This window comes from Dendrobates tinctorius, unplaced genomic scaffold (assembly GCF_039654945.1).
Source record: "Dendrobates tinctorius isolate UK_male_01 unplaced genomic scaffold, ASM3965494v1 ptg000127l, whole genome shotgun sequence".
Taxonomy (NCBI): Eukaryota; Metazoa; Chordata; class Amphibia; order Anura; family Dendrobatidae; genus Dendrobates; species Dendrobates tinctorius.
Genome location: NW_027361795.1, coordinates 26421906 through 26566084, shown reverse-complemented (window position 1 = coordinate 26566084; position 144179 = coordinate 26421906). Strand labels below are relative to the sequence as shown.

The window sequence follows — 144179 nt, the reverse complement described above, 5'->3', positions numbered from 1 at the left end:
TCAGCATTTGCGTGGGCAATGGCGACCATGCTGCTAATGGATACAGTCTTTGAGGAGACGGAAGTAACAGATTTTGTCCTGTGCGATATGTGAGACATGGTGTCTAGGGGGAAATGCTTGGCTGTGCAGAGATTGCTGTAACTGTTTTAAGTCTCTGTGTAGCCGGTGACTTGGATCTCACTAGATGGATTTCTGCAGTTTCACTAGTTCCTGCAAGATGGATGGAAGGCTGTCTTTTCCCTGAATTCCACAAGCTGGATGGCCACTGTTTCACTGGCCCCTGCAGGATGGAAGACTCTTCTCTCTGAATTCCCACTATCTGGATGGCCGCTGTTTCTCTGTTGTGTCCTCACTAATTGAAGCAGAATTAATGTATCTTATACAGGCAGCTAAACCGCTATACCGGGGTTTAATAAGGAGATTGTAGGTTAAATCTATGCTTTATTGAACGTGATGGTATATTGACGCGGTGAAACTACAAACAAAAACATATATGCATACAATCAATACTGGGTTCATCAGGGATTCATATATACATAATACATCATCTGCACTAATAGCTAACCAGGGGAGAACTAACTAAGCAGGCTAATATGAGACAGGAATTGGATATGGGAAGCATAAATACATACCAGGGATGCTATCACAAGGAGAGAAGAGAAATGCGATGCAGACTGAAGGAAAATGGTGGACTGGAGAGAAATACCATAATTCTTCACAAAAGGCTACCAGGATGCATTGCAATGGAGGGAAAAAACACAAGCAAAGTGAAAGTAAAATAACACTGCGGTTATGACTCTGGTCACTAGATGGAGCCAAAAAACACTGTAAAACATGAACAAGCAGATAATCTGGATTATGAATCAGATGTCGTAGACAAAACAATTAGGCTCTAGCCAAAAGTTAAAAAAATCAATGTTGTACAATATAAAGCCAAGAAAATGCTGTGCTTGAACAAATCAATGATTAATATGAAAAATAGGTAATACATATACCTAGTCACAGCATCATGTTGATAACCAATATAGATAGCTAGGAAGGACAAAAAAACCCCTGTATATATGCAAATGCCTACAAAACTAAGAAAATGCTGTGCTTAAATAGAGAAATAATTTGTAAAAAAGTTAATACATACAGTATATCTATTCACAGCACCATGTTAGTGGCTAGTATAAGAAAATTTGGAGAAGCTCCAAGATGTGCATATACAAATACCTACAGGTTGGCCCATAAGATGAGCAAAAAGGCCAATTGAATCTACAGTTGTGGCCAAAAGTATTGACTCCCCTGTAATTCTGTCAGATAATACTCAGTTTCTTCCTGAAAATGATTGCAAACACAAATTCTTTGGTATTATTATCTTCATTTAATTTGTCTTAAATGAAAAAACACAAAAAGAATTGTCCTAAAGCCAAATTGGATATAATTCCACACCAAACATAAAAAAAGAGGGTGGACAAAAGTATTGGCACTGTTCGAAAAATCATGTGATGCTTCTCTAATTTGTGTAAATAACAGCACCTGTAACTTAGCTGTGGCACCTAACAGGTGTTGGCAATAACTAAATCACACTTGCAGCCAGTTGACATGGATTAAAGTTTACTCAACCTCTGTCCTGTGTCCTTGTGTGTACCACATTGAGCATGGAGAAAAGAAAGAAGACCAAAGAACTGTCTGAGGACTTGAGAAACCAAATTGTGAGGAAGCATGAGCAATCTCAAGGCTACAAGTCCATCTCCAAAGACCTGAATGTTCCTGTGTCTACCGTGCGCAGTGTCATCAAGAAGTTTAAAGCCCATGGCACTGTGGCTAACCTCCCTAGATGTGGACGGAAAATAAAAATTGACAAGAGATTTCAACGCAAGATTGTGCGGATGTTGGATAAAGAACCTCGACTAACATCCAAACAAGTTCAAGCTGCCCTGCAGTCAGAGGGTACAACAGTGTCAACCCGTACTATCCGTCCACGTCTGAATGAAAAGGGACTGTATGGTAGGAGACCCAGGAAGACCCCACTTCTTACCCCGAGACATAAAAAAGCCAGGCTGGAGTTTGCCAAAACATACCTGAAAAAGCCCAAAACGTTTTGGAATAATGTTCTCTGGTCAGATGAGACAAAAGTAGAGCTTTTTGGGCAAAGGCATCAACATAGAGTTTACAGGAGAAAAAAAAGAGGCATTCAAAGAAAAGAACACGGTCCCTACAGTCAAACATGGCGGAGGTTCCCTGATGTTTTGGGGTTGCTTTGCTGCCTCTGGCACTGGACTGCTTGACCGTGTGCATGGCATATGAAGTCAGAAGACTGCCAACAAATTTTGCAGCATAATGTAGGGCCCAGTGTGAGAAAGCTGGGTCTTCCTCAGAGGTCATGGGTCTTCCAGCAGGACAATGACCCAAAACACACTTCAAAAAGCACTAGAAAATGGTTTGAGAGAAAGCACTGGAGACTTCTAAGGTGGCCAGCAATGAGTCCAGACCTGAATCCCATAGAACACCTGTGGAGAGATCTAAAAAGGGCAGTTTGGAGAAGGCACTCTTCAAATATCAGGGACCTGGAGCAGTTTGCCAAAGAATGGTCTAAAATTCCAGCAGAGCATTGTAAGAAACTCATTGATGGTTACCGGAAGCGGTTGGTCGCAGTTATTTTGGCTAAAGGTTGTGCAACCAAGTATTAGGCTGAGGGTCCCAATACTTTTGTCTGGCCCATTTTTGGAGTTTTGTGTGAAATGATCAATGTTTTGCTTTTTGCTTCATTCTCTTTTGTGTTTTTTCATTTAAGACAAATTAAATGAAGATAATAATACCATGGAGCAGGTGTCAAAATGCTGAGGATCCGCACAAAAGAATTGACATGCTGCGGATTTAAATCCGTGGAAAAATCTGCAGCATGTGCACAGCGTTTTTCATGTCTCATAGACTTTAATGGTACTGTACAATGCAGCAGTATCTGCTGCTGATCCGCAGCAAAATCTACAACGTGTGCACAGACCCTCATGGCTCTTTGCTTGACTCTACCTCCGTTTGACCAATGGGTCTGAGATCCAAGCCATTTCTCTTCATTGCATCACAAAACCTGGCTTTACTTTCTATTTCAGCTAGATTCAATTGGCCTTTTTGGTCATCTTATGGGCCAACCTGTAGGTATTTGTATATGCACATCTTGGAGTTTCTCCAAATTTTCTTATACATGCTGCTCTGAATAGATATGTATTAACTTTTTTACTAATTACTGTTTATTTAAGCACATTTAAGCACATCATTTTCTTGGCTTTGTAGGCATTTGCATATGTGCAGGTTTTTTTTGTCTTTCCTAGCTCTCTATACTGGTTATCAATATGATGCTGTGACTAGGTATATGTATTACCTTTTTTCATATTAATCATTGATTTGCTCAAGCACAGCATTTTCTTGGCTTTGCACAGCATTGATTTTCACTTTTGTCTAGAGCATTGATATCTTTTATTGAATTACTTGGGTGTTCCCAATTCCTGTGGGCATGCTGCTTTTCTCCTTTTTTTCTATGCATATTTAACCCCTTAACGACCGCCGATACGCCTTTTAACGGCGGTAATTAAGGCCGCTTAAACCACAGCACCGTTAATTCACGGCGCTGTGGAGAAAGTAAATAGCGCCCTCCAGTGTCGGATTTTTTCTGGGGTCTCGGCTGCCGGGGGTAGCCGAGACCCCAGAGAACATGAATCGGGTAGGTTTTTACTGACCCCGCTTTTGCGATCGCCGTTATTAACCCTATAACGGCAATCGCAAAAAAAGCCGCAATTTTGCATTTAATTTCTCTTTCCGCTGATGTGATCGCACATCAGAGGAGAGAGAAATAGGGTCCCTGATCCCCCCTGTACCTCACGGTGGTCCTGGATTCCCTCACGGTGGTCCTGGATTCCCTCCCGGTGGTCCTCTGTCCCGCCGACATCCCGCCGCCATCTTGGATCCAGAAGAAAATGGCGGGCGCATGCGCAGTGCGCCCGCCGGAATCTGCTGGCAGATCCATTTTGATCACTATGATACGCTATCATAGTGATCAAAATAAAAAAAAATAAATAACCCCCCCGTTTATCACCCCCTTAGTTAGGCAAACATAATGAAATAAAGAAAATATTTTTTTTTTCATTTTTCCATTAGGGTTAGGGTTATGGCTAGGGTTGGAATTAGGGTTAGGGTTGGAATTAGGGTTAGGGCTAGGGTTAAAATTAGGGTTAGCGTGAATTAGGATTAGGGTTGGGATTAGGGTTAGGGGTGTGTTGGGATTAGGGTTGGAGCAAGAATTGAGGGGTTTCCACTATTTACCAACTTTGGGGGTCTAATTTCTCCTGCTACCCTTGGGAAAATAAAAAAAATTGGGGGCTAAAAAAAAAAAATCACTTTTGTGGAAAACAAAAAGACTTATTTTCACGGCTCTGCGTTATAAACTTCTGTGAAGCACTTGGGGGTTCAAAGTGCTCACCACACATCTAGATAAGCTCCTTGGGGGGTCTAGTTTCCAAAATAGTGTCAATTGTGGGGGTTCCTACTGTTTAGGCACATAAGGGGTTCTGCAAACGCAACATGACGCCCGCAGACCATTCCATCAAAGTCTGCATTCCAAAATGGCGCTCCTTCTCTTCCGAGCTCTCCCATGCGCCCAAACAGTGGTCACCCCCCACAAATGGGGTATCAGCGTACTCAGGACAAATTGCACAACTTGTGTGGTCCAATTTCTCCTGTTACCCTTTGGAAAATAAAAAAGAGCGGGCTAAAAAATCACTTTTGAGGAAAAAAAAAAAAGATTATTTTATTTTCACAGCTCTGCGTTATAAACTTCTGTGAAGCACTTGGGGGTTCAAAGTGCTCACCACACATCTAGATAAGTTCCTTAAGGGGTCTAGTTTCCAAAATAGTGTCACTTGTGGTTTTTATTTCACTGTTTAGGCACACCAGGGGCTCTCCAAAAGTGACATAGCATCCAAATTCCAGCCAATTCTGCATTGAAAAAGTCCAACAGTACTGTCATGATCACATTGCAGGTTTTTGACCTGCATGTCAGGGGTTAATGTCTTGAGCTCAGTGCAGACTTTGACCTGCACGCCTGGGGTTAATTATTATGACCTCTCTTTGGTTCAGAGAGTTTTTTTTTATAGCCCTGAGAAACTCCAATCTCTGTCAGTTATGCTTTTGCCTTTGGCCAAGTGTTTAGACCCCTGTGTGCCTGTTCGTTGTCTTATAGCTTGCTTATATGGTTCTGATCCGGTTCTGTCCCCCGTCGCGAGTTTGCCTGTTGATTCGGTACTGTATATCTGCTTCTCTGGTTTATGACTTCTTGACTATCCGTTCTGTCTTGCCCTTTGGTAATTGTGCTATCTCGTGCTTTGACCCCAGCCTGATCTGGTTTATGTCCCTGTCTATGCCAATTAGTAACTTTGTTCTGTAATTACCATTCTAGAAGTTTTCCTGCAGCTCCAAGCTCTCTGGAGTTTAGGCCACGCCCCCAGCAGTCACGTGCTTCAGGTCCTGCGGGTCTGAAGTACGCATCTTCTCTGCTGCTGCCCGCTCAACAGATATTTCTGAGCACAGTTTGTCTTACTCAGGACACGCGCACTGGCTCAGTGAGCAAGTGCAGTGCGGTGTTCCTGACAGGTACTCCTTCTCTAATGAGTTCTGCCGTGCACCAAAACAGTGGTTTACCCCCACATATGGGGTATCAACGTACTCAGGACAAATCGCACAACAACTTTGGGGGTATGATTTCTCCTGTTACCCTTGTAGAAATAAAAATTTTGGGGCAAAAAGATCATTTTTGTGGAAAAAAAATGATTTTTTATTTTCACGGCTCTACGTTATAAACTTCTGTGAAGCACTTGAAGGTTCAAAGTGCTCACCACACATCTAGAAAAGTTCCTTAATGGGTCTAGTTTCCAAAATGGGGCCACTTGTTGGGGGTTTCCAGTGTTTAGAAACATCAAGGGCTCTCTGAACGCAATATGGCATCCGATCTCAATTCCAGCCAATTCTGCGTTGCAAAAGTCAAACGGCGCTCCCTCCCTTGCGAGCTCTTCCGTGCGCTGAAAAAGTGGCTTACCCCCACATTTTGGGTATCAGCGTATTCAGGAGAAAATTTGCACAACAAATTTTGTGGTTCATTTTCTCTTTTAACACTTGTGAAAATAAAAAAAATTGGTTCTGAAGTAAATTTTTTGCAAAAAAAGTTAAATGTTAATTTTTTCCTTCCACATTGCTTTAGTTCCTGTGAAGCACGTAAAGGGTTAATAAACTTCTTGAATGTGGTTTTGAGCACCTTGAGGGGTCTAGTTTTTAGAATGGTGTCACTTTTGGGTATTTTCTGTCATGTACACCCCTCAAAATGACTAAATATGATGTGGTCCCTAAAAAAAAGGGTTTTGTAAATTTTGTTGTGAAAATGAGAAATCACTAGTCAACTTTTCACCCTTATAACTTCCTAACAAAAAAAAATGTTGTTTCCAAAATTGTGATGTAAAGTAGATGTGTGGGAAATGTTATTTATTAAGAAATTTGTGTGATATATCTCGCTGAGTTAAGGGCATAAAAATTTAAAATTGCAAAATTTTCAAAATTTTCGCCATATTTCCATTTTTTTCATAAATAAACACAAGACATATCAAATAAATTTTACCACTAACATGAAGTACAATATGTCATAAAAAAACAACTTCAGAATCAGCGGGATCCGTTAAAGTGTTCCAGAGTTATAACCTCAAAGTGACAGTGGTCAGAATTGTAAAAATTGGCCTGGTCATTAAGCTGCAAACTGGCTCTGTCACTAAGGGGTTAAAGGGAATTTGTCACCTGGTTTTTGCTAACCCATGTGAGGGCAGCAGGATGTAGGGGCAGAGGCACTGATTCCTTGTTATTACTTACTAGGCTGCTTGCTGCAGTTTTGATAAAATTACTGTTTATATCTATTGCGGTGCTACCAGTGTTCTGAATGCTGAGCTGTGTATAACTCTGGCCACACCAGTGATTGGCAGCTTTCTGGGTGCACTGTGCATAGGCAGAAATCTGCAAATTAGTGGTGGGGCTGGGGTTATACAGAGCTTATGAATATGGAGGACTACATAGCAGCAGGCTTACTCGTCCTCTGAGGATTTCCTTCTGATAAAACAGTGATTTTATCAAATGTACAGCAATCAGTGCAGAAAGTGACACATGCTCTGTATCTATATTATGCTACTTCCAAGGTGGCAAAAAATGGATGCCAGATTCCCTTTTTAAATATACTGTATGAATGTGACCTAGCCATCCACTGATATCAAATGGAAGGTACAGATAAATTCCCATTTTATACCTGTATTTATGAGCTCATTCCATGCCAGATGCTCTCATTCTAAACTTACCAATGAAGTGAGCTGGTTACTAAACCCACGCCTGAGTCAAGGTCTTCATCTGAACGTTCTCTCATTGCTTTCCTGTTATCAATGAAAAATGTACTGACACAACCGGAAAGACACAACTAGGCTGCCGCCCTGGGACAACTATTATTTGATTAAGGCCACGTTCACACATTCAGCATTTATAATCCAAAACCAGGAGTGGGAGATAAATTCATAAGTGGTGTGAGAATCATGTGGGAATACTGGATGAGGGCAGGTATATCTCGCCCAGATTCCTTTCCTATGTGGCCTAGTCTGGTCAGTATCGTACCTGATTGCTAATGAATAATGGGAGGTGGATATAAAAGGATGCCAGGTGGTTGTGTGAGTGTCTCAGCCTGGGAACACAGAGAGCCTGTCTGTGTGAGAGACGCACGTGAGTGGAAGCAGTGCCCACTGCAACTGTGGTTTGGCTGGACGGGAGAAGCCCTCCAGTTGGTAGTTAGGTTGTCCATTGTTTAGTTAGTGCCGGACAGGCAAGGATTTGTTTTATGTTTTATTTCCTTTTTGCATTGCTTTCACTGTTAATTAACCTGACCCATGGTCAGTTACACCCGAATCCCAGCTCTGCGCCTGAGTTTCATGCTGAACGCACGTGACCTTTGACCCCAGCAAAGGCAATCCCGGAGTGTTTTATCACATTGTGGTGGAGAACGCGGGCATCACGTTGCAAGCATGAGCATGGAGGACGTGGTGAAAGCGCTGGTACAGTCCACCGCTGTCCAGCAAGAAGCTAATCGGGTGATGATGGCCCAGCTGAAGGAGTTGGTGGACATGACAGCTACCGATCGTTCGCTTCTCCAGCAGGTGGCGCAGCACCTGGCAAGCCTACAGGAGGTTAACCTGGAAGCCGAGTCGAGAGTGATTCACGTGAGTCGGTATTGGCAGAAGATGACGACAGAAGATGACGTCGAGGCATACCTGACTACGTTTGAACGGACGGCGTTGCGAGAAAAATGGCGGAAGGCACGATGGGCCGGCCTGATTGCCCCGTTTCTTTCCAGTGAGGCCCAAAAAGCTTATTATGACTTAGAGCCTGAAGCTGTGCAGGACTTTGACAAACTGAAAGCCGAGATCTTGGCCCAGCTGGGAGTGACGACCGCTGTCCGTGCACAGAGAGTGCATCAATGGACTTATCAGCCGGATAAACCACCGCGGTCACAGATGTTCGACCTGATCCACGTGACGAAGAAGTGGCTACAACCCGAGGTGTTGACAGCACCAGAGATAATTCAGAGTCGTCATGGACAAGTACCTGAGAGCTCTACCGCCAGCCCTGAGGAAGTGGGTAAGCCATGGAAATCCTACGACGGCAGATCAACTGGTGGATCTGGTTGAACGTTACTCCGTGGCGGAAGGACTCCGAGACGACGCTACCCCACCTCGTTCTTCATCATCTCCACGGGGAACCGGTAAGACTGTTCCAGGGAGAAGGGGAGATGGAAAAATCCCTAAGACAGTGGGGGAGGAAAACGGGACTGCCCGCACTGCGAGGCTGAGAGTAACGAACTATGGTCTAAGCAAGGGGCCCGTTAGGTGTTTCCGCTGCCAAGAGATGGGACTGTCTGGTCACTACTGAACCCATGCAGTGCGACGTCACAGACTCTAAAAACCGCATGTCTATGGTTGCACGGGTAGTGAGTGTTAATGCCGGTCAAAAAGATGTGGAAAAACATTTGTGTGATTTAACTGTTGATGGCAAAAATGTGGTGGCATTGTTAGACTCGGGAAGTGTGGTGACTCTGGTGAAGGCCAGTCTGGTGTCAGCCCCGACTGGACCATCAGACAAATTTTCTGTAACGTGTGTGCATGGAGACACCTGTTCGTACCTCACCACGGTCATATGCATTACAACTTCCTATGGGTCTGTGCAACATAAAGTGGGACTCGTCCCGGCGTTATTGCATGATGTTATCCTGGGCCGGGATTTTCCCCACTTCTGGCAATTGTGGGAGAATCAGTTGATGCCTTTGGGTAATAGTGTACATGATTCTTCTCCCAGGGCGCGTGTGGGTCTCGAACCCCTGGAAGATGTCTCCCCGGAAGACTCGGGGGAAGAGTCTGCGGGAAATGACCTACAGTTCCCGTTTTCAGTCATGGCGGGTGATACGGAGGAGACCGGGGAAGAGGACGACGCTGACAGCCGTCCACCTCCCCGATTGCCGGATTTAGAAGTTCAGAAAGATGACTTCTAAAGCGAGCAAATAAAGGATCCTACCCTTTCTCAGGCTAGGACAAATGTAAAAGTGATAAATGGGGTACCCGTAGAACCTGGCTCTAGGCTGGCATATCCTTACATGGTTCTGGAGAATGATTTACTCTATCAGATAGAGAAAAAGGGGGAAGATACGGTGCAACTATTAGTCGTGCCAAAACCCTACCGGCGGCAGGTGCTGGACCTGGCCCACGGACATGTGATGGGAGGTCACCTGGGAATCCAGAAAACCACCGAAAGGATATTACACTGTTTTGTTTGGCCAGGCATGCATCACGATATCCGTGTATATTGTGAGTCTTGTCCTGACTGCCAAGCCTCTGCACCTAAGCCCCGGTTCTGTAGCCCTTTGGTACCCCTACCTATTATTGAAGTCCCGTTTGAGAGGATTGGGATGGATTTAGTTGGGCCCCTTCCACGGTCTGCACGTGGACACCAACATATCCTGGTCATCTTGGATTATGCCACTCGTTACCCGAAGGCCATCCCTTTGCGTAACACGGCCACCAAGACGATTGCCAAGGAACTGGTGCATGTGTTTAGTCGGGTCGGTATACCAAAACAGATACTCACCGACCAGGGGACTCCCTTTAAGTCCAGGGTAATGAAGGAGCTCTGCCGATTGTTACAAATCGAACCGTTACGCACATCCGTTTATCACCCTCAAACAGACGGGTTGGTCGAACGGTTCAATAAAACTCTGAAGCAGATGCTGAGAAAGGTGATAGACAAGGATGGGAAGAACTGGGACTATTTACTTCCGTATTTGCTTTTTGCCATCAGGGAAGTACCCCAGTCTTCCACGGGATTCTCACCTTTTGAGTTATTGTACGCCCGACGTCCTCGCGGACTGTTAGACGTTGCAAAAGAAACCTGGGAGGGTCAGGTCACTCCGTTTAAAACAGTGATAGATCACGTCACACAAATGCAGGACCGTATTGCGGCTGTTATGCCTATCGTCAAAGAACACATGATACAGGCTCAAGGAGCCCAAAAAAGAATCTATGATAGGGGCGCCAAGATCCGTACGTTTGCACCCGGAGATAGGGTGTTGATCCTGGTCCCCACGGTGGACAGTAAGTTCCTGGCAAAGTGGCAGGGCCCCTTTGAGATCAAGGAAAGAGTTGGTGAAGTAAACTACAAAGTATACCAGGCAGGTAAACGGAAACCTGAACAGATTTATCATGTAAATCTGATAAAGCCCTGGAAGGATCGGTCTGCCTTGTCAGCGGAGCTGGCCCATCCTGTCTGCTCGCATACCGTACCGGAGGTACGGGTTGCAGAGACTCTCTCAGAGCGGCAAAAGACTGAGGTCAGGCAGTTTCTACTTCACAACCAAAAGTTTTTCTCAGAAAAACCCGGGCAGACTACGCTAATAAAACATGACATCGTAACGGAACCTGGTGTCACAGTTCACGTAAAGCCCTACAGAATCCCGGAAGCGCGCCGTGAAGCCATTTCCCGAGAAGTGAAGGCAATGTTAGAGTTAGGTGTCATTGAGGAATCGCACAGTGCTTGGTCCAGCCCGATTGTGCTAATTCCTAAACCGGACGGCATCCGGTTCTGCAATGACTTCAGGAAACTGAATGCAGTCTCAAAATTTGATGCCTACCCTATGCCCCGGGTCGACGAGTTAATAGATCGGTTAGGAAAAGCCCGGTATATTACGACCCTAGACCTAACAAAGGGGTATTGGCAGATCCCTCTGGCGGAGGCTGCCAGAGAAAAGACGGCATTTGCTACCCCAGAAGGTCTATTTCAGTATGTATATATGCCGTTTGGACTGCACGGAGCACCGGCGACCTTCCAGAGACTGATGGATCGAGTCCTGAGGCCACATAGGCAGTACGCTTCGGCCAATTTGGACGACATTGTCATTTACAGCTTGGACTGGGAGACTCCAGAAAGTACAAGCTGTGATTGACGACCTGTGGGTGGCAGGTCTAACCGCGAACCCCAAGAAATGTCACATCGGGCTAGAAGAAACCCCGGTATTTGGGGTATGTAATTGGGAGGGGTGTTGTTAAACCCCAGGTTGATAAGATTCAGGCGGTTCAGGACTAGCCACAATCTGTCAACAAGAAGCAGGTGCAAGCCTTCCTGGGGATCGCCGGTTCATACCCAATTTTGCAGCCATCGCTACCCCCCTGACAGATCTTACAAAAGGGAAAGACTCCGTCATGAACAAAAGGAGTTTAGCGGCTGAAGAAGCCTTCCATAGCCTAAAACGGGACTTTGCTCTCAGCCCGTACTGGTGACTCCGGACTTCCACAGTGAGTTTGTGGTACAAACGGATGCCTCTGATACCGGTATCGGGGCCGTACTCTCACAAGTGAGGGATGGAGTGGAACACCCAGTCCTCTATCTCAGCAGGAAGCTGAATAAACACGAGCAAAGGTATGCAGTCGTAGAAAAAGAGTGCCTCGCCATTAAGTGGGCTCTAGAGGCCCTCAAATATTACCTGGTGGGCCGAAAGTTCAGGCTGATCACTGACCATGCCCCTCTCAAGTGGATGCACTTGAACAAGGAACGGAATAGCTGGGTGACCCGGTGGTTCCTTGCCCTGCAGGCCTACACTTTTACGGTGGAGCACCGCCCAGGGGTACAGATGGGAAATGCAGATGCCCTGTCCCGAGTGCACTGTTTGGCGGGTGTCATTGCTCGACCGGAGTGGTCTGAGCAGAAGGGGGGGATATGTGAGAATCATGTGGGAATAGTGGATGAGGGCAGGTATATCTCGCCCAGATTCCTTTCCTATGTGGCCTAGTCTGGTCAGTATCGCACCTGCTGGCTAATGAATAATGGGAGGTGGATATAAAAGGATGCCAGGTGGTTGTGTGAGTGTCTCAGCCTGGGAACACAGAGAGCCTGTCTGTGTGAGAGACTCACGTGAGTGGAAGCAGTGCCCACTGCAACTGTGGTTTGGCTGGACGGGAGAAGCCCGCCAGTTGGTAGTTAGGTTGTCCATTGTTTAGTTAGTGCCAGACAGGCAAGGATTTGTCTTATGTTTTATTTCCTTTTTGCATTGCTTTCACCTTTAATAAACCTGACCCAGGGTCAGTTACACCCGAATCCCAGCTCTGCGCCTGAGTTTCATGCTGAACGCACGTGACCTTTGACCCCAGCAAAGGCGATCCCGGAGTGTTTTATCACATTGGTGACGTGTTTCTATTGTACTTTTCCTCTTACTGCTCTACTCCTGATTTTGGCTTACAAATACTTGGGTAAAATACTGACCAAATACTGAAAATGTGAACGTGGCCTAAGGACCAGTATATTCCCTGTTGAGAGGAACAGAGGCTGCTATCTGCACACCAGATATAACTTCAAGAGAAATGTGCTGTCTTTCAGGTGCAAAAATTAAAGATGTGTCTGACAGGATATCAGGACTCTTCAGACCTACAGATGACTACCCATTCCTACTACTTCATGTGGGAACAAATGACACCGCAAGAAACGACCTGGAAACCATCTGCAGAGACTTTGAAAACTTGGGTAAGAAAGTGAAAGAACTGGGAGCGCAGGTGGTCTTCTCTTCCATCCTCCCAGTGGATGGCCATGGAACAAGGAGGTGGAATAAGATTCTGCAGGTGAACAGCTGGCTACGTCGATGGTGTCGTCAGCAAGGATTTGGATTTCTGGATCACGGAGTGAATTACCTATATGATGGACTACTTGCTAGAGATGGGGTGTACCTTACGAAAACTGGAAAACATGTATTTGGAAGTCGCCTTGTTACACTCATCAGGAGAGCTTTAAACTAGAACAATGTGGGAAGGGAAGCAAAAGGCCAAAAAAATGCCATACTCCTGACAAATGCTATTGAGAACTCTGCTATTAGAAGTGGAAAGGAAGAACAAAGACAAAAGAAACTAAATAATAAAAATATTGGAGAAAGAGAAGCCAATCACAAACTAAAATGTTTCTATACTAATGCACAAAGCATGGGCAACAAACAAGGAGAATTGGAACTCCTAATGCAGGAAAAGAAATATGATGTCATTGGAATCACTGAAACTTGGTGGGACGATACACATGATTGGAATACAAGGCTAGAAGGATACAACTTATTTGCTAGAAACAGACTTGATAAACGAGGAGGAGGTGTCGCATTGTATGTTAGAAACGCGTATATCTGCACAAAGATTGAAGCTTCAGAGACTGGGAGTTCTGTGGAAACTGTTTGGGTAAGAATACAAGGACAGAACAATGGAAAGGACACCATTGTAGGCATTTACTACAGGTCGCCTGTGCAAGCTGAAAATATGTATGAACTCTTTATGCATCAAATGGCCAAGTTCTCCAAAAAATATGACATAGCTGTCATGGGAGATTTCAACTATCCAGACATTTGTTGGGAATCTCTCTCAGGCAAAACTAACAGCTCAAGGAAATTCTTATCCTCTCTTGCTGACAACTTTATCTTCCAAAAGGTAGGGGAGAAAAAAAGGGAACTGCTACCTTGGATCTAATCATCATAAACAGGGAGGAAATGGTTGAGGAGGTAAGAGTGGCTGGAACGCTAGGAGGTAGCGACCATGCTATTTTAGAATTTTGGATAACTAGAGGAGGAAGACCTGTGAAGACTCAGACGTCAAGGTTAGATTTCAGAAAGGCAGATTTTAAGGGATTCAAAAAGAGAATTGGAGGGATCCAATGGCTGGATATCCTTAAGGACAAAAATGTCCAGGAAGGATGGGAAATCTTGAAAAATGAAATTCTCAAAGCACAATTGTTAATAATGCCGAAAAGAGGGAAGAATAGGAAGCACTTAAGGAAACCAGGATAGATGAACATAGAACTTAAGCACATGCTAAAAAGGAAGAAATAAATGTTTATGAAATGGAAAGAGGGAGGCATATCTAAAGAAGAATATAATGCTGTCTGCAGAACCTACAGGGCACGAATCAGATTACTAAAGCTGACAATGAATTGAGGCTTGCAAGAGACGTCAAAAGCAATAATAAAGGATTTTGGGGATATGTCAAAAGTAAAAGAAAAGTCAAAGACGTTATAGGATTTTTACAGGATGAAAATTATGAAATGGTAAGACAGGACGTTCAGAAGGCTGAACTTTTAAATTCCTATTTTGCATCTGCTTTCTCTTAGAAAGGAAATGTAACATCAGCTGTTCTTCACTGTCCTATTAACGGGAATAGAAGAATCCAGGATATCTATAAACAGAAAGATAGTGTGGAAACACAGCTAGCCTAAATGAATTCAAGTCTTCAGGTCCAGATGAATTACACCCCAGAGTACTGAAGGAGATAGCAGAAGAAATTTTTGAACCCCTCTCCATAATCTTTGAAGATTCTTGGAGAACAGGAGAAGTCCCAGAAGACTGGAGTAGCGCAAATGTTGTTCCTATCTTCAAAAACGGGAAGGTGGACCCAGGCAACTACTATATGCCAGTGAGTCTGCCTTCTATACCAGGAAAAATGTTTGAACAAATTATTAACCAACATGTATGTAAGTACCTGGATAAGAATGAAGTGATTAAACAGAGTCAGCATGGGTTTGTAACTAATAAGTCATGTCAGGCTAACTTAATTTCCTTCTATGACAGAATCACTGATTGGGCGGATCAGGGAAATGCTGTAGATATAGTAAATCTTGACTTCAGCAAAGCATTTGACAAAGTATCTCACACAATCCTTATTGAAAAAATGACTACATATGAAATGGTCAAGGCAACTGTTAGGTGGATTCATAACTGGCTTTGTGATCGGACCCAAAGAGTGGTCGTAAATGGCTGCATATCCAGTTGGAAAAATGTCTCAAGTGGGGTACCACAGGGCTCTGTCCTGGGCCCTGTATTGTTCAACATCTTTATCAACGATTTAGATGAAGGAATTGAGGGTAAACTGATTAAATTTGCTGATGACACAAAGCTAGGAGGGATAGCTAATACTAGAGAAGAGAGAGATGATTCAAAAAGATATAAATAAACTGGAGCAATGGGCAGCAACTAACAGAATGGTTTTTAACAGGGAAAAATGCAAACTACTACATCTGGGCAATAAAAATGAAAAAAGCATATACAAAATGGGAGGAAAAGGGCTAAGCAACAGCACATGTGAAAAAGACTTGGGTATACTAATAGATCACAGACTGAATATGAGTCAACAATGTGATGCAGCAGCAACAAAGGCAAAAGCAATTCTAGGATGTATTAACAGAAGCATACAGTCTAGATCACGTGAAGTCATTATTGCCCTCTACTCCTCTTTGGCCAGACCTCATCTGGAATACTGCGTCCAGTTTTGGGCACCACATTTTAAAAAAGACATCAACAAACTGGAGCAAGTTCAGAAAAGAGCGAACAGAATGGTGACCGGTCTGCAAACCCTGTCTTATGAGGAAAGGTTGCATGATTTGGGAATGTTTAGCTTGCAGAAGAGACGACTGAGAGGAGACTTAATAGCTGTCTACAAATAGCTCAAGGGCTGTCACATTGTAGAAGGATCATGTTTATTCTCATTTGCACCAGGAAAGACTAGAAGCAATGGAATGAAACTGAATGGGAGGAGACACAGATTAGATATTAGAAAAAACTTTTTGACAGTTAGAGTGATCAATGAGTGGAACAAGCTGCCATGAGAGGTGGTGAGTTCTCCTTCGATAGAAGTCTTCAAACAGAGGCTGGATAGACATCTGTCTGGGATGATTTAGCGAATCCTGCTTTGAGCAGGGGGTTGGACCAGATGGCCCAGGAGGTCTCTTCCAACTCTATGATTCTATAATACCATTCCATCAAATAGTTAGGACATCGGACATTAAATCTAAAATACACACACTTCCACAAAAATATTTTGAGCCGAAACCAAGCGCTTGACAGTTTTAGGGTAAGTTCACACAGGGCGTTTTTGAGACTTTTTTTCTGCAGCAAAACCTGACTTCTTGGCAGGAAAGAAGCTGCGACAAAAACGCAGGTTTAGGTGCGTTTTTGGTGGGTTTTTTCATGTGTTTTTGTGTCTCTTTGTGCAAGCTAATAAAGTTGAATACCCCCAGAGAAAAAAAAAATAACTTCATGCAGAACTGTACCTCCTTTGAAAAGCCGGCAATTCAAGTGCAAATCCCACTGATAGGGAGGAGGATGCTAAACTCACACTGACAGGGAGGGGGGATGGTAAAATCGGATGGACAGACTGTAAAATCGGACTGACTGACTACCTGAGGTACCCTCTTCACTGTCATTTTCCCACGGTGAAGAGTTCACCTCAGGTCAGGCTGGCAGCGAGCACAGACTCAATGAGTAGCTTTGACGTCACGGAGTCTGTGTTCGCTGCTGGCATGAACTCCTGTGACCTCAGCACCGTCATTTTACCACGGTGCCGAGGTCACAGGAGTTCATGCCGGCATCAAGCACAGACTGAGTGACGTCATCGCTACTCACTGAGTCTGCGCTCGCTGCTTCTCATTCATTCACCAAAAATATCAAAACAACCCTATATAGCAACACCAATTTATCATAGTTTACACAAAATAAAAATACCAATGTCAATAAAAATAAAAGTGATATATGGTAGCTACATTTGTGGCCAAAAGTATTGACACCCCTGCAATTCTGTCAGATAATACTCAGTTTCTTCCTGAAAATGATTGCAAACACAAATTCTTTGGTATTATTATCTTCATTTAATTTGTCTTAAATGAAAAAACACAAAAAGAATTGTCCTAAAGCCAAATTGGATATAATTCAACACCAAACATAAAAGAGAGGGTGGACAAAAGTATTGACACTGTTCAAAAAATCATGTGATGCTTCTCTAATTTGTGCAATTAACAGCACCTGTAACTTATCTGTGGCACCTAACAGGTGTTGGCAATAACTAAATCACACTTGCAGCCATTTGACATGGATTAAAGTTGACTCAACCTCTGTCCTGTGTCCTTGTGTGTACCACATTGAGCATGGAGAAAAGAAAGAAGACCAAAGAACTGTCTGAGGACTTGAGAAACCAAATTGTGAGGAAGCATGAGCAATCTCAAAGCTACAAGTCCATCTCCAAAGACCTGAATGTTCCTGTGTCTACCGTGCGCAGTGTCATCAAGAAGTTTAAAGCCCATGGCACTGTGTCTAACCTCCCTAGATGTGGATGGAAAAGAAAAATTGACAAGAGATTTCAACACAAGATTGTGCGGATGTTGGAAAAAGAACCTTGACTAACATCCAAACAAGTTCAAGCTGCCCTGCAGTCTGAGGGTACAACAGTGTCAACCCGTACTATCCGTCGGCGTCTGAATGAAAAGGGACTGTATGGTAGGAGACCCAGGAAGACCCCACTTCTTACCCCGAGACATAAAAAAGCCAGGCTGGAGTTTGCCAAAACTTACCTGAAAAAGCCTAAAACGTTTTGGAAGAAAGTTCTCTGGTCAGATGAGACAAAAGTAGAGCTTTTTGGGCAAAGGCATCAACATAGAGGTTACAGGAGAAAAAAAGAGGCATTCAAAGAAAAGAACACGGTCCCTACAGTCAAACATGGCGGAGGTTCCCTGATGTTTTGGGGTTGCTTTGCTGCCTCTGGCACTGGACTGCTTGATCGTGTGCATGGCATTATGAAGTCTGAAGACTACCAACAAATTTTGCAGCATAATGTAGGGCCCAGTGTGAGAAAGCTGGGTCTCCCTCAGAGGTCATGGGTCTTCCAGCAGGACAATGACCCAAAACACACTTCAAAAAAAACTAGAAAATGGTTTGAGAGAAAGCACTGGAGGCTTCTAAGGTGGCCAGCAATGAGTCCAGACCTGAATCCCATAGAACACCTGTGGAGAGATCTAAAAATGGCAGTTTGGAGAAGGCACCCATCAAATATCAGGGACCTGGAGCAGTTTGCCAAAGAATAATGGTCTGAAATTCCAGCAGAGCATTGTAAGAAACTCATTGATGGTTACCGGAAGCGGTTGGTCGCAGTTATTTTGGCTAAAGGTTGTGCAACCAAGTATTAGGCTGAGGGTGCGAATACTTTTGTTTGGCCCATTTTTGGAGTTTTGTGTGAAATGATCAATGTTTTGCTTTTTGCTTCATTCTCTTTTGTGTTTTTTCATTTAAGACAAATTAAATGAAGATAATAATACCAAAGAATTTGTGTTTGCAAACATTTTCAGGAAGAAACTGAGTATTATCTAACAGAATTGCAGGGGTGTCAATACTTTTGGCCACAACTGTAAATGGAAGAATGGTAGACCATTTGAGACTGAAGAGATACCGAAACAAACTAACCCGAATTTGCGGTCATAAAAAAGAAGACATAAAAGATTAAAAATAATAAAAATAAAAATCTAATACAAGAGATAATATAATGATAAAATTACCTTTATTTAATCAAAAGTGGTAAATGGCAATACCAAACGTATGTGCCTGTACTGATATAAAATGACCATTAATAACTGTGTGTATATATATATATATATATATACACACAAACCAACGGACAAAAAAGATATACGGTACACATAATAGATAATAAACCACAGTGGCAGGGGAGGTGGATCCAGATATAAACACAAAATCTAGTTTATATGAGAATTGTTTCTGGAAAGATAACTGAAATATGCCCACATACACAATCATATATAAAAAACTCAATAAAAGTGATCATTAGAATTAATATGTGAAATAGGGATTATATATAAAGAATATTTTATACATATGGTGAAAATAGTGTCAAGAGAAAACAAATCCTAACATATAAAACCAATAAAAGGTGACACGTGCAATTCAATGCAAATAAAGGACCAAAAAGGGTCAATATGAAGTGCAAAAGTGCAATTTTTGAAATGAGCAAAAAAAGGGGGCAGAACATTACAAATCTGGTCAAGTACAGCACACACCCTAACGTACGTTTTGGACAACTCCCTGACGAAGGGATCAATGGCCCCTTAGCAACCTGAGTATGTCAGCCCTCAGCTGTGAGCTTCAGTCAGATTGGTTGTCAAAAATGGGGGGGTCCTCACTCCATTTTTTTTTTTTAATTAAAAAAAACAGCGTGGGGGCCCCTCTATTCTTGAGAACCAACCTTGCTGAAGCTGACAGCTGAGGGTTGCAGCCCACAGCTGTAAGTTTTGTCTGGTTGGTTTAAAAAATAAGGGGGACCCCACACAGTTTTTTTTTTTTTTATATATATACAGCGCAGGAGCGGCAGATGAATACTCCCATCCACCGCTCTTGCTCTCACTGCAATTAGCGGCTGTAGGTGTCAGATGATGGGAGCAGTAGTCCCATCATCTGACACCAGTGACTGGCTCCTTCTGTCTTTTGTCAGAGTGGGAACCGCAGCTCTCTGACCGGGGAGGATTTCCCCGCAGATCAGAATCGGTGTTTGCCGCTCTGTCATGCATATGATAGCACAGCAAACACTGTATTGTATTGACCCGAACCCCATTCATTCAAGTGAATGGGGTTCGGGTCCGCTCTGCTGGATGACAGGCTGAATGGAATCATCATTCAGCCTGCTATTTAGATGTTGCAGAGCCGAGTAATGTCACATCCGGCTGTCCTTGACTTTTCTGCAGCAAATACGCTGCAAGAAAAGTCAACCAGCGAATTTGCAAAAACGCTGAAAGAAGTGACATGCTCTAAAAAACGCTGCAAAGCACAAAATCCTGATCACAAAAAAAAAAAAAAAAAAACAACCTGTGTATGAGATTTCTGAAACCTCATAGGCTTTGCTGTTAATGAAAAAAGCAGCTGAAAATTTGCATTAAAAAAACGCAGCAAAAAGACCTGTGTTAACTTACCATAATTCTCTGGGTTTCAGGTTTATTATTTTGTGATGCTTGTTATCAAAATAAAAATACAAAACAGCATTTCACAAAAAGATCATTATAATATCTGTAAAGCATAATGGTATGTGAACACGTATTTAATTTGCAGCAGATTTTTCTATAGCTGGCAGGAAAATCGCTCGCTACATAAAATGCTCATGTTTTTGAGTGCCTTTTTCTCCCCATTCATTTGAAGGGGTGAAATTGGGGAATCATACTCTGTGGAGGCCATGGAAGGGGTATCATACTGGGAGAGAATATTAAAATAAAAAAGTGAGACATCGCAGGTCAACTTTTAACCCTTATAACTTCCTAACAAAAAAAAAAATTTTGGTTCCAAAATTGTGTTGATGTAAAGTAGACATGTGGGAAATGTTATTTATTAAGTATTATATGTGACATATCTCTGTGATTTATGGGCATAAAAATTCAAAGTTGGAAAATTGCAAAATTTTCACCAAGTTTCCGTATTTTTCACAAATAAACGCATGTTATATCAAAGAAATGTTACCACTAACATGAAGTACAATGTCACGAGAAAATGTCAGAATCACCGGGATCCATGGAAGCGTTCCAGAGTTATTACCTCATAAAGGGACAGTGGTCAGAATTGTAAAAATTGGCCTGGTCATTAACATGCAAACTGTTAAGACCCCTTTACATTTAGCGATGCACCAGCGATCCCGACCACGATATGACCCGGTCAGGATCGCTGGTGCATCGCTAAATGGTCGTTAATGAGCTGCCGAACAGGCAGATTTCACTAGCGACACAGCAGCGGTCGTTACTTACCTTTCAGATGCGGCGACCATGACGTCCTTCGTCCACGCCCACGCGACGCTTGTCGGCGCCAGCAGGAAGCCCAGCAGGAAACGCCCGACGAGAAATGGAGCTGCGCGATCAGCGAGAGAGCCGGTCGGAGGTAAGTATCACACATAGCGATATCGCTAGCGATATCGCTGCTACGTCACAAGATCGGTGACGCTTTAGCAATATTGCCAGCGATATCGCTATGTGTAAAACCCCCTTTAGGCATCGGATTCCTGTAGCTACACAGCAGGAGTCCAGAGCCTCATATACTGCTTTGCAGCAAGTCATTCCTGAGGCTAAGTCCCGCTGCCGCTCCACTGAGCATGCTCATGAAACGATCTTCCATTGGAGCTCGGGAGTCACGTGCTCAGGTCCTTCCCCTGATCTGATTGGTCCATCTCAGAGATCTGGAAGGTCCTGGCAGCGCACGGCTATAAAAGGGCCGCATGGCCGTTCGGCCATGCGCTAGTATAGACATTGCTTGCTAGATGTGTGAATGGTGACGGATGTATGATTCTGGTGACTGATTTGATAGGGAATTAGTTCAGTAGTCAGCGCCAGTCAGTGGCAAGCTTTAGGCCACTGTGTACACCGCACCTCTACACCAGCATCCGATAGTGCCATGTGGAGTAGCACAATCGTCTCGCGGCAGTGTCCTACTCCGCACTGCAGTTGCAGCGCCATTTGGCACCTGCAGTTGCGACACCGCACACACGGTAGGTCTAGACGGACCCAGTTCCTTCTGCCTTTGGTCCTGCACCTGATACCGTGTGTGCATATATCTGAGACCTGTGACGCTAACAGGCTCAGCCTTTTTGTGTTTACTCCTTCTGGCATCTCTGTGATTAAACAGTGATTGTTCTGCGCACCTGGGTGACGTTTAACTCCGTGGGCATTATATCGCCATATAGCACATCTGCAATTACTCAGCAGCAGTTTTAACACCTTCTGCACGGTGGACTCCGAGCGACGAATGCACTTTATTTATTTTATTTAGTGCGTTCCGTCGTTCCTAACATTATACTAGCGCCAGGGTCTGGCTGGTAATGGCAGAACAGCAGCAATTACTACAGTACATTCGGCAGCTGGAGGGCCGGTTGGCTACTCTTGAGAGTGTTATCTTTGCTGCGAAGTCCACTGAGGCTGCTGTTCAGGCGATCGCAGAGGCGGTTTCTCATGGGTCCACATCCTCCCCTGCGCCGACAGTTTCCGGCCTCCCGTTGTCCGATAAATTTTCTGGCAATAGCGCCTCCTGTAGGGGTTTCGTGAGCCAGTGCTCTACCAGCTGGAATTACTGGCTGCACAATTCCCTACGGAATGGGCTAAGGTGGGGTTTATTGTTTCCCTTCTGTCGGGCAGGGTGTTGGAGTGGGCCACACCGCTTTGGGAGCGTGGCGACCCAGAGGTTCGAACCGCTGCTCAGTTCTTAACAGCTATCAAGCAGGTCTTCCTGGGACCACGAGTCACGTACGACACCTCTCTTCAGCTATTGGCATTAACTCAGGGGTCGCTCTTCAATTCTACTTCCGTAATTCCTTTGCCTTCCCGGCCGAACAGCAATGAGTAGGGGGTGTAACCAGTCACACGATGCACCCAATTGTTATATATCCACACCAGCTCAGGGACATCGCTCTCCAGGGTGGGCAGCATTTGGATTAGCGTGTGATTGAATCGTTCCCAGGCTCCGTTTCCCTGCTGGTGGTAGGGCGTAGTCCACGATTTATCGATACCGTAAAGATGGTGTAGCTCTTCCATGACTTTTCCTAGGAAGCACGCTCCTTGATCCGAATGTATTCATTGTGGACAGCCATACTCTTGAATAAAGTTCTTACAAATCGCATAGGCGGCCGACTCCGCCGTTTGGTCTCGAGTGGGGGTGACCACGGCAAACTTGGTGAAATGGTCCACCATAACGAGACAATGTTCATATCCCTGATAGGCAGGACCTAAGGTCAGATAGTCCACCGTAAGAAGCTCCAGAGGGGCTGATGTTACGATAGTTTGCACCGGGGCTCGTTGCGCAGGGTGGGTTAGCGAGCTCGCACGAGCTGCAGGTACGGCAAACTTCTTCTACAGCAGCGTGCAAGCGTGGGTGGTATGCTATCTGCTGCAACCATTGTAAAGTCTTTTGAGCCCCAAAATGAGCCCCCTTCTCATGGGCTTCCCAGGCCAGTTGGATGAGATGGGCTCCCGGCACGATCACCTGCCATATCGTAGCTGACGTGGTTCGTGACATGGCTTTTCGATATAAAAGTCCCTTTTTGATTAGTTTTTCCCACTGGCGCAACATTAGCAACATATCTTGGGTCAAAGCCTGTCTCTGTGAGCCCGTGGACAATTTACCGGTGGTGACTAGTGTTGAGCATTCCGATACAGCAAGTATCGGGTATCGGCCGATACTTGCTGTATCGGAATTCCGATACCGACTTCCGATATTTTTTCAATATCGGAATTCGGCATCGGAATCGGAAGTTCAAAGTTGATTGACAGCCTGACGTCATCATGATGCGCGGTGTGTGCGCATCATGATGCGCCATCATTTCGGGCCTTCCGGGGGTCTCTGCCGGCCTGCCGGGGGGCTGTGTGGACTGCCCGGGGTCTGTACCGGCCTGCCGGTGGTCTGTGCACCCTGTGGGGGTCTGTACCGGCCTGCCGGGGGGCTGTGCCGGCCTGCCGGTGGTCTGTGCACCCTGTGGGGGTCTGTACCGGCCTGCCGGGGGGCTGTGCCGGCCTGCCGGGGGGCTGTGCTGATGTCCGGGGGTCTGTGCAAGCATCGTCCGATGGGACTACAAGTCCCATCTGGCGATGCCTGCTACCATGACAGTGATTGACACATTAGCCAATGATGGGACAGTAGTAGTCCCATCATCCGGCTAATGTGTTGAATGTAAAAAAAAAAAAAAAAAATTACATGCTACATACATGCTACATACATACTACATACATACTACATACATACTACATGCATACTACATGCATACTACATACAGTGGGGAAAAAAAGTATTTAGTCAGTCAGCAATAGTGCAAGTTCCACCACTTAAAAAGATGAGAGGCGTCTGAAATTTACATCATAGGTAGACCTCAACTATGGGAGACAAACTGAGTAAAAAAAATCCAGAAAATCACATTGTCTGTTTTTTTTTCATTTTATTTGCATATTATGGTGGAAAATAAGTATTTGGTCAGAAACAAAATTTCATCTCAATACTTTGTGATATATCCTTTGTTGGCAATGACAGAGGTCAAACGTTTTCTGTAAGTCTTCACAAGGTTGCCACACACTGTTGTTGGTATGTTGGCCCATTCCTCCATGCAGATCTCCTCTAGAGCAGTGATGTTTTTGGCTTTTCGCTTGGCAACACGGACTTTCAACTCCCTCCAAAGGTTTTCTATAGGGTTGAGATCTGGAGACTGGCTAGGCCACTCCAGGACCTTGAAATGCTTCTTACGAAGCCACTCCTTCGTTGCCCTGGTGGTGTGCTTTGGATCATTGTCATGTTGAAAGACCCAGCCACGTTTCATCTTCAATGCCCTTGCTGATGGAAGGAGGTTTGCACTCAAAATCTCACGATACATGGCCCCATTCATTCTTTCATGTACCCGGATCAATCGTCCTGGCCCCTTTGCAGAGAAACAGCCCCAAAGCATGATGTTTCCACCACCATGCTTTACAGTAGGTATGGTGTTTGATGGATGCAACTCAGTATTCTTTTTCCTCCAAAGACGACAAGTTGTGTTTCTACCAAACAGTTCCAGTTTGGTTTCATCAGACCATAGGACATTCTCCCAAAACTCCTCTGGATCATCCAAATGCTCTCTAGCAAACTTCAGACGGGCCCGGACATGTACAGGCTTAAGCAGTGGGACACGTCTGGCACTGCAGGATCTGAGTCCATGGTGGCGTAGTGTGTTACTTATGGTAGGCCTTGTTACATTGGTCCCAGCTCTCTGCAGTTCATTCACTAGGTCCCCCCGCGTGGTTCTGGGATTTTTGCTCACCGTTCTTGTGATCATTCTGACCCCACGGGGTGGGATTTTGCGTGGAGCACCAGATCGAGGGAGATTATCAGTGGTCTTGTATGTCTTCCATTTTCTAATTATTGCTCCCACAGTTGATTTCTTCACTCCAAGCTGGTTGGCTATTGCAGATTCAGTCTTCCCAGCCTGGTGCAGGGCTACAATTTTGTTTCTGGTGTCCTTTGACAGCTCTTTGGTCTTCACCATAGTGGAGTTTGGAGTCAGACTGTTTGAGGGTGTGCACAGGTGTCTTTTTATACTGATAACAAGTTTAAACAGGTGCCATTACTACAGGTAATGAGTGGAGGAAAGAGGAGACTCTTAAAGAAGAAGTTACAGGTCTGTGAGAGCCAGAAATCTTGATTGCTTGTTTCTGACCAAATACTTATTTTCCACCATAATATGCAAATAAAATGAAAAAAAAAACAGACAATGTGATTTTCTGGATTTTTTTTTCTCAGTTTGTCTCCCATAGTTGAGGTCTACCTATGATGTAAATTACAGACGCCTCTCATCTTTTTAAGTGGTGGAACTTGCACTATTGCTGACTGACTAAATACTTTTTTTCCCCACTGTACATACTACATGCATGCTACATACATACTACATGCATGTTACATGCATGCTATATGCATGCTACATGCATGCTACATACATACTACATGCTACATACATACCACATACATACTACATACATACTACATGCTACATACATACTACATATATACTACATGCATGCTACATACATACTACATGCTACATACATACCACATACATACTACATACATGCTACATGCTACATACATACTACATATATACTACATGCATGCTACATACATACTACATATATACTACATGCATGCTACATACATACTGCATGCTACATGCATGCTACATACATACTACATACATACTACATGCTACATACATACCACATACACTCACTGGCCACTTTATTAGGTACACCTGTCCAACTGTGTGTTAAGACTTAATTTCTAATCAGCCAATCACATGGCGGCAACTCAGTGCATTTAGGCATGTAGACATGGTCAAGACAATCTCCTGCAGTTCAAACCGAGCATCAGTATGGGGAAGAAAGGTGATTTGAGTGCCTTTGAACGTGGCATGATTGTTGGTGCCAGAAGGGCTGGTCTGAGTATTTCAGAAACTGCTGATCTACTGGGATTTTCACGCACAACCATCTCTAGGGTTTACAGAGAATGGTCCGAAAAAGAAAAAAAATCCAGTGAGCGGCAGTTCTGTGGCCGGAAATGCCTTGTTGATGCCAGAGGTCAGAGGAGAATGGGCAGACTGGTTTGAGCTGATAGAAAGGCAACAGTGACTCAAATTGCCACCCGTTACAACCAAGGTAGGCAGAAGAGCATCTCTGAACGCACAGTGCGTCGAACTTTGAGGCAGATGGGCTACAGCAGCAGAAGACCACACCGGGTACCACTCCTCTCAGCTAAGAACAGGAAACTGAGGCTACAATTTGCACAAGCTCATCGAAATTGGACAGTAGAAGATTGGAAAAACGTTGCCTGGTCTGATGAGTCTCGATTTCTGCTGCGACATTCGGATGGTAGGGTCAGAATTTGGCGTAAACAACATGAAAGCATGGATCCATCCTGCCTTGTATCAACGGTTCAGGCTGTGGTGGTGGTGTCATGGTGTGGGGAATTTTTTCTTGGCACTCTTTGGGCCCCTTGGTACCAATTGAGCATCGTTGCAACGCCACAGCCTACCTGAGTATTGTTGCTGACCATGTCCATCCCTTTATGACCACAATGTACCCAACATCTGATGGCTACTTTCAGCAGGATAATGCGCCATGTCATAAAGCTCGAATCATCTCAGATTGGTTTCTTGAACATGACAATGAGTTCACTGTACTCAAATGGCCTCCTCAGTCACCAGATCTCAATCCAATAGAGCATCTTTGGGATGTGGTGGAACGGGAGATTCGCATCAGGGATGTGCAGCCGACAAATCTGCGCCAACTGTGTGATGCCATCATGTCAATATGGTCCAAAATCTCTGAGGAATGCTTTCAGCACCTTGTTGAATCTCTGCCACGAAGAATTGAGGCAGTTCTGAAGGCAAAAGGGGGTCCAACCCGTTACTAGCATGGTGTACCTAATAAAGTGGCCAGTGAGTGTATATACTACATACATACAATACATTCATACAATACATACATAGACATACAGTACATATAACATAGAGTAACATACTTACCAATACTTGTCACATTGTTCCCCGAATCCATTGTCTTTTCCGGAATAAATATTAACATAACAAACCACAAAAATACTCACCCACGATCCGAAGCAGTCCACGAGTGTGTCCCACGACGATCTTGGGTAGAGAACTGCAGCATCAGCTGATGCTGCCGTTCTCTACGGGCTGCAGGAATCCAATGACGGAAGGTAGGTATCCTCTACCCAAGATCGTCGTGGGACACACTCGTGGACTGCTTCGGATCGTGGGTGAGTATTTTTGTGGTTTGTTATGTTAATATTTATTCCGGAAAAGACAATGGCTTCGGGGAACAATGTGACAAGTATTGGTAAGTATGTTACTCTATGTTATATGTACTGTATGTCTATGTATGTATTGTATGAATGTATTGTATGTATGTAGTATATATGTGGTATGTATGTAGCATGTATGTAGTATGTATGTAGCATGCATGTAGCATGCAGTATGTATGTAGCATGCATGTAGTATATATGTAGTATGTATGTGGTATGTATGTAGCATGTAGTATGTACTGTATGTAGTATGTATGTAGCATGTATGTAGCATGCATGTAGTATATATGTAGTATGTATGTAGCATGTAGTATGTATGTAGCATGCATGTAGTATATATGTAGTATGTATGTAGCATGTATGTAGCATGCATGTAGTATATATGTAGTATGTAGCATGTAGTATGTATGTAGCATGCATGTAGTATGTATGTAGCATGTAGTATGTATGTAGCATGCATGTAGTATGTATGTAGCATGTATGTAGCATGCATGTAGTATACATGTAGTATGTATGCAGCATGTAGTATGTATGTAGTATGTATGTAGCATGCAGTATGTATGTAGTATGCATGTAGTATATATGTAGTATGTATGTAGCATGTAGTATGTATGTAGCATGCATGTAGTATATATGTAGTATGTATGTAGCATGCATGTAGTATATATGTAGTATGTAGCATGTAGTATGTATGTAGCATGCATGTAGTATGTATGTAGCATGCATGTAGTATGTATGTGGTATGTATGTAGCATGTAGTATGTATGTAGCATGCATGTAGTATGTATGTAGTATGTATGTAGTATGTATGTAGCATGCATGTAGTATGTATGTAGTATATATGTGGTATGTATGTAGCATGTAGTATGTATGTAGCATGCAGTATGTATGTAGCATGCATGTAGTATATATGTAGTATGTATGTAGTATATATGTAGTATGTATGTTGCATGTAGTATTTATGTAGTATGAATGTAGCATGTATGTAGTATGTAGTATGAATGTAGCATGTATGTAGTATGCATGTTGTATGTATGTAGCATGTATGTAGCATGTAATTTTTTTTTTTTTTTTTTTTACATTCAACACATTAGCCGGATGATGGGACTACTACTGTCCCATCATTGGCTAATGTGTCAATCACTGTCATGGTAGCAGGCATCGCCCGATGGGACTTGTAGTCCCATCGGACGATGCCTGCACAGACCCCCGAAGCCTGCACAGACCACCGGCAGGCCGGCACAGCCCCCCGGCAGGCCGGCACAGCCCCCCGGAGCCTGCACAGCCCCCCGGCAGGCCGGCACAGCCCCCCGGCAGGCCGGCACAGCCCACCGGAGCCTGCACAGACCACCGGCAGGCCGGCACAGCCCCCCGGCAGGCCGGCACAGCCCACCGGAGCCTGCACAGACCACCGGCAGGCCGGCACAGCCCCCCGGCAGGCCGGCACAGCCCACCGGAGCCTGCACAGACCACCGGCAGGCCGGCACAGCCCCCCGGCAGGCCGGCACAGACCACCGGAGCCTGCACAGACCCCCTGGCAGGCCGGCACAGCCCCCCGAAAGGCCCGTACAGACCCCAGAGAGGCTGTACAAGGCAAAAACAGGGTTTTTCTTATTCCGATACCGGAAGTCCCATAGACTTGAATGGGACTTCCGGTATCGGAATCGGCGATACCGATACTTTTTTTAAAGATCGGCCGATCCATTCCGATCCGATACTTTGAAGTATCGGACGGTATCGCTCAACTCTAGTGGTGACCCATCGGCGCAGGAGTCCAACTTCTATATCTTCCTGTTGCTGCTGAATCCATTTGTCACGGGGCTGTTCCAGCATCCCTCCTAGGAGCCCCGGATGAGGCACTTCCTGCGTGTTGACTGTAGGCGCGGCGGGGGTGAGGGCGAACGGAGTCTCATCTGCTTCTAATTCATCGTCTCGACTTCTTCCTGGGGTGGTGTGTCGGATTCTGGAGAGCGCATCGGCGTGCACGTTTTCAGCACCCCGTTTTTAGATCTTATACTTGAATTTGGCCATCCGGTCCACCCACTGCTGCTCTAGGGCCCCCACTTTGGCATTCTCCAAATGGGCTAACGGGTTGTTATCGGTCCACACTACTACTTCGGAGCCAGCCAGGTACTCTGCAAATTGCTCCGTCATTGCCCACACTACCGCGAGGAGCTCGAGCTTAAAGGTGCTGTAATTGTCCGGGATGCATTCTGAGTCGTGCAGCGACCGGCTACCGCAGGTGATCACTTTCTCCCGGCCGTCCTGCACCTGTGACAACACAGCTCCTAGTTCCTGGAGGCTCCCATCAGTATGCAGGATGAACGGTTGCAAGAAATCTGCATACGCCAATACCGCGGCGTCCGAGAGAGCAGCTTTGAGATCTTGAAACGCATCCTCTTGTGGTTGCTGCCACTGGATCTTCCGTCCATTCGCCCCGGCGGGAGCCCCCCTTCAGCAGGTCTTGCAGGGTTCGAGCTTGGCGTGCAAAATTCTTCACAAATCGACGGTAGTAGCCAGCCAACCCCAAGAAGGCCCGCATGTCCTTAACCATTTCGGGGGTAGGCCACCCCTGGATGGCAGCAACCTTTTCCAGGGATGGTGTGCCCCAGGTATTCGATCTGGGTGCGGAACAGGTGGCATTTCTGGGGCTTTACCTTTAACCCGTTCTTCTGCAGCCGGCCGAGCACCTGCCCCAACCGCCTCAGGTGGTCCTTGAACGTGGCGGAATAGATGATATCGTCCAGGTATATCAACGTGGCTTCAAAGTTGAGGTCTCCTAGACACCGCTCCATCAACCGCTGAAAAGTTCCTGGGGCGTTGGCCAGCCCAAACGACATCCGATTGAACTCGAACAGTCCCATGGGAAGGATGAATGCCGTCTTGGCTCTGTCTTCCTCCGACATCGGCACCTGCCAGTACCCACTGGCAAGGTCCAGGGTTGAGAAGTACGTCGCATTCCCCAGGGCGGACAGAGACTCTTCTATGCGGGGCAATGGATACGAATCCTTGATGGTGCAGGCGTTCAACTTTTGATAATCCACGCAAAAACGCACAGTGCCATCTATTTCCGAACCAGGACAATAAGGGCTGCCCAAGGGCTCTGGCTTTCTCGTATGACCCCCTTCTGGAGCATTTGGGCTAATAAAGTCACTTCCTGGTATAGCTGCGGTGGTATTTGCCGATATTGCTCCCAGATGGGGGCCGCTCCTGCTGTGGGGATCCCATGCGTGAAGGACCGTGGTACACCCGAAGTCGTCCTCGTGGTTGGCGAAGACACTGTAAAATTGTCCAAGAAGTGTGTCTACCTGGAGAAGTTGGGCTGGCGCTAGGCCAGAAAGTTCGGCCCGCATTCTCTCCAGGATGGCTTGACCTTTCTCCTGGGTCGAGGATACGGCAGTCTGTTGGGTTCGTACCGTTACTGCCCAAGGATCTTCGGGCTGCACCTTCAACTGGACCGCGGGGTCCGGCAGCATCTCCTCCAAAGGCCTCACTAGTTTGGCCATTTCGGCCCGGGGCTTCAGGGCGATATCTTGGTCTTCCAGGTTGACACAACGCACCAGGATGGTCCCCTCCTGCACCGTGCCAGGGAGAAGGGCTACCAGTATGCCAGGGTGCAGGCGCTCCGAGTAACATGGTTCCACCTGCACCTCCAGTGGCATCGGGGCGCGGATCGGCAGAGCTACCACTGTCTGCCCTGGAGGAAGCACGAGCAGGGGGGGCCGCCGGTGCGATGACCTTGCCCAGCGCCTCACCCTCCTGGCACTCCTGGAGCACTCGCGCCTGCCGCACCAACCGCTGGAAGACCTGCCCTTGGGCCGTGCGAGAACCCCAGTGGCTCAGAGTCTCTTGTGTGGGTTCATTGAGGAGGTTGCCGAACTCTCGTAGTATGTTCATACCCAGAATAACCGGATGTTTGCTGTTTGTGTCTCCCTGGGTCAGGACCACTCCCCGGCGGCCGAGTGATTTGCCGCTTATTGAAATCTGCATCCAGGCTACTCCGACGACAGGAACTGGTAACTGGTTGGCGGCTACCAACTTTATCACTGTCCCCCACTGAGGTCTCACTGCTTCGGGAAAATGCTGCCGAAAATAAGTCTCTGGCATGGTCGTAACATGCGATCCCGTATCTACTAGGCATCGCACGGCACGGTCTTCGATCTCAGGCCATACCACTGGGCACCGCGTGACCAGGTCTTCGTGACTTCCTCCACCCCGTTTGATGAGCTCCAGTTCCGGGTGGTGTCCTCACGGGTCAGGGTCCTCTGCTCCTCTTGGCCAGTGGGGCAGGTTCCCCCTGGAACATAGGCACTCTCGGGCGGAGCGTTCCAATTCTCCAAAATCACAACAGGCAAATGGTCGTGGGGACTGACTTGGGTGGGGGCCGCGAAGGTTCATGCCTCCTTTACCCGGCCCTGGCCAACTCCTTGTGGCCGCTTTCTTGACTTCGGCCAGTTCACCCTTAATACTTTGTATCTCTTGCACCCAGTGGGGTTCGCTCAGGGCGCTTACGGATGCTTCGATACTCTGAGCCATCCCCACGGGGACCGTCACCTCTTGCTCCTTATCCCGAACCCGTGCCTCCTGACCTTTTCAGAGATAGGGAAGATGTGGGTCCACTCGCACCCGCTCTCGTAAAGCCTGTCTTGTCAGGGTGTCTCGTAACCCGGTCACTAACAGGTCACGTAATGTTACGTCCACGGTCTCCACGCCGACTCCATCCTTCCTTTCAATGGCTAAAAACAGTTCCTGCAAAACATTCATATACTGGGTCACTGTTTCCCCCTCTTTCTGCATGCGTCTAAACATCTGGGTTCTCAGTTCCCCCACATCGGTCGGGTCCCCATAGGCCTCTTCTAAGATCTGTAACACCCTGACGAAGCTGTTATGCTGCCCCCAGGGCCTCAACATTACGGTATCCTGGGCTTCCCCGTCCAACGCCATCAGGGCCACTTCTGCCTCTAGGTCAGGGGTAAGCAGATGCATCCTGAATAACCCACGCATTCGCTCCGTCCAATTCCACAGCATAGTATTGCTGCCGGAGAACCTGGGTAGATTGCTTAGCATGGACCCAAAGAAATGCTTGGCCGGTGGCCGTTGTTGTCCACGCTCGGAGATTGCATCCTGCCGACTACGCCAAATATGGTAATTGGAGGTACGCAGGATGCAGTGATGTGTCGCGAGACAATTTGGTGCTTTCTATAATAACGTTTATAAGACTAGAGGGAACTTTCCTCAGTCACGGCTTGATCACCAAAAGGGGTAACACGGGTAGCCCTCGCAAGGGCTCTAAAACAAGCAAACACAAACAGGTAGAATGGTGCTCTTTCGGCGTAGTAGTCGCTGGGCCCAGTTGCTGAGGCGTTGGTGAAGTCTTTGCGTGCTTCGGCGAGCTGATGACACTGAAGCCCCACATGCCCCGGCGGAGTCCTTGGATGGGTGGGCTGCAGTCCCTGGACTGGGGCAAGCGGTAGCGATGTAGGGTGGCGAATCACAGACCACCTACGCAGCTAACGGCTGCGACGGGGAGTCCGCGGCCAGCAGAGGCTCGGCTCCTGCTGCAGACCGGGACAGTGGTGGCCACCGGCGGCACTGTACTTGCCGCGGCCACTGGTGAGAGCAGGGCGGCTGCGGGTGGCATGGAACAGGCCGCAGTCGCGGGCTGGACCGAGATGGCAGCGGCCGCGGGTAGGCCGCAGCCGCGGGCTGAGGTGAGGCGGCAGCGGCCGCGGGTCGAACTGGGGCCGCGGGTCGAACTGGGGCCGCAGTGGCTGCGGGCTGGAGCGGGGCAGCAAATCTCGGATGATCGCCCTGGCGCCGTCCCTCTGGAATCCTCAGTCGGCGTCTTCCCTGGCACTGGTAGGCCGCTCTATCTTGCAGTCGCCCCCACGTTCTCCTGCTGCCTCTGTCCCGGTCTGTTGACTCATTGTCCCGGGGATTCCCCGCCTCCTTTATACTGGTCCCTCCCCCAGCCCATCTTTCTGTCACAACAGTCCGTCCTCGAACTCTGTCTCCCGGGGACAGTTTCCCCCGGAACCCAGATGACGGCTCCCTTGGTTGCGGCCCGGACACTCGACGGGGGCCGTTGCTCCCACACGGGCATGCGCCTCTTGTGCTCGGAATGCCTCCCCTACACAGAGAGTGAAGATGCCTGCCGATACTCTGCAGCGTTCTACTCCAACTTCGGTTTCTGGCCTTTGTGCCACTCCCGTTGTCTCTTAGGTGTCCTTTCTCAAACCTGGAGATTTTGCCGCCTCTGATGCCCTCCACGTGTCCCGGTTTTCTGTGTCACCTGCTGGGACATCAGACTTGCCTTCAGACGAGTCTGAGGCCTATGCCTATGATGGGCATAATGTGGTAGTTTGGAGGGCTCGGGAGGGAGGGGGCAATGTTAGGCGTCAAATTCCTTTAGCTACGCAGCAGGAGTCCAAAGCCTCACATACTGCTTTGCAGCCAGTCATTCCTGAGGCTAAGTCCCGCTGCTGCTCCACTGAGCATGCTCATGAGACAATCTTCCATTGGAGCTCGGGAGTCACGTGCTCAGGTCCTTCCCCTGATATGATTGGTCCATCTCAGAGATCTGGAAGGTCCTGGCAGCGCACGGCTATAAAAGGGCCGCATGGCCATGCACTAGTATAGAAATTACTTGCTAGATGTGTGAATAGTAACTGGCTCATTTGAAACCCCTTCCCTCTGATAATACGCATGTGGATAGGGAATTAGTTCAGCAGTCAGCGCCAGTCAGTGGCAAGCCTTTGGCCACTGTGCACACCGTGCCTCTACACTAGCGTCCGAGTGCAGTGTGGAGTAGCGCAATCGTCTCGCGGCAGTGTCCTACGCCGCGCTGCAGTTCCCTTTGGCGCCCGGAGTTGCGACGCCGCACACACGGTAGGTCTAGACGGACGCAGTTCCTTCTGCCTTTGGTCCTGCACCTGTGACCTGATACCGTGTGTGCATATATCTGAGACCTGTGACGCTAACAGGCTCAGCCTTTTTGTGTTTACTCCTTCTGGCATCTCTGTGATGAAACAGTGATTGCTCTGCGCACCTGGGTGACGTTTAACCCCATGCGCATTATATCGCCATATAGCACGTCTGCCATTACTCAGCAGCAGTTAAAACACCTTCTGCACGGTGGACCCCGAGCGGCGAACGCACTGTATTATTTTATTTAGTGCGTTCCCCTGTTCCTAACACAAACCACCCTCGGGGGTAAAGGGGTTAGGTAAATGCAGAGTAAGGCGGCTATCTACAGAATGTATCAGCAGCTTAAAGGGGGATCCATATCTTCATATGTCATAAATGGTATCGTATATGCATATTCCACCAATGGGACCTGAATGTATTTTCAACAAGGTGTTCTCAGCCAAGACATGTCCAAATTCCATTTATTTATTTGAGCACTTTGACAACCTTTATTGGAAAAGCAGCGCATCGACAGCGCCCCTCTCTTGAAATAAATGTGGGTCCTATTAGTGTGATCTGAAATTACTATTCATTTGAATTTTGATGAATTGGGGTCTTTGTGTGCAGTAAGCCTAAATCAATCTTCTACAGGTAGAATCCTGCCTTTGCATTTTTCCTGGAAAAACAGAATAAAAAAAATAAATGAAGTAGGGGTACTGTGAAGAAACGTGAAGGATCCACACCCCACCTGACATCAATATTACATCAGCGGGATCACGTGGTAAGGTCTCCCCCACCTGTACCAACGTGACGTTCCGCACCCCCTAGGGAAAAACAAAGTCATATTGGCACAGTTTTACACACACCTCCCTGGGCCCGTGGGGGGTTAGTTGGGAGTGAGAGAAGATGCATGAGGCGTAGACGCAGCTCCCACGTCAGCACCCATACATGAGGTGTAGGCGCAGCTCCCATGTCAGCACTCATGCATAAGGGATAGATGCAGCTTCCATGTTAGCACTCATACATGAGGTGTAGTTACAGCTCCCATGTTAGCACTCATACATGAGGTGTAGGTGCAGCTCCCACGTCAGCACTCATGCATGAGGTGTAGGCGCAGCTCCCATGCATGAGGCGTAAACGCAGCTCCCATGTCAGCAACCATACATCATACATGAGGCGTAGGCGCAGCTCCCATGTCAGCACTCATAGAAGAGGCCTAGGTGCTGCTCCCATGTCAGCACTCATGCATAAGGCATAGATGCAGCTCCCATGTTAGCACTCATACATGAGGTGTAGGTACAGCTCCCATGTTAGCACTCATACATGAGGTGTAGGTACAGCTCCCATGTCAGCACCCATACAAGAGGCGTAGGTACAGCTCCTATGTCAACAACCATACAAGAGGCGTAGGTACAGCTCCCATGTCAACAACCATACATGAGGTGTAGGTGCACCTCCCACGTCAGCACCCATACATGAGGCGTAGGTACAGCTCCCACGTCAGCACCCATACATGAGGCGTAGGCGCAGCTCCCATGTCAGCACCCATACATGAGGCGTAGGCGCAGCTCCCATGTCAGCACCCATACATGAGGCGTAGGCGCAGCTCCCATGTCAGCACCCATACATGAGGCGCAGGTACAGCTCATGTCAGCAACCATACATGAGGTGTAGGTACAGCTCCCATGTCAACAAACATACATCATACATGAGGTGTAGGCGCAGCTCCCATGTCAGCACCTACACCTCATGTATGGTTGCTGACATGGGAGCTGTACCTACTCCTCATGTATGGTTGCTGACATGGGAGCTGTACCTACACCTCATGTATGAGTGCTATCATGGGAGCTGCATCTATGCCTTATGCATGAGTGCTGACATGGGAGCAGCACCTACGCCTATTCTATGAGTGCTGACATAGGAGTTGCGCCTACGCCTCATGTATGATGTATGGGTGCTCATCATACATGAGGTGTAGGTGCAGCTCCCATACATGAGGCGTAGGTACAGCTCCCATGTCAGCACCCATACATGAGGCGTAGGTACAACTCCCATGTTAGCACCCATACATGAGGTGTAGGCACAGCTCCCATGTTAGCCCTCATACATGAGGTGTAGGTGCAGCTCCCATGTCAGCACCCAAACATGAGGTGCAGGTGCAGCTCCCACGTGAGCACCCATACATGAGGTGCAGTTGCAGCTCCCACGTGAGCACCCATACATGAGGTGTAGGTGCACCCTCCATGTTAGCACCCATACATGAGGCGTAGGCGCAGCTCCCATACATCATACATGAGGCGTAGGTGCAGCTCCCACGTGAGCACCCATACATGAGGTGTAGGTGCAGCTCCCACGTGAGCACCCATACATGAGGTGTAGGTGCAGCTCCCACGTGAGCACCCATACATGAGGTGTAGGTGCACCCTCCATGTTAGCAACCATACATGAGGCGTAGGCGCAGCTCCCATGTTAGCATTCATACATGAGCCATAGGCGCAGCTCCCATGTCAGCACTCATGCATAAGGCATAGGTGCAGCTCCCATTTCAGCAACCATACATGAGGCGTAGGCGCAGCTCCCATGTAAGTACTCATAGAAGAGGCGTAGGTGCTGCTCCCATGTCAGCACCCATACATGAGGCGTAGGCGCAGCTCCCATGTCAGCACCCATACATGAGGTGTAGGCGCAGCTCCCATGTCAGCACCCATACATGAGGCGTAGGCGCAGCTCCCATGTCAGCACCCATACATGAGGCGTAGGCGCAGCTCCCATGTCAGCACGCATACATGAGGCGTAGGCGCAGCTCCCATGTCAGCACGCATACATGAGGCGTAGGCGCAGCTCCCATGTCAGCACCTATACATCATACATGAGGTGTAGCTGCAGCTCCCATGTTAGCACCCATACATGAGGTGTAGGTGCAGCTCCCATGTCAGCACTCATAGAAGAGGCGTAGGTGCTGCTCCCATGTCAGCACTCAAAGAAGAGGCGTAGGTGCTGCTCCCATGTCAGCACTCATAGAAGAGGCGTAGGTGCTGCTCCATTGTCAGCATTCATGCATAAGGCATAGATGTAGCTCCCATGTTAGCACTCATACATGAGGTGTAGGTACAGCTACCATGTTAGCACTCATACATGAGGCGTAGGCGCAGCTCCCATGTCAGCACCCATACATCATACATGAGGCGTAGGTGCAGCTCCCATGTTAGCAACCATACATCATACATGAGGTGTAGGTACAGCTCCCATGTCAGCAACCATACATGAGGTGTAGGTACAGCCCCCATGTCAGCATCCATACATCATACATGAGGTGTAGGTGCAGCTCCTATGTTAACACACATACAGGAGGTGTAGGTGCAGCTCCCATGTCAGCACTCATGCATAAGGCATAGATGTAGCTCCCATGTTAGCACTCATACATGAGGCGTAGGTACAGCTCCCATGTCAGCACCCATACATGAGGCATAGGCGCAGCTCCCATGTCAGCACGCATACATGAGGCGTAGGCGCAGCTCCCATGTCAGCACCCATACATGAGGCGTAGGCGCAGCTCCCATGTCAGCACCCATACATGAGGCGTAGGCGCAGCTCCCATGTCAGCACCCATACATGAGGCGTAGGCGCAGCTCCCATGTCAGCACCCATACATGAGGCGTAGGCGCAGCTCCCATGTCAGCACCTATACATCATACATGAGGCGTAGGTGCTGCTCCCATGTCAGCACTCATGCATAAGGCATAGATGCAGCTCCCATGTTAGCACTCATACATGAGGTGTAGGTGCAGCTCCCACGTCAGCACCCATACATGAGGTGTAGGTGCAGCTCCCACTTCAGCACCCATACATGAGTCGTAGGCGCAGCTCCTACTTCAGCACCCATACATGAGGCGTAGGCTCAGCTCCCACTTCAGCACCCATACATGAGGCGTAGGCGCAGCTCCCATGTCAGCACCCATACATCATACATGAGGCGTAGGCGCAGCTCCCATGTCAGCACTCATAGAAGAGGCGTAGGTGCTGCTCCCATGTCAGCACTCATGCATAAGGCATAGATGCAGCTCCCATGTTAGCACTGTTACATGAGGTGTAGGTGCAGCTCCCACGTTAGCACTCATACATGAGGTATAGGTGCAGCTCCCACTTCAGCACCCATACATGAGGCGTAGGCGCAGCTCCCATGTCAGCACCCATACATCATACATGAGGCGTAGGCGCGGCTGCCATGTCAGCAACCATACATGAGGTGTAGGTACAGCCCCCATGTCAGCATCCACACATCATACATGAGGTGTAGCTGCAGCTCCCATGTTAGCACCCATACATGAGGTGTAGGTGCAGCTCCCATGTCAGCACTCATAGAAGAGGCGTAGGTGCTGCTCCCATGTCAGCACTCATAGAAGAGGCGTAGGTGCTGCTCCCATGTCAGCACTCATAGAAGAGGCGTAGGTGCTGCTCCCATGTCAGCACTCATAGAAGAGGCGTAGGTGCTGCTCCATTGTCAGCATTCATGCATAAGGCATAGATGTAGCTCCCATGTTAGCACTCATACATGAGGTGTAGGTACAGCTACCATGTTAGCACTCATACATGAGGCGTAGGCGCAGCTCCCATGTCAGCACCCATACATCATACATGAGGCGTAGGCGCAGCTCCCATGTTAGCAACCATACATCATACATGAGGCGTAGGTACAGCTCCCATGTCAGCAACCATACATGAGGTGTAGGTACAGCCCCCATGTCAGCATCCATACATCATACATGAGGTGTAGGTGCAGCTCCTATGTTAACACACATACAGGAGGTGTAGGTGCAGCTCCCATGTCAGCACTCATGCATAAGGCATAGATGTAGCTCCCATGTTAGCACTCATACATGAGGCGTAGGTACAGCTCCCATGTTAGCACTCATACATGAGGCGTAGGTACAGCTCCCATGTTAGCACTCATACATGAGGCGTAGGTACAGCTCCCATGTTAGCACTCATACATGAGGCGTAGGTACAGCTCCCATGTTAGCACTCATACATGAGGCGTAGGTACAGCTCCCATGTTAGCACTCATACATGAGGCGTAGGTACAGCTCCCATGTTAGCACTCATACATGAGGCGTAGGTACAGCTCCCATGTTAGCACTCATACATGAGGCGTAGGTACAGCTCCCATGTTAGCACTCATACATGAGGCGTAGGTACTGTGACGAACAGCCCACCGCCGTTCGTCCACTTACGGGCGACACTAACGGGAGTCCCGCTGCCACCAAAACGCGACGGACAGCGGACCCTGTGTCACCACTATGTCACAGTCCCACCACTGACACGGGTGTATCAGCGGACGGAGGGGCGTGACACAATGCCGGCACACGGCTATCACAGGCGCAGTGGGGCTTATCTTAGTTATCCCAACACTGGCACCATGTGACCAAAAATATCCAGCAAGCTAATCTCGCTCTACAATTTGCCGCAGGGGGAGTTTAATTTGGATGCCCCACCACTGCTATCAATCTTCCAAGTACTGCGGGGATTTATGTATATCCCACTTTCTCAGTTCCACTTTGGAACTCGCAGCTCTCCGGCGCCCCCCTTACCCTCAGGTCAGTCAGGGAACTGCACCTAGGATAATTAGTCGCCGGACGGGCTGCCTGTTGTGAACCGGCAATTAGGCTTCTGCAGTAAGGGAATTATCAATGCTGTGGCTGAAGCCCCTTACTCAGCAATATAAGACCCTTCTAGACTGCCAGCAAGCCGTAATAGCCGTACACAATGCGCTGCCACCAGTCACGGTTACTTAATTCACAGTGTTAAATTAAGAGGGTCCGTGGCAAACCCCTTGAATTAGTAGCGATTATCTATCAAAGGCGTATAGTTCGAGTCTTAGAGCATGGAGACAGATCTAAATAATTATTTCATTTATTTTCCGAAAGAGGACAGTGATTACAGATAAAAGTTGCTATAAAATTGAGACATAAAATATGTACAGTACAGGTATAAAATAAAAGTGGAGAAAACAAAGAGATTACACTCACAGTTCCATATTGTTCCTTAGGCAGACCATGCGGCTAAGGTGGGTGGAGGCGGAGCTGCACTTCTCCGCTCATCTGGATCTTTCTAGCACGACGACTTGAGCTGTTCTGAGCTGGTTCTGCCAGGGAATGCCTTATAGACTTTCCTATGTGACATCACAGAGAGGTGCATTCTGGGTTGATCCCACCTCTCTTATCCAAGTTATGTTTTGGCTACAAAACTTAGATTAGCTATAACTTTATGGGAGAAGCTGGTATGGACTCATCAGTGGTATCATGTTTCCCAGCGTAATGAGCCCATCAAGAAAACATCAAACATCTATGCGATATGACCGTCCATTTGGGCGCAAATCATATCTCAGGTTCTGGACATCCGAGAGTTTTGCAACAGGCACCACAGCGAAGCTGGGTCTGCTCGGATCGCAGAAATATGATTTTTATATTTCTGCTGGGTATGGTTTTCGCGGGACAATCCCTTATTGTTTTATTCAAACTCCTGGTTTCAAACAAAGAGTTTAGTTCCCGCACTTTTTTTCTCTTTCAGCTGAGAGAAGCCAAATGGTGTGAGGAAGATGGTCTAGCTAATTAACATTCCTGCTCTTCCAGAGGAAGTGGCAGGGTTGATAAAACCTGGGGGGAAAGAATTCCTACTACTGACAGTTTACAATGTCCTAGGATGGAGGATTTGTTAGCACATTGCAACAGAAAACATATCTTCGGGCATTGTACATCACACCTCCCCCCTTAAGAGGGCGCTAAGGAGGCATTACCTCTCGGTAATCTGCCATGCGCACCTCAGCGGGTTCGCCCCGGCGGGACAACCCATCGGCATTGCCGTTTTCACTGCCCTTCCTGTGTTTTACAGTAAAATCGTACTGTTGAAGGGCAAGGCTCCAGCGGAGCAATCTTCCATTGGTTCCGGACACTGTGTGCAACCAGCTCAGAGGGTTGTGGTCGGTTACCACCGTGAAGGCGCGCCCGTACAGGTAGGGCTGCAAACGTTGCAGTGCCCACACCATGGCCAGACACTCCTTCTCGATGGTCGAGTATGCCACTTCCCTCGGCAGAAGTTTCCGGCTCAGGTACAACACGGGGTGCTCTTGGTTCCCCGAGTCGACCTGGCTAAGCACAGCACCGAGGCCAAACTCGCTGGCGTCGGTCTGTACCAGAAACGGGCGACTGCTGTCGACTGCTCTCAACACTGGAGAGTTGCACAGGGCTGCTTTCAAAGCTTGGAAAGCCGCCTCACAGTCATCTGTCCAGTTGACTGTTTGGGGTAGCCTCTGCTTGGTGAGGTCAGTCAAGGGTTTGGCAAGGGCGCTATAGTCCTGTACGAACCGCCTATAGTACCCTGCAGTGCCCAAGAAGGACTTCACTTGTTTCTTGGTCCTGGGGGTGGGCCAGGACACGATTGCGTCCACTTTTTCTGGCTCCGGACTCATGGAACCCCCGCCTACCCGGTGCCCCAGGTAGTGGACCTCGCGCATGCCTATCTGGCACTTCCCCGGCTTGATGGTCAGGCCTGCCTGGTGAAGACGCTGGAGCACCTCCTGGAGGTGCTGAAGGTGTTCCTCCCAGGTGGAACTGAAGACGGCAATATCGTCTAAGTACGCCACTGCGTACTCCTCCAGTCCCCGAAGCAGGTGGTTGACCATCTGCTGGAAAGTGGCAGGGGCATTCTTCATGCCGAAGGGCATGACCGTGGACTCGTACAGTCCAAAGGGGGTGATAAAGGCGGATTTCTCCTGCGCCTCAGGGCTCAGGGGAATCTGCCAGTATCCCCGACTCAAATCCATGATGGATATGTAGTTGGCGTTTGTCAACCGCTCGAGCAGATCCTCGATGCGCGGCATCGGGTGGGCATCAGAGGTTGTGATGGCGTTGAGCCCCCTGTAGTCCACGCAGAACCGGGTGGTTCGATCCTTTTTAGGCACGAGGACTACAGGTGAAGCCCACGCACCTTTTGACCGTCGAATCACTCCCAGCCTTAACATCTCATCGACCTCTTGGCGCATGACTTGTTGCACCGTTTCAGAGATCCGATAAGGTGTTCGCCGTAATGGGGCATGATTCCCGGTGTCCACCTCATGAACCGCTAACTCCGTCCTCCCAGGACGGTTGGTGAACACGGGCCGGAAGAGTTCCAGGGTGGCCATCAACTGCAACCGCTGGGACACGGTGAGCGAACCACTTATCTCCATGTCCTCAATGGACCCATTGGCCTTGGCCTGGGCCAGCATGTCCAGGAGGGAATCTTCCTCCCCATCCTCTGGCAGATTGCAGACCGGTAGGACGCAAGCTTCACGTTCGTAGTGCGCCTTCAGCATGTTGACGTGAAAGGCCTTGCGCCTACCCCGAGCATGGTCAAGCGTGACCACGTAGGTGACCGGGTTGAGCTGTTGGTGGACGACGTACGGGCCTTCCCAGGCTGCCTGAAGCTTATCCGTTGGTACAGGGACCAGCGCCCACACCTTTTGACCCACCTGGTAGGTCCGCTCCCGGGCGTTCTGGTCGTACCAGTGCTTCTGGTCAGCCTGAGCCTGCGTCATGTTGTCATGCACCAACTGCGTCAAGGTCTGCATCTTGTCACGGAAGCGCATGACATAATCCACGATGGACACTTCTGTGGGGTTTGGCTCATCTTCCCAGGATTCTCTTATCAACCCAAGGGGTCCCCGGACTCGCCTGCCATACAGGAGCTCGAAGGGGGAGAACCCGGTCGAAGCCTGCGGAACTTCTCTGTAAGCGAACAGCAGGTGTGGGAGGTACCGCTCCCAGTCGCGCCCTTGGGTCTCAACCAGTATGCGGAGCATCTGTTTGAGGGTACCGTTGAAACGTTCACACAAACCATTAGTCTGTGGGTGATACGGACTCGATACCAGCTGCGTCACCTGCATTTTCTCACAGAGAGCCTCCATTAGGCGAGACATGAATTGGGGCCCTTGATCGGTAAGCATCTCCCTGGGAAATCCTACTCTTGAAAAGATGGTCACCAGTGCGTCAGCCACCTTATCTGCCCTGGTTGAAGACAGAGCTACTGCCTCTGGGTACCGGGTAGCGTAGTCTACCACGGTGAGAATGTATCGCTTTCCGGAGCTGCTGGGGACGGACAGCGGTCCTACAATGTCCACCGCGATTCTCTGGAAAGGCTCCTCTATCACCGGCAAAGGAATAAGGGGAGCCTTAAGAGCAGGCCCCGCCTTACCCACTTTTTGACAGGTGGCACAGGAGCGGCAGTAGTGTGTTACATCTGTCCCCATCTTGGGCCAATAGAAGTGTTGAGACAGCCGTGCCTTTGTTTTGCTGATCCCCAAGTGTCCAGCGAGTGGAATCTCATGGGCAATCCGCAACAACTCAGTTCTGAACTGATAGGGGACGACCAGCTGTCTTTCCGTCAACCACTCCTTTTTAGGATCTCCGGGTACTGTCTCCCGGTACAACCTTCCTCGTTCCCAGAACACCCTCTCCTTATCAGACTTGGAGGTGGGCGTCTCGGCGAGACCTCTCAATTTCTCCAGGCTGGCATCTGAGTGCAGAGCAGCCTGGAACTCCATGCTGGAGGCTGCCAGAAGTGACGTCAGGGTACCTCCTTTACTGGGACCCTCTGGAACCGGCTCTGGGTTCACCTCTGGTTCAGTCTCTCCTGTAGCAGCAGAGGGTCCAGAAGACAGTGCGTTACCTGCGATCTGGGCACTCTGACTGCGTGTGACAGCTGCTATGTATGCTGTCTCCCTGGGGATTTCTTCAGACCCACCAGCTGGTGCTGCCCTGGGCTCTACCTCCCCATCCACCCCCAACACTTCAGGAGCAGTGCTACTTATGGGCCAGTTACCTTCCTCGGTGGCACTGGTCAGCTGCATGGCATTACCTTCCTCATGGTCCCCATGCACCTCCCCATTTCCTTGAGCACCGTTGCTTACTCCTGCCAGGGGTTCCTCAGCCGTCTCACTCCGCAGAGTGACGGGGCTGAGCACTTCGGTACCTGTGGACACATCTACCGCTTCAAAGAAAGGGTTAACGGGTTCAGTCGGCACAGATACATCAACATCATCATCATCCTTCCTAGGAGAAGAATGGTTATCAGTTTGCTTTGGTACATTCACATCAGCATCAGCATCGTACCTGGGGAAAGAATGGTTGTTAGTTGCATCATTACTCATCAAGGCATTAGCAGGTAACACATTCAGTTTCCCATCATCAACATCATCAGGGTTAACGTTACCCTTATTATCAGTTTGGGGAAGGGTGTCAGGGACATAGTATGCAACCATCCTCCCCAAGTCAGTCCCCAATAAAACATCAGTGGGCAAATTTTCAGACACTCCCACCTCCCTCAACCCGCTCCCGGCACCCCAGTCAAGAAAAACTCGTGCCACTGGCAAGGGACAACGGGTGCCTCCAATCCCGGTGACAGTCAGGGTTTTCCCCTCAACAAACTCTTCAGGGGCCGCCAGTCCAGGACGGATGAGGGTTCGTTCAGCCCCGGTGTCCTTGAGGCCTGTAGCAAGACGGGCCCCCACCTGAACAGGTTGAACGTTGTCGTCAGCCCTCCCAACCACACCTCCCACCAAAAGAACAGAGGCGTTGGGCCCGGGGGCCTTGGCTGGGGGGTTCTTCGGCCTGTTCGGACAGGTGTAAAAGAAGTGACCAGGCCGCTGGCAGTGGTGACACAGGCGACTGTCAGTAGCCGGCCTGTTGTTGGCAACAGGGACAGGGCCTCCGGAGGGACGGCTAGCTGGGGCATTGGGGTTGGTTGCTGGCTTACCCCCTTTCCAGCTGGTGGCGACTGGCCTCCGCGTCTCGGGCTTCCGGTTGGCCTCGTGGTTGTCGGCGATCTGCGCCGCTTTGTCCGCGTTCGTTGGTTCGCGGTCCAGGATGAACTGTCGGACCTCAGCTGGGCAGAGATGCAGGAACTGGTCTTTGATCATCAGGTCCCGTAGCTGCTCAAAGGTTTCAACGGACAGTCCATGGATCCACTGGTCAAAGTGGGTCCTGAGTCCTTGCACCACATCACTGTAGCTATCGTGTGGGCCACGTTGGAGGTGTCGGAACTTCTTTCGGTATACCTCAGGTGTCAGCCGGTATTTGGCGATCAGCGCCTGCTTTATGGCGTCATAGTCATCATCGGCTTCTGGCGGAAGAGAAGCAAATGCCTCCAGGGCTTTGCCTTTTAGCCCTGGGGTCAAGTACCTTGCCCATTGGTCTCTAGGCAGCTGGTACTGTCTGCAGGCTTTCTCAAAGGCTCGCAGAAATGTGTCCAAGTCCCCGTCCTGTTCCATCACGGGAAAATGCTCTGGCCGGGGTTTAGGAGTCTGGACGCTGCAGGGCTCACGGCTTCGGGCTGTGAGGGCATTCCCACCCCGCTGGAGTACCTCCAGTTCATGGGCCCTCTGCGCCTGGCGCTCGGCTCTCTCAGCCTCAGCTTGGCGCTCAGCTCTCTCCGCCTGGCGCTCGGCTCGCTGCTCTGCTCTCTCTCGAGCTTGCTGGATCAGCCTCACCCGCCCATCACTGTCTTCGGCGGGGAGTTCGTCCAAGGCCATTTGCAGATAGGGGTCCACCCCGTTCTGGTTGAATGTGGGGCCAGCGCTCAGGAGTGGAGCCTCTGCTGCAGCCCCATTGCAACTTGGGCCAACTTCTGCGCTCGCTGGATTCTGGTCGTTGTCCAGCTGCACTAGAGCCGCTATCATTTGAGCTCTGTTTTTGTTCGTGGCGTCAAGGCCTTGGTACGTGCATAACGCAGCAAGAACTTCCTTTGTCTGCCGGGTGTACCAAGGTTCTCCTTTTGCCGCCATGGTTGCCAAATAAAAGATAGAAAAAGAAAAACGAAGAAACGGGAGGGGGATACTTGCAAGTACACACTAATGTCTCAGGACTAGTAACCACTGAGTCTGTTCTCCAAAACCTATGATGCAGGATTCCCGCAGGAACCGTGCAGGTTTTTAGTGAGAGGAATGATTGCTCAAACCAAATCACTAATGCTCTAGGATTATCCCACCGCTGCCACCAATATGTGACGAACAGCCCACCGCCGTTCGTCCACTTACGGGCGACACTAACGGGAGTCCCGCTGCCACCAAAACGCGACGGACAGCGGACCCTGTGTCACCACTATGTCACAGTCCCACCACTGACACGGGTGTATCAGCGGACGGAGGGGCGTGACACAATGCCGGCACACGGCTATCACAGGCGCAGTGGGGCTTATCTTAGTTATCCCAACACTGGCACCATGTGACCAAAAATATCCAGCAAGCTAATCTCGCTCTACAATTTGCCGCAGGGGGAGTTTAATTTGGATGCCCCACCACTGCTATCAATCTTCCAAGTACTGCGGGGATTTATGTATATCCCACTTTCTCAGTTCCACTTTGGAACTCGCAGCTCTCCGGCGCCCCCCTTACCCTCAGGTCAGTCAGGGAACTGCACCTAGGATAATTAGTCGCCGGACGGGCTGCCTGTTGTGAACCGGCAATTAGGCTTCTGCAGTAAGGGAATTATCAATGCTGTGGCTGAAGCCCCTTACTCAGCAATATAAGACCCTTCTAGACTGCCAGCAAGCCGTAATAGCCGTACACAACGCGCTGCCACCAGTCACGGTTACTTAATTCACAGTGTTAAATTAAGAGGGTCCGTGGCAAACCCCTTGAATTAGTAGCGATTATCTATCAAAGGCGTATAGTTCGATTCTTAGAGCATGGAGACAGATCTAAATAATTTCATTTATTTTCCGAAAGAGGACAGTGATTACAGATAAAAGTTGCTATAAAATTGAGACATAAAATATGTACAGTACAGGTATAAAATAAAAGTGGAGAAAACAAAGAGATTACACTCACAGTTCCATATTGTTCCTTAGGCAGACCATGCGGCTAAGGTGGGTGGAGGCGGAGCTGCACTTCTCCGCTCATTGGGGTCCTTCTAGCACGACGACTTGAGCTGTTCTGAGCTGGTTTGCCCAGGAAATGCCTTATAGACTTTCCTATGTGACATCACAGAGAGGTGCATTCTGGGTTGATCCCACCTCTCTTATCCAAGTTATGTTTTGGCTACAAAACTTAGATTAGCTATAACTTTATGGGAGAAGCTGGTATGGACTCATCAGTGGTATCATGTTTCCCAGCGTAATGAGCCCATCAAGAAAACATCAAACATCTATGCGATATGACCGTCCATTTGGGCGCAAATCCTATCTCATGTTCTGGACAGGGTAGAACTTCGAAACATACGCGGTCTCGAAGCTGGGACCGCTCAGGTTACAAAAATATGATTTTCATATCTGTAGGGTATTTGGTTCTTATGGTATAGTCTCTCATAGTTTTATTCGTTTCAAACAAAGAAGTTTTTCCCGCTCTGAAGAGGAGAGAAGGCAAATGGTGTGAGGAAGATGGTCTAGCTAATTAACATTCCTGCTCTTCCAGAGGAAGTGGCAGGGTTGATAAAACCTGGGGGGAAGGAATTCCTATTACTGACAGTTTACAATGTCCTAGGATGGAGGATTTGTTAGCACATTGCAACAGAAAACATATCTTGCAGACATGGTACATCACACAGCTCCCATGTCAGAACCCATACATGAGGTGTAGGTGCAGCTCCTTTGTCAGCACCCATACATGAGGTGTAGGTACAGCTCCCATGTCAGCACCCATACATGAGGTGAAGGTGCAGCTCCCATACATGAGGTGTAGGTACAGCTCCCATTTCAGCACTCATACATGAGGTGTAGGTACAGCTCCCATGTCAGCACTCGTACATGAGGTGTAGGTGCAGCTCCCATGTTAGCACCCATACATGAGGTGTAGGTACTGCTCCTATGTCAGCACCCATACATGAGGTGTAGGTACAGCTCCCATGTCAGCACTCATACATGAGGTGAAGGTGCAGCTCCCATGTTAGCACTCATACATGAGGTGTAGGTGCAGCTCCCATGTTAGCACTCATACATGAGGTGTAGGTACAGCTCCCATGTTAGCACCCATACATGAGGTGTAGGTGCAGCTCCCATGTTAGCACTCATACATGAGGTGAAGGTGCAGCTCCCATGTTAGCACTCATACATGAGGTGTAGGTGCAGCTCCCATGTTAGCACCCATACATGAGGTGTAGGTACTGCTCCTATGTCAGCACCCATACATGAGGTGTAGGTACAGCTCCCATGTCAGCACTCATACATGAGGTGTAGGTGCAGCTCCCATGTTAGCACTCATACATGAGGTGTAGGTACTGCTCCTATGTCAGCACCCATACATGAGGTGTAGGTACAGCTCCTATGTCAGCACCCATACATGAGGTGTAGGTACAGCTCCCATGTCAGCACCCATACATGAGGTGTAGGTGCAGCTCCCATACATGAGGTGTAGGTACAGCTCCCATGTCAGCACCCATACATCATACATGAGGCGTAGGTACAGCTCCCATGTCAGCACCCATACATCATACATGAGGTGTAGGTGCAGCTCCCATGTCAGCACCCATACATCATACATGAGGTGTAGGTGCAGCTCCCATGTCAGCACCCATACATCATACATGAGGTGTAGGTAAAGCTCCCATGTCAGCTCCCATACATGAGGTGTAGGTGCAGCTCCCATACATGAGGTGTAGGTACAGCTCCCATGTCAGCACCCATACATCATACATGAGGTGTAAGTACAGCTCCCATGTCAGCACCCATACATGAGGTGTAGGTGCAGCTCCCATGTCAGCACCCATACATGAGGTGTAGGTGCAGCTCCCATGTCAGCACCCATACATGAGGTGTAGGTGCAGCTCCCATGTCAGCACCCATACATGAGGTGTAGGTGCAGCTCCCATGTCAGCACCCATACATGAGGTGTAGGTGCAGCTGCCATGTCAGCACCCATACATGAGGTGTAGGTGCAGCTCCCATGTCAGCACCCATACATGAGGTGTAGGTGCAGCTCCCATGTTAGCACCCATACATGAGGTGTAGGTGCAGCTCCCATGTCAGCACCCATACATCATACATGAGGCGTAGGTACAGCTCCCATGTTAGCACTCATACATGAGGTGTAGGTGCAGTTCCCATGTTAGCACCCATACATGAGGTGTAGGTACTGCTCCTATGTCAGCACCCATACATGAGGTGTAGGTACAGCTCCCATGTCAGCACTCATACATGAGGTGTAGGTGCAGCTCCCATGTTAGCACTCATACATGAGGTGTAGGTACTGCTCCTATGTCAGCACCCATACATGAGGTGTAGGTACAGCTCCTATGTCAGCACCCATACATGAGGTGTAGGTACAGCTCCCATGTCAGCACCCATACATGAGGTGTAGGTGCAGCTCCCATACATGAGGTGTAGGTACAGCTCCCATGTCAGCACCCATACATCATACATGAGGCGTAGGTACAGCTCCCATGTCAGCACCCATACATCATACATGAGGTGTAGGTGCAGCTCCCATGTCAGCACCCATACATCATACATGAGGTGTAGGTGCAGCTCCCATGTCAGCACCCATACATCATACATGAGGTGTAGGTAAAGCTCCCATGTCAGCTCCCATACATGAGGTGTAGGTGCAGCTCCCATGTCAGCACCCATACATGAGGTGTAGGTGCAGCTCCCATGTCAGCACCCATACATGAGGTGTAGGTACAGCTCCCATGTCAGCACCCATACATCATACATGAGATGTAGGTACAGCTCCCATGTCAGCACCCATACATCATACATGAGGCGTAGGTACAGCTCCCATGTTAGCAGTCATACATGAGGTGTAGGTGCAGCTCCCATGTCAGCACCCATACATGAGGTGTAGGTGCAGCTCCCATGTCAGCACCCATACATGAGGTGTAGGTGCAGCTCCCATGTCAGCACCCATACATGAGGTGTAGGTGCAGCTCCCATGTCAGCACCCATACATGAGGTGTAGGTGCAGCTCCCATGTTAGCACCCATACATGAGGTGTAGGTGCAGCTCCAGTGTCAGCACCCATACATCATACATGAGGCGTAGGTACAGCTCCCATGTTAGCACCCATACATGAGGTGTAGGTACAGCTCCCATGTCAGCACCCATACATGAGGTGTAGGTACAGCTCCCATGTCAGCACCCATACATCATACATGAGGCGTAGGCGCAGCTGCCATGTCAGCACCCATACATCATACATGAGGCGTAGGTACAGCCCCCATGTCAGCAGTCATACATGAGGTGTAGGTGCAGCTCCCATGTCAGCACCCATACATGAGGTGTAGGTGCAGCTCCCATGTCAGCACCCATACATGAGGTGTAGGTGCAGCTCCCATGTCAGCACCCATACATGAGGTGTAGGTGCAGCTCCCATGTCAGCACCCATACATGAGGTGTAGGTGCAGCTCCCATGTCAGCACCCATACATGAGGTGTAGGTGCAGCTCCCATGTCAGCACCCATACATGAGGTGTAGGCGCAGCTCCCATTTTAGCACTCATACATGAGGTGTAGGTCCAGCTCCCATGTCAGCACCCATACATGAGGTGTAGGCGCAGCTCCCATGTCAGCACCCATACATGAGGTGTAGGTGCAGCTCCCATGTTAGTACCCATACATGAGGTGTAGGTACAGCTCCCATGTCAGCACCCATACATGAGGTGTAGGTGCAGCTCCCATACATGAGGTGTAGGTACAGCTCCCATGTCAGCACCCATACATCATACATGAGGCGTAGGTACAGCTCCCATGTCAGCACCCATACATCATACATGAGGTGTAGGTGCAGCTCCCATGTCAGCACCCATACATCATACATGAGGTGTAGGTGCAGCTCCCATGTCAGCACCCATACATCATACATGAGGTGTAGGTAAAGCTCCCATGTCAGCACCCATACATGAGGTGTAGGTGCAGCTCCCATACATGAGGTGTAGGTACAGCTCCCATGTCAGCACCCATACATCATACATGAGGTGTAGGTACAGCTCCCATGTCAGCACCCATACATGAGGTGTAGGTGCAGCTCCCATGTCAGCACCCATACATGAGGTGTAGGTGCAGCTCCCATGTCAGCACCCATACATGAGGTGTAGGTGCAGCTCCCATGTCAGCACCCATACATGAGGTGTAGGTGCAGCTCCCATGTCAGCACCCATACATGAGGTGTAGGTGCAGCTCCCATGTCAGCACCCATACATGAGGTGTAGGTGCAGCTCCCATGTTAGCACCCATACATGAGGTGTAGGTGCAGCTCCCATGTCAGCACCCATACATCATACATGAGGCGTAGGTACAGCTCCCATGTTAGCACTCATACATGAGGTGTAGGTGCAGTTCCCATGTTAGCACCCATACATGAGGTGTAGGTACTGCTCCTATGTCAGCACCCATACATGAGGTGTAGGTACAGCTCCCATGTCAGCACTCATACATGAGGTGTAGGTGCAGCTCCCATGTTAGCACTCATACATGAGGTGTAGGTACTGCTCCTATGTCAGCACCCATACATGAGGTGTAGGTACAGCTCCCATGTCAGCACCCATACATGAGGTGTAGGTACAGCTCCCATGTCAGCACCCATACATGAGGTGTAGGTACAGCTCCCATACATGAGGTGTAGGTACAGCTCCCATGTCAGCACCCATACATCATACATGAGGCGTAGGTACAGCTCCCATGTCAGCACCCATACATCATACATGAGGTGTAGGTGCAGCTCCCATGTCAGCACCCATACATCATACATGAGGTGTAGGTGCAGCTCCCATGTCAGCACCCATACATCATACATGAGGTGTAGGTAAAGCTCCCATGTCAGCTCCCATACATGAGGTGTAGGTGCAGCTCCCATGTCAGCACCCATACATGAGGTGTAGGTGCAGCTCCCATGTCAGCACCCATACATGAGGTGTAGGTGCAGCTCCCATGTCAGCACCCATACATCATACATGAGATGTAGGTACAGCTCCCATGTCAGCACCCATACATCATACATGAGGCGTAGGTACAGCTCCCATGTTAGCAGTCATACATGAGGTGTAGGTGCAGCTCCCATGTCAGCACCCATACATGAGGTGTAGGTGCAGCTCCCATGTCAGCACCCATACATGAGGTGTAGGTGCAGCTCCCATGTCAGCACCCATACATGAGGTGTAGGTGCAGCTCCCATGTCAGCACCCATACATGAGGTGTAGGTGCAGCTCCCATGTCAGCACCCATACATGAGGTGTAGGTGCAGCTCCAGTGTCAGCACCCATACTTCATACATGAGGCGTAGGTACAGCTCCCATGTTAGCACCCATACATGAGGTGTAGGTACAGCTCCCATGTCAGCACCCATACATGAGGTGTAGGTACAGCTCCCATGTCAGCACCCATACATGAGGTGTAGGTACAGCTCCCATGTCAGCACCCATACATCATACATGAGGCGTAGGCGCAGCTGCCATGTCAGCACCCATACATCATACATGAGGCGTAGGTACAGCTCCCATGTCAGCAGTCATACATGAGGTGTAGGTGCAGCTCCCATGTCAGCACCCATACATGAGGTGTAGGTGCAGCTCCCATGTCAGCACCCATACATGAGGTGTAGGTGCAGCTCCCATGTCAGCACCCATACATGAGGTGTAGGTGCAGCTCCCATGTCAGCACCCATACATGAGGTGTAGGTGCAGCTCCCATGTCAGCACCCATACATGAGGTGTAGGTGCAGCTCCCATGTCAGCACCCATACATGAGGTGTAGGCGCAGCTCCCATTTTAGCACTCATACATGAGGTGTAGGTCCAGCTCCCATGTCAGCACCCATACATGAGGTGTAGGCGCAGCTCCCATGTCAGCACCCATACATGAGGTGTAGGTGCAGCTCCCATGTCAGCACCCATACATGAGGTGTAGGTGCAGCTCCCATGTCAGCACACATACATGAGGTGTAGGTGCAGCTCCCATGTTAGCACCCATACATGAGGTGTAGGTACAGCTCCCATGTCAGCACTCATACATGAGGTGTAGGCGCTGCTCCCATGTCAGCACCCATACATGAGGTGTAGGTACAGCTCCCATGTCAGCACTCATACATGAGGTGAAGGTGCAGCTCCCATGTTAGCACCCATACATGAGGTGTAGGTACAGCTCCCATGTTAGCACCCATACATGAGGTGTAGGCGCTGCTCCCATGTCAGCACCCATACATGAGGTGTAGGTACAGCTCCCATGTCAGCACTCATACATGAGGTTTAGGTGCAGCTCCCATGTCAGCACTCATACATGAGGTGAAGGTGCAGCTCCCATGTTAGCACCCATACATGAGGTGTAGGTACAGCTCCCATGTCAGCACTCATACATGAGGTGTAGGTGCAGCTCCCATGTCAGCACCCATACATGAGGTGTAGGTGCACCTTCTATGTTAGCACCCATACATGAGCTGTAGGTGCAGCTCCCATGTCAGCACTCATACATGAGGTGTAGGTACAGCTCCCATGTCAGCACTCATACATGAGGTGTAGGTACAGCTCCCATGTCAGCACCCATACATGAGGTGTAGGTACAGCTCCCATGTCAGCACCCATACATGAGGTGTAGGTACAGCTCCCATGTCAGCACTCATACATGAGGTGAAGGTGCAGCTCCCATGTTAGCACTCATACATGAGGTGTAGGTGCAGCTCCCATGTTAGCACTCATACATGAGGTGTAGGTACTGCTCCTATGTCAGCACCCATACATGAGGTGTAGGTACAGCTCCCATGTCAGCACTCATACATGAGGTGTAGGTGCAGCTCCCATGTTAGCACTCATACATGAGGTGTAGGTACAGCTCCCATGTCAGCACCCATACATGAGGTGTAGGTGCAGCTCCCATACATGAGGTGTAGGTACAGCTCCCATGTCAGCACCCATACATCATACATGAGGCGTAGGTACAGCTCCCATGTCAGCACCCATACATCATACATGAGGTGTAGGTGCAGCTCCCATGTCAGCACCCATACATCATACATGAGGTGTAGGTGCAGCTCCCATGTCAGCACCCATACATCATACATGAGGTGTAGGTGCAGCTCCCATGTCAGCACCCATACATGAGGTGTAGGTACAGCTCCCATGTCAGCACCCATACATCATACATGAGGCGTAGGTACAGCTCCCATGTCAGCACCCATACATCATACATGAGGTGTAGGTGCAGCTCCCATGTCAGCACCCATACATGAGGTGTAGGTACAGCTCCCATGTCAGCACCCATACATGAGGTGTAGGTACAGCTCCCATGTCAGCACCCATACATGAGGTGTAGGTACAGCTCCCATGTCAGCACCCATACATGAGGTGTAGGTACAGCTCCCATGTCAGCACCCATACATGAGGTGTAGGTACAGCTCCCATGTTAGCACCCATACATGAGGTGTAGGTGCAGCTCCCATGTTAGCACCCATACATGAGGTGTAGGTGCAGCTCCCATGTTAGCACTCATACATGAGGTGTAGGTGCAGCTCCCATGTTAGCACTCATACATGAGGTGTAGGTACAGCTCCCATGTTAGCACTCATACATGAGGCGTAGGTACAGCTCCCATGTCAGCACCCATACATGAGGTGTAGGTACAGCTCCCATGTCAGCACCCATACATCATACATGAGGTGTAGGTGCAGCTCCCATGTCAGCACCCATACATGAGGTGAAGGTGCAGCTCCCATGTCAGCACCCATACATGAGGTGTAGGTACAGCTCCCATGTTAGCACCCATACATGAGGTGTAGGTACAGCTCCCATGTTAGCACCCATACATGAGGTGTAGGCGCTGCTCCCATGTCAGCACCCATACATGAGGTGTAGGTACAGCTCCCATGTCAGCACTCATACATGAGGTGTAGGTGCAGCTCCCATGTCAGCACTCATACATGAGGTGAAGGTGCAGCTCCCATGTTAGCACCCATACATGAGGTGTAGGTACAGCTCCCATGTTAGCACTCATACATGAGGTGTACGTACAGCTCCCATGTCAGCACTCATACATGAGGTGTAGGTACAGCTCCCATGTCAGCACCCATACATGAGGTGTAGGTGCACCTTCTATGTTAGCACCCATACATGAGGTGTAGGTGCAGCTCCCATGTAAGCACTCATACATGAGGTGTAGGTACAGCTCCCATGTCAGCACTCATACATGAGGTGAAGGTGCAGCTCCCATGTTAGCACCCATACATGAGGTGTAGGTACAGCTCCCATGTTAGCACCCATACATGAGGTGTAGGCGCTGCTCCCATGTCAGCACCCATACATGAGGTGTAGGTACAGCTCCCATGTCAGCACTCATACATGAGGTTTAGGTGCAGCTCCCATGTCAGCACTCATACATGAGGTGAAGGTGCAGCTCCCATGTTAGCACCCATACATGAGGTGTAGGTACAGCTCCCATGTCAGCACTCATACATGAGGTGTAGGTGCAGCTCCCATGTCAGCACCCATACATGAGGTGTAGGTGCACCTTCTATGTTAGCACCCATACATGAGCTGTAGGTGCAGCTCCCATGTCAGCACTCATACATGAGGTGTAGGTACAGCTCCCATGTCAGCACTCATACATGAGGTGTAGGTACAGCTCCCATGTCAGCACCCATACATGAGGTGTAGGTACAGCTCCCATGTCAGCACCCATACATGAGGTGTAGGTACAGCTCCCATGTCAGCACCCATACATGAGGTGTAGGTACAGCTCCCATGTCAGCACTCATACATGAGGTGAAGGTGCAGCTCCCATGTTAGCACTCATACATGAGGTGTAGGTGCAGCTCCCATGTTAGCACTCATACATGAGGTGTAGGTACAGCTCCCATGTTAGCACCCATACATGAGGTGTAGGTGCAGCTCCCATGTTAGCACTCATACATGAGGTGAAGGTGCAGCTCCCATGTTAGCACTCATACATGAGGTGTAGGTGCAGCTCCCATGTTAGCACTCATACATGAGGTGAAGGTGCAGCTCCCATGTTAGCACTCATACATGAGGTGAAGGTGCAGCTCCCATGTTAGCACCCATACATGAGGTGTAGGTACTGCTCCTATGTCAGCACCCATACATGAGGTGTAGGTACAGCTCCCATGTCAGCACTCATACATGAGGTGTAGGTGCAGCTCCCATGTTAGCACTCATACATGAGGTGTAGGTACAGCTCCCATGTCAGCACCCATACATGAGGTGTAGGTGCAGCTCCCATACATGAGGTGTAGGTACAGCTCCCATGTCAGCACCCATACATCATACATGAGGCGTAGGTACAGCTCCCATGTCAGCACCCATACATCATACATGAGGTGTAGGTGCAGCTCCCATGTCAGCACCCATACATCATACATGAGGTGTAGGTGCAGCTCCCATGTCAGCACCCATACATGAGGTGTAGGTACAGCTCCCATGTCAGCACCCATACATCATACATGAGGCGTAGGTACAGCTCCCATGTCAGCACCCATACATCATACATGAGGTGTAGGTGCAGCTCCCATGTCAGCACCCATACATGAGGTGTAGGTACAGCTCCCATGTCAGCACCCATACATGAGGTGTAGGTACAGCTCCCATGTCAGCACCCATACATGAGGTGTAGGTACAGCTCCCATGTTAGCACCCATACATGAGGTGTAGGTGCAGCTCCCATGTTAGCACCCATACATGAGGTGTAGGTGCAGCTCCCATGTTAGCACCCATACATGAGGTGTAGGTGCAGCTCCCATGTTAGCACTCATACATGAGGCGTAGGTACAGCTCCCATGTCAGCACCCATACATGAGGTGTAGGTACAGCTCCCATGTCAGCACCCATACATCATACATGAGGTGTAGGTGCAGCTCCCATGTCAGCACCCATACATGAGGTGAAGGTGCAGCTCCCATGTCAGCACCCATACATGAGGTGTAGGTACAGCTCCCATGTTAGCACCCATACATGAGGTGTAGGTACAGCTCCCATGTTAGCACCCATACATGAGGTGTAGGTACAGCTCCCATGTTAGCACCCATACATGAGGTGTAGGCGCTGCTCCCATGTCAGCACCCATACATGAGGTGTAGGCGCTGCTCCCATGTCAGCACCCATACATGAGGTGTAGGTACAGCTCCCATGTCAGCACCCATACATGAGGTGTAGGTGCAGCTCCCATGTCAGCACTCATACATGAGGTGAAGGTGCAGCTCCCATGTTAGCACCCATACATGAGGTGTAGGTACAGCTCCCATGTTAGCACCCATACATGAGGTGTAGGTACAGCTCCTATGTTAGCACCCATACATGAGGTGTAGGTGCAGCTCCCATGTTAGCACTCATACATGAGGTGTAGGTGCAGCTCCCATGTTAGCACCCATACATGAGGTGTAGGTACAGCTCCTATGTTAGCACCCATACATGAGGTGTAGGTGCAGCTCCCATGTTAGCACTCATACATGAGGTGTAGGTGCAGCTCCCATGTTAGCACTCATACATGAGGTGTAGGTGCAGCTCCCATGTCAGCACCCATACATGAGGCGTAGGTACAGCTCCCATGTTAGCACCTATACATGAGGTGTAGGTACAGCTCCCATGTTAGCACCCATACATGAGGTGTAGGTGCAGCTCCCATGTTAGCACCCATACATGAGGTGTAGGTGCAGCTCCCATGTTAGCACCCATACATGAGGTGTAGGTACAGCTCCCATGTCAGCACCCATACATGAGGTGTAGGTACAGCTCCCATGTCAGCACTCATACATGAGGTGTAGGTGCAGCTCCCATGTTAGCACTCATACATGAGGTGTAGGTACAGCTCCCATGTCAGCACCCATACATGAGGTGTAGGTGCAGCTCCCATACATGAGGTGTAGGTACAGCTCCCATGTCAGCACCCATACATCATACATGAGGCGTAGGTACAGCTCCCATGTCAGCACCCATACATCATACATGAGGTGTAGGTGCAGCTCCCATGTCAGCACCCATACATCATACATGAGGTGTAGGTGCAGCTCCCATGTCAGCACCCATACATGAGGTGTAGGTACAGCTCCCATGTCAGCACCCATACATCATACATGAGGCGTAGGTACAGCTCCCATGTCAGCACCCATACATCATACATGAGGTGTAGGTGCAGCTCCCATGTCAGCACCCATACATGAGGTGTAGGTACAGCTCCCATGTCAGCACCCATACATGAGGTGTAGGTACAGCTCCCATGTCAGCACCCATACATGAGGTGTAGGTACAGCTCCCATGTTAGCACCCATACATGAGGTGTAGGTGCAGCTCCCATGTTAGCACCCATACATGAGGTGTAGGTGCAGCTCCCATGTTAGCACTCATACATGAGGTGTAGGTGCAGCTCCCATGTTAGCACTCATACATGAGGTGTAGGTGCAGCTCCCATGTTAGCACTCATACATGAGGCGTAGGTGCAGCTCCCATGTCAGCACCCATACATGAGGTGTAGGTACAGCTCCCATGTCAGCACCCATACATCATACATGAGGTGTAGGTGCAGCTCCCATGTCAGCACCCATACATGAGGTGAAGGTGCAGCTCCCATGTCAGCACCCATACATGAGGTGTAGGTACAGCTCCCATGTTAGCACCCATACATGAGGTGTAGGTACAGCTCCCATGTTAGCACCCATACATGAGGTGTAGGCGCTGCTCCCATGTCAGCACCCATACATGAGGTGTAGGTACAGCTCCCATGTCAGCACTCATACATGAGGTGTAGGTGCAGCTCCCATGTCAGCACTCATACATGAGGTGAAGGTGCAGCTCCCATGTTAGCACCCATACATGAGGTGTAGGTACAGCTCCCATGTTAGCACCCATACATGAGGTGTAGGTACAGCTCCTATGTTAGCACCCATACATGAGGTGTAGGTGCAGCTCCCATGTTAGCACTCATACATGAGGTGTAGGTGCAGCTCCCATGTTAGCACTCATACATGAGGTGTAGGTGCAGCTCCCATGTTAGCACCCATACATGAGGTGTAGGTACAGCTCCTATGTTAGCACCCATACATGAGGTGTAGGTGCAGCTCCCATGTTAGCACTCATACATGAGGTGTAGGTGCAGCTCCCATGTTAGCACTCATACATGAGGTGTAGGTGCAGCTCCCATGTCAGCACCCATACATGAGGCGTAGGTACAGCTCCCATGTTAGCACCTATACATGAGGTGTAGGTACAGCTCCCATGTTAGCACCCATACATGAGGTGTAGGTGCAGCTCCCATGTTAGCACCCATACATGAGGTGTAGGTGCACCCTCCATGTGAGACTCTCCGTAGGGATGACACGCTCACCTCGGGCTCCCTCCAGCAGGGCTGGAATGCGCGGCTCGTGTGCACTGATCCTGGCCATGAATGGAGGGCTCCGGCTGTGAGACGTTTGGGAACTTTTGCAGCCGGCCCTTTGCACTCGGCGCTTCTTTCACACGGACTCCGGGTAGATAAAGGACAGACATCCCGACATCGGTGAGAGCAGTCATAGCTGCGGAGCGGACACTGACCTAACAGCATGGACGTGGACGAGAAGCTGCAACTGCTCCATGGAGAGAACCGGTGAGAAGCTCCTTATTCCCACCTGTGGCGGCGGCTGCTGCGGTCCGGGGACGGGAGCTCTGGGGCTGCGAGGTCGGCATAGAAACGTGACTGACCCCATGGGAAACGTGCCTTCATGTATCTGGTGTGCACAGGGTGGGAATCCCGAGGCTGTGATTAGGAAGGAGTCAGTGACCCCCCTGCTGAATTATTGGGGTCCCGTCTCAGTTACAGCCTTCTATTTCTGGCTGTGGGATTGTTTCTCTCCTGTTTGTCCCCTTAGTGCCAGGTCAGGTGTGGGCGATATTTCCGCACTGAGCCCTCGTTTTCTGTAATCCTGGAGGTGCCCTAAATCCCTCTTTATTGCACACCTCTGATGATATACGCTGTACAGTGCGGACGGAAAGGATTCAGACCCCTTTACATTTTTCACTCTTTGTTTCATTGCAGCCATTTGGTAAATTAACCCCTTCACCCCCAAGGGTGGTTTGCACGTTAACTCCGGGGCCAATTTTACAATTCTGACCACTGTCCCTTTATGAGGTCATAACTCTGGAACGCTTCCATGGATCCCGGTGATTCTAACATTTTTGTCTCATGACATATTATACTTCATGTTAGTGGTAAAATTTCATTCATATGACTTGCGTTTATTTGTGAAAAAAACAGAAATTTGGCGAACATTTTGAAAATTTTGCAATTTTCCAACTTTGAATTTTTATGCTCTTAAATCACAGAGATATGGCACACAAAGAACTTGATAAATAACATTTCCCACATGTTTACTTTACATCAGCACAATTTTGGAACCAAATTTTTTTTTTTTTGTTAGGAAGTTATAAGGGTTAAAAGTTGACCAGCGATTTCTCATTTTTGCAACACCATTTTATTTTTAGGGACCACATCACATTTGAAGTCACTTTGAGGGGTCTATATGATAGAAAATACCCAAAAGTGACACCATTCTAAAAACTGCACCCCTTAAGGTGCTCAAAACCACATTCAAGAAGTTTATTAACCCTTGAGGTGCTTCACAGGAATTTTTTGAATATTTAAAAAAAAAAAAATGAACATTTAACTTTTTTTAACAAAAAAAAAAAAATTCAGGTTCAATTTTTTTTATTTTTTATTTTACCAAGGGTAACAGGAGAAATTCGACTGCAAAAGTTATTGTGCAATTTGTCCTGAGTACGCTGATACCTGATATGTGGGGGGGAACCACTTTTTGGGCGCATGGCAGAGCTCAGAAGGGAAGGAGCGCCGTTTGACTTTTTCAATGCAAAATTGGCTGGAATTCAGATCGGACGCCATGTCACGTTTGGAGAGCCCCTGATGTACCTAAACAGTGGAAACCCCCCAAGTGACCCCATTTTGGAAACTAGACCCCCCCCCCCCCGGAACTTATCTAGATGTGTGGTGAGAACTTTGAATCCCCAAGTGCTTCACAGAAGTTTATAACGCCCGGACGTGAAAATAAAAAAAATCATTTTTTTTTTTTCCACAAAAATGATATTTTTGCCCCCAATTTTTTATTTTCCTAAGGGTAACAGGAGAAATTTGACCCCAAAAGTTGTTTTGCAATTTGTCCTGAGTAGGCTGATACCCTATATGTGGGGGTAAAACACTGTTTGGGCGCATGGCAGAGCTTGGAAGGGAAGGAGCACCATTTGACTTTTTCAACGCAGAATTGGCTGGAATTGAGATCAGACGCCATGTTGCGTTTTGGAGAGCACCTGATGTGCCCAAACAGTGGAAACCTCCCAATTCTAACTACAACCCTAACGCCAACACACCCCTAACCCTAATCTCAGCCCTAACCCTAGCCCTAACCCTAATGGGAAAATGGAAATAAATTTTTTTAATTTTATTATTTTTCCCTAACTAAGGGGGTGATAACGGGGGGTTTGATTTACTATTTATGGCGGTATTTATATCTGGCAGCTGTCACATGCTAAAAGACGCTTTTTATTGTAAACATAGATTTGGCATCACCACGTATTGAGAGCTATAATTTTGACCCACCGAGTCATGTGAGGTCTTATTTTTTGCGGGACGAGTTGACGTTTTTATTGGTATCATTTTCGGGCACGTGACATCTCTTAATCGCTTTTTATTCCGATTTTTTGGGACGCAGATTGCGCAAAAACCAGCGTTTCATGAATTTCTTTTGGGGGGGTGCGTTTACACCGTTCCGCGTGCGGTAAAATTGATAAAGCCGTTTTATTCTTCGGGTGAGTACGGTTACAGCGATACCTCATTTATGTAATTTATTATGTTTTGGAGATTTATGCAATGAAAACAATTTTATATAAAAAATAATTATTTTTGCATCCCTTTATTCTGCGAGCTATAACTTTTTTTTATTTTTTCGCTGATGACTCTGTATGGTGACTTGTTTTTTTGCGGGACAAGATTGACGTTTGCATCGGTGCCATGGATATTTATATGCGTTTTTTTTTTCGCGCGTTATTGCACTTTTGTTCGGCGGTATGATCAATCATTATTTTTTGCTTCGTTTTTTATTTTTTAAGGGGTTAGCTAATGGGACAGTTTTATAGGGCAGGTCGTTACGTACACGGCGATACCAAATATGTGTACTTTTATTGTTTTTGTTGTTTTTTATTTCCAAGAAATGAATTTATGAATTTTTTTTTTTGTTTAAATTTATTTAGCGTTTTTTTTTTTTTTTTTAAACTTTATTACATTGTCCCAGGGGGGGACATCACTGTCATGTGACAGATCGCTGATCTGTCACATCACAGATTGCTGTGACAGATCAGCAATCTGTCACAGGCATTGAAGCAGACTTCCTCATGCCTGCAGGCCTGCGCTTTGCAGGCAGTGAGGAAGCCAGCTCCCTGCAGGCCCCCGAAGGTCCACGTCGCCATCTTGGATCCGGGGACATGCAGGGAAGGAGCCCCCGCGGCAGCGCTGCACATTGCGCTGCTGTGGGGGCTCAGGGAAGCACGGAGGGAGCCCCCTCCCGATGCTTCCCTAAACCCCTGGTACACTGCGATCGTGTTTGATTGCAGTGTGCCAGGGGTCAACGTGTCGGGGGCGGTCCGTGACCGCCCCTGACACATAGTGTCAGCTGTGATAATCAGTTGACACCCGGCCGCGATCAGCGGCGCTCACTCTGTGAGCGCCGCTGAGCGCTGTGACGTACTATCCATCCCTGTGAATTAAGTCCCAGGGCACATGGACGGGATAGTACGTCACATGGCAGAAAGGGGTTAAAGTTCATTTTTTCCTCATCAATGTACTTTCTGCACCCCATTTTGACTGAAAAAAAACATAATAAATTTTCAAAAATGTCTAAATTTAAAAAAAAAAAAATCACATGGTCATAAGTATTCAGACCCTTTGCTCAGTATTTAGTAGAAGCTCCCTTTTATAATAATAATCTTTATTTATATAGCGCCATCTTGTTCCGCAGCGCTTTACAGTATAACCGTTTCAAACATAAGTCATAAGTAACAACGTTAATAATACAATAATTAAAGCAAAATAAGACGACCCTGCTTGGGAGAGCTTACAAGCTGTAATATTATTGGGCCTATACAGTCAAGGCAGGGGGGTGATTATTGGGCCTACACAGTCGGAGCAGGGGGGTGATTATTGGGCCTACACAGTCGGAGCAGGGGGGTGATTATTGGGCCTACACAGTCGGAGCAGGGGGGTGATTATTGGGCCTACACAGTCGGAGCAGGGGGGTGATTATTGGGCCTACACAGTCGGAGCAGGGGGTGATGAGCTTTTGAGCTAGTACAGCCATGAGTCTTCTTGGAAATGATGCAACAAGTTTTTCACACCTGGATTTGGGGATCCTCTGCCATTCTTCCTTGCAGATCCTCTCCAGTTCCGTCAGGTTGGATGATGAACGTTGGTGGACAGCCATTTTCAGGTCTCTTTAGAGATGCTCTATTGGGTTTAGGTCAGGGCTCTGGCTGGGCTAGTCAAGAATGGTCACAGAGTTGTTCTGAAGCCACTCCTTTTGTTATTTTAGCTGTGTGCTTAGGGTCATTGTCTTGTTGGAAGGTGGACGTTTGGCCAAGTCTGAGGTCCACAGCACTCTGGAAGAGATTTTCATCCAGGATATCTCTGTACTTGGCCGCATTCATGTTCCCTTCAAGTGCAACTAGTCTTCCTTTCCCTGTAGCTGAAAAACAACCCCATAGCATGATGCTGCCACCACCATGTTTCACTGTTGGGATTGTATTGGGCAGTTGAAGAGCAGTATCTGGTTTTCTCCACACATACCCTTTAGAATTATCACCAATAAGTTCTCTCTTCATCTCATCAGACCAGAGAATCTTATTTTTCATAGTCTGGGAGTCCTTCATGTATGTTTGTTTGTTTGTTTGTTTTTGTTTTTTTTAGCAAACTCTATGCGGGCTTTCATATGTCTTGCACTGAGGAGAGGCTTCTGTCGGTCTACTCTGCCATAAAGGCCCAACTGGTGGAGGGCTGCAGTGATAGTTGACTATGTGGAACTTTCTCCCTAATGCATCTGTGGAGCTCAGCCACAGTGATTTTGGGGTTCTTCTTTACCTCTCTCACCAAGGCTCTGCTCCTGCGATTGGTCAGTTTGGCTGGTCAGCCAGGTCTATGAAGACTTCTGGTGATCCCAAATTTCTTCCATTTAAGGATTATGGAGACCACTGTGCTCTTAGGAACCTTGAGTACTGCAGAAATCCGTTTGTAACTTTGGCCAGATGTGTGCCTTGCCACAATTCTGTCTCTGAGCTCCTTGGCCAGTTCCTTTGACCTCATGATTCTCATTTGGTCTGGCATGCACTGTGAGGTCTAATATAGACAGATGTGTGCCTTTACAAATCAAGTCCTATCAGTTTAGTGACGGTGCCAAATTTTTTAAATCTGACCAGTGTCACTTTATGATAGCTTCAACAAATCCCAGTGATTTTGAGATAGTTTTTTCGTGACATATTATGCTTTATGATAATGGGAAATTTAGATCGATATGTTTTGTGTTTATAAAAATATCAGAAATTTGAGAAAAATGTTGAAAAATTTGCAATTTTCAAACTTTGATTATCCCTTTAATCCAGATAGTCATACCACAGCAAAACATTAATAAATAATATTTCCCACATGTTGGCTTTACATCAGCACCATTTGTAAAATGTTCCTTTATTTTGTTATGAGGTTTAGAAATGTAGCTGTAAGTTTTCACTTTTTTTTTTTTTTTTTTTTTTTTTTTCCCCAAGGAAATTTGCAAAGTTTATTTTTTTTAGGGACTTATCCAGGTTTGAAGTGCATCTGGGGGTCCCATATATTGGAAAACACCCAAAAGTGATACCATTTTAAAAACAGCACCCCCTGACATATTGAAAACTGCAGTCAGGTAGTTTATTAACCCCTCAATTGATTTTCAGGAATTAATGCAAAGTGGTATGACCGAAATGAAAATGTGTATTTTTACCATCTAAATGTTGCTAACTTCTGAACAGGTTACAACAGCCGGCAAACTCGAAGGGTATGTTCCTACAGTGCGGATTCTCCTGCAGATTTTTCCGCACAAAAACCGCAGCTCTTGGCAGAAAACGCAGGTGCATTTTTGCTGCAGTTTTGATGCATCTTTGCCGTTGATTTGATGCAGTTTTTCAGTGCGGTTTTACCTCCGGATTTGTATGTGTTTCTGTAAGCTAAATAAAGATATGTTATTTAAAAAAAAAAAAAAAAAAGATTTGTGATATCATTTCTGTCCAACCTCCTCTTCTACATTTAATCAACCCACACTACATTACACACAGCTAGATAGATGATAATTAGATATATGGATCTATCTATTCCATAGATATTTCCATAGATATATAGCCATATATATTTAAAAAAAAAAAAACATGAAAAAAAACGGCGTGGGCTCCCACGCAATTTTCTGCGCCAGAGGGGGAAAGCCGACGACCGGGGGCCAATATTTGTAGCCTGGGAAGGGGGTAATACCCATGGCCCCTTCCCAGACTATGAATATCAGCCCGCAGCTGTTTGCATAGCCTTTACTGGCTATTAAAATAGGGGGACCCCCCCAAAAAAATGACGTGCGGTCCCCCTATATCTTATAGCCAGAAAGGCTACGCAGACAGCTGAAGGCTGATATTCATAGCCTAGGAAGGGGCCATGGATATTGCCCCCCCCGCTACAAATAGCAGCCCGCGGCCGCCCCAGAAATGGCGCATCTCTAAGATGCACCAATTCTGGCACTTAGCCCCTCTCTTCCCACTCCTGTGTAGCGGTGGGATATGGGGTAATATAAGGGGTTAATGTCACCTTGCTATTGGAAGGTGACATTAAGCCCGGTTAATAATGGAGAGGCGTCAATAAGACACCAATGCATTATTAATCTTATATTAATAAAGGTTTAAAAAAAAAAACAAAAAACCCACATATATAAGAATAAAGTCTTTTAATGAAATAAAACACAACACGGTTTTCATCTTTTTATTTAACTCCCAGATCCAAGCGACGCCCTCGTCTCCTAGAAAAAAACGAAAAATAATATACCAACCGTATACTCCCTGTCCGACGCAGTCCAATTAATAACGATCTCGCCTATAGAACAGTGACATCAGGTCATGTCACTGCTCTATAAGGCCTCCCAGTGATGAACTGACAGGAGACAATACCTCCTGCAGTCCATCACCGAGGTTACCTGAGTTAAGAGTCTCACATTACAGCACTGCTGTGTGAGAATTATGGTTACAGGCCATCTTTCCCAGTGGAGGGATACACAGCGCAGGATTACCTCCTCCTGTCATTTCAGTACTGGAGCCCCTAGAGAGCGGTCACATCAGCTGATGTGGCAGCTCTCCACGGGAGATCGTCGTGGGACTCTCGTTATTAATTGGACTACGGCGGAAAGGTAAGTATAGGCTGGTTTATTTTATTTTTATTACAGGAGATCGCTGGCTTCGGGGAATGATATGTGTGCGGTGAGTATGTACTCTGTTGTGTGTTGTATGTTATTATTATTATTATTTATATAGCACCATTGATTCCATGGTGCTGTACATGAGAAGGGGTTACATACAAATTACAGATATCACTTACAGTAAACAAACTAACAATCACAGACTGATACAGAGGGGAGAGGACCCTGCCCTTTCGGGCTTAAATGCTACAGGATGGTGGGGAAGGAGACAGTAGGTTGGTGGGTTGCAGCAGTTCTGGTGTTAGTTGAGGTGATATCACCGGTAGTGGTGAGAGGGAAGGAGGTAGCGGGGTCATTGCAGGCTGTAGGCTTTCTTGAAGAGGTGGGTTTTCAGGTTCCGTCTGAAGGATCCAAATGTGGTTGATAGTCAGACTTGTTGGGGCAAAGAATTCCAGAGAATAGGGGCAGTTCGGGAGAAGTCTTGGAGGCGGTTGGGTGAGGAGCAAATAAGTGTGGAGGAGAGAAGGAAGTTTTGGGAGGACCAGAGATTACGTGAAGGATGGTATCGGGAGATTAGTTCAGAGACATGTGGGGGAGACAGGTTATAGATGGCCTTGTAGGTCAGTATTAGTAATTTGAACTGGATACGCTGAGGGAATGGGAGCCAGTGAAGAGATTTGCAGAGGGGAGAAGCGGAAGAGTAGCAAGGAGAGAGATGAATTAGTCGGGCAGCAGAGTTAAGGATGGACTGGAGAGGTGCGAGGGTGTTAGCAGGGAGACCACAGAAAAGGATGTTGCAGTAGTCGATGCAGGAGATGATGAGGGCATGCACAAGCTTTTTAGTAGATTGAGGGTTGAGGAAAGGACTGATTCTGGAAATATTTTTGAGCTGGAGGCGACAGGAGGTAGAAAGAGCTGGATGTGCGGTTTGAAGGACAGGGCAGAGTCAAAGGTTACTCCGAGGCAGCGGACTTCCGGTACTGGGGAAAGTGTGATGTCATTAATTGTTATAGCTAGGTCGGGTAAGGAAGATCTGTGAGATGGAGGAAAGATGATGAGTTCAGATTTGTCTACATTGAGCTTGAGGAAGCGAGAGCAGAAAAAGGAGGATATGGCTGATAGACACTCTGGGATTCTGGACAACAGAGAGGTGACGTCTGGGCCAGAGAGGTAGATCTGAGTGTCATCAGCATAAAGGTGGTACAGGAATACGTGGGACTTTGAGTTGCCCCAGACCAAGTGTATAGACTGAGAAGAGTAGGGGTCCTAAAACAGAGCCTTGGGGGACTCAACAGAGAGAGGGTGGGATGAGGAAGTGGTGTGGGAGACACTGAATGTGCGGTTGGAAAGGTATGAGGAGATCCAGGATAGGGCGAGGTTTTTGATGCCGAAGGAGGAGAGGATCTGTAGTAGGAGGCAGTGGTCAACTGTGTCAGTGGACAGGTCTAGAAGGAGGAGTATTGAGTATTGTCCATTTGATTTGGCTGTAAGTAGGTTGTTGGTAATTTTTGGTCAGGGCTGTCTCAGTGGAGTGATGGGGGCGGAAACCAGATTGTAGATTGTCAAGGAGCAAGTTAGGCTGGTTTCACATTAGCGTTGAAACAACGCTGCGCACTGCGTCGGTAAGCCCCGCCCCGATCCGGCTCCCTGCCCGCCCCATCCGGGATCACCGCCTACTATCGCATTTGCACGCATGCGATCGGTGCATCCTATCTTTAGCATAGGGTGCGCAGATCATGCGCTGCCAGTGTGAAAGTAGCGCGCTGCGTCAAAAGTGCGAAACCAGCCTAAGGGGTTAAAAGCCGCGATCGGTGCTAATACTGATCGTGGCTGTTGAAATAGGTTGTCAGCTGCGATGTACAGCTTACCTCAGCAGATGATAGTGTCGGCTCTGCATGTAAGCCGGCGCTATCATCTTGCTGTACACGCACAGTCACCTGCAAAATCCAGCAATGGCTGGGGGGGAAGTCATGCCTCCGCTCTCTACGCCCTGGCGTGATGTGATCACGCAGGGCCACAGCCACTACGGAGCGGCGCACTCCTCCTCTCTTCTAGCGTGAGCAGTGGCGTAACTACAAAGTTATGGGCCCTGGTGCGAACTTTCAAATGTGGCCCACCCCATGCCAAAATACACGCACATCTCCGCTCTGCTCCACACACCTCGTACACACGTGGCTCTGCACACCTCATACACGCGCAGCTCCACTTCATACACGGCTCCGTACACCTTGTACACACTCGGCTCCGTACACCTTGTACACACACGCGGCTCGGCTCTGCTACATCCACCCTGTAAACCCCACCTGACCAAACACAGAAACTTACCCAGCACCATGACAACCAGAACAGACAAAGACAGCAGAGTTCTAAATACAGAGGCCCCTGATCATGTGACCCCCCCTGACTCATCCTCCTGTGACCTCATCACAGGTCCTGACCTGTGCACACAGAACACACAGCCATTGCGCGCCTCTGGATGGCTGCGTGCCTTCCCTCTTCTACCTGCCTCAGGGGGTGAGACATGTGATGGGCCGCAGATGACTGCCTCAGGGACCGCGTGTATGAGACCTCTGTCCTATATGATATATGCTGTATGTGCCCTAAATTCCGCATTAGAGCACACCTCTCATGATATACGCTGTGTATGTGCTAAATTCCACATTAGAGCACACCTCCCATTTGATATACTCTGTGTGTGTTATCTTCCGCATTAGAGCACACCTCCCATATGATATATGCTGTGTGTGTGCCCTAAATTCCACATTGGATCACACCTCCCATACGATACACAGCATGAGCACTAAATTCCGCATTAGAGCATACTTCCTGTTAGGGTTGGTGGATCACACCAAATATAAATTATGAAAAGGTGCGATCACAACCCGGGGTCCACCATGCAGAGATGGTATACTGCTGCTATACAACAACGGACAGCGTGTAGTAAGATGCTCGCTGGACACCGGTGGGTAACCACTGACCCAGTGTGATGGGAAGCGGGCTCTGTTACTGCACAACCAATGCCGAAGCCTGTTAAACCTCACAGGCTACAGCTAGAGGAGCGGTAGCGTGTGGTCACAGGAAACTGCTGCCGAAACACAAGAACAGTGCCCCTCTAGACCTGCTAGCGTCCAGAACTGCTACTGCGGGGCCAGGGAAAGTTCCCCCTGGAATGCTGTGCCCTGTTAATCTTCACTGGGTGCAGCAAACAGTAATCTACCGCTCTGAGCATGCACTGCGTCTGTGCTTGCGGTCGCCACTAACCAGCCTGAGCTCAGCGCTGAAAAGCAAACAATCTGTGCGTGGCGCCGTACAGACGGATGCTGCGACACGTGCGGTAGTGATGCCTGTGCTGACTGGCGTTAACGGATAAGAGAGCTGACTTCCCTGCGGCGCTAAGGCTGGTTTCACACTTGCGTTTTTTTGCGCTGTATTTTAGCGCTAAAAACGCTTGCGTTTTTTCCCTATATTTTGCATGGGATGTGCTTATGTGCGCATACACATGCGTTTTTACACGCATGCTTTTTTTGTGGTGTGCGCTCGGGCGCACAAAATGCATCCTGTTGCATTTTTTGGGCGTCCGACTTGCCTCAAAAAAACGCATGCGTGCGCAATGCATTTTTTTTACAGCAAGACACCCATTATAAGTCTATGGGTGCGCATATGTGCGCATTGGCATGCTCATGTATGCATTTTTTTTGCACATGCGTTTTTTTGACCATTGGTTTGACAATGGAAATTAGGGGTTAGGGTTAGTTAAGGGGGGTTAGGGTTAGTATGGTTTGGTTAAGGGTTATGGTTTAGGGTTAGTATGGTTTGGTTAAGGGTTAGGGTTAGTAAAGTAATTTGTATGTGTTTGCGTTTTTTCCATGCGTTTTATTGCGGGAAAAACACGCTGCCAAAAAAAGCAAGTGTGAAAGTAGCCTAAGCAGTAGGGAATGCTGACTCTAACCTCCAAACCCTACCAACATGCATATCAAAGGGAAGGGGTTTCATAATAAGTCATTCACCTGTCTCATACATCTACAATCGCACACACCACAATAAGCATGAGAATTAATCTCTATCATAGTGCATGGTGGGGTGGCCATGCGAGGCTTTTATAGCCACGACCTTCCAGGACCTTCCTGATGGTCCAATCGGATCAGCAGTAGGAGCTGAGCATGTTGTGACGAACATCCCACCGCTGCCACCAATATGTGACGAACAGCCCACCGCCGTTCGTCCACTTACGGGCGACACTAACGGGAGTCCCGCTGCCACCAAAACGCGACGGACAGCGGACCCTGTGTCACCACTATGTCACAGTCCCACCACTGACACGGGTGTATCAGCGGACGGAGGGGCGTGACACAATGCCGGCACACGGCTATCACAGGCGCAGTGGGGCTTATCTTAGTTATCCCTCCACCGGCACCATGTGACAAAAATATCCAGCAAGCTAATCTCGCTCTACAATTTGCCGCAGGGGGAGTTTAATTTGGATGCCCCACCACTGCTATCAATCTTCCAAGTACTGCGGGGATTTATGTATATCCCACTTTCTCAGTTCCACTTTGGAACTCACAGCTCTCCGGCGCCCCCCTTACCCTCAGGTCAGTCAGGGAACTGCACCTAGGATAATTGGTCGCCGGACGGGCTGCCTGTTGTGAACCGGCAATTAGGCTTCTGCAGTAAGGGAATTATCAATGCTGTGGCTGCAGACCCTTATTCAGCAATATAAGACCCTTCTGTACTGCCAGCAAGCCGTAATAGCCGTACACAACGCGCTGCCACCAGTCACGGTTACTTAATTCACAGTGTTAAATTAAGAGGGTCCGTGGCAAACCCTTTGAATTAGTAGCGATTATCTATCAAAGGCGTATAGTTCGAGTCTTAGAGCATGGAGACAGATCTAAATAATTATTTCATTTATTTTCCGAAAGAGGACAGTGATTACAGATAAAAGTTGCTATAAAATTGAGACATAAAATATGTACAGTACAGGTATAAAATAAAAGTGGAGAAAACAAAGAGATTACACTCACAGTTCCATATTGTTCCTTAGGCAGACCATGCGGCTAAGGTGGGTGGAGGCGGAGCTGCACTTCTCCGCTCATCTGGATCTTTCTAGCACGACGACTTGAGCTGTTCTGAGCTGGTTTGCCCAGGAAATGCCTTATAGACTTTCCTATGTGACATCACAGAGAGGTGCATTCTGGGTTGATCCCACCTCTCTTATCCAAGTTATGTTTTGGCTACAAAACTTAGATTAGCTATAACTTTATGGGAGAAGCTGGTATGGACTCATCAGTGGTATCATGTTTCCCAGCGTAATGAGCCCATCAAGAAAACATCAAACATCTATGCGATATGACCGTCCATTTGGGCGCAAATCCTATCTCATGTTCTGGACAGGGTAGAACTTCAAAACATACGCAGTCTCGAAGCTGGGACCGCTCAGGTTACAAAAATATGATTTTCATATCTCTAGGGTATTTGGTTCTTATGGTATAGTCTCTCATAGTTTTATTCGTTTCAAACAAAGAAGTTTAGTTCCCGCACTTTTTCTCTTTCAGCTGAGAGAAGCCAAATGGTGTGAGGAAGATGGTCTAGCTAATTAACATTCCTGCTCTTCCAGAGGAAGTGGCAGGGTTGGTAAAACCTGGGGGGAAGGAATTCCTATTACTGACAGTTTACAATGTCCTAGGATGGAGGATTTGTTAGCACATTGCAACAGAAAACATATCTTGCAGATATTGTACATCACACCTCCCCCCTTAAGAGGGCGCTAAGGAGGCATTACCTCTCGGTAATCGGCCATGCGCACCTCAGCGGGTTCGCCCCGGCGGGACAACCCATCGGCATTGCCGTTTTCACTGCCCTTCCTGTGTTTTACAGTGAAGTCATACTGCTGAAGGGCAAGGCTCCAGCGGAGCAATCTTCCATTGGTTCCCGACACTGTGTGCAACCAGCTCAGAGGGTTGTGGTCGGTTACCACCGTGAAGGCGCGCCCATACAGGTAGGGCTGCAAACGCTGCAGTGCCCACACCATGGCCAGACACTCCTTCTCGATGGTCGAGTATGCCACTTCCCTCGGCAAAAGTTTCCGGCTCAGGTACAACACGGGGTGCTCTTGGTCCCCCGAGTCGACCTGGCTAAGCACAGCACCGAGGCCAAACTCGCTGGCGTCGGTCTGTACCAGAAACGGGCGACTGCTGTCGACTGCTCTCAACACTGGAGAGTTGCACAGGGCTGCTTTCAAAGCTTGGAAAGCCGCCTCACAGTCATCTGTCCAGTTGACTGTTTGGGGTAGCCTCTGCTTGGTGAGGTCAGTCAAGGGTTTGGCAAGGGCGCTATAGTCCTGTACGAACCGCCTATAGTACCCTGCAGTGCCCAAGAAGGACTTCACCTGTTTCTTGGTCCTGGGGGTGGGCCAGGACACGATTGCGTCCACTTTTTCTGGCTCCGGACTCATGGAACCCCCGCCTACCCGGTGCCCCAGGTAGTGGACCTTGTGCATGCCTATCTGGCACTTCCCCGGCTTGATGGTCAGGCCTGCCTGGTGAAGACGCTTGAGCACCTCCTGGAGGTGCTGAAGGTGTTCCTCCCAGGTGGAACTGAAGACTGCAATATCGTCTAAGTACGCCACGGCGTACTCCTCCAGTCCCCGAAGCAGGTGGTTGACCATCCGCTGGAAAGTGGCAGGGGCATTCTTCATGCCGAAGGGCATGACCATGGACTCGTACAGTCCAAAGGGGGTGATAAAGGCGGATTTCTCCTGCGCCTCAGGGCTCAGGGGAATCTGCCAGTATCCCCGACTCAAATCCATGATGGATATGTAGTTGGCGTTTGTCAACCGCTCGAGCAGATCCTCGATGCGCGGCATTGGGTGGGCATCAGAGGTTGTGATGGCGTTGAGCCCCCTGTAGTCCACGCAGAACCGGGTGGTTCGATCCTTTTTAGGCACGAGGACTACAGGTGAAGCCCACGCACCTTTTGACCGTCGAATCACTCCCAGCCTTAACATCTCATCGACCTCTCGGCGCATGACTTGTTGCACCGTTTCAGAGATCCGATAAGGTGTTCGCCGTAATGGGGCATGATTCCCGGTGTCCACCTCATGAACCGCTAACTCCGTCCTCCCAGGACGGTTGGTGAACACGGGCCGGAAGAGTTCCAGGGTGGCCATCAACTGCAACCGCTGGGACACGGTGAGCGAACCACTTATCTCCATGTCCTCAATGGACCCATTGGCCTTGGCCTGGGCCAGCATGTCCAGGAGGGAATCTTCCTCCCCATCCTCTGGCAGATTGCAGACCGGTAGGACGCAAGCTTCACGTTCGTAGTGCGCCTTCAGCATGTTGACGTGAAAGGCCTTGCGCCTACCCCGAGCATGGTCAAGCGTGACCACGTAGGTGACCGGGTTGAGCTGTTGGTGGACGACGTACGGGCCTTCCCAGGCTGCCTGAAGCTTATCCGTTGGTACAGGGACCAGCGCCCACACCTTTTGACCCACCTGGTAGGTCCGCTCCCGGGCGTTCTGGTCGTACCAGCGCTTCTGGTCAGCCTGAGCCTGCGTCATGTTGTCATGCACCAACTGCGTCAAGGTCTGCATCTTGTCACGGAAGCGCATGACATAATCCACGATGGACACTTCTGTGGGGTTTGGCTCATCTTCCCAGGATTCTCTTATCAACCCAAGGGGTCCCCGGACTCGCCTGCCATACAGGAGCTCGAAGGGGGAGAACCCGGTCGAGGCCTGCGGAACTTCTCTGTAAGCGAACAGCAGGTGTGGGAGGTACCGCTCCCAGTCGCGCCCTTGGGTCTCAACCAGTATGCGGAGCATCTGTTTGAGGGTACCGTTGAAACGTTCACACAAACCGTTAGTCTGTGGGTGATACGGACTCGATACCAGCTGCGTCACCTGCATTTTCTCACAGAGAGCCTCCATTAGGCGAGACATGAATTGGGGCCCTTGATCGGTAAGCATCTCCCTGGGAAATCCTACTCTTGAAAAGATGGTCACCAGTGCGTCAGCCACCTTATCTGCCCTGGTTGAAGACAGAGCTACTGCCTCTGGGTACCGGGTAGCGTAGTCTACCACGGTGAGAATGTATCGCTTTCCGGAGCTGCTGGGGACGGACAGCGGCCCTACAATGTCCACCGCGATTCTCTGGAAAGGCTCCTCTATCACCGGCAAAGGAATAAGGGGAGCCTTAAGAGCAGGCCCCGCCTTACCCACTTTTTGACAGGTGGCGCAGGAGCGGCAGTAGTGTGTTACATCTGTCCCCATCTTGGGCCAATAGAAGTGTTGAGACAGCCGTGCCTTTGTTTTGCTGATCCCCCAAGTGTCCAGCGAGTGGAATCTCATGGGCAATCCGCAACAACTCAGTTCTGAACTGATAGGGGACGACCAGCTGTCTTTCCCTCAACCACTCCTTTTTAGGATCTCCGGTTACTGTCTCCCGGTACAACCTTCCTCGTTCCCAGAACACCCTCTCCTTATCGGGCTTGGAGGTGGGCGTCTCGGCGAGACCTCTCAATTTCTCCAGGCTGGCATCTGAGTGCAGAGCAGCCTGGAACTCCATGCTGGAGGCTGCCAGAAGTGACGTCAGGGTCCCCTCTTTACTGGGACCCCCTGGAACCGGCTCTGGGTTCACCTCTGGTTCAGTCTCTCCTGTAGCAGCAGAGGGTCCAGAAGACAGTGCGTTACCTGCGATCTGGGCACTCTGACTGCGTGTGACAGCTGCTATGTATGCTGTCTCCCTGGGGATTTCTTCAGACCCACCAGCTGGTGCTGCCCTGGGCTCTACCTCCCCATCCACCCCCAACACTTCAGGAGCAGTGCTACTTATGGGCCAGTTACCTTCCTCGGTGGCACTGGTCAGCTGCATGGCATTACCTTCCTCATGGTCCCCATGCACCTCCCCATTTCCTTGAGCACCGTTGCTTACTCCTGCCAGGGGTTCCTCAGCCGTCTCACTCCGCAGAGTGATGGGGCTGAGCACTTCGGTACCTGTGGACACATCTACCGCTTCAAAGAAAGGGTTAACGGGTTCAGTCGGCACAGATACATCAACATCATCATCATCCTTCCTAGGAGAAGAATGGTTATCAGTTTGCTTTGGTACATTCACATCAGCATCAGCATCGTACCTGGGGAAAGAATGGTTGTTAGTTGCATCATTACTCATCAAGGCATTAGCAGGTAACACATTCAGTTTCCCGCCATCATCATCATCATCAGGGTTAATGTTACCCTTATTATCAGTTTGGGGAAGGGTATCAGGGACGTAGTATGCAACCATCCGCCCCAAGTCAGTCCCCAATAAAACATCAGTGGGCAGGTTTTCAGACACTCCCACCTCCCTCAACCCGCTCCCGGCACCCCAGTCAAGAAAAACTCGTGCCACTGGCAAGGGACAACGGGTGCCTCCAATCCCGGTGACAGTCAGGGTTTTCCCCTCAACAAACTCTTCAGGGGCCGCCAGTCCAGGACGGATGAGGGTTCGTTCAGCCCCGGTGTCCTTGAGGCCTGTAGCAAGACGGGCCCCCACCTGAACAGGTTGAACGTTGTCGTCAGCCCTCCCAACCACACTTCCCACCAAAAGAACAGAGGCGTTGGGCCCGGGGGCCTTGGCTGGGGGGTTCTTCGGCCTATCCGGACAGGTGTAAGAGAAGTGACCAGGCCTCTTGCAGTGGTGACACAGGCGACTGTCAGTAGCCGGCCTGTTGTTGGCAACAGGGACAGGGCCTCCGGAGGGACGGCTAGCTGGGGCATTGGGGTTGGTTGCTGGCTTACCCCCTTTCCAGCTGGTGGCGACTGGCCTCCGCGTCTCGGGCTTCCGGTTGGCCTCGTGGTTGTCAGCGATCTGCGCCGCTTTGTCCGCGTTCGTTGATTCGCGGTCCAGGATGAACTGTCGGACCTCAGCTGGGCAGAGATGCAGGAACTGGTCTTTGATCATCAGGTCCCGTAGCTGCTCAAAGGTTTCAACGGACAGTCCATGGATCCACTGGTCAAAGTGGGTCCTGAGTCCTTGCACCACATCACTGTAGCTATCATGTGGGCCACGTTGGAGGTGTCGGAACTTCTTTCGGTATACCTCAGGTGTCAGCCGGTATTTGGCGATCAGCGCCTGCTTTATGGCGTCATAGTCGTCATCGGCTTCTGGCGGAAGAGAAGCAAATGCCTCCAGGGCTTTGCCTTTTAGCCCTGGGGTCAAGTACCTTGCCCATTGGTCTCTAGGCAGCTGGTACTGTCTGCAGGCTTTCTCAAAGGCTCGCAGAAATGTGTCCAAGTCCCCATCCTTTTCCATCACGGGAAAATGCTCTGGCCGGGGTTTAGGAGTCTGGACGCTGCTGGGCTCACTGCTTCGGGCTGTGGGGGCATTCCCACCCCGCTGGAGTACCTTCAGTTCATGGGCCCTCTGCGCCTCCCTCTCGGCTCGCTGCTCTGCTCTCTCAGCCTCCGCTCGGCGCTCAGCTCTCTCAGCCTGGGCTTGACGCTCGGCTTGGGCGTCCTGCCGATATTGCTGGATCAGCCTCACCCGCCCATCACTGTCTTCGGCGGGGAGTGCGTCCAAGGCCATTTGCAGATAGGGGTCCACCCCGTCCTGGTTGAATGTGGGGCCAGCGCTCAGGAGTGGAGCCTCTGCTGCAGCCCCATTGCCACTTGGGCCAACTTCTGCGCTCGCTGGATTCTGGTCGTTGTCCAGCTGCACTAGAGCCGCGATCATTTGAGCTCTGTTTTTGTTTGTGGCGTCAAGGCCTTGGTACGTGCATAACCCAGCAAGAACTTCCTTTGTCTGCCGGTTGTACCAAGGTTCTCCTTTTGCCGCCATGGTTGCCAAATAAAAGATAGAAAAAGAAAAACGAAGAAATGGGAGGGAATACTTGTACGTACACACAAATGTCTCAGAACTAGTAACCACTGAGTCTGTTCTCCAAAACCTATGATGCAGGATTCCCGCAGGAACCGTGCAGGTTTTTAGTGAGAGGAATAATTGCTCAAACCAAATCACTAATGCTCTAGGATGATCCCACCGCTCTGCCACCAATATGTGACGAACATCCCACCGCTGCCACCAATATGTGACGAACAGCCCACCGCCGTTCGTCCACTTACGGGCGACACTAACGGGAGTCCCGCTGCCACCAAAACGCGACGGACAGCGGACCCTGTGTCACCACTATGTCACAGTCCCACCACTGACACGGGTGTATCAGCGGACGGAGGGGCGTGACACAATGCCGGCACACGGCTATCACAGGCGCAGTGGGGCTTATCTTAGTTATCCCTCCACCGGCACCATGTGACAAAAATATCCAGCAAGCTAATCTCGCTCTACAATTTGCCGCAGGGGGAGTTTAATTTGGATGCCCCACCACTGCTATCAATCTTCCAAGTACTGCGGGGATTTATGTATATCCCACTTTCTCAGTTCCACTTTGGAACTCACAGCTCTCCGGCGCCCCCCTTACCCTCAGGTCAGTCAGGGAACTGCACCTAGGATAATTGGTCGCCGGACGGGCTGCCTGTTGTGAACCGGCAATTAGGCTTCTGCAGTAAGGGAATTATCAATGCTGTGGCTGCAGACCCTTATTCAGCAATATAAGACCCTTCTGTACTGCCAGCAAGCCGTAATAGCCGTACACAACGCGCTGCCACCAGTCACGGTTACTTAATTCACAGTGTTAAATTAAGAGGGTCCGTGGCAAACCCTTTGAATTAGTAGCGATTATCTAACAAAGGCGTATAGTTCGAGTCTTAGAGCATGGAGACAGATCTAAATAATTATTTCATTTATTTTCCGAAAGAGGACAGTGATTACAGATAAAAGTTGCTATAAAATTGAGACATAAAATATGTACAGTACAGGTATAAAATAAAAGTGGAGAAAACAAAGAGATTACACTCACAGTTCCATATTGTTCCTTAGGCAGACCATGCGGCTAAGGTGGGTGGAGGCGGAGCTGCACTTCTCCGCTCATCTGGATCTTTCTAGCACGACGACTTGAGCTGTTCTGAGCTGGTTTGCCCAGGAAATGCCTTATAGACTTTCCTATGTGACATCACAGAGAGGTGCATTCTGGGTTGATCCCACCTCTCTTATCCAAGTTATGTTTTGGCTACAAAACTTAGATTAGCTATAACTTTATGGGAGAAGCTGGTATGGACTCATCAGTGGTATCATGTTTCCCAGCGTAATGAGCCCATCAAGAAAACATCAAACATCTATGCGATATGACCGTCCATTTGGGCGCAAATCCTATCTCATGTTCTGGACAGGGTAGAACTTCGAAACATACGCAGTCTCGAAGCTGGGACCGCTCAGGTTACAAAAATATGATTTTCATATCTCTAGGGTATTTGGTTCTTATGGTATAGTCTCTCATAGTTTTATTCGTTTCAAACAAAGAAGTTTAGTTCCCGCACTTTTTCTCTTTCAGCTGAGAGAAGCCAAATGGTGTGAGGAAGATGGTCTAGCTAATTAACATTCCTGCTCTTCCAGAGGAAGTGGCAGGGTTGGTAAAACCTGGGGGGAAGGAATTCCTATTACTGACAGTTTACAATGTCCTAGGATGGAGGATTTGTTAGCACATTGCAACAGAAAACATATCTTGCAGATATTGTACATCACACATGTGACCTCCGATCTACAATGAGAGATCGTCCCACGGGCATGCTCAGTGGACCGAAAGGAGGACTTGGTCCCTGGAGCTGTTCACTGCTGACCAGCATGCGTTGCTAAAGCTGGACCAGAGATGGCAGCAGCAACCAAACCCACAATGATAGTCTGAGCAGAGCGCCTGGATCGACAAGTCTGCTGAGCAGCCTCCTCTGCGGCCAAAGGGGAATGGGAGACTACCGAAGGCAAGGCTCGGGATTCCTGCTGTGCAGCGACAGGAACCCGACGCCTAAAACCTCCCATATGATATATGCTGTGTGTGCCTTAAATTCCACATTAGAGCACACTTCCCGCATGTGCACTAAATGCATAATCAAGGTGCATGTCCCATATGATACACTGAGTGTACGCTAAATTTCCCTGTAAGGTTCATGTCTCTTATGGGACACAGAATGTGCCCTAAATTCTTCAGTGTGGTGCCTGTCTCATTTAATGTGCCTATTTAATTGTGTCTTGTTGCCTCCCGCAAGGTACTGTCCATGCAGTCAGCAAAAACTCAACTGTTTGTGACTTGCCTGGACACAGTCACAGGACCGCAATGTGAGCCTGTCCTTCTTCATCTTTCAAATTGTCACTGGATGCATAATTTAGTGTTTAAAGAAAAAAAAAAATGTAAGTGAGCTGGGGGCCTCAATGAGTGGAAATCTAGAAAATTTGGTGGGGGCTTGTAGGTAACTTATGAGAACCCATTAACATTGTAAGTTCAACACTTAAAGGGAAGGTGCCATCCAAAAATTTTTTTTTCAGCAATTGAAAAATTGTAAAGAATTAATGTTTACATTTTCTTAAAATATTATCATTTGTTTTTAATTTTGCAAAATATGAAAAATAATTTTAAAAAGTTTGGCATTTCCACTTGTTAACACTAGGGGGAGCAGCTACTGAAATCTGGCACAAAAACCTATGACATCTAGGAACACAGTGAGCAGCCATTTTGCTGGGGCCTGCAAATTTACTGACTGTCTTTGAATGTAAAGTCTGGATCAGAACAGGTCATCAATCAGCAGAAATGTTTCCTGGATTTCTGTGGAGCAGACAAGCAGACGGTCCATCCATGTGTATAAAACACAGCACTCTATGTACAATTCCTGGCACTGAACAGGGCGCCCCCCACAGACACTGCTCTCCTGAAATACTCTGTGCTGTTGTCACTCTGCTCCTTCCACCATATATCAGGCCCCTGTCGCCTGGCTTTCACACATCGCCAGGACAGGATCTGAGGAGAGGAATGGGGTTTTCGGTCACTGTGGATGGCAGGCAGCAAGGATTCTGGGAGCAGGGTGACAGCAGCACAGAGTATTTCACGAGAGCAGTGTGCTGGTCTATGGGGGGCACAGAGGGAGATATATGGGGGAGGAGCAGGGTGACAGCAGCACACAGTATTTCAGGAGAGCAGTGCGCTGGTCTATGGGGGGCACAGAGGGAGATATATGGTGGAGGGAGCAGGGTGACAGCAGCACAGAGTATTTCAGGAGAGCAGTGTGCTGGTCTTTGGGGGGCACACAGAGAGATGTATGGTAGAGGGAGCAGGGTGACAGCAACACAGAGTATTTCAGGAGAGCAGTGTGTTGGTCTATGGGGGGCACAGAGGGAGATATATGGGGGAGGAGCAGGGTGACAGCAGCACAGAAATCCAGGAAACATTTCTGCTGATTGATGGCCTGTTCTGATCCAGACTTTGTATGCAAAGACCCCATTCCCCTCCTCAGATTCTGTCCTGGCGATGTGTGAAAGCGAGGCGACAGGCGCAGTCCGGGGTGACGCTGGGAAGCAGGCCGGGGGGGAATGGAGCCATACAGTAACAATAAAAATGAGACCCCTCTCTTCTGCTGCCTCACCAGCCCTCCCCTGACTGCACCTATTACCCCTGACCCGTGTGCAGGTTCTCAGCTAGAACCACCCTAGAATGCTTTTAGCAGATAATACTGCCATAGTGTTCTCACATAATACCGCCATATACTTCACACATAATGCCGCCATATAGATCATACCACCATGTAAATCACACATAAAACAAGCAGGGTGACAGCAGCACAGAGTATTTCAGGAGAGCAGTATCACACGGGATAGGATGATACACAGCTCTGCAGACAGTATCACACAAGAGGATTAGATACACAGCTCTGCAGACAGTATCACACAAGAGAGGATTAGATACACGGCTCTGCAGACAGTATCACACAGGAGAGGATTAGATACACAGCTCTGCAGACAGTATCACACAAGAGAGGATTAGATACACGGCTCTGCAGACAGTATCACACAGGAGAGGATTAGATACACAGGTCTGCAGACTGTATCACACAAGAGAGGATTAGATACACAGCTCTGCAGTCAATATCACACAGGAGAGGATTGGATACACGGCTCAGCAGACAGTATCACACAGGAGAGGATTAGATACACGGCTCAGCAGTCAGTATCACACAGGAGAGGATTAGATACACGGCTCAGCAGTCAGTATCACAGGAGAGGATTACACGGCTCAGAAGTCAGTATCACACAGGATAGGATTAGATACATGGCTCAGCAGTCAGTATCACACAGGAGAGGATTAGATACACGGCTCAGCAGTCAGTATCACACAGGAGAGGATTAGATACACGGCTCAGCAGTCAGTATCACACAGGAGAGGATTAGATACACGGCTCAGCAGTCAGTATCACACAGGATAGGATTAGATACGCTGCTCAGCAGTCAGTATCACACAGGATAGGGTTAGATACACGGCTCAGCAGTCAGTATCACACAGGATAGGGTTAGATACACGGCTCAGCAGACAGTATCACACAGGATAGGATTAGATACACGGCTCAGCAGGCAGTATCACACAGGATAGGATTAGATACACGGCTCAGCAGGCAGTATCTCACGGGAGGATTAGATACACGGCTCAGCAGGCAGTATCACACAGGGGAGGATTAGATACACGGCTCAGCAGTCAGTATCACACAGGAGAGGATTAGATACACGGCTCAGCAGACAGTATCACACAGGAGAGGGTTAGATACACGGCTCAGCAGTCAGTATCACACAGGAGAGGATTAGATACATGGCTCAGCAGTCAGTATCACACAGGAGAGGATTAGATACATGGCTCAGCAGTCAGTATCACACAGGAGAGGATTAGATACACGGCTCAGCAGTCAGTATCACACAGGATAGGGTTAAATACACGGCTCAGCAGGCAGTATCACACAGGATAGGATTAGATACACGGCTCAGCAGGCAGTATCTCACAGGGGAGGATTAGATACACGGCTCAGCAGGCAGTATCACACAGGGGAGGATTAGATACACGGCTCAGCAGGCAGTATCACACAGGAGACACAGACTGTATGAGTCCTCCACAGATCTGCAAATCAATATGGCAGCGCCCAGTGGCTACATTAAAACATTATTACAAACAAGCCATAAATCCTAGTTAGTACAACATTTGCTGAAACAACATGTTTTGTTACTTACACTTTTTTGCAAATTATATAAAATTGCGGCACCTTCCCTTTAAGCATTTGGTTCCTCACTTGATCTACCAGTGTAACTACTTAATGCCCAGATTGCTCACTTTTATGGATAAGCCATTTCTCACATCTATTGGTGCATTAGTTTAGTGAGCAATAAAATGGTACAATTTTGTACTTCTTTTCTGTAAGGTAAGTGTTTTTAGATGGTCTAGTTGATGATTATACAACCTTTAAAGGGAATCTGTCACCTAATAATATATATATATATATATATATATATAATATGAGAGAATTGGGATCCAGCAAAAACATGAAAGTTCACCAGAATTATAAAATCTTCTTTATTTATCCATTAATTCATATAAAAAATGTATGAGGAACTCCAAACAACTGGTAACATTCCAGCAAAGGGACTACATGTTTCAGCACTATGTGCCTTCTTCATATGTTTTACTACTATAAGATGCGGCCACCACCATCCAGCCCCCGATGTAACCTGAAAGAAGAAAAACGAGTTAAATTATACTCGCCCAGAGGCGGTCCGGGGGTCCGATGGGTGTCGCGGTCCGGTCCGGCGCCTCCCATCTTCTAGCGATGACGTCCTCTTCTTTGCTTCAGGCGCACTGCTCTGCCCTGTTGAGGGCAGGGCAGAGTACTGCAGTGCGCAGGCGCCGGGAAAGGTCAGAGAGGTCCAGCGCCTGCAGTCGGGGATTAGGCTTTCAGTAACTATGGTTAATTTAGATTCAGTAAACGAGCCTGTGTGATTATTTCAGATAAATTCTGGCTGAGTGTTTATTTGCCATATAACTAAAGGATTAGTAATGGATAGTTGTCTTATAGACATCTCTCCATTACTAACCTGTGGGCTTGATGTCACCGGACAATACAAAGGTGACATGAACCCCACTTGCCAACGCTACAGAGCAAGTGGGAAGATCGAGGCCAAGTGCCAGATTTGGCGCATCTGTAAGATGCGCCATTTCTGGGGTGGCTGAGTGCTGATGTTTTTAGCCTGAGGAGGTGCCAATATACATGGCCCCTTCCTAGGCTATTAATATCAGCTCGCAGCTGTCTGCATAGCCTTTGCTAGTTCGATTTTAGGGGGACCCAAGGTCAGTTTTTTTTTTTCTGGGGTTCCCCTGTAAACTAGACACCATTCCACGTGTGGTAAAATTGATAAGGCAGTTTTGTTCTTTGGGTCAGTATGATGACAGCGATACCTCATTTATTTCTTTTTTTTATGTAATAAAAACTATTTTATAGAAAAAATAATTGTTTATGCATCACTTTATTCTGACAGCTATAACTTTTTTTTCATTTATTCGCTGATGATGCTGTATGGGGTCTTATTTTCAGCGGTACCTTGTTTATTTATATCCGTCTCTTTGATCGCGTATTATTCCACTTTTGTTCCACAGTAAGATGATAAAGCATTGCTTTTTTTTTTTCCTTTTTTTATGGTGTTCACTAAAGGGGTTAACCAGTGGGACACTTTTATAGGTTTTGGTTATTGCGGTCGCGGCAATACGAGATGTGTACTTTTATTTAGATGTTTTTATTCAAATATTGATTTTAATGATAAATATTTTTACAATTATTTAACTTTTTTTTTCTTTAATTTCATTCTTACTATTACACTTTGTCACACTATGGGACAATCATTTTCTGCAGGCTGATCGCTTTTATAGCATGCAGATCACCCCCCCCCCCCCCGTGTGCGCGGCCGATCGCTAGTGACTTACTATTCCGTCCATGGGAATTAAGTCCCAGGTCACATGGGCGGAATCGTACGTCTAATGGCAGGGAGGGGTTAATGACACTGCAAAAGGGGCAGTTTTAAATAGCAATGTTATGGTTATAAAACTTTTGTCGGGCTGTGTGAAAGTAGAGGATGATACAGTGCCTTGAAGTAGCATTCATACCACGTGAACTTTTTCACATTACACTCACCAACATAAATGTATTTTATTCGGGTTCTGTGTAATATACTATCTCAAGTTACCCAGTAGTTTTGCAGTGTAGAGGAAATGGTGCATGGATTTATAAGTATTTTCAAAACCTGAAATTTGTGACATGCATTTGTATTCAACCCCCTGAGTCAATACTTTATAGGACCACCTTTTGCTGCAAGTCTTTTGAGGTATGTCTCTTCCATCTTTGAGGCTATGTGCACACATGCGGAATTCCCGCGGATTTTATGCATTTTTGCCGTGTTTTCTTGCCGCGAAAACGCATACAATAAGCAACCCATTGAGTTCAATGGCATTCCGCACATGCTGTGCTAATGCTGCATATTTTTACTTTGCGGAATCGCATCGTGGAAAAATACGCAGCATGCTCATTCTTTGTGCGAAATCGCGGGAATTCCGCACACATAGGAATGCATTGTTCCGCTTACTTTCCGCATGTGACTATGCCCACGGCGACAATGACCTGTGATGACGTAGCAGTCTCACGAGATGCTACGTCATCTGGGGACATGGTCGCAAGGCGTCGCTGGGAACGGGACTTGCCGGGAGCATCGCTGAGGCCTGGGGACACTGTGGGGGACACCGGAAGGTGAGAATATCACGATTTTTTTTTTTTTTTTTTTATTTTTAACATTATAACTTTTTACTACTGATGCTGCATAGGCAGCCTCAATAGTAAATAGATGGTCACACTAGTCAAACACTATGTTTGATAAGTGTGACTAACCTGTCAGTTTTCCATGTGATGCTACAGATCGCTTGGAAAATGCTAGTATTTTGCAAGCTGATTACACTTGCAAAGCACTAATTTTTCGCAGGAATTATGCATGCGAATTTCTCACGTATTTCCCGCGGCAGGGAGTTGCGGAATTAACATAGTAACATAGTTTTGAAGGTTGACGGAAGACCTTATGTCCATCTAGTTCAGCCTATTTTTAGTGCAGCTGTTCTGCATTGTTGATCCTGGGGAAGGCAAAAAACCCACAGAGGAGAAGCCAATTTTCTCCATAGGGAAAAAAATTCCTTCCCCCTAAGGCTAATTTCACACTTGCTTTTTTTTGCAGCTCGTTTTTCCCGCAAAAAAACGCATACAAATGCTGCGTTTTTTTCAAGCATTTTTATGAGCATGCATGAAAAAAACGCAGCGTTTGTATGTGTTTTTAGTGCGTTTTTCCAACATTAGGTGGCCCCTCACACCCAAACCATGACTTTACTAACCCTAACCCTAACCCTAACTCTAAACCCTAGCTAACCCTAACCCTAGCCCTAAACCCCCTTAACTAACCCTAACTCTAACCCAAACCCCTAAATTCCATTGTCCAACTAATGGTAAAAAAAAACGCATGCGCAAAAAAACGCATACATAAGCATGCCAATGCGCACCCATAGACTTATAATGGGTGTCTTGCTGTAAAAAAAACGCATTGCGTGCGCATGCGTTTTTTTGAGGCAAGTCGGACGCCCAAAAAATGCAACAGGATGCATTTTGTGTGCCCGAGCGCATACCGCAAAAAAAACGCATGCGCGGAAAAACGCATACAAACGCATGTGTATGCGCACATAAGCGCATCCCATGCAAAGTATAGGAAAAAAAACGCATGCGCTTTTTAGCACTAAAATACCGCGGAAAAAAAACGCAAGTGTGAAACCAGCCTAAGCTGGGTCAACCATCTACCTATAATATTCTGTTATTCGTAACCTTCTATACTGTTACTCACAAGAAAAGCATCCATTCCTTTCTTAAATTCATTCAGTGAGTTGGCCATCACCACTTCCTCAGGAAGAGAATTCCAGAGCCTCACTGCTCTTACCGTGAGGAACCCTCTTCTATGCTGGTGCAGAAATTGTCTTTCCTCCAAACGAAGAGAATGCCCTCTTGTTCTTGTCACAGTCCTTGGTACAAACAGTTCATTGGAGAGATCTCTGTATTGCCTCTGATATACTTGTACATATATATTAAGTCTCCCCTAAGTCTTCTCTTTTCTAGAGTAAATAGACCTAATTTTGATAACCTTTCTGGGTATTGTAGTGAACCAACTCCATTTATCATTTTAGTAGCCCGCCTTTGAACCCTTTCAAGTTCAGTAATGTCTTTCTTGAGCACCGGCATCCAAAATTGCACACAATACTCCAAGTGTGGTCTGACGAGTGATTTGTACAGAGGGAGAATTATGTTTTCATCTCGTGTCCCCAGACCTCTTCTAATGCATCCCATGACCCTATTTGCTTTGGTGGCAGCTGCCTGACACTGGGCACTCCAATTTAGCTTCTTATTGACTAAGATGCCTAAGTCTTTTTCCATGTCTGATTTCCCCTGCAGTTTCCCATTTAGTAAGTAATTGTAGCATCTGTTTCTCCTTCCCATGTGCAAAACCCTACACTTATCTGTGTTAGACCTCATTTGCCATTTTTCAGCCCAATTCTCCAATTTACTCAAATCTGTCTGTAGTTGCAAACTGTCCTCCTTTGTGTTAACTACCTTACATAGTTTTGTATCATCTGCAAACACTGATATTTTACTGTGTAAGCCATCCACTAGATCATTAATAAATATATTAAATAGTAGGGGGCCCAATACAGAACCCTGTGTTACCCCACTAGTAACCCTGGCCCAATCTGAGTATGCACCATTAATAACCACTCTTTGTTTTCTATCACTAAGCAAGCTACCTACCCATCTACACACATTTTCCCCTAGCCCAAGCTTTCTCATCTTACTTACCAATCTTTTATGTGGGACAGTGTCAAATGCTTTAGAGAAGTCGAGATAAATGACATCCAATGATTCTCCTTGGTCCATTTGAGAGCTTACATCCTCATAGAAGCTGATCAGGTTAGTTTGACAGGAGCGATCCTTCATAAATCTATGTTGATATGGAGTTAAACATTTATTAACATTGAGATATTCCATAATGGTATCCCTTAGAAACCCTTCAAAAGCTTAACATCTGTTGTGGGTAAAATTTATCGGCCTATAGTTTCCAGGTTCCCTTTTACACCCTTTTTTGAATATTGGTACCACATTTGCTTGACGAAATTTCCGCGGCAATTCCGCACGTGTGCGCACAGCCTGAAGATCATGTAGAGGGCAGTATTTTTCGTCCGAGAATCACATTGTAAATCTCGCACTGGCTGTCGGTTCTCCTGACCTGAGCTTGCCAGCTGCATAGTAATCTGTCATGCTCAGGTCAGGAGAGGTGCCGGGCCAGTACGTTCAGTGCGATGCAATTATTGCAGGAGAAATACGCCAGTGTGTCTCGGCCCAGAGGCTGAATTTTTTTTCCCATTCTTCTTTGCAAACTAGCTGTAGCTCAGTGAGACTGGATATAGAGCGACTGTGAACATAAATTTTCAAGTCTTCCCACATTCTCAATGGGATTTAGGTTTGGGCCATTCAAACACATTTATTGACTATGCTTTGATCTAAAACATATTATTATACAGTGCCTTGCGAAAGTATTCGGCCCCCTAGAACTTTTCAACCTTTTCCCACATGTCATGCTTCAAACCTAAAGATACCAAATGTAAATTTTTGGTGAAGAATCAACAACAAGTGGGACACAATTGTGAAGTTGAACAAAATTTATTTTAAATTTTTGTGGAAAGTCAAAAACTGAAAAGTGGTGAGTGCAATATTATCCGACCCCTTTAACTTAATACTTTGATGTGCCACCTTTTGCTGCAAGTCGCTTGGGGTATGTCTCTATCAGTTTTGTACATCGAGAGACTGAAATTCTTGCCCATTCTTCCTTGGCAAACAGCTCGAGCTCAGTGAGGTTTGCTGGAGATTGTTTGTGAACAGCAGTTTTCAGCTCTTTCCACAGATTCTCGATTGGATTCAGGTCTGGACTCTGACTGGGCCATTCTAATACCTGGATACGTTTATTTGTGAACCATTCCATTGTAGATTTAGATTTATGTTTGGGATCATTGTCTTGTTGGAATACAAATCTCCGTCCCAGTCTCAGGTCTTTTGCAGACTCCCAACAGGTTTTCTTCAAGAATGGTCCTGTATTTGGCTCCATCCATCTTCCCATCAATTGTAACCATCTTCCCTGTCCCTGCTGAAGAAAAGCAGCCCCAAACCATGATGCTGCCACCACCATGTTTGACAGTGGGGATGGTGTGTTCAGGGTGACGAGCTGTGTTGGCTTTACGCCAAACGTATCGTTTGGCATTGTTGCCAAAAAGTTCGGTGTGTTTTTTTTTTTTTGTTTCATCTGACTAGAGCACCTACTTCCACATGTTTGGTGTGTCTCCCAGGTGGCTTGTTGCCAACTTTAAATGACACTTTTTATTGATATCTTTGAGAAATGGCTTTCTTCTTGCCACTCTTCCATAAAGGCCAGATTTGTGCAGTGTACGACTGATTGTTGTCCTATGGACAGACTGTCCCACCTCAGCTGTAGATCTCTGCAGTTCATTCAGAGTGATCATGGGCCTCTTGGCTGAATCTCTGATCAGTCTTCTCCTTGTTTGAGTTGAAAGTTTAGAGGGATGGCCGGGTCTTGGTAGATTTGCAGTGGTATGATACTCCTTCCATTTCAATATGATCGCTTTCACAGTGCTCCTTGGGATGTTTAAAATTTTGAAAATCATTTTGTATCCAAATCCGGCTTTAAACTTCTCCACAACAGTATCACGGACCTGCCTGCTGTGTTCCTTGGTCCTCATGATAGTCTCAGGGTTCTGTTCGAAGCACAGAGAGCATCACAGAGCAGGTGCATTTATACGGAGACTTGAGTACACACAGGAGGATTATATTTATCATCATTGGTCATTTAGGACAACATTGGATCATTCAGAGATCCACAATGAACTTCTGGAGAGGGTTTGCTGCACTGAAAGTAGTAAAGGGGCCGAATAATATTGCACGACCCACTTTTCAGTTTTTGACTTTCCACAAAAATTTAAAATAACCAATACATTTCGTTCAACGTCACAATTGTGTTCCACTTGTTGATTCTTCACCAAAAATTTACATTTGGTATCTTTATGTTTTGAAGCATATGTGGGAAAAGGTTGAAAAGTTCCAGCGGACCGACTACTTTCGCAAGACACTGTAGCTGCGGCAGTATGTTTAGGGTTGTTGTCTTTCTAGAAGGTGAACCTACTCCCAAGTCTTTTGCAGCCTCTAACAGGTTTTCTTCCAGGATTGCCCTATATTTAGCTCCATCCATCTTCCCGTCAACTCTGACCAGTTTAACTGCTCTGCTGAAGAAAAGCTTCTCCACACGATGCTACCACCACCATGTTTACAGTGAGGATGGTGTTTTCAGGGTGATGTGTAGTTAGTTTTCTGCTACATAGAGTTTTTGCATTTAGACCAACAAGTACTACTTTCGTCTTATCTGACCAACGCACCTTCTTCCCCATGTTAACTGTGCCTCCTATGCCTTTTTGCAAATGGGACTTCTTAGCTACTTCTCTAATTAGTGCTTTCCTTTCTTGGGATGTCAATTTAGGTGGATGGCCATGTCATGGTGATGATGGATTGAGCAATGAGATGTTCAGTTCATGGGATTTTTTTTTTTTTTTTAACCTCACCCTGCTTTACTATTTTCCAACATTTTCCTTGACCTGTTTGGTGTGCTCCTTGGTTTTCATTATGCTGTTTAATCCCTAATGTTTTCAAACAAAACTTTTGAGGCCTCCACAGAACAGCTGTAGTTGTACTGAGAATAAATTACACACAGATTGACTCAATGTACTAATTACTTGTGATAGAGATTTTTCACTCAGGATTTTATTTGGGATAATACAGGGGGCTCAATAGAATTGCATGGCATAATGTTCAGACTTATATTTTTAAAATGTTTATAATTTCCTTTTACATTCCACAGATACTTGCTACTTCGTGAATTGGTATATCACATATAATCCCAATAAAATGCATTACAATTTGTAGGTGTAACATGGAAAATTATACGGGGTATGAATATTTTTTTCAAGGCACTGTATATGTATCCAAAAACAAAAGGGCAGACAATAATGAATGGTTATAATAATAATAATGAGAAAAAACAATAATGGCATTATACGTTCAGTAATTCAGCTATTATCTGTTGGGAAAGATTGGGTCTCAGCGTGCAAGCCCGCATCAAAGGTAGTGACCAGGGCCGGCATTATCGGCAGACCAGGCAGCTGACTAGTGCCCCCGCTCCCCCAGGGGCCCCCAGCTACCGGCACATCACACAGCCGCTATGGGTCCCGTGAGGCAGGGGGGGCCCCCCTGCCGTCAGCGCCGACTCACCCCGCCGCCTCATTGAACTATACCGGCGTGACATCTGTAGAGTTCAAAGCAATGATGGAGGAGAGAGCGTCAGCTGACGCTTCCTCTCCCATCATTCCCCTCTGACACTGCGGGTGCGCGTTGACGTGCAGCCTCTGACACAGGAGCCGAGAGCAGCACGAGGAGAGGTGAGGATTGTTTTGTTTATTTAATATATCCCTGAGTACTGGACTGTAGCGCTATTTGTGTGTGTGTGTGTGGGGGGGGGCGATACATTATATTCTATGGGGGGAGGCTGTGTTATACACTACCGTTCAAAAATTTGGGGTCACCCAGATAATTTTGTGTTTTCCATGAAAACTCATACTTTTATTAATCACATGAGTTACTAAATGAATTTAAAATCTAGTCCAGACATTGACAAGGTTCGATCAAAAGATTTTTATTTGAAATAAATTTTTTCCTTCGAACTTTGCTTTCGTAAAAGAATGCTCCCTTTGCAGCAATTACAGCATTGCACACCTTTGGCATTCTAGCAGTTAATTTGCTGAAGTAATCTGGAGAAATTTCACCTCATGCTTCCAGAAGCCCCTTCCACAAGTTGGTTTGGCTTGATGGGCACTTTTTGCGTACCATACGGTCAAGCTGCTCCCACAACAGCTCAATGGGGTTGAGATCTGGTGACTGCGCTGGCCACTCCATTACAGAGAGAATACTAGCTGCCTGCTTCTTCTCTAAATAGTTCTTGCATAATTTGGAGGTGTGCTTTGGGTCATTGTCCTGTTGTAGGATGAAATTGGCTTCAATCAAGCGCTGTCCACAGGGTATGGCATGGGGTTGCAAAATGGAGTGATAGCCTTCCTTATTCAAAATCCAGCACCAAAGCAACCACAGACCATCACATTACCTCCACCATGTTTGACAGATGGCATCAGGCATTCTTCCAGTATCTTTTCAGTTGTTCTCCATCTCACAAATGTTCTTCTGTGTGATCCAAACACCTCAAACTTGGGTTCGTCTGTCCATAACACTTTTTACCAATATTCCTCTGTCTGTCTGTCTCTGTTCTTTTTCCCATATTAATCTTTTCCTTTTATTAGCCAGTCTAAGATATGGCTTTTTCTTTGCCACTCTGCCCTGAAGTCGCCACTTCACTGTTAGACGTTGACACTGGCATTTTGCGTGTACTATTTATTGAAGCTGCCAGTTGAGGACCTGTGAGGCGTCGATTTCTCAAACTAGAGACTCTAATGTACTTGTCTTGTTGTGCAGTGGGGCCTCCCACTTCTCTTTCTTCTCTGGTTAGAGCCTGTTTGTGCTCTCCTCTGAAGGGAGTAGTACACACCATTGTAGGAAATCTTCAGTTTCTTGGCAATTTCTCACATGGAATAGCCTTCATTTCTATGAACAAAAAAAGACTGTCGAGTTTCACATGAGTTTTTTTTTTTTTTTTTTTTTCTGGCCAGTTTGAGAGTTTAATGGAACCAACAAATTTAATGCTCCAGATTCTCAACTAGCTCAAAGGAAGGTCACGTTTATAGCTTCTCAAATAAGCCAAACTGTTTTCAGCTGTACTAACATACTTGCACAAGGGGTTTCAAGGGTATTCTAAGCATCCATTAGTCTTCTTACACAGTTGGCAAACACAAAGTACCATAAGAACACTGGAGTGATGGTTGTTAGAAATGGGCCTCTATACATTTATGAATATATAGCATTACAAACCAGATGTTTGCAGCTACAATTGTCATTCACCACATTAACAATGTATAGAGTGTATTTCTGAATCATTTAATGTTAGCTTCACTGGAAAAAAAACTGCTTTGTTTCAAAAATAAGGAAATTTCTAAGTGACCATAAACTTTTGAACGATAGTGTATACTATGGGGGGTACATTATATTCTATGGGGAGGTTGTGTTATATACTATGGGGGTACATTATATTCTATAGGGAGGTGGGCTGTATTATATTCTATGAGGGAGGATTGCATCATACACTTTGATGGGGCTACAATATATTCTATGGGGAGGTGGGCTGTATTATATTCAATGGGGGGGCTACATTATATCCTATTTGGGGCTGTATTATATGCTATGAGGGGTGATTGCATCATACTCTATGAGCGGGCTACATTATACCATGATGCGCTGTGTCATATTCTATGGGGGGCTAGATTATATTGTATGGGGCTTCATTACATTCTATGAGGGGGCTACATTGTATTTTATGGAGGGTTGAATTATACTCTGAGGAGGGCTAAATTGTATTCTATGGTGGGGCTACATTATACTATATAAGGGGGCTGCATTATATTTTATGGAGTGGCCGCATTATACTATATGTGGGCTGCATTATACTGTATAGAGCAGTGGACCCCCAACCTTTTTTGCACCAGGGACCGGCTTCAAGCAAGACCATTCTTCCATGGCCCGGCATGTGACTCAACTCACCATAGGTTTTGAATAAGTGGGAGTACCTGGCTTGTTTCCCTGTTTCAGTGGGAGCAACGGGCTACTTCTACTGATGACCGTCACTGCTAATGATGATTGGAACCCACAAGGAAATGGAGCATTAAGCACTTAAGAAAAACTGTACTGGAGTACTGTACATGCTGATTATTTTCTAATCATCAGAAAGTGTGTGTGTGGTCCCCCCCCCCCCATCCTGTCCAGCGCTATGTGGCTCCCTGTTATGAATGGGTAATTGAGGAGGAAAAAAGACAACAAGCCAAGTCTCAGAAAACCGGAGAAGTTGGCAACTATGCAGATTGCAGATCCCTGATCTTAACCGCACAGCTAGCAGCAGTCGTGGAGCGTTCCTACGTTGGTCCTAGACGCCTCATCACAACCGGAGAACTACATAAGCCTAATGCAGGAAAAGAGGAAAACTAACTGCCCCAGAGCAGACCCCAAAGGAAAGACAGCCCCCCACATGTAATGACGGTGAAACAAGATGAAAATACAAACAAAGGCAGGAAAATAGGCTGAGCAAACGATGGGGCCCAGCTAACTGAAAAGGAAAGACACTGTCTGCAATCTGCCAAAAAAAAACAACAAAAATGTAGTCCAACACTTCTGATAGCAAAATTAACCCTGAAGGCACTAGACTTCTAAACCTATATCAGCACTCTGAAATATTCTGAGACAGAGCAAAAAAGAGGCGAATCTAATAAGGGACAAAAAGCAGATTGGCAAATACTGATTAATAGGAGTGGAATTTCAGCATAGCCCCAGCAGGGGCAGGCTGATTACACAAAAAACTGAATTGACCAACAAGCGCAAGTGTGAACATTAGCAAAAAGCAAACTTAACTTGAGAAGACTGGAAGAGAGCTGAAGTCCAGGACCTGAGAAGCAGACTGAATCACCAGCACCCGGATCGGGCGTCGGCTGTCTTATATCCAGTCTGATACTCCAGAGATCCAATCGTTATCTTCCTCATCAGGTGGCATATCACTACCACTTAAACCAACCGCACTACCTCCTGTCACCACCAGAGGGAGAATGGAAGGGGAACTCAAGTTGTGGAGCAGAAAATGAGTTCATGACAGCTCCCCCTGTTGTATGCATGGATCCCCTGTCCCATCCTTGTATACATGGCTCTGCTCCCATCCTTGCATACATGGCTCCTCTCCCATCCTGTATGCATGGCTCTGCTCCCACTCTCCCATCCTGTATACATGACTCCCCTGTTCCATCCTGTATACATGGCTCCTCTCCCACTCTCCCTCGTATATATGGCTCTGCTCCCACTCTCCCTCCCCTGTATATATGGCTCCGCTCCCACTCTCCCTCCCCTGTCTATGTGGCTCTGCTCCCACTCTCCCTTCCTTGTTTATGTGACTCTGCTCCCACTCTCCCTCCCCTGTATATATGGCTCCGCTCCCACTCTCCCTCCCCTGTATATATGGCTCCGCTCCCACTCTCCCTCCCCTGTCTATGTGGCTCTGCTCCCACTCTCCCTTCCTTGTTTATGTGACTCTGCTCCCACTCTCCCTTCCTTGTATATATGGCTCCGCTCCCACTCTCCCTCCCTTGTATGCATGGCTCCGCTCCCACTCTCCCTCCCTTGTATGTATGGCTCCGCTCCCACTCTCCCTCCCTTGTATGCATTTCTCCGTTCCCACTCTCCCTCCCATATCTAATATATAAAGCTCAAAGTGTGTATGTGTGTTTATGTGTATGTCTGGGACAGGCATCCGTACCATCGCAGCTACAGCCACAAAATTTGGCACAGTCGCACGTCTGGACCCCAAGAGCGTCCTAAGCTATGTTGTGAGGCGAAATTTTAACCCTGCGCATTCCAATTCACCAAACAAATTTGCCCCCATCTACATACTGGGGAAAAAAGTGTGTGCGCGTCAAGCCCCGCCCCTCATTATGATGTCATAATGCCCCTATTTGCATACTGGGGAAACATTGTGTGCGTATCAAGCCCCACCCCTCATTATGATGTCACAATGGTTGCCATGGCGACGCTAAAATCATCATAGGTTGCAAACCCTGCCGCCGCTCATTATGATGTCATAATGGTTGACTATGGGATGGAGGATGTGTGATGGGTATATGGGCACTGGACTATGGGATGGAGGATATGTATGACTGGTATATGGGCACGGGACTATGGGATGGAGGATATGTATGACGGGTATATGGGCACGGGACTATGGGATGGTGGATATGTATGATGGGTATATGGGCACGGGACTATGGGATGGAGGATATGTATGATGGGAATATGGGCATGGGACTATGAGTTGAAGGATGTATGATGGCTATATGGACACTCGACTATGGGATGGAGGATATGCATGACGGGTATATGGGCACGGGACTATGGGATGGCGGATATGTATGATGGGTATATGGGCACGGGACTATGGAATGGAGGATATGTATGATGGGTATATGGGCACGTGACTATGGGATGGAGGATAATTATAATTTGCTATAACTAACCACAGTTACTATGCCCGGGCAGCGCCGGGCTCTTCAGCTAGTAAGTGTGTGTGTGTATGTGTGTGTATGTATATATATATATATATATATATATATATATATATATATATATATATAATTAGCTCCGCTCCCACTCTCCCTCCCTTGTATATATGGCTCCGCTTGGCTCCCCCATCATACTTACCCTCACATTGCTGACCTTCCTTCCCGTCGCTGAACTTCCCTCCCTGCATCTCGCGACGCTTCAGCTCCTGTGCGGAGCGGTCACGTGCTACCGCTCATTAAGGTCTATGAATATGGACGCCACGCCTATGGGAGATGAGTGGCGTCCATATTCATGACCTTAAATGAGCGGTACACTTGCCCGCTCAGCACTGGAGGAAGCCGCCAACAGGGACTGGTGAGTATCAGCTGCTGCACCGCCGCCGGCTCCCCTTGTGTCCGCTGACCGGCAAGGGCACTGCAACGGCCCGGTGCTGGGCCGCGGACCGGTGGTTGGGGACCCCTGGTATAGAGGACTATGGGGAATACATTATACTACATGAAGAACTATGGGGTGCATTATACTATGGGAAGTGAATTGTATTACATGGATGACTATGGCGGTGCATTATACTACATGGAGCACTATGAGGAGTGTATTATATTATATGGAGAACTGAGTAATGTATTATACTATATGGAGGACTGAGTGTATTATACTATATGGAGGACGGAAGAGTGTATTTGAATATATGGAAGACTGAGTAGTGTAAGAAGGCAGAAAATCCAGCGCATAAGCTTCAAGGAAATACCTTTATTGGATCACGGTGAGTAGAGCAGAATAAAAAACATCTAGATAGTTGCAGCTATCTGAGAAAAATCATTAAAAACCTCTTCATATGCGTTTCAGCTAACAAGTAGCCTTAGTCATTGAACACACACCTTTAAAATCTGAGCGTCTCATGTAGTCCAGTTCAGACATCCCCCTACAAAGCAAACAGCTGCAGGCAATATACACAAGCACAGCTTAATTAAGTCTCAGCTATTGAAGGGTGTAAAGACATGAGAGTGTTCACACTAGGATAAGGAAGGGGAGGATATAGTAGTAGTTTATGTCTATCAAGAAACTTCAAGAGGTGGAAAGTCAATAATGATAAATAAGGTCCTGGCGGATGTTAACCCCTAAAGGGAATCTTGTCTTGAGGACATACATCCACCGGGTTTCACGATTCATCAGTTTGTCTCATATTACCACCTCTAACCAAACTTTTAACTCTTTCAATTCCCACCACTCTAAAATCCTTAGTATCGCCATTATGTGTATATATGAAGTGCTTGGTAATAGCAGAACTTTTAGATATAATTTTACTAGTGGCATCAGATAAATGTCTTCTTACTCTAACTTCAAGAGGTCCGCTAATGCACCCCACATACTGTACGTTACATGATATACAGGTGATCAGGTATACCAGATTACAGGTATTGCGGTTTATAAAACTATCAATATCAGATTTTTTATTAGTTTCGGATAAAATAAAGGATTTTGCATTTACCATAAATTTACAGCAAGTGCAGACTGTATGGCCACATTTATGATCCTTTCACTGAAAGCCAATTCTCCTCTCCACTACCCGTATCACTCAAAAATAAACTTGGGTACAGAATATCACCCAGGGTAGGAGCTCTCTTGGCTGTTAATCTAATGGGGTACTTCAAGACCACACTCAGTGTTTTTTCCTGTTGTAACATTGGTAAATGGTAATCTATTTTTAATAATCTGGTTTACTTTTTGTACTTTGGACTGAGTAGTGTATTATACTATATGGAGGACTATGGGAAGTGTATAATATATGGAGGACTGAGGAGTGTATTTTAATATATGGAGGGACTATAGGGAGTGTATTATACTATGTGGAGGACCATGGGGAGTGTATTATACTATATGGAGGCCTGTGGGGCACATTATAATATATGCCGGACTATGGGGTGTATTATGCTAAACAAGCAAAATGCTGCATAGTCATCGAGTGATTGGATTGTTTATGCCGGAACAAAAATCATTGCTCTCAGCAGCACATCGCCTGGTGTAAACTGTAGATGTGCCGCTGATAACATGATACTGTAAGGGTACAGATTGATCTAATAGTGATTGTTCTGTTCCCATCATTTTTCCTCAGCCGGTGGAAAGAGCCCGGGAAGCAAGCGTCGAACGATTTCAATATTGTCGATCACACTCGTTTAGCGGCCTGAACTCAGCGCATGTAACTACAGCCGAAATGCTTCTGTGTGATGTGCAATATGTTAGCATTTGGGCCCCATTTTAAACTTTTGCCTTAAACCGGCCCTGGTAGGGACACTATATACAATGTATGTTTTCGTATGTCATGCAGGGGTTACATGTTTATACATGGTCTGGAAGTGGTCAGACAAGCAGACTGCTCTTAATGATACACATTGAAGAACCTGTAAGGCTGTGTGCACACGCTGCGGATTTTGCTGCGGTTCCGCAGCGGTTTTGGCTGCTGCGGACCCGCAGCAGTTTCTGCTGCGGTGTACAGTACCATGATTCCCTATGGGAATCAAAAACTGCAGTGCAGACGGTGCGGAATTTTCCGCGCGGATTATCTGCGGTTTTCAATCCGCAGAAAGAATTGACATGTCAATTCTTTCTGCGGATTCTCCTGCGGTTTGCCATCTCCTCTATTGAGGAGATGAAAAACCGCAGGACAAAACCGCAGAGCAATCCGCAGGTAAAACCGCAGGTCTTTTGACCTGCGGTTTCATCTGCGGATTTTACAAAATCCGCGTGGATGAATCCGCACCTAATCCGCAGCGTGTGCACACAGCCTAATGGATCGCTCTGTTCTTGGCAGTGGGAGTTCTGTTTGCACAGGAAGTTGCATTGCTGTGAATAATCTCTTTTGAGCAGCACAAAAAAATTTTCACCCAATAAATGAGTGTTTTGCTTGCTCTGCAGGTGATGGGAAGCCTGTTTTATATTGTAAAATTATTGTGAAATGAGCTGTCTTAGTTTGTTAGTTTATTTTTGTGGCCCCTGTATACAAGTAACACAAAGACAATAGTTCACTAATATACCGCTCAAAAAAAAAACAGCAGAACATAAATAAGCATTCAAAAAGCATGTTTTTTTTTAGTATTTTTTTTAATGACAACTTCTTGTATTTCATTTGTTAGGTCGTACTCTGGCGTTTTGGGCAAAGACTTCCATAACCAAATGTTTGCATACATGTCGGATCTAAATGGCATTGAATTGGGTAACCATGGGAAGAAGCACTGCCACTCCGACAGAGCACAGGATGAGTGGCACAGCACCGAAAAGGAACGTGCTCGAAGGAAACTTTATGTGGCATCTGCAGTGTGTCTGCTGTTCATGATCGGAGAGGTCATAGGTAGGAGAACCATGACATTGTGAAGTGTTATTTAATAATGAAATTCCAGTCACAGAAATCAATCTTTAATAGCCACTGATATCAAGCTGACCAAGTCAATGAGATACACATACTGTATGCTGTTGAGTGATGTTTTTAACTCATCCAATCCTTTTTTTTTTTTTTTTTTTTTTTTTTTTTTCTTAATTTAGTAGAAATACATGCCAAATGCATCTGCCGACAAATTATGTCCAACTTTTTATAGCAATGATTCTATTTGGTAATAATAGCAGAAAGGCTGCACATGGGTCCATAGTGTGGACGGGTGCATGAGATTTAATAGGGAAGCTGTGTTAGGAGGATAGTACAATACATGTTGACAAAACCGTTGTATACATCTGTGGTCCTCTTAGCTGGGTATACAGCCACTTTAATAATAGGATGCCATAAGGTACTGTAATATTGGTAGGACATGCATGCTTTGATATATGGCCGTCCTCAAATGGCACAATGCTTTCAATTAATTTCTAGTTGTTACGTTCTGACATATAATGTAGCTGTTCCTCACGTGTAATGCCTCTAGTGGAACCTATTCCTGCTTGACCGACCGTCTCTTTGCTGTGAAACTTCAGGCAAAGGAGTCGTCAGTCAAGCATTAGATGATTGGAAAATAGAGCTGGAGTGACAGAGGTTTCTGGTCTATAGTAGCTCTTAAGCCTACTTTGCATATTAATTCAAATACTGATTCTCACTAATGGAGAAGCGGACTAGTCATGTAAGGCTATTGCTGGACTTGTGTTTGCAAGTGCTACATGTACATATAAATAGTTTAGAGTGTAAAATCCTGCAGACAGATTCCCTTTAAAGATGTCGTCTGTATTCTCTACAAACTGGATTTTTTTCTTTTTTCTTTTTCCTTGAGTGAGTGGACATAAAAAAAACACTTTTTTCTCAATTCACAGGTGGGTACATTGCACACAGTTTGGCCATCATGACTGATGCTGCCCACCTCCTGACAGATTTTGCAAGCATGATGATCAGTTTATTTGCCCTATGGATGTCTTCTCGACCAGCCACAAAAACTATGAACTTTGGTTGGCATCGGGCAGGTGAGCAGCCACTTTACTGTAGTTGATGGGAAGGGGGATTTGTAAGACTGGATGGTCGACTTGCAGAAATATTCTATCTCAATTGTTTTCTTTTCTTTTTTTTTCTTCACAAAGTAAGACCTAATTTTACTTAAAGGGAATCTGTCACCTATTTTTAGCCCTATGAACTGCAGCCACCGCCATCAGGGGCTTATGTACAGCTGTCTGTAATGCTGTAGATAACCCCCGATGAAACCTGAAAGGTAAGAAAAACAAGTTAGATTATACTCAACCGAGCGTCCCGTCCGGTCCGATGGGTGTCGCGGTCCGGTCCAGCGCCTCCCATCTTCATGTGATGACGTCCTCCTTCTTACTTCTGCCGCGGCTCCGGTGCAGGCGTACTTTATCTGCCCTGTCCAGACTGGGTATGTCGCTCTAAGTAACCCTGGACCGTGAGTAGCTTTTGTACACCTCAACTCACCCCTAAGTTATCTTTTTACTGTTATATGGTTTAAATAAATCCATTACTCACTAATCACATTTATTCATAATTTCTATATTAATCTCACAATGTGAAGTCTGACACAAGAATTGAGCGTTATCCTATTGGTCGGTGACCCTGTCACCAAGGCTCTATGGGAGGAGCTACCTCCAGTCTCTGTGTAGACAAGACAGGGTTCTGGAAGGTTCCCTGAGGAGTCTGGTTCAAGATGTGACCCAGAGCAGACCTCATGTGAGGGGTCTCCCGACCCCCCCCCCCCCCCCTTCCATCCTTCTCTTCATCTCAAGACTTACAGCCAGGCCTAATGCCTTGGATCTTCCCCTGACTTCTACAGCCAAGATGGCTGAAGACCGCCTCACCGCAAATTATCCGTTATTTACTTCAAGTATATTTCTGCGCGTACCGTAACCAGCTGAGAAAATGAATACGAGATTTCAGGTCTGTAAATATTGCCATGTATTCCCTCTTCTGTCTTTTTGCTAACAAGAGACTTTGAACGCTCTTAGAAGCAGTACTTGCTGGTAATTATAACTAATCCAGGTTCTTAAAGCTCCAGAACCTCAATTCTGTGTCAGAATCCAATCCTGAACTGTATTGGCCGTGGACTCCCCATGTTAACTGTTACCATTACTCCATGTTTCTCCATGTTATATCTCCCCGTTCTGCTGAAGTAAAAGCAGCTGTTATCGCCGAGACCTGTTGTCTGTGGTTATTCAATTGGCTGTGGACACTGTGTGGAGGTGGATGACAGTGAGCGGAATGGCCTCATACCAGGGCTGTTGCATTTATAGTCAACCACCACTAGAGCTTATCCCAGCTAATCGGTGTGGATGCCAGATGCTGGTCCCCCACCGATCCAATATTAAGGATCTTGTCACGAGGACCCGTCTTGAGTGACATGACCCGCAGGTTGGTAACTAAAACAACAAAACTGGCACGTGTAACTGTCCTGTGGGACACGACCCGCAGGCCGGTAACTAAAACAGCAAGACACAGGGGAAGGGGAAACAGTTACGATGGTGGGCCCTGCGATAGGGGACGTGGAGACCTCCTGCACTCCCCTGAGTCAGTGTCTCTACACTCCTAATGATCCCTAGGCCGGTTCCACACCGGGCGCTGATCAGGATACCTGAAATCCCTAGCTTGCCCTGAACCACTCCCTTACTAGTGAAGTGGACGGTGCTGGCACTGGCCCCACCACTGTACCAATACACACAAGGGAAAAATACAAACAGGGGAAACACCAAAAACACTTATCTTGCTCTGCTGCAGCACCAGGCAGCAGAGTGCATCACTGGATTAACTTCTCGCAGTGGCTCGACACCTCAGAGCCAGCTGCCTCCTTCACCACCTCACTCTGCTGCGGACACCGGGCAGACAGAGTTCAACACCAGTTTCAGCAGTGGCTCCAACCTTCAAGCCAGCTGCTAACTTCACCAGGTTTCTGCAGTGGTTTCACACCTCAGCCAGCTGCTCCCATCACTGTGGTTGAAATCCCTAAAAGACGCTATCACCAACACCTGCACTTAGACCATGTGACCCTATATAGGAAAAGGGAATGGTCAAATGATCAGGGGCCAAAAACTGCTATAACCCCAGTGACCACCGGGGGCAAAAGGCAAAGAAAACATCAAGTGCAATGACCACACGGCCACCGGGGGCAAAACTAGAACTGAAACCACCAGCTTAAGGAAAAAAAAAGGTTACTAGTGCTTTTATCTGTCAAAATACAGCATGGATCATGACAGATCTATCCTAAGTTAAGATCATGAATATTATAGGCTTGAACAACACCTTTTAATCTTGTTACACTGTACATGGCATCCATTACACAAAGTAAAATTGTCTATACATATTGTATCTACAGGTGCTTCTCACTAAATTAGAATACCATCAAGTGAATTTATTTTAATTCTTAAATACAAAAAGTGAATCTCCTCTCATATATAGTCATTACAAACAGAGTCATTACAAACAGAGTCATCTATTTCAAGTGTTTATTTGTGTTAATGTTGATGATTATGGCTTACAGCCAAGGAAAACCCAAAAGTCACTATCTCAGTAAATTAGAATACTTTATAACACCAGCCTGAAAAATTGTTTTAAAATCCAAAATGTTGGCCTACTGAAATGTATGTTCAGTAAATGCACTCAATACGTGGTCGGGGCTCCTTTTGCATCAATACGGCGTGGCATGGAGGCGATCAGCCTGTGGCACTGCTGAGGTGGTAGGGAAGCCCATGTTGCATTGATAGCAGCCTTCAGCTCGTCTGAATTGTTGGGTCTGGTGTCTCTCATCTTAATCTTGACAATACTCCATAGATTCTCTATGGGGTTAATGTCAGGTAAGTTTGCTGGCCAATCAAGCACAGTGATACTGTTGTTTGTAAACCAGGTATTGGAATTTTTGGCAGTGTGGACAGATGCCAAGTCCTGCTGGAGAATGAAATTTACATCTCCAAAAAAGCTTGTCAGCAGAGGGAAGCATGAAGTGCTCTAAAATTTCCTGGTAGGCGACTGCCCTGACTATGGTCTTGAGTGGCTTGACACAAGGAATGCGATACTTGTAGCCCATGTCCTGGATATGTCTATGTGTGGTGGCTCTTGAGCAATGACTCCAGCAGCTGTCCAATCCTTGTGAATCTCCCCCAAATTTTTTCCTTCCACTCAACTTTCTATTAATATGCTTGGATACAGCACTCTGTAAACAGTCAGCTCCTTTAGCAATAACCTTTTGCGGCTTACCCTCCTAGTGAAGTGTGTCAATGACTGCCTTCTGGACATCTGTCAAGTCTGCAGTCTTCCCCATGATTGTGGAGCCTACTGAGACAGACTAAGGGACCTTTTTAAATGCTTAGGAAGCCTTTGCAGGTGTTTTTTTGTTAATTATTCTAATTTACTGAGATAATGACTTTTGGGTTTTCATTGGCTGTAAGTCATAATCATCAACATTAACAGAAATAAACACTTGAAATAGGTCACTCTGTGTGTAATGACTGCATATAATGAGTTTCACTTTTTGTATTGAAGAACTGAAATTAACTTTTTGATCTAATTTTGTGAGAAGCACCTGTACTTACATTTTTTTTTTTTTAGGTTTTTAATATTAATCTGTGGTGGTATGTTATGATATACAGTGTCACATTCTGAGCCTTACCTTAATTATACTCCACAACACTGCCTTCTCCCACATATGGGTTGTGTATATTTCTACTGCCTTAATGGTTTCCTGAAAGCTTTATGCTTGCAGTCAGCAAAATCTACTGCTTCATTTTTTCTAATGGCAATTTGCATATACTCCAGAATGTTATAAAGAGTTATCAGCTTAACAGCAATTACTTGCAAAGTCAATATTTGCCTAGAAAATGAACTTTATCCCCCAAAACACATTTCAACATCATTGCAGCCCTGCCTTAAAAGGACCAGCTAACGTCGTTTCAGTGATTACTCCATTAACACAGGTGTGGGTGTTGATGAGGACAGGGCTGGAGATCAATCTGTCATAATTAAGTAAGAATGACACCACTGGACACTTTAAAAGGAGGCTGGTGCTTGGCATCATTGTTTCTCTTCTGTTAACCATGGTTATCTCTAAAGAAACACGTGCAGTCATCATTGACTGCACAAAAATGGCCTAACAGGGAAGAGTATCGCAGCTAGAAAGATTGCACCTCAGTCAACAATCTATCGCATCATCAAGAACTTCAAGGAGAGAGGTTCCCTTGTTGCCAAAAAGGCTCCAGGGCGCCCAAGAAAGACCAGCAAGCACCAGGACCGTCTCTTAAAAGTGTTTCAGCTGCGGGATCGGGCTACCAGCAGTGCAGAGCTTGCTCAGGAATGGCAGCAGGCAGGTGAGTGCATCTGCACGCACTGTGAGGCGGAGACTCTTGGAGCAAGGCCTGGTCTCAAGGAGGGCAGCAAAGAAGCCACCTCTCTCCAGGAAAAACATCATGGACAGACTGATATTCTGCAAGAGGTACAGGGAGTGGACTGCTGAGGACTGGGGTTAAGTCATTTTCTCTGATGAATCCCCTTTTCGATTGTTTGGGACATCTGTAAAACGGCTTATTCGGAGAAGACCAGGTGAGCGCTACCACCAGTCTTGTCTCATGCCAACTGTCAAGCATCCTGAAACCATTCATGTGTGGGGTTGCTTCTCAGCCAAAGGAATGGGCTCTCTCAGTCTTGCCTAAAAACACAGCCATGAATAAAGAATGGTACCAGAATGTCCTCCAAGAGCAACTTCTCCCAACCGTCCAAGAGCAGTTTGGCGATCAACAATGCCTTTTTCAACATGATGGAGCACCTTGCCATAAAGCAAAGGTGATAACTAAATGGCTCAGGGAACAAAACAGAGATTTTGGGACCATGGCCTGGAAACTCCCCAGATCTTAATCCCATTGAGAACTTGTGGTCAATCATCAAGAGATGGGTGGACAAACAAAAACCTTCAAATTCAGACAAAATAAAAGCATTGATTTTGCAAGAATGGACTGCTATCAGTCAGGATTTGATCCAGAAGTTGATTGAGAGCATGCCAGGGAGAATTGCTGAGGTCCTGAAGAAGAATGGTCAACACTGCAAATATTGACTTGCTGCATTAACTCATTCTGTCAATATAACCTTTTGTTTTTCATAATATGATTGCAATTATATTTCTGTATGTGATAAAAACATCTGACAAACACACATAAAAACCAGAGGGCAGCAGATCATGTGAAAATATAATATTTGTGTCATTCTCAAAACTTTTGGCCATGACTGCAGATTATGCTATTGGAGAGAGAAGAATTGATGGCATGACCACTGAAAATACAAAAGCTTTGCTTCTCCTTTATTAGAATTTCATTAAGCTGGTATAGATTTGTAATCAACTTTGATATATTAGGCCATATAGTCTTCATACCTGATGCCAACTTGCTATCCCACCATTTACACTTGGATCTAGTTTACTCTGCCAGTCTAGTATTACCACTGTCAACTGCTGTTATCTATGTATATGTGACATTTGTTTCCGAAATGTAGTCTTGAATCTGCATTGTTGTCTCCTCTTCAGAAATCCTGGGAGCCCTCCTATCTGTCCTGTCCATCTGGGTAGTGACTGGTGTCTTGGTGTATTTGGCTGTAGAACGGATAATTTCAGGAAACTATGAAATTGAAGGAGAAGCGATGTTGATCACGTCTGGCTGTGCAGTTGCTGTGAATATTATGTATGTAATGGATTTTTTTTGCTCTCACTAACAAGTGTATGTAACATTCTATTTATTGGTCCACTAGTGTAGTTAACATAAAAAGATCTTTAGTGTTAAGGTTTGTCCACCATGAGCCACAATTGACATATTGCTGTTAACATAAGTGTTCCTAAATTATGGGAAAGCATTGCCATAATAGACTGTACTAATCTCCTATTTATGAAAGCCACATCCAAAAATAAATTTGCCTACGACATCTGTGCTCTTTCTCGTACTTAAAAACCGTTTTGAATAGCAGATCCAAAATTCTGATGAACCTCAGTATTTATGCTCTGTGTCACTTTTGCTATCAATGTTTAATCAGTGAATTTCATTGATTTAACCCTTTTACAACCTATGACGTATATTTACATCATTGGTGGCCTCCCCCTTATTGGTGCGGGTTCTGGCGCTGAGCCTGCACACTGTCAGGCACATGACAGCTGGCAGGGCGCCGATGGGTTGGCTTGACAACTAGGGTAGTTGTCATTGCTGATCTGCTATGAGTGCCGCTCAGTGCTGTTGAGCATTTTTGCTACACATAGCAGGGGTAAGCCATACTATGTGTAGAACAAGCGATGAGATGATCACAGCTTCAGGTCTCCTAAGACTATTAAAGCATATGTGTAAAGGAGAAAAAAAGAAATTTTTTTTTTTTTAAAAATATATAAAAAAAATTAACGTTCAAATCACCCCCCCCTTTTACCCCATTCAAAATAACACAATTAAGAAAAAAAATCAAAAATACACATTTATCGCTGAATTCAGAAGTTCCCAATCTATCAAAATATAAAAGGAATTAACCCGATCTTTAAACTGCGTAACAAGAAAAAAAAAATCAAAACGCCAGAATTAGTGTGTGTTTTTTTTTTTCTTTTTCTTTTTTTTTTTTTTTTTTTTTTTTTTTTTTTTTTTTGGTTGCCGCAATATTGCAAAAATGCAATAACGTCCGATCAAAATGATGTCAATAAAAACGTCAGCCTCAAAATGCCCTCACCCAATCCCTGATTCCGAAAAATGGAGACGCTGAACGTCTCAAAATGGCGAGGTTTTTTATTTATTTTTTTTTTTTTTTAATTTAAAGAACCTATACATGTTTGATATCTACAAACTCGTAGTGACCTGTAGAACTATAATGGTAGGTTAGTTTAATCAATTGGTGAACCTGATAAAAAAAGAAACCCAAAGAACAATCGTGGAATTGTGCTTTTCTGCACTTTCAACACACTTGGAATTTTTTCCCTGTTTCCCAGCACACATATGGTAAAATCAATGTTGTCGTTCAAAAGTTCAACTCCTTATGCAAAAAAACAAGCCCTCATATGGCCTTATTGACGGAAAAATAAAGTTGACTCTCTGAAAAAGGGGAGCAAAAAACAGCAATGCAAAAACTGAAAATCCCAAGGTGGTAAAGGGGTTAAAAAATTAACAAAATTGCAAGTTTCTCCAATTTATTACAATGTTAATCACAAATGGCACGCTGATCAGACAATTCAGTTCACCAGGAATCACGGACATGTGGAAAGCCCCAAACTTTGAATGTAATCATTTGTTGTCAGGTTTTAAACCATAAGAAACAATTGTACTTTGTATGATAGGTCCAGAAATATTTGAAAAGTATCACAAGTATTGGCATTTTAGCTGTTTACCAAAACATATTTGGATACAGTTTTATATAATCAATATGGGCTTGTATTGCAGACTCTCTGTTTGTTTTAATTAGAGGCTATTTACATCCTAATTTTATTAAGGGATTAAGAATTACAGTTCTTCACTATGTAGCTGCCTCTTTTTAAAGTGATTGAGATAATTGTCCAAAAGCTCCTGAATGGTCTATTCCCTCATTAAAGAAGTTATCCACTACTTGAACAACTCCTTATCGTACCCTACACTTGGCCCCAATAAAATAAAGCCTATACTGACTTCCTGGGCCGGCGCCATTCTTGCGGTGTCAGCATTCGCTCTCACTGAGGCTCCAGTGCTGTTGTGACACGTGAGCCCAGCACCCAATCAGCAGTGGTGTCACTGTCCCCACCTTTTGTCGAATTAACCATGAAGAGGAAGTGAGATCAGCTGCAGCCCAGACTTCCTCTTAATGTTCAAGTCGAAAAAAGGTGGGGACAGTGACGCCAGTGCTGACTGGTTTCTGGGCTCACGTGTCATAACTGCATGGGGGCCCCGGAGAGCGAGTACCGACAAGGCTGAAATAGCATCGGTACAGTAGGTGAGTATAAGCTTCTTTCATTATCGAGGCCAAACCTTTTAGCTCTAGAAGGGGTTGTCCTATTAGTGGACAAACCCTTTTAATTTATCATCAATTAGGCAGGTGAAAGTGTGGCATTTGTATTTGAAAAGTTGTTACGGTTAACACACAACATATGGTTAAAGGAGCTCTCGATGGAGGTGAAAGAGACCATCGTTAGTCTAAAAAAAAAAAATTAGAGACACAGCAGAAATGTTAGAAGTGGCCATATCATCAGTTTGGTACATTCTGCAAAAAGAGTGCACTGGTGAGCCTGGGAATTCAAAAAGATATGGATGTTCACGGAAGACAACAGTGGTGGACGATTGCTGAATCTTTTCCATGATTAAGAAAATGCCCTTGACAACATCCACCCAAGTGAAGGACCCTCTCCAGAAAGTGGGTGTGTCAGCATCTAGGTCTCATGAAGTCTCCACTTTAATGTAGAGCAAATATTACAGACTGTTCATGACAATGTGCAAAACATTTAATCAGCCTTAAAAATAGAGGCCAGATTAGACTTTGCCAAAAAACATCTAAAGATGCCAGCCCAGTTCTGGAAAAGTATTCCTTGGACAGATGAAATGAAAAACAAACTGTATGAAAATGATAATAAGAAGAAAGTATTGAGAAAGCTTGGAATGGCTCATGATACAAAGCACAACACAAAATCTGTAAAACATGGCGGAGGCAGTGCAAATGTATGGGCATGCTTAGTTTCCAATGGCACTGGGTCACTGATGTTTGATGTGATGAAGAAAGAAGCAGCCGGATGAATTCTGAGATGTACAGGGCGATACTTTCTGATCAGATTCAACCAAATGCAGCAAGGTTGATTTGGATGGCACTTCATAGTTCAGATGGACAATGACACAAAACATACTGCAAATACAACAGAGGAGTTAAGAGAAAAAAGTGTAATATTCTGCAATGGCCAAGTGAATCACCAGATCTCAACTTCATCAAGCATGCATTTCACATACTGTTTAGACTAAATTTAAGAAAAATGGCAAATGTAGGGCAGCACCTCACTGCAAATAAATTTGATATGTCGCTAGTGGTTTAAAGTATACCAAAAAAGAGGATGATCCCAATCCTCCATAAGGTCCAAAGGTAAAAAAAAAAATTGACCATGGCATCCATGGTAGCAAAATGGATCTTCTACTTTTATTAATACATCACACAATACAGGAAGAAGGCAACATTTCAACCTTGAAAATGGATAGGTCTTTAACAAACCATAGAAAACAGAGTACAGACCCACAGATTTATATTACACCTCACCAATTAAAAGCCTTACATAATCAGCCAATTGAAATGGCAGCAACAAAAACATAATTTAAAAAATGCTAAATATTCTTCATCATGAATGCAAATATACACAATTTAAATGTATATAGGTTCTATGTTCAATCTCAAGCAGTTTCTTTAGTAATTTTAAAAAAAATATTTATTTTTTTCCCCTTCTTACTGTGGCAAATTATTTTGTTCTGATCGAATAGTTTTAATTTCATTTTTTACTTTTTTAAAATTCTTATTTCTGTTATGTTGTACCCCTCAGTTGGACTTGTAGTACTATACACATAAGTGTAATACATCTAGTTCATTAAAGAGGTCCTCCATTACTTTTACATTGATGTCCTATCCTTGGGATAGAGAATCAATGTCTGATCAGCCGGTGTCCGGCACTCAGCACCCCTGCCGATCGGCTGTTATCGGTGCCAGTGGCCGGAAGTACTTGCTTGCAAGGCTTGGCAGTCTGCTTGTAGTGGCCACCGCGAGGTGCTACAGTTCCTCCTACTATACAATTCAATAGGAGTCGGATGTGCTGTAACAAGCCCCGGTCAGTATAGGTAAACAGCCAGTTCTCCAAGTAAGTACTGCCGCTGGACCCATAGCAGCTGATCGGCGTGGTTGCCACATGCCGGACCCCGGCCGTTTAGACATTGATGTCCTATCCTGAGGGCATCAAGGGGTCCAATGTCAGATATATCGTCATTGGACGTTGAGGGGTTAATGGAGTTCCCGCCTTCTGTGAGCCACTTGTTCACCCATTACTTGTATTGTTTTGTGGTCTTGCTTGTATATTTATGCATTTAAACAGTGTATATTTTGCATTTTTTTTTTTTTTTTAAATCTGTTTTTGTTTCTGCCATTTCAATTGACTGATCATATGATGTTTATAATTCGTTGGAGGTAATATAAATATGTGGGTGTACTCAGTTTTTTTTTTTTTTTATCAAACCATATAAAACAAATTTTGTAAGGTTGAAACTTTGCAGTCTCCCTGAATTATGTGATGTATTATTAAGAAGAATATACTTTTTGCCACTGTGGACGCTGTTTTCGCTTTCTTTACCTAAGACCAACCTTACGGAAGAAAGACCCACAAACATGAAATAACTGAAGCCAGCTGCAGTAAAGTCCTGGCGAAGTTTCACAAAGGAGGAAACCCAGCATTTGGTGACGTCCATGGCTTCTGCATTTCAGGCAGTCATTGCCTGTAAAGGATTCTCCATAAAGTGTTAAATGACCATATTTATGGTAAAGTTAATTTGTCCAATTACTTTAGAGCTCCTGAAATGTAGAGGGTTTGTAGAAAATTGGTTACAGTTCCTACATTTTTCAAAGGATTTATTCAACCCCTTTTAATTAAACCTGAAAGTCTACACTTCAATTGCATCTTAGTAGTTTCATTTTAAATAAAAAGTGACATATAAAGCCCAAATCACTGTCCAAATATTTCTGCACCTAAATGTATATTTTACACAGTATGTTTGTGTAAATTCATTATCTTAATTCTTTTCTATAGCATGGGTGTGACACTTCATCAGACTGGACACGGACACAGTCACGGAGGTGAAAATACTCACTCTCATTCACACAGTAATGGAGAGCTGCGTAACCCTAGCGTTCGTGCTGCCTTTATTCATGTGGTGGGAGACCTGCTGCAAAGCTTGGGAGTCCTAGTTGCTGCCTATGTCATCTATTTCAAGGTAACTCTGTGATAACAGAAATCCTAAAGGGGTTGTACCTTTTTATTTTTTATTTTCATTTATACATTAGTAACTATGACAAAATCCCATCTTCACATCACATTTGTGAAAATAAAGTAGAAAAGTTCACTGCACTCTCTTGAAATGATGCATACCTTAAGTAATATATTCAGTAGATCCCCATAATCCTGTAGAATGTAAAGGTCCCGTCACACACAGCGATCTCGCTAGTGAGACCGATTCTGAGTCACAAGTTTTGTGATGCAACAGCGATCTCACCAGCGATATCGCTGTGTGTGACAACTATCAGCGACCGGCCCCCCGCTGGAGAGCAGCGAGCTCCCAGCTCGTATCCAAGGTAAACAGCGGGTTTCTAAGCGGTGCTTAGAAACCCTCTGTGTACCTTGGATACCAGCGCGCTGGTGCAGGGAGCTGGTAACCAAGGTAAACGACGGGTTTCTAAGTGCCGCGCTCGTCTTCGCTGGTGCTGATCGCTGGTAAAGCTGCCTGTTTGGCAGCTCACCAGTGATCCTGACAAGTTCATATCGTGTCGGGATCGCTGGTGAGTCGCTATGTGTGACGGGGCCCTAAGCCCTCAAGGGCTGTATCAGTCTGTCATTGTTAGTTTGTTTACTGTAAGTGATATCTGTAATTTGTATGTAATCCCTTCTCATGTATAGCACCATGGAATCAATGGTGCTATATAAATAAATAATAAAATAGAAGATGAGATGTGTGCTAAAAGGATATCTCCATTGCATATTAGAATGTACAGTGGATTATATAACATTAATTCTTTGATTTGACCCTCCCGGGGCTATGTCAAGGTATTGTCCTGCTAGGTAATAGGCTTCAATTCGTCTAAAAAGAAAAGACGTGAATATGCATTTAAATATATGAACTTAGAACAAAGTAAATTCAAAACCAATAAATCCTACTCCCAATTTAGACCCAATGGGGTCAGGATTTGTAGCATATGGATCCAGAAGGATGCTCGTTGTTTTAAAGGGAAACTGTCAGTAGGATTGTCCTCTGTAACCTACAGACAGTGTCAAGTTGGCACCGATATAATGATTAAAATGATACCTGGGTTGATTAAATCCTTCTTGTGGTTGTTGTTTTAATCTTTTTTTTTTTTTTTGTAGTTTTCAGTTATTGAAAATAATATATTTTTTTTCCACTATGTAAAATTAGGGGAGGTCACTGAGAGATCAGTGACCTGTCAGAAGCCATACAGATGAATACCTAATCAGAGCACCACATGAAGACCCCTCCCCCTTTCCCCCCCCACAGGCCGCCCCAGAGCACGAGCATATCCTTAAAGGGGCTGTCCGGGCTTTTCACATAATCTCAGTGCATATCTGGCTGCAGAATGGTGACAATAAGTAATTTACCTTCTGTGGCCAGTCTGCACGGTTTCCAAGATATCCTCTCTTGCTTGTAAGAAAAACGTCGGGGGGGGGGGTGAGTTATGGCATTGAAATGAGAACTGGTCATTTCCTCCTACTCTACTAAAAAAAAAAAATGCCCTCTATAGCAACAACCCCACCCTCCATAGCAACAGGCCCTCCCCGACCACATGAACAAGCCCTCCTCACACAGTAACAAATCCTTCCCCTCTAGCAGCCTCAGTGCAGAGAGCAGGACCACCCAGCTGCTCCTCCCCCAGACACACACTGAACAGTGATCTATGGAAAGTGAAACTATTGAGGAGGAAACAACCAGTTCTCATTTCAATGCCAGAACACACCCCCCCGGACGTTTTTTTTTTACAAGCAAGAGATCATATCTTGGAAACCGTGCAAACTGGCCACAGAAGGTAAATTACTTATTGTCAACATTCTGCAGCCCAGATATGCACTGAGATAATGTGAAAAGCCCGGACAACCCCTTTAACTGAAAACTACTAATAAAGATTAAACAACAACCACAAGATGGATTTCATCAACCAAGGCATCGTTTTAATCAGTATAACGGCGCCAAACTGACACTCTGTAGGTTACTCACCGCAATCCTGCTGACGGTTCACTTTAATAGTCTCACATGATTTCCATCTCTTCTTCTTGGTGTGGGAACAGCTTCATCAACTGAAATCTAGTTAGCCATGTTGTGATTTGCATGATTAAAGTTATAGGGTGGATAAGCATGTTTTGCTACGTCATATGGTAGATTTGAGACCGGAGATCCTATTGCGGACATATTTTGTGGTTTCTCCAATATATAGCAGCGTGCAAGGGCACTTGATAAAATAAATCTAAGTTAGACAGTCTCACAGGTATATTATTCCTTGATCAAGTATGATTTGCCTGTAGGAAGGTATTGTACTTAAAGGTACTCTGTCAGCACAGAATGACTGTTCAGAAAAAGTACAAGCGCTCGATGCATCATGGCGTGGCCAAACGTTTAAATACACCTTCCCACCTGCTTGTTTTCCCTTTGTCTCCACCCTCCCCTCTTTGACAGTTCGAGCTTCATAGAGCAAGAGAAGGACGGAGATAGATGTGAAAACAAGCAGGTGGGAAGGCGTAGTTTAAATGTTTGGCACTCCATGATGCACCAAGCGCTTATAAGTGGCTTGAACAATCATTTTTTGCTGACAGTCCCTTTTAACAACATTTGAAGCAACTAAGAGTGTAGACATGGGAATGTGCCCATTGTCCTGGTGTCCAATAACTGTTATGTGGGTCTTCGTGTATGGTTCCCAATATAGGCCTTAACAAGTCTGTGATGGAAATTACATGGTCTTTTGAGACACATAATTGATAACTTATAGAAATCAAGAATTTGTGGATATGTGTTATGAATGAGTCACCGGAGGAGGAAAAAACAAAAATACAAGCGAAGTCCAGAAAACCGGAGAGGTTGGTAGCTATCAGATTGCAGACCCCTGATCCTAATCACCACAACTAACAGTAGCCGTGGGAGGTTCCTACGGTGCCATAGACCCCTCGACACAGCCGGAGAGCTAAATAAGCCTAAAGAAAGAAAGGGGAAATCTAAAATGCCCCAGAGCAGACCCCAAAGCAAAAGACAGCCCCCAACATGTATTGTCGTTGAAAAACAGATGAAAACACAAACGCAGACAGAAAGACAGGCTGAGCAAATGATGGGGCCCAACTAACTAGATAGGAAAGGACAGAAAAGATGCTGGCTGCAATCACACAAAAAACCCTGCCAAAAATAATGTCCAACACGTCTGATAGAAAAGGCCCTGAAGTCACTAGACTTCAAAATCTCTATATCAGCACTCAGGTATATTCTGAAGACAGAGCAAAGAGATCAACTGATCAGAGACAAAAATGGAGTTCAGCCCGTCCCAACCAGGGCAGGCTGAACACAAACACTAAGTAAACAGACAAAATCTCATGGAAAAATAAAGAACAAAAACTTTAGCTTTTAGTAGACAGGAACTAAACTGAATGCCAGAGCTCAGAGCAGAAAGGATCACCAGCAATCCCTGCAGGGCGTCGGCTGCCTTATATCCACTCAGAAATCCGGATGTCCAATCACACTCCACCTGTTCAGATGACAGGTTCTTCCCATCCAGATCAATTTCACTACCTCCTTTCACCAGCAGAGGGAGTTCATCAGACATCAGAGGTGAAGGGGAAAATGAACTCATAACAGATATGCTTGATTCAGGACTTTGTTAATTGGCTATACGTGTGTACAAAGGACTTTGTGATATTGGTCTTTAGGATACAAATTTGTTATTTCTTTGTTCAGTAAATGTTGAGGTTAGCCCCTCTCACAAAATGTTTTTGCCATCTCATTGAATCTAGGTTAATGTAAAGTTTCCCCAGAGACCACCCTCCTCACCCTCTGAAACTGTGAATTGTGGAGGGAATCCTCTGTTGGCCTGGGGTGACAGCTTGAAGGCCATATTTGTCTGTTATTTTGGTATAGAGGTCTGTGCTTAGTATCCCATGTTCATTTTTAATGGGCTACAGCAAAACAAAGTGAAGGTTCTGGAGTGGCCACCTCAGTCTCCTGACCTCAATATCATTGAGCCACTCTGGGGAGATCTCAAGTGCGCAGTTCATGCTAGACAGCCCAGGAGTTTACAGGAACTGGAGGCTTTTTGACAAGAAGAGTGGGCAGCTTTACCATCTGAGAAATTAAGGAACCTCAAACACAACTACCACAAAATACTTGAAGCGGTCATTGATGTTAGAGGGGGCAATAAACGGTATTAAGAAATAGTGTATGTGAACTTTTGATCAGGGTCAATTGGATGTTTTGGGTTGTCATTCTGATTTAAAAAGAGAAAGCACAGTAGTTTGACAATAAATTGCTTCACCCAACCACTAACCATGAGTGGAGAAAAAGTTTTGGTGTTATCATTCATATTCTCCGTAAAAAGGCCAAGAAAGCAAAACTTCTGCTGCGGTATGTGAAGTTTTGAGCACAACTATATGTATACGTTCACTTTTGCTTATGGGTCAGCCCTATTGATTCTCTACATTCTTTTGCTTCCTTTTGTTTCCTCTATTAACTGTTAAAGTGGCCCAACCCCTATAATTACCGTGCCACATCCTGCAACTGTTTGTGAAAATGCTAGGCCTTGCATTCTAAATGCCAGATGCCAGTATCTGAATATAATCCCTTATTTGACAATTTCTGTGTTTTTACCAGCCAGAGTACAAAATTATCGACCCTATCTGCACATTCCTGTTTTCTATCCTGGTCTTGGGTACCACGTTGACTATTCTTAGAGATGTTCTGCTTGTACTAATGGAGGGTAAGTATAAAGGCTGTCATTTTATTGATTGTGATTGAAGCTGAAGGCAATTGTGCTGGAGTCCGAATTGTCTGTATCAAAACATAGCATTTTTGTCTCCCTACAGGTACTCCTAAGGGCGTTGACTTTAACATGGTCAAGGATACTCTTCTTTCCATCCATGGAGTGAAAGCTCTTCACAGCCTCCATATCTGGGCCCTTACAGTGTCTCAACCCGTTCTTTCTGTTCACATAGCAATAAGTAAGTAATTACCTGTCAAACTAGCACTAACTATTTTTCTTTTATATAAACCTAGCTGAAGAGCCCGGCGTTGCCTGGGCATAGTGACCATCTGTGGTTAGTTATAACAAATAAGTAAAAATAATAAATTTGCGCACACAAAACACCTCACCTTAATAAGGAATTAGTTGAAATGAAGAACTATTAAATAGCAATACACACAATATACCAAGGAAGTAAATAGTTCCATAAAAAACCAAAATACTTGGAGTTAGAAATAATCTCCAAACATACTGTTGGAGATTCAACTAGTAAAAATCCAAATAAAACAATTAATCACTTCAATAAAAAATCAGAATGTATTCTGAGGTTATAAAAATTTATTTAATATACACATAATTTTATAACCTCCAGAATACATTCTGATTTTTTATTGAATCGATTAATTGTTTTATTTGGATTTTTACTAGTTGAATCTCCAACAGTATGTTTGGAGATTATTTCTAACTCCAAGTATTTTGTTTTTTTATGGAACTATTTACTTCCTTGGTATATTGTGTGTATTGCTATTTAATAGTTCTTCATTTCAACTAATTCCTTATTAAGGTGAGGTGTTTTGTGTGCGCGAATTTATTATTTTTACTTATTTCTTAATAATTATATTGACAAAATAGTGGTTTTTTGTTTAATTCTGCAGCACCATCTACTCTGAGCGCCACTGTAGATTTCTTTTGAGTTATAACAAATTATAATTTATATTGCACATAAAAACATTTCACATCATATATTCAACACTACAGATTTGCAGCACAAATTAACTAAACGATTACCCAAGCATTGATAGTATTTTATTTTTCAACTCATTCAAGAGCCCTTTGATAAACAACATGTGTATCTAACCCTATCCTGTGTGATAATGCCTGCTGAGTAGTGTTGAGCGACTTTGCCTTTTTTTGGGTCGAGTCGAGTTTCATGAAAACCGACTTTCGCAAAAGTCGGGTCGAACGAAATCGGCCGATTTTTGTGAAAAGTCGAAGGCCGACTGAAACACGAAACCCAATGCAAGTCAATGGGGAAGCAAAGTCGTCAGGGAGTGGAGGCCAGGAAACACACCTACAGTGCCCTTTTGAATGCCAAAAACATCAAATCTTATTACTGAAGCTTTTCAACCTTAATTTACTTCATAATACTAGTTACGCACTGAAAAATGGGGGTTATTTGGCTAAATTTGTGGGGGGGGTAGGGCTGGCTCCAGGTTTTCATGTGCCCTGGGCCAAAGAGCGACCCTTTAACACATACCACAACTCATGATGCTCCATTACGGCAGAGAAATAGCGGTATAGTACAAAGAAAAATACTTCACTTTTTACATCTCATGACTGATATCCATTTTAAATTCCCCAATAGCTCCAAAAACGGACAGTATCTTACTCCATACAGTATTATGGCCACCGCATAGTGCGCTATACAGAGTAATGAGGCCCATATATTTCACCATACAGAATCATTGGTCCCATATAATGTTTGAAACAGTATATGATGAGCTCCACATAATGCTACAGTATATGTTGGTCCCCTTGGATGAAGCTGCACTGTCTTATGGGCCCAAATAATGCTCTATATATAATGGGCCCCATTTCTATTGCTCTAGTGTATAATGGGCCCTGTAAATGCTGCTCCAGTGTCTGATGTCCACCTTTGGAATGCTCCAGTGTATGGTGGGCCCCATATATCATTCTCCAGAGTATAGTGCTCCCCAAAAATTGCTGTCCCAACATTAAAAACAATTTAAATAAGTCTCCTCAAATAAGTCTCCTCGCTAGGGAATCCCTGTACTAGTCTGGGCGTACAGACATGATGTCGTTGCGCTCTCTGATCAGAATATCACTGTCGGGAAACGCGGAAGACGTCATGGCAGTGGAGCAGGGAGAGGTAAGTATTTCAACTTTGCAAGTGCTGTGATCCAGAGCAAGCAGGGGGGGCCCACTCGTTGGCGACGGCACTGTCACAGGGCCCCTCATAGTACGGCGGTGTGTCTGACGGCGGGTGGGCCGAACCTGCACTTTCAGCTGCACCTTCCTTTTTGTCACCGTGTAAGGTGGTACAGTATATGGGAAGGGTAACCTGAGTTTCATCTAGGTCACATTCAGACTGTGTAGAGTGCGAGGGGAATGTAGTGGTCTGGGTCAATGTACAAGCAGAATCATCTAGCAGTGGCTGGACCTCAGTGCACTTGTGGCGCCCCCAGGAGTACGGTCGCCACAGTGGCATTACCTTCCTCCTAGGGAGTGTGATGTCATGCTTGGGAGCAACGAAGGATCTCTCTAGCAGTTAAACCAACACACAACACATTTCCCACTCCAGGCCAGCAGGGAGACCTCTGAACCTGACTGCTGAGGAGCTGCTGTCTGTGGTTGGGAGGAGGTAAGTTAGGGCAGTCTGTGAAGGGAAGGGGAAGTGGGTGGACTTGAGAAGGGGAGCTGGAGGATGAGCAGAGTTAAGGCTCACTCCTAGCTTGAGCGCATGGTCCGGATTCCGGTCTCCGAGTTTGTAGGGACACTGACGTTCCTGCAGCAGAAACCAGAGGAAGTAGCAGCTGTAAATGCTCTGTACCCAACTAAGGCTCGGAGGCCCCAGCAGCGACGTGTGGGAGCCAGAAGGAAAAGGCTACGGCTGCCTGCCATACGAGAAAGTTCCAAGAGAGAGTCAACAGGGGGAACTTCATTGAACTCGGCACTGCGAGTACCTCAGATAAGCGCTAGAACGGAGGCCACACTACCTATCTGCAGAGAGAGAATTCCAAATTTTCTTCCAGGCTGACCAACTCCTTCTCCATCTCCATCTGTACTCTGGGTCCTGGACGGCACTTACCAAGTGCAGGTAAAGGAACTGCACGACTGTGTCTGTCCTCTTTCTCCTGCGCTTGGCGCACGGCTCTGCTACATCCTGCACTGCACACCATCTACCAACTCTTTCATGTGCCCTGCGACAATGGCCATACCTGTGCAGGGCTTCTACATCTTAGCTGCACCACGACTTCTGTCCCAGAGAAGCGCCACTGCAGCGCTGGTCAATCTACTCAGAAACCACAGGTGTCGTCACTTATCATTCACCTATAAGCGTAATTCACCCCTTTGCATGGACGCCCAGGGCCACGGAACGGGTCACCACCACTGACACATCCCAGGGAGACACTGTCCCGGTACCGATTAACCCCACTGCCCTGCCTGGCCACCCACACTCCATGTCAGATTCATCTTGGACTGGGGAATTCACGATTTGACTTGATAACCCATGCATGGTATGATAGAAAGAGCTACATGGACTAATGTAAAGTGTGGCCTGCTGCATCATTCACTTTGGATGGGGGTGCAGGAGACAAGGAAAGGGGTTCTTCCTGACCAGGAGCCAGCACTTGACAACTCAGTGCTTGCATTTTTTGAAACTTCAGAAGAGGAGGGCATATTTGCTGGAGTCTGTTTCGGCAATGTAAGCCCAAACCAGTTCCTCATGCTCCGGCTTTAAAAACGGTTAACTCACTCCCAGAAAAGGTAGCCTTCCAGGCGTTCCGTAGACAGACCATGACGCAGGCTCAGCACCTCCTGCCTTAGCTGCTATTGTGCTTTTGCCATTACCAGCAGATGCACCACCACCATCAGCACCAGCTGGCCCCCCCCACGCCCACGTCCGCGGCCTCTTCCACCAAACTTCCAAATTTAGCACAAAATAGACACAAAATAACATCACATATATGGTACTGTATCAGAAGCGTACAGCTCTATTCAGTCAAAGGATAATTGTCAATCTCCATATATATTCCATCAGTCACACAGAGACACTCCCAGGCTCAGTATGGATTAGACAAGAATATAAAAAGTAGACAAAGTGTACAGTATCATCAGATAGCAGGTATATATAGCATAGTTTAAACATTAACAATGTAAGTCTATATGTCATGAGTAGTGTTGAGCCACCCTGCTAGTGTTTTGGTTCGTCGCACAGTAGGCAAGTTCGTCGAACCACACTGAAAACAATGGCAGGCAAACACAAGCACATACTAACACACAGAAAACAATTACAAAACACCTTAAAAGGTGTCCCAAACCCAACAAAATGCTCAGAATTCAAAAATAACATATGGAAAAGGGCAACTACATTTACAAAAGAGGTGGAGGAGTAAAAGGAGGAGGTGGAGGAGACACAGATCAAGGCTTGTCATGCCCTTATGAAGTCAAGAAAGTCTGGACTAAAAATGTAAAAACCAAACCCAAAAAAACAAAATCTGAAAATGAACACAATCTCATACCGTCGTACTTCCCACCAATAAATTATGGCAACTGGCGATCGGGCGGCGTTATTCCCATGAACCTCCAAACAGCGTCCATGAAGCCAAAGTGTTTGCTTTCCGGGGGCAGTATGATTGCAAAGCTGAACCTTAAAGGAATGTCCAAAAGGGCACCACCAGGAGTGGAGCCTGCGGCTTAATTGGACTCCACCCAGGAAACCACAACCATGCCACCTCAAAAAAAAAAAAAGATGCACACATTGAAAGCTTTGTCGATTGTGTGTGGTGTGGTATGTTCGTTTGTAGTTGTGCTAGCGATTTGTCAGCTTTATTCCGTTAGCGAACGAGACTCCGGCATGCCCCTGCGGTACGCGTAAAGCTTACTAGAGGGATACGCGAGGCTCTGGCACGCGCGATCGAGCAATAACAGGTCTATCATGGCCTTCCATGTCCGGGGCTACATGCGCGCTACACTGAAAGGACCATCTTATGTCGCTTATAGGTGCAGATAACCCGCTGAACACAGTTAGTGATGGGGATCTGGGATTCCAATAATTCACCGTGAACGATGATTTCCCAGTAAGTGAAGGTCAACAGCAATTCCTGATTTCGGCCTAACCGCCATTCCAGAAAAAATGCAAAACATTACGTGTCCAAACCACAGGTGCTGTAGCTTGCTTAACAGCTCTGCAGCCGTTCTCAGGCCCAGTATGGATTCTACAAGATTCGAGAAAGTTGATAAAGGGTACAGTTTCACCGGATAACACGTATATATGTTGCATAGTTTACACATTAAAAACCTATGTGTATCGATCAGGAGGCAGGCTCAGACGGTCTCAGGCCCAGTATGGATTAGACCAGATTGTACAAAGTTGAGATAGGGTACATTATCACTGGATAGCAGGTATATAGAGCATAGTTTAAACATTTAAAATCTCCGTGTTCTCTGCATGGATTACACAACAATCTAAAAACTAGAAAAAAGGAAATGTATTTCAAGCATACACCATGATACACTTTTGGTGGTATTTTTAAATCTTCATTTATATTTCTGTCTCAGTAAGACAGCCCAGACTCTCTGCAATAGGAAATTAGATGCATACAATTATTCACCTAAAATCTAGTGATTGCAGAAATCTACGAATTACTATTCACGGGAACAACTTCCGTCACAATTCTCAGAGGCGATGCTGACCCTCAATTAATTAGTGTGTGGACACAGCAAAAACCTTTCTTTGTGAAGAAAGTGAGTGTTGCTGTATCGCAGTACCGTTGATCCCATCGCTGTTACTCATATCCATCCAATTTTGATCACAGGGAGAGATGTAAACATGGTGCTCACTGCCTATCATGATCTGTCACGTAACTTTGGAATGCAAAACACAGAAGCCACAGGCCGTAGGTGATTCAGTTGGATTGGCATGAGAGGGAGGGCACATTTAAAAATGTGCGCTGGAATGTCACACGTCTGTGGGTAGGAAAACTGTTAAAGCTGATGAGAAACCACCACTGCATCTCATTGTGAGTCGACGTCCATAAGAAATGGAAGCCATTGATCATCTGAAGCTGGATCCCAGCCAGCAGGACAGGGCATAGATACGTCTTAACCATCATCTTCTATCAGTTCACGAAATTTGAAGTGCCAGTCCCAGTGATGGATTTGACAGCCCAGACTACACAGCGGAGGAGCCAGGAGAGGTAAACATTGCAAATGCTGGGGCCCTGCCCAAGCAAGGGGGGCCCACTCGTGGGCGTCGGCACTGGCACTGGGCCCCTCATAGTACGGCGGTGAGTCTGACGGCGGGTGTGCACCACCACCATCAGAGACACTTGATTGCACTATGAGGGACCCTGTGCCAGTGCCCGCGCCCATGAGTTGGCCCACCCACCTGTCCAGGGCAATGGCACTCGCACGGTTGCGTGCGCTCGGTGGTGACCCCGGCCATTGGGGGGAGGAGGCAGCCCAGTTAGGGAGGTTTACAAAATGGCATATGTTGATGTGGGACATTCACCTGCTGCTAAAGGCGAAATTGGTCAAGTCCGAGGAAGAGGAGGACGAAAGCAAGCCATTTTTCTGGCAACCTATGTGTCATCAGGGTAAGGTGGGACAAAATCCTTGGAAACCCATGCATGGTTCATTTTAATGAAGGTTAGATCATCCACATTTTGGGTCGACAGACGGGTCCTTTTTTCTGTCAGTACTGATCCAGCAGCACTGAAGACTCTTTACGATGGCACACTTGCAGCTGGGCATGCGAGCTCCTGTAAGGCATATTGTGCCAATTCAGGCCAGGTGTCCAGTTTAGCTGCCCAATAGTCAAATGGGAATGACCTGTGAGGGAGAACATCGATATGGGAGGAAAAGTAGTTGTAACCATACTTGACAAGTGCTGTCTCCTGTCACTTTCAATTGATGCAGTATTACCAGTCGTGTGAGCGGGACTTGAAAAATCAGTCCACAACATGGTCATGAAACCCCTGCCTCCAACGCCACTTCTGATGTGTCCACCACCAACACCGCTTCCAAGTTGCCCCTGGCCCCTACGGCTCGTGTGAGAGCCATCACCGCTGCTTTGTGCTCGGAATGCCTCAACCAGCCGGTTTACCAGAGTAGCTTGTTTGTTAGCCAATATTAGGTCAAGGTTCTCCTGTGGCATGATGTTTTGGAATTTGCCTTTATAGCGTGGATCCAGGATGCTGGCCAACCAGTAGTCATCATCGTTCATCATTTTGGCAATGCAGGGGTCCCTTTTTAGGATCTGCAAGGCATAATCTGACATGTGGGCCAATGTTCCCGGTGTCAATGATGTACTGCGAGTGCTGGGTGGAGGAGCACTTTCTGGCAAATCCACATCCCTCCAGTCACGCACAAACCCTGTACCAGACCTTGCAAAGCCAACATTTTCTCTTGCCCCACGAGAAGCATCCTCCTCCCCTAAATAATCATCCCCATCATCATCCTCCTCTTCCTCTTCTTCCTCCACCTCGTCCACGAGACTTCCCTGACCAGACAATGGCTGACTGTCATCAAGGCTTCCCTCCTCCTCTTCCTCCTCCTCAACCTCGGCTGCAGACACCTGCTCCTTAATGTGCGTCAGTTTGCATGAGCAGACGCATAAGTGGGATACTCATGCTTATGATGGCGTCGCCTGCGCTTACCAGCCATGTGCATTCCTCAAAACACTGAAGGACTTTACAGAGGTCTTTCAGCTTCGACCACTGCACACCTGTCAACTCCATGTGTGCCCTCAAAGTGCCTGCCTGTGTATCCTCCCACAAATGCATTACGGCCTGCCTTTGTTCGCACAGCCGCTGAACCATGTGCAGGGTGGAGTTCCACATTGTTGCAACGTCGATAATTAGGCGGTGCTTGGGAAGGTGGAGCAATCGCTGCAGCTTCTGCATACGACTGGAGTGTACCGGCGGATGTGCGAGCACAGTCTTCGAACCTTAAGGAGCAGGCCTGTTAAATCCGGATAATTAGTGAGGAAGCACTGCACCACCAGGTTCAAGGTGTGATCCAAGCAAGGTATGTGTGTGAGTTTTGAAAGGGCTATGGCTGCCACAAAATTCCGGCCGTTATCACTAACTACCTTGCCTGCCTCAAGATGTAGACTGCCCAGCCATGACTCAGTTTGTTGCTGAAAGTAGTCGGCCAGTACCTCTGCGGTGTGTCTGTTGCCCAAACACATCATCTGCAACACAGCCTGCTGACGCTTTCCACTAGCTGATCGATAGGGGGACACCTCGTTTGCAACACTGTCAACTGCGGATGCAGTGCTCATGCGACTGCGCTCTGTGGACCAGCTTTCACTTCTGGAGGAGGAGGAGGGTCGAACGCCTACAGCCAACTGTTTCCTATACCGTGGGCTAGGCAGCACTGTGCCACCACCGCTGTCCCCTGTGGACCCTGCATCCACCACATTAACCCAGTGCGCAGTGATGGACACGTAACGGCCCTGGCCATGCCTACTGGACCATGAATCATTTGTGAGATGCACCTTCCCACTCACTGACAGCTTGAGTGCATGGACAATGCAGTCTTTCACATGAAGGTGGTGGGCTGGGATGGCTTTACGAGAAATGAAGTGGCGACTGGGTAGTTCATAGCGTGGAACTGCGTAGGCCATTAGTTCGCGGAAAGCTGCGCTTTCAACCAACCGATAGGGCATCATCTCTAACGAGATTAGTTTGGCAATGTGGGTGTTCAAAGCTAGTGTACACGTATGAGAGGATGAGTACTTTTTTGTCCTACTCATAGTCTCTGGTAGGGTGAGCTGGACTTGAGAGCTGGATATGGAGGAAGTAGCGGTGGACATGGCGGACTAAGAGAGGGTTGATGATGGTGATGGAGTTGGTGTTCTTTCTGATGGCCTAGATTCAGTCTTTCGTTGCAGTAACAGTGTGATTCCCTTAATGATTTGACCTGGCAACGACAACTCAACATTTGCTGCTGGTGGTGTGCTAACCGGTGGACTTACAGTGGGGGAAACAATGTTGCGTTGCTGACTACCTTCTTTGGGAGCAGTAGCACATGTGGTACCTGAGTTTTGGTAGTCCATCCACGCTTGCAAGTGCATGGTGGTTAAATGTCTTAGCATGCAACTGGTATTCAAATTTCTCAGATTTTTCCCTCGGCTAAAGGTCTTTGCGCACTTCTTACAGATTACCTTTGCCTGATCATTAGGATTTTGTTCAAAAAAGTGCCACACTGCACTCTTCCTACTAGGGAAGACAGTTTGAGGCCTTGCACGCTGTGCTTTTTTGACCGTCTGGCCAAGCTGTCCTGCAATTTTTTTGGTTTTTGTAACCCGTTTTTGGACTGCTCCGGGCCTGCCAGATAACAACTGTTGCGATGTCGATACCTGCTGCGGATGCTCCTCCTCCTTTTCTGAGCTATTGGCAGCGGCACACTCTACCCCCAATGGATGCCAATCTGGGTCAACAACTGGGTCATCCATCACCTCCTCTTCAATGTCATGTGCACCTTCCTCTGTGTCACAGTGTATGGTGGTATGCGGGAGGGGGCAACAGAGTTTCATCAGGGTCAGATTCTGGCTCAATACACTGCGAGGACAATGTAGTGCTCTGAGTGAATGTACCAGCAGATAAATCTAGCAGTGGATGCACTCCATGTCAGACTCATCTTGGCCTGGGTAATTCACGATTTTACTTGATAACCAAGGCATGGTATGTGAAAACAGCTCCATGGAGTAATCTGTAGTGTGGCCTACCGCATCCTTCAATTTTGGTAGGGGTGAAGGACACAAGGAAAGGTGTGGTTCATGAACCTGAGCCTCCAATGACGACTCGGTGCTTTTATTTTTTAAAACTTCAGAAGATGAGGTGATAGAGCTGGAGGCTGAGTCAGCAATGTAAGCCAAAACTTATTCTTGAAGCTCCTGCTTTAGAAGCGGTTTACCTACTCCCAGAAAAGGGAGCCTTCGAGGCCTTGTGGAGCCAGACGATGACGCAGCCTCAACACCTCCAGTATTAGGTGCTGTTTTGCTTTTGCCACTACCAGCAGATCCAACACCATCATTACCAGCTGCCAACCCCCGCCCACTTCCAAGAACTCTTCCACCACACTTCCTCATTTTTTGGAAAAATTTACCCAAATTTACACCAACTCTCTGATACTGTAAAACAAGGTACAAGGTGTATATAGTACTGGGGAGAATTGGAATGTCTCTACACTTCAGGACACTGTGGGATTCAGTCAGGCCCTGTTTATTTAACACCGCTGTTGTGAGTTCATTCTCCCCTTCACCTTTGATGTCTGATGAACTCCCTCTGCTGGTGAAGAGAGGTAGTGAAATTGATTGGGATGGGAAGAACCTGTCATCGGAACAGGCGGAGTGTGATTGGACATCTGGAATTTCTGAGTGGATATAAGGCAGCCGACGCCCTGCAGGGCTGCTGGTGATCCTTTCTGCTCAGAGTTCTTGCATCCAGCTTAGTTCCTGTCTACTAAAAGCTAAGTTTTTGCCCTGCTATTATTCCATGAGATTTTGTCTGGTTTCCTTAGTGTTTGTATTCAGCGAGTCCTGGTTGGGACTGGCTGAATTCTATTTTTGTCTCTGATCAGTTGATCTCTTTGCTCTGTTTTCAGAATATACCGGAGTGCTGATAGTGATTTTGAAGTCTAGCGACTTCAGGCCTTTTTCCCTATCAGACGGTTGGGACATTTTTGGTAGGGTTTTTTTGCGGATTGCAGCCAGCATCTTTTCTGTCCTGTCCTATCTAGTTAGTTGGGCCCCATCGTTTGCTCAGCCTGTCTTTCTGTCTGTGTTTGTGTTTTCATCTGTTTTTCACTGACAATACATGTTGGGGGCTGTCTATTGCTTTGGGGTCTGCTCTGGGGCAGTTTAGATTTCCCCTTTCCTTCTTTAGGCTTATGTAGTTCTCCGGCTGTGACGAGGGGTCTAGGGCACCGTAGGAACCCCCCACGGCTACTGTTAGTTGTGGTGTGTAGGATCAGGGGTCTGCAATCTGATAGCTACCAACCTCTCCGGTTTTCTGGACTTAGCTTGTATTTTTGTTTTCTCCTCCGGTGACTCATTCATAACACACCGCAATATGACAGGCAGATTCTCTATGCTGTTAGAAAGGTGTATAGAGGACTGTGGAGAAATGGAATGTCTTTACACTTCTGGACACTGTGGGATTCAGTCAGGCCCTGTTTATTTAACACCACAATGTGACCGGCAGATATTGCCTAGTGTATGACATACTACAAGGTGTATATAGAATTGGGCAGAACTCTAATCTCCCTACAGTGTAGGTCTGTAAGAACGGAACAACTCCTCGACTTATCCTTACAGAGTCACACACAGCTTCACTGTGGCCATGATAACAGCCGTTACATGGTACTGAGAGAGAAGCGTGCACGTACACCGCTGTCCAGTGTATGTAAAATTATCAAGCTCCGTGTTTTAGTATACGGACTGACACGCTGTCTCTCTATAGTTTTGAATGTATTCAAACAGCAAATATACTAAACTGTTTGAAAACCAGACAAAACTATGAGGTGAAGGTCTGTAAGAACGGACCAACTCCTCGACTTATCCTTACAGAGTCACACACAGCTTCACTGTGGCCGTGATAACAGCCGTTACACGGTACTGAGAGAGGAGCGTACACCGCTGTACGGTGTGTGAAAAATGAACGCTCAGTAACTCACAAGGACAAAACAATAAAATCTGGATTGCTTTGAAAAAAGCAGTTTTCTCAGCAGTGGGCACACAGCATTGCAGCTACCAGGTAGCCTTAAAAGGCAGCCTAATAACCAACAGAGCTGATGCACCAAAATATAGCCTCCCCTTGCACTGCACAGTGACTGGTGTGTTGTACAGGCAAAATCGCTAGCAGCAGAATCAGTTTTTGGTATCTTCTTCCCTGCCTAACACTCTCCCTACAGAATCAGCAGCAGCTCTCCCTATTCTGAGATCAGCATGAGTAACATGGCTGTCGGCGACCCCACCCTTTTATACCCCCTGTGAAGCCCCACAAAGCAAGCCAATCACCTGCATGCCCTTCTCCAAGATGGTGGTGACCGCTACCTATGTCATCACGTTGCCCACAGTGTCCGTTCTTCCTGATTGGCTGCAAAAAGGGCGCTCAAGCATCTTTTGAAATGCGACTTTGGCGCTAAAGTTGCCGACCTCGTGGCCGACCACACGCTAAGGTCGGGTTTCGTTTCATGAAACCCGACTTTGGCGAAAGTCGGAGACTTTTCAATTTTTTCGACCCGTTTCGTTCAACTCTACTGCTGAGCTGTGTACCTATTCCTCTCCTGTGTGATACTTTTTGCTGAGCTGGGTATCTAATCCTATCGTGTGTTACTGACTGCTCAGCCGTGTATCTAATCCTATCGTTTGTTTTACTGACTGCTGACCCGTGTATCTAACCCTATCCTGTGTGATACTGGGCTCCCCCTGCAGTCTGTGCCAGAGGGTGGTCTGTGTTGGCACGGTAATAAATTGTGTTATTTCCAGCTTTACAGAAGGACAATAACACCATAGAAATGATAAGAATAATAGGCAACATTGTTTGAATTGGAACGCACGGGGTTAAAACTTTCCCTCACAACATAGCCATTGACGCTCTCGGGGTCCAGACGTGTGACTGTGCAAAATTTTGTGGCTGTAGCTGCGATGGTGCAGATGCCAATCCCGGTCATACACACACACATATATATATATATATATATATATATATATATATATATATATATATACACACACTGAGCTTTATATATTAGATCCAGACTTACAAGTGGACGGTCTTACATTTTCTGTCTAATTGGAGCACTTTATTATTTTCTGTACTTGATGGGCTTTTCATACAAATCATCACTACATCAGTTTGTGATCTGTGTGGCCCTGACTACTGACATTTATTGAAAATCGGTTGAATATAAGGTATTTGACTTGTCCCTTTTTCTTTCTTTGGTAGGCACAGCACTGTGCATTTAGTAGCTGTAAATGAAGAAATAATCCAGCTTCATGAATAGATTCTTTAGTTATCATGATTAAGGGTGAGTGTTCACCTGAGACGTGTAGATGCGAGCGTTACATCAATGCTGGATTACATGTCATCGTGACTTCTATGTCCTGTGTATGGATTTCATCTAAATAAAGAATAATCTATTTGTGAAGCGGGATTATTTCTTCATTTATATTTTATTTGGGCTGTGGCTGAGCCGTTGTCCGAGCTCTGAGTGGATGAGGTGAAAGTCAATGGTAGCTGGACTCTGGGTCGGACTGGGACACCGGAGAGTCCTCCGGTGGGCTCCGCCCACAGCTCCTGCCTCCTTCTTTAGTCTCTGGCCTGTGAAGTGTGCACCGAGCAGTGCACACTCTATTTTATACCCGGCAGCAGCGAGTAAGCTATGCAAATAATGTGAACAGTGCAGCCGCACGGCAGCTCTTTCACATCACCTGCTGCTACTGCTGGCTTCTAAGCGGTGAGCTGTGCACAGTGTGCCTGTGTGTGCATTGCAGTCTGCAGATGAGAGTACCGTCCTCCACCTCCCCTGCTTCCTGCCCGGCGATTCCTGTCTGAGACGTCCCAGCTGGATGACGTCATCATCCAGCGCGCTGTCTCAGACAGCTGCTGGCGAGGAAGAGGCTGCCGGGATGTGCTGCTGCTGTGGGGAGGTGAGCTGTGCTGTGTGTCTGCGTGTGTATGTGATGCGGTGCTTTGTGTGTGAGAGAGTGATGCGGTGCTCTGTGTGTGTGTGTGTGTGTGTGTGTGTGTGTGTGTGAGGGGTGGTGGGGAAGGACAATGATATTGGTGGGGGGAGGCAATGATGGAGGTGATGGGCAATGATGGCGGTGGAGGAGGTAATGGTGGTGGGGAGGCAATGATGGAGGTGATGAAATGGGCTATGATGGTGGGGAAAGGCAATGATGGAGGTGATGAAATGGGCAGTGGTGGGGAGGAGTTAATGGTGGTGGGGGAGGCAATGATGGAGGTGATGGGCAATGATGGTGGGGGAGGCAATAATGGAGGTGATGGGCAATGATGGTGATGGGGTGGCAATGATGATGGGGAGAGGCAATGATGGAGGTGATGTGCAATGATGGTGGTGGGGAAGGCAGTGATTGAGGTGATGGGCAATGCTGGTGGGGGGAGGCAATGATGGAGGTGATGAGGGCAATGATGGGGGTGGAGAAGGCTGCATTATACTTTGGGGGGCTACATTATATTCTGTGGTGGGGCTGCATTATTCTCAGGGGGCTACATTATAAACCGCTGCACGACCAGCTCTACCCTCGCCTACTGTATTATCACGCATCCCTTGTAGATTGTGAGCCCTCACGGGCAGGGTCCTCTCTTCTCCTGTACCAGTTATGACTTGTATTGTTTAAGATTATTGTACTTGTTTTTATGTATACCCCTCCTTACATGTAAAGCGCCATGGAATAAATGGCGCTATAACAATAAATAATAATAATATTCTGGGGGCTACATCATACTATATGAGAGGGCTACAGTATACTCTGTGGGGGGGCTGCATTATATTGTGGTGGGGCTGCATTATGCTATATGATGGGGGCTGCATTATACCCTATGAGGGTGCTACATTATATTCTGTGGTGGGTACTGCATTATACCTTATGAGGGTGTTGCATTATATTTTGTGGGGTGCTGCATTATATTCTATGAGAGGAGGCTGCATTATATTTTATGAGGGGGGGGTACATTATATACTATATGAGGTGGCTACAGTATACTCTGTCGGGGGGCTGAATTACTGTCTCAGGGCATTACATTATATTCTGAGGGGGCTACAGTATACTCTATGCGGGGGCTGCATTATATTCTGTGGTGGGGACTGCGTTATACCTTATGAGGGTGTTGCATTATATTTTGTGGGGTGCTGCATTATATTCTATGAGAGGGGAGCTGTATTATATTTTATGAGGGGGGCTACATTGTATTCTATGAGGGGGCTACCCCTCTATGATTCTACCCCAATCCCTGCTACATAATTAAGACGTGTACTACCTTATATTATACCCTGATATTAGTGTGTTTTACCACACAATTTGTGGTCTTGTATTTATTTCTATGTAGCTACATAGTGGGCCCCAAGAATGATTTCCTCTGGTGGGCCCAAGGTGCTCCAGTCTGACGCTGGCTGGACTCTACGTTAATATATTTAATTGCTGTGCCTAGAACTGCCACTCGCAGCAATTATTTTGATTCAATAGTTGCAGTACCAGTCGCAGCCTCTAACAAACTTGTGGCACTGAGCAATGTTATCAATGAAGGGACCTTTGCATAGCACCTTCTCATAGCTGATTGGATTAGGTGCTGGAATTTGGACCTATACTAACGTTGACATAGGTCCATAATCGCCAGAAGGAGGCAAAAAAATGTTTTATTTTGTCTTCATTTTGGCCAGTATGCCTCTGAAAACCTTTTGTTCAACCTTACACTAAAGTGCCCAGTCAGTGCAAGAAAAAAAAACAAATTTATGCTGATATGTCTTTTTGTTATGGGCCCATGCAGTGGATCAATGTCTGGAACAAACCTCTTAAGCATATGACTTCGTATGCACATGGCCTTACTCCTAGGGGGCTGTACAGGGACTTCCTTTTGTGCTTGGAACAGGTTTCTCAAGCATGTCATGTGTCCAACTCTGCACACAGTTGGTGCTAAACACTGTCTTTTATAGACTTCCCTTTACTTCAGTTCTCCATTCTCCAAGACGTGGTGCAGTATCTAAGCACAAGACTGTCACATTGGTGTTGGAATATCTAGACTATAGTTCCAACTGATGGGCACTTTGTTCACCTCCATGGCTGCATCTAGAAAACCTTCACTCTGGTGTCCACTACTCCAACAAGGTATGTCCATACTGATGGAGCAGATCACCAGCCACTTACACTTAAAGACTAAGAGGAGCACGGACTGTGAGGTACTTGTTCACACTGTACAAATATGGCATTGCAACTCCACAACAGAAATAGTTTTCTACATGTGCATATAGGCAGAATATGAATTTGGGGGAAGGATGTGGTACAATCCCCTTACAGTTTTAGCCATTTGTAATCCAAAAGCAATCTAAGTGATAACAATATTAAGAAACCTTAACACGTGCATATAAAAACTTGCAGCAAATCTGTACAGTCAACAACAACTTGTGGTTAGCACGCCAGCCTTGCAGTGCTGGAGTCTTGGGTTCAAATCCCACCAAGGACAACATCTGCAAGGAGTTTGTGTTCTCCCCATGTTTGTGTGGGTTTTCTCCAGATTCTTTGGCTTCCACCCACATTTTAAAGACTGATGGGGAATCTCAATTATGAGCCCCAGTGGAGAATGTCATCTGTAAAGCGTTGTGGAATTTATGGGGCTATATAAATGAGTAAATTGAATAATAAAATAGCACATTGCAGGCCATCACAAGTCATTTGCATCTTTTCCCTAACAGGAAACTAGATCATGGGGAATATATTTTCTATATGGGACTCCTTGATCATTTTTTGTGTCTCCACCCCACCCCCCCGGCTTATGTTTTCTGTATATTGTCATTCGGAACTTTTTGGGTGCCCTCTTACAGGTGAATTGTTACTTTACTGACAATGGAGTCTCACCCTACAGTAATAAGGTTTTATAAAAATGTATATCATTGGAGAACCTACAAACTTGATGTGTCCTTACTGTTTATCTGCATGTGTGTATCCTTTTGTGTAACCGCTCTCCATCTCTTTTTTGACATAGATGAAGATGCAGACGCTCAGATGGTGCTGAAAGAAGCCAGTTTGCATCTACAGAGCAAATTTAACTTTCACACAACTACTATCCAGATAGAAGATTACTCCGAAGATATGAGAGATTGTCAAGAATGTCAGGATCCTACTGACTAATGCGTCTTAGATCTGGAAGCCTTCTGTCCATAGGATTCTGTTGATTTCATTGGATGTGAATATCTGCATTCCATTTGCACTGGCTTCCCTAGCCGAGGATTACGTCCAAACTAATGTGAGAATTGTGTCCTGCTCAAGGATTTAATGAGAAGCATTATAAGGCTGCACAGGCCCACCACGTGCCATCTGTTATCTCTTCACCCCTTTTGAAATTTTCTTCAAGATGAGTAGTAAGAAGGATCTATTCTCCACCATGGAGTGCTTCACAGATTTGCAGACTTTTGCACATTATTAAAAGGAGAAACTTTATGATAACTAGATAAGAAATAAAACATGTCACTGGACATGAGGAATTGCTGTAATTTGTTCATGTAGATGTAGAAGAGGACAGCCCAGTGGATGGACAACAGCCGCGGGCAATCATTCCGATGGCAGAGGATCAATTGACCGAGTTGGGGCGGGTGCTGGCTGCGCTAGGAGAGCGGGCCACAGAAAGAGAACGGGTGGCTGTGATAAGCAAATATCTGGGTGTCCATGTAGCCGTAACCCCACCACTCTCTGCGCAGATGACAGTGGATAACTGGAGAGAGGGACCCGCTTCTTTGAGGTATCGGGACATGCCACAGTTTAATGAAGACCCCACGGGTATTGATGACCATCTTCGATTATTTGAGAACCTCTGCCTGCTTCATGAGGTGTCCATTGAGGACTGGCCGAGATTTTTGAGTGTTGGCCTGACCGGGAAAGCCAGAGAAGCTTTTAATAACTTGTCTTCTGGGGATCAGAGGTGTTACGCTACCATTCGCAGCGCATTACTGGAGAGGTATGCCGTCACACCTGAAACCTACCGGAGGAAGTTTCGGGAGACTGAAAAGCCCAATGTACATACGCACCGGGAGTTTGCCAACACATTACGTACAGCATGTGCTCGGTGGATCGAAGGACTGGGAGCTCGGGAAGCTGAACATGTCTTGGATATATTCATGCGGGAGCAATTTATGTCCAAGCTCCCACGTGACCTAAAGGAATGGGTGGCGGATAGAAAACCACGGAGTCTGAAGGAGGCTGCAAGATTGGCTGATGATTGGTCTGCCAATTGTCCAGGGCGGTGTGGGAGAACAGCTCCGGCAAGTCTGGAACAGGGGCTTCCCAAGAGGCCAGCGAGACCCATGGTCCAGCGAGAGGAGGAACTGCGAGGATTTCGTACTCTACAAAGAGGGGGAGGTCTCCAAAATCCCCAAGTACGGCCAGCATCAGGGCGAGGGGGATAAAGCTGCCATAACTGTGGATGCATGGGACACTTCGCCAGGGAATGCCGGGCCCATTCGAGTCCACGTCATCTGCATTTCCAACCTGTGAACAGTGTACTGCAATGGGGCTGGGGGCGAGAAAAGAGGGGGAGGTTCCCCAAAACTCCAAGTACGGCCCACATCAGGGCGAGGTGGATTAAGCTGCCATAACTGCGGACGCAGGGGACACTTCGCCAGGGAATGCCGGGCACATTCGAGTCCACGTAGCTGGAGGAGAATCTCTGAACATTCGGACAGCCCGACTACATTTAGAATGGGGATACAGCAAGGGAATGGTGGATGTGGAGGTAGTGCGACACCTACCTGTGGATGTGCTGCTGGACAACAACTTAGGAGCAGGGTTGGTGTGCCACTGGACCAGTGTCACAACCCGAAGCCAAGGACTCATTCCCGCTGCATCAGAAGACCTCAACATGCCAAATAACCTCCCGCCAGTGTGGGAGAGACCACGGCAATGCTGATGGACTATCGAGACAAACTGAGGAAGCCACGAACTCTGGTAATTGTCGTCAGAAGGATAGTCAATTTCATGAATTGGAGCCAAATACTTGCCGTGCTGGAAAAGTGGGGGAGGAATGTGAGGAACTGAAATACTTTCCCAGCACAGATGACTAGTTACCTCAATTTATGTTGCGTTTACATGCAATGACCTTATCTGGTGGGGGAATATGTGCCTTTCTCTCGGCAGGGGGGCCACTTGGGTTCACACCACTCCAGACTGGCCGGAGACTTCACTGGCTGTGAATTCAATGTACATTGGTGAAGGGGGTTGGAATGTTGGATTTGGTTATGGGGTTGGGAGTAGAGTTGAGAGACTTGATGGGGGAGAGCAGTTGTGTCTGGGGATCTGAAGCAAAAGAAGCAGAGTTAAGGCCGCTCCTGGAACCCATGAATGGACTATCGAACTTGGAACTAAGTTTTCTCGGGCTTCGGTCGTGAGATCTATATTCCCCTAGGAATTATCCCATGGACTATTTTTACTAACTTGTTGCTGATCCCGTGGACTGGGGGCATTACATTGGGGTCATCTACCTGGACTTGCTGAAATGCTTGTATGGATACAAATAAAACTTGTTGCATCGTTAACATGCCTAGGTGATTACCAACACCCACAACTCTAGATCTTCACATCATATATGGTAGAAGAGTGAACAATTGCATACCAAAGTGCATCAGCAGTATGCTAAGCAGTCAGTACCACATGGCATAAATGAGCTTTGTTTGCTTTAAATGATTAGGTTTGCAAAACCTTTGGCTGTAAAGTTTCTGCAGGTGGAAGAAAAGGCACCAGTTTCAATTGTACAAGCCAAGAAGCCAAACATGACATTGCCGTTGTTACCCTTATTCAGTGCGTTAATCTAACCTGTTTGCTGTTTGGAATAATGTGCCCACCAGTCTGGCTGGTCACAATTGGCCCATCAAGCAGAAAGGGCATATTATTTAATGTGCGGACAGCCTCAGCATTGTGCTACTCCACATGGCAAAAGTGAGCTTATTTTTTAAATTAGAGTTTTATGTAATGTTTTATTTTTTCTATTGCAAAGCTTCAACAGCCAATAGGCTAAAAAAAAATGCTTGTTTTCCTCATAATTCCTTTCTAGCCATAGAAAAAAACGCACAAAAAAACTGCAATGATCAGTGTGTGGTGCAGTAAATGGTCGTGTAGTACAATGCTGTGCCAATCCCTTCTTTTCAAGTGTTGATTTGTGCTCAGCTACTTTCATCTGTTTCCTATACCTTTATTGGCCCGGCATGATACAAGTACCTACAGAAGAGGATTGGAAGCATGTGACCCAAAGAAGCAGGACGATGAGGAGGCAGTCAGCATACATACCGCTGAAGAACTGCTGCCAGCCTCTCACACTGGACAACTATTAAGATGAACATGAAAAGTGATTTGCCCACAAAGAAAACCCCAGTAAGAAATCCAAAGCATCTTGAAGGGAGAAAAAGGGCTGTGGTGAAGAAGAAAAGGATAATGGTGGTCGTGTGGGATTCTCTGCTGAGAGGAATAGAAGTCGCTATCTGCCGACTAGACAGTACTTCACGAAACATGAGCTGTCTTACAGGTGACCAAATCGAAGATGGGTAGTTGTATGTAGCATTGAAGAGTCTTGATACCCTAATACACATAAAAACAAATGCACAGCAAGAAGGGACCTGGAAACTATATGCAGAAACTTTGAAGACCTAGGCTCGAAAGTGAATGAAGCGAGAGCGCAGATAGTCTTCTCATTCATCCTCCCAGTGGATGGATGTGGACCAAAGAGATTGAACAGGATTCTACAGGTGAACAACTAGCTATGTTGAATGTGCTGTGAGCAACATTTTCGATTTCTTGACCATGAAGTGAATTACCTGTACTCCTTGCTAGAGATGGGTTACATCTTACGAAAGCAGGAAAACATATATTTGGTTGACTCCTTCTTACACATCAGGAGAGCTTTAAACTAGAGCAATATGGGTTGGGAAATACATGGCCAGGAAAAAATATGCAGCTAATGAATTCTTTTGAGAACCCTGCTATTAGAAGTGGAAATAAAGAAAAAACAACACATTCTGAATGAAAAACGAAGAGCAAGAGAAACCGACTACAAATTAAAATGTGTCTATACAAATGCACAGAGCATGGGAAACAAACAAGGAGAATTGGAGCTGCTAACACAGGAAGATAGATATGATGTCATAGCCATCCCTGAAACTTGGTGGGATAACACAGTAACATTCGACATTCACCATTCGACTTCCGACTTTCGTCTTTTTGACATTCGACATTCACATTCGACATTTACATTCGACATTTACATCCCACATTCGACATTCACCATTCGACATTCACCTTTCGACTTTCGACATTCACATTCGACATTAAAATGTGTCTATACAAATGCACAGAGCATGGGAAACAAACAAGGAGAATTGGAGCTGCTAACACAGGAAGATAGATATGATGTCATAGCCATCCCTGAAACTTGGTGGGATAACACAGTGACATTCGACATTCACCATTCGACATTCACCATTCGACAATCACATTCGACATTCACATTCGACTTTCGACATTCGACATTCCACATGTGACTTTCGACATCGACATTCACCATTCGACATTCACCATTCGACATTCACCATTCGACTTTCGACATTCCACATTCACCATTCGACATTCACATTCGACTTTCGACATTGACATTCGACATTGACATTCGACATTGACATTCGACATTCACCATTCGACTTTCGACATTCACATTCGACGTTAAAATGTGTCTATACAAATGCACAGAGCATGGGAAACAAACAAGGAGAATTGGAGCTGCTAACACAGGAAGATAGATATGATGTCATAGCCATCCCTGAAACTTGGTGGGATAACACAGTCACATTCGACATTCACATTCGACATTCGACATTCACCATTCGACATTCACATTCGACTTTCGACATTCGACTTTCAACATTCACCATTCGACATTCACCATTCGACATTCACATTCGACATTCACATTCGACTTTCGACATTCGACTTTCGACATTCACATTCGACATTCACCATTCGACATTCACCATTCGACATTCACATTCGACTTTCGACAGTCACATTCGACATTCACATTCGACATTCACATTCGACATTCACATTCGACATTCACATTCACATTCGACTTTCGACATTCACATTCGACTTTCGACATCCGACATTCACATTCGACATTCACCATTCGACATTCACCATTCGACATTCACCATTCGACCTTAAAATGTGTCTATACAAATGCACAGAGCATGGGAAACAAACAAGGAGAATTGGAGCTGCTAACACAGGAAGATAGATATGATGTCATAGCCATCCCTGAAACTTGGTGGGATAACACATTCACATTCGACATTCACATTCGACATTGACATTCACATTCGACATTCAACATTCACCATTCTAATTCCTTTTGGATAAAAATTTGGGCTTACTGTGCGCTGCTGAGACCAGGATGAAGTCACCACATGAGAATCTTTTTAACTCTTTATTCCCAATGCGTTTCAAAGTGAAAAGCCACTTCTTCAGGGGATGACATATAGTCACCATTCGACTTTCGACTTTTTGACATTCACATTCGACATTCGACATTTTGACATTCGACATTTCGACATTCGACATTTCGACATTCGACATTTCGACATTCGAATTTTCAACATTCACATTCGACATTCACATTCGACATTCACATTCGACATTGGACATTCACATTGGACATTAGACATTCGACATTCACATTCGACATTCACATTCGACATTCGACATTCACATTCGACATTCGACATTCACATTCGACATTCGACATTCACATTCGACATTTCGACATTCGACATTTTGACATTCGAATTTTCAACATTCACATTCGACATTGGACATTCACATTGGACATTCGACATTGGACATTGGACATTCACATTCGACATTCACATTCGACATTCACCATTCGACTTTCGACATTCACATTCGACATTAAAATGTGTCTATACAAATGCACAGAGCATGGGCAACAAACAAGGAGAATTGGAGCTGCTAACACAGGAAGATAGATATGATGTCATAGCCATCCCTGAAACTTGGTGGGATAACACATTGACATTCGACATTCACCATTCGACATTCACCATTCGACAATCACATTTGACATTCACATTCGACACTCGACATTCACTTTTGACATTCACTTTCGACATTCGACATTCCTCATTTGACTTTCGACATTAACATTCGACATTCACCATTCGACATTCACCATTCGACTTTCGACTATTCGACTTTCGACTTTTCGACATTCCACATTCACATTCGACATTCACATTCGACATTCCACATTCACATTCGACATCCGACATTGACATCCGACATTGACATCCGACATCCGACATTCACCATTCGACATTCACCATTCGACTTTCGACATTCACATTCGACATTCACATTCGACATTAAAATGTGTCTATACAAATGCACAGAGCATGGGAAACAAACAAGGAGAATTGGAGCTGCTAACACAGGAAGATAGATATGATGTCATAGCCATCCCTGAAACTTGGTGGGATAACACAGTGACATTCGATATTCGACATTGACATTCGACTTTCACATTCGACATGAGACATTCCACATTCGACATTCACATTACACATTCGACATTCGACATTCACCATTCGACATTCACATTCGACTTTCGACAATCACATTCGACATTCACATTCGACTTTCGACATTCACATTCGACTTTCGACATTCACATTCGACATTCACATTCGACTTTCGACATTCACATTCGACATTCACTTTCGACATCCGACTTTCAACATTTGACATTCACATTCGACTTTCGACATCTGACATTCACATTCACCATTCGATATTCACCATTCGACATTCACCATTCGACATTAAAATGTGTCTATACAAATGCACAGAGCATGGGAAACAAACAAGGAGAATTGGAGCTGCTAACACAGGAAGATAGATAAGATGTCAAAGCCATCCCTGAAACTTGGTGGGATAACACAGTAACATTCGACATTCACCATTCGACATTTTGACATTCGACATTCGAATTTTCAACATTCACATTCGACATTCACATTCGACATTTCGACATTCGACATTCACATTCGACATTGACATTTCGACATTCGACATTTCGACATTCGACATTCACATTTGGCATTCGACATTCACGTTCAACATTAAAATGTGTCTATACAAATGCACAGAGGATGGGAAACAAACAAGGAGAATTGGAGCTGCTAACACAGGAAGATGGATATGATGTCATAGCCATCCATGAAACTTGGTGGGATAACACAGTGACATTTGACATTCACATTCGACATTGACATTCGACATTCGACATTCGACATTCGACATTCACCATTCGACATTCACATTCGACATTTCGACATTCGATATTCACCATTCGACATTCACAGTCGACATTCACATTCGACTTTCGACATTCGACATTCCACTTTCGACATTCACATTCTACTTTCGACATTCGACTTTCGACATTCACATTCGACATTCACTTTCGACATTCACTTTCGACATCCGACATTCACATTCGACATTCACATTCAACAATCACATTCGACTTTCGACATCCGACATTCACATTCGACAATCACATTCGACATTCGACATTCACCATTCGATATTCACCATTCGACATTAAAATGTGTCTATACAAATGCACAGAGCATGGGAAACAAACAAGGAGAATTGGAGCTGCTAACACAGGAAGATAGATAAGATGTCAAAGCCATCCCTGAAACTTGGTGGGATAACACAGTAACATTCGACATTCACATTCGACTTTCGACTTTTTGACATTCACATTCGACATTTCGACATTCGACATTCGAATTTTCAACATTCACATTCGACATTCGAATTTTCAACATTCACATTCGACATTCACGTTCGACATTGACATTTCGACATTCGACGTTCACATTCGACATTGACTTTCGACATTGGCTTTCGACATTCACCATTCGACATTCACCATTCGACTTTCGACATTCACATTCGACATTAAAATGTGTCTATACAAATGCACAGAGCATGGGAAACAAACAAGGAGAATTGGAGCTGCTAACACAGGAAGATAGATATGATGTCATAGCCATCCCTGAAACTTGGTGGGATAACACAGTCACATTCGACATTTGACATTTGACATTTAACATTCACATTCGACATTTGACTTTCGACATTCTCATTTGACATTCGACTTTCACCATTCGACATTCACATTCGACATGAGACATTCCACATTCCACATTTGACATTCCACATTTGACATTCGACTTTCACCATTCGACATTCACATTCGACATGAGACATTCCACATTCGACTTTCGACTTTCACCATTCGACATTCACCATTCGACATTCACATTCGACTTTCGACATTCACCATTCGACATTCACCATTCGATATTCACCATTCGACATTCACCATTCGACATTAAAATGTGTCTATACAAATGCACAGAGCATGGGAAACAAACAAGGAGAATTGGAGCTGCTAACACAGGAAGATAGATAAGATGTCAAAGCCATCCCTGAAACTTGGTGGGATAACACAGTAACATTCGACATTCACATTCGACTTTCGACATTTCGAAATATGACATTTCGACATTCGACATTTCAAAATATGACAATTCGACATTTCGGCATTCAACATTCACATTCGACATTGACATTTCGACATTCGACATTCACATTTCACATTCGACATTCGACATTCGATATTGACATTCGACATTCACCATTCGACATTCACCATTCGACTTTCGACATTCGACATTCACATTCACCATTCGACATTCACCATTCGACATTCACCATTCGACATTCACATTTGACATTCACATTTGACATTCACATTCGACATTTCGACATTCACATTCGACATTCGACATTTCGACATTCGACATTTCGACATTCACATTCGACATTCACATTCGACTTTCGACTTTCGACTTCCGACATTCACATTCGACATTCACTTTCGACATCCGACATTCACATTCGACTTTCGACTTTCGACATTCACATTCGACTTTCGACATTCACATTCGACATTCGACTTTTGACATTCGACTTTCGGCATCCGACATTCACCATTCGACATTCACCATTCGACATTCGACATTTCGACATTCGACATTTCGACATTCACATTCGACATTCACATTCGACATTCCACATTCACATTCGACTTTCGACATCCGACATTGACATTCGACATTCCACATTCGACTTTCACCATTCGACTTTCGACAGTCACATTCGACATTAAAATGTGTCTATAAAAATGCACAGAGCATGGGAAACAAACAAGGAGAATTGGAGCTGCTAACACAGGAAGATAGATATGATGTGATAGCCATACCTGAAACTTGGTGGGATGACACAGTGACATTAGACATTCGATATTCGACATTCACATTCGACATTTCGAAATATGACATTTCGACATTTCGAAATATGACATTTCGACATTTCGAAATATGACATTTCGACATTTCGAAAAAAGACCATTCGACATTTCGACATTTTGAGATTCGACATTCACATTCGACATTCGACATTTGACATTCGACATCGACTTTCGACTTTCAACAATCACCATTCGACATTCACCATTCGACATTCACCATTCGACATTCACATTCGACAATCACATTCACCATTCGACATTCGACATTCACTTTCGACATTCACATTCGACATTCACATTCGACATTCACATTCGACAATCACATTCACCATTCGACATTCACCATTCGACTTTCGACATTCACATTCGACATTAAAATGTTTCTCTACAAATGCACAGAGCATGGGAAACAAACAAGGAGAATTGGAGCTGCTAACACAGGAAGATAGATATGATGTCATAGCCATCCCTGAAACTTGGTGGGATAACACAGTGACATTCGACATTTACATTCGACATTCGACATTCACATTCCACATTCGACATTCACATTTCACATTCGACATTTACATTCACCACTCACCATTCGACATTCACCATTCGACATTCACCATTCGACATTCACCATTCGACATTCACATTTGACATTTCGACATTCGACATTTCGACATTCACATTCGACATTCACATTCGACATTCGACATTTCGACATTCACATTTGACATTCACATTTGACATTCACATTTGACTTTGACATTCGACATTCAACATTCACATTCGACTTTCGACATTGACATTCGACTTTCAATATTCGACATTCACATTCGACATTCACATTCGACTTTCGACATTCACATTCGACATTCACATTCGACATTCACATTCGACATTCACATTCGACATTCACATTCGACTTTCAATATTCGACATTCACATTCGACATTCACATTCGACTTTCGACATTCACATTCGACATTCACATTCGACATTCACATTCGACATTCAATATTCGACATTCACATTCGACATTCGACATTCACATTCGACGTTCGACATTCGACATTCACATTCGACATTCACATTCGACATTCACATTCGACATTCACATTCGACATTCGGCAATCACATTCGACATTCACCATTCGACATTCGACATTCGACATTTTGACATTCGACATTCGACATTCACATTCGACATTCACATTCACATTCGACATTCACATTCGACATTCGACATTCGACATTCGACATTCGACATTCACATTCGACATTCGACATTCGACATTCGACATTCGACATTCGACATTTGACATTTGACATTTGACATTTGACATTCGACATTTGACATTTGACATTTGACATTCGACATTCCACATTCGACTTTCACCTTTCGACTTTCGACAGTCACATTCGACATTAAAATGTGTGGGATGACACAGTGACATTCGACATTCGATATTCGACATTCGAC

The 144179-nt window shown here is 46.3% G+C and overlaps 1 protein-coding gene across 1 annotated transcript; it reads left to right on the top strand.

Annotated features, from left to right (window-relative positions):
* The first annotated feature begins 59908 nt into the window (after positions 1 to 59908).
* Positions 59909 to 135794, top strand: SLC30A2 (solute carrier family 30 member 2). The gene is made up of 8 exons (XM_073542571.1): positions 59909 to 60182; positions 99520 to 99734; positions 100676 to 100822; positions 106360 to 106513; positions 111589 to 111772; positions 116408 to 116513; positions 116620 to 116754; positions 133253 to 135794. The coding sequence occupies exons 1-8, from the start codon at positions 60139 to 60141 to the stop codon at positions 133396 to 133398; spliced, it is 1131 nt and encodes a 376-aa protein (XP_073398672.1). The 5' UTR covers positions 59909 to 60138; the 3' UTR covers positions 133399 to 135794.
* The last annotated feature ends 8385 nt before the right edge of the window (positions 135795 to 144179 follow it).

What these genes read in the sequence shown, in the direction of transcription:
- SLC30A2 (XM_073542571.1), top strand. Translation starts at nt 60,139, where the DNA reads ATGGACGTGGACGAGAAGCTGCAACTGCTCCATGGAGAGAACCG. An exon ending in CATGATCGGAGAGGTCATAG is followed by an intron (nt 99,735 to 100,675) that starts GTAGGAGAACCA and finishes CTCAATTCACAG; the next exon opens with GTGGGTACATTGCACACAGT. An exon ending in CTTTGGTTGGCATCGGGCAG is followed by an intron (nt 100,823 to 106,359) that starts GTGAGCAGCCAC and finishes TCTCCTCTTCAG; the next exon opens with AAATCCTGGGAGCCCTCCTA.